The following is a 144179-nucleotide window of genomic DNA, read 5'->3' on the forward strand; positions in this document are numbered from 1 at the left end:
CTATCTATCTATCTATCTATCTATCTATCTATCTATCTATCTATCTATCTATCTATCTATCTATCTATCTATCTATCTATCTATCTATCTATCTATCTATCTACGGTTGCCAGTGGGTAGTTATTTTTAGGACCATGTTTCCATAGGGAAAGCATTTTTTGACTTGCCTATATCTATGGTGCCGTTTGACAAATCTTCACAAAATTTCCCACAAAAAGTGTCCTGGGAATACTTGTTCTGTGTGGAAAGTTTTGGGGTGATCTGTCAAGTGGGGCTGAGAAAAAGGGGGGGGGGTCATAAAAAGTGTGTTTACAATGTTAATTCCCACAGGTCCTTTAGAAACGTCTGCAGCTTGAACCACTGGATGGAATTACATGAAATTTTATAGGAAGGTACATTTTGGTTCGCAGATCATGCTTTTAGTTATCCGGTGTAAATCCATTTGGTTGTTGTTGAGAAAAATAAGGTTATCAGCGATGGCAGCTAATTCACAAATAATAGGGAATGTGAAGCTCTGATTGGCTCCCAACATTTCAACCAGGAAGTGTTGGCAGTCATCTTTGGGCTTGACTTTAGTAAATTTGCAGCAAATGTTATTTTAAAAAACAGCACGAGCCCCTGCGCTTGTTTTGAAAAGGGGCCCTGGGTGGGCCATGTCCTGGGGCATTTTATAAAGAAGGAAGGGGGAGCACAAGGCCCCCCTTCTGAGGCTCCTTGAACTTTGGGGCCAACCACCCCCGGGGCTTTATTTTAATTTTGTAGGGGGGCGTGGACCCCACTCCACAGGCTCACAAAAAGCCCAGAAGACCACCATGCGATATTGGGCTTCTATACAAAAATTTATGAAAGGATTAACACATACTAACCATTCAGAAGTGGTGTTTCAAAACTAAACAAGCATTGGTAAATGCAATCAGGTTCACCTCCGTGATTATTAAACAAAATATTGTAGGTTTTAGTATTTAACTTGGTGAGCAGGTGCAAAACTGATATGATAAACTAATATTTGTGAACACTATGTTATGAGGTGAGAGAAAGGGATACATAAAGAGAAAATCTCAAGAGCGGGAGGGACCGAGGAAGGAAACAAGGAGTACGGATTTAAGAAAAAAGAGAGGGTCACTTGCTAGTGAAGCTATAAACACGTTGCAGTGCAACTAGGTCATGAGAGGAGATTAAGAATAAAGAGAGAAATGCTGGACAAGGGAGCAACAAGGAGCATGTGAGGTAAGGCCAGACATTGAATGGGAAAGCAGCATATGAGGGAGAGAGGAAGTAGATTGAGGGGGAGTAACATGAAGAGTAAGGAGGTAAACAGCATTTCAAGGAGAGGACAGAAAACATATATTCTTATGACATCTTAAAAGCCAATGATAACGGATACCTAAATAGGAGTAGTGGAAGGTAATAAGTCAGCCCATCAAAAGGATGGTAAAGAAAATATGAGCCAGTGGAAGGACAAACACAAGAACAGGAAGGAAAGCCATAAAAGAAGCACGGAGAGATGAGCAACAGTAAAGCAAACCATTGAAAGTAATGAGCAGGCTCTAAGCCCACTGTTACCTGAAACCTAAAAATTAAAGATATGTGAGTGCAAAGTTGAAAAGGTTGCCCTTAATGGTCGCTTTGTATGAGAGTGGTGTGCCCTTCTTAGGCTTAGTTTTCATATTTCCTGAAAGTAGTGAATCCATCTAATGAGAGCAAAAAACATGTCACCAACAGACTCAATTTTCAGGTATGTGAATTTCTCTGTATATTAAGAAAACAATGATTAAACAAGTATATAAATGTGTGAGGTTGAAGAAAGTGATTATGAAATATATAGAAACGTTTTGTAACTTTATCAGATGATCTATTAGTGGTAGTGTGTGTGTCTTTAAATGTATATTAATAGGTTAGAAAGATGCTTTGTGACTGTGACAGTATGCAACTGTTTGTGTGAGGTGCACACTAGTTGTGTGAGAAATTGGTTTACAATATGTTGCCTTGAAATTGTATATTGTACATCTGCTGTTTTACTGCATGGTCAATGCTAGAAAAAACGGATTGCTAAGGGTTAAACTCATACTTAACAATGTATTAGAAGATCTGCAAAGTTTTACATATCTAAACATGATGTGCTACTGACAAAGAATGTTTTTTCTTTGAACTCTGAGACTTATTTATTCCATTTTAAAAGAGGTCTCAAGTCACAGAATTGTACAGAAGAAACATGCACTGTTTGTGTACATAATGAATTAACCTGAGAAATTTGACAGTTATGTATTAAATACCCTTCGGGGTAAGGAGTTGGCAAAATATAGAGCAGGTATGTACGTCCTTAGATAGTAAGACATGCTTTTTGAACTAGTATTGAGTCACATGTATAGTATGACAGTGGTAGGCATAGGTAAATAAGCAGTGTTTAAACAAGGATCAGGCCTACTAGCCATTTGTCAATTCTTAATTCCATGTTTAGTAGGCATAGCTGAACTGTGAGATACACGGCAGATATGTCCTATAGCATGGTGCTTTGTGCTTAAAAGATTGGGAGATGTTCTTTTACGTTTTAGTAAGTTACTCATGCACTTGCAGACCCCTATGTCAGTCACTGTATGATAAAGGGACTTATACATTCACTTACATACTCAGTAACAGCTTATGTATACAGTACTGTCAAAGGCAGTTGCAGACGCACCTACATACCTCTCTAATCTCTAACACAGGTAGTAAGGTATTTGTCAGGCCACTTACATACATATATAGAGAGCCATTGAGGTACTAAAACAGATGATCCAATCCACGTTTTAGTATATATAACTCACCTCTGATATATGTTATATATGTTGTACGCATTACATAAAGTGAAATGATTTATGCTTAAAATATTGAGAGATGTGGTTTTGAGTTTTAGTAAGTTACTCATGTACTTGCAGACTCCTATGCCAAGCACCTCATAGACTATACCACTGTTAATGCAATTGAAATACATGTTTCCAAAGCATAGAGCCTATCTCTCACCCAGTTGCACAGTGACAGACGGACTTAGACATTCACTCGCCTACTCAGAAATAAGATATGTATTCAGCACTATCAAAGGTAGTTGCAAACACACTTACATACCTCTGTATTTACAACACAGGAATTGAGCTACATCTTCAGCCATTTACATACACATTTAAGGAGTCCCAAAGTTACTAAAACAGACAGTCACATAGAAGCACATTTACTTAAAAATGTCATGGCACTGCTATAGTGGACTACTGAACTCACTCAGATATGCAGGCAAGTAGTGCTAAACTTGTATCATCCATCTATACAAATAGGCCTTTAAATATGAGTCAGGCCTACTAGTGTAGACCCTGTCTGTGCACTCTCACTGCCAGCTTCACTTCACATGTAAAAGTTGTTTGTCACGTCTTAGACCCATGTTTTAGTACATATAACTCACCTATGAGATATGCTGAAGGTATGCTATAAATGCAAAAAGATGGACAGAATGCCAAGCAATGTTAAACATTCTACCCAGTACAGAGATTTGGGCTTAAGTCCATCTCTTTTTATGCTCTCCATGCCATTCCAGTTTAAACCCAGCCATTAACAAATCAGTCTTGACCCTGTTCCCCATGTGAACATTCCAGCCCGAACTGCCATGGCAGGCCTTTCCTAGACTGGAACAAGCATCCTGGGACCGGATTCGGGGTTTCACCCCTCATCAGCCAGGCTAGTTTGACTCTAGTGGCATGGAGAGCACAGGACCCATGTCTGGACATACCCGTCCCACTCATGGTGACAAATGCAAAAAGAAAAATTGAAAAATATCAAACATTCAGCCCAGTACAGAGATCTGGGCCTAAATACACAGTTTTTGCCCCCCTTGCCATTCCAGTTTAAACCTCATATGGCTGGGTCTAAAGTAGGGTGGCATAGTGAGCAACAGACAATGGCTTTAACCCAGATCTCTTGACTGGGGGTGAATTTTTTGATTTGTTCTGCATTCCACCCATCACTTGCCTATCTTTTGCTGTCTCACCCTAAGTGCGCCGGCTATGCCCAGATGTGGGTCCCGGGCTCACTGTGCCACTGGATTCAAGGTAGCCTGGCTGCTGAGGGGCTTAACCCCAAAACCTATTCCAGGATGCTTGTTTCCAGTCCAGGAAGGACCTGGCATTGCAGTTCAGGTTTGACTGTTACCACTAGGAACAAGGGCAAGACTGATTTTCATATGGCTGGGTCTAAACTAGCGTGGCATGGTGAGCAAAAGAATGATGTATTTAAACCAGATCTCTTGACTTGGGTGAATGTCTTGATTTATTCTGCATTCCCTCCGTCACTTGTGCGTCTTTTCCCTTCTTGCTGTAGGTATGCTATAAAGCACAGTGCTTTGTGCTTACAGGATTGAGTGGTCTCCTTTTGAGTTTTAGTAAGTTACTAATGCCCTTGTGGACCCCTATGCCAAGCACTACATAGAGTGTACCATCTATAATGCAATTGACACACATGTTTCCAAAGCATAGAGCCTCTCTCTCTCTCAATCAGTCACAGAGCGACAAAGGGACTTATACATTCACTCACATAATTAGAAACTGCTTAAGTTTGCAGCATGGACACCTATATACTTCTCTAATCTCTAACACAGGTAATAAGGTATTCGTGAGGCCACTTGCATACACATGTAGCGAGCCATTGAGGTCCTAAAACAGACAGTCAAATAGCAACACATTTATTTAATCATCACAGGCACTGAGGTTTTTGGCAGGCCAATTATGTACATATTTAGAGAGCCATAGAACTACTAAAGCAGACAGTGAAATATCAGCATATTTACTTCAACATCTCATGACACTGCTATAGCTGGACTCCTGCACTTACTGAGATATCTAGGCAAGTAGTGGCACAAGTTTGTCATTCTTTAAGGCAAACTGGTCATGGGTTAGGCCTTATAGTGCAGACATTGTCTGTACACTCACACTGCCAGCTTCGTTTGTCAAGTCATAATTCCTAGTTTTAGTACACATAACTGACATGTGAGACACGCTGTAGGTATACCTTAAGCATGGTGCTTTGTTCTTAAAATATTGAGAGATGTCTTTTTGAGTTTTAGTATGTTACTCATGCACTTGCTGACCCCAATACAAGCACTGCATAGAGTATACCACTCATTATGGAACTGACATACATGTTTCCGAAGCAGACAGCCTCTCTCTCACCCAGTCATAGAGTGATAGAGGGACTTATACAATCACTTACATGCTCAGTAATTGTTTATGTATGCAACACTGACAAAAGTAGTTGCAGTCACACCTACATACCTTTCTAATCTCTAGCACAGGTAGTAAGGTATTCGTGAGGCCACTTACATACACATTTAGAGAGCCATTGAGGTACTAAAACAGACAGTCAAATACCAACACATTTATTTAAACTTGTCATGCGACTGCTATAGGTGGATTCCTATACTCACTCAGATATGTAGGAAAGTAGTGATACAACCTCGTCTTCCAACCAGACAAATAGTCCTTTAAACACGGGTCAGGCCTACAAGGATAGACACTGTGCATTCTCACTTCCAGCTTCTCTTGGCATGTAAAAGTCATTTGTCAAGTCTTAAATCCATGTTTTAGCACATATAATTCACCTCTAATATACATTGTACGCGTGCCATAAAGTATGATGCTTTGTGCTTAAAATATTGAGAGGTCTGGTTTTTAGTTTTAGTAAGTTACTCATGCACTTGCAGGCTCCTATGCCAAGCAGTACATATAGTATATCACTGACAATGCAACTGATGTGCATGTTTCCAAAGCATAGAACCTATCTCTCATCCAGTTGTACAGTGACAGAGGAACTTATACATCACTCACATACACTGAAACTCATTAAGTGTTCAGCACTATCAAAGGCAGTTGCACACACACACTTACATACGTCTGTATTCACCAACACAGGAATTGAGCTTTTTCTTCAGCCGTTTACATACACGTTTAGAGAGCCATAGAGTTACTAAAACAGACAGTCACATACTGGCATTCTTACTTAAATATCTCATGGCTAGGTGGATTCCTACTCTCGCTCGGATATGTAGGAAAATAATGACACAAACTTGTCATCCAGCTAGACAATTAGTACTTGAAATATGGGTTAGGCCTTCTAGTGCAGACCCTGACTGTGCACTCTCACTGTCAGCTTTACTTGGCATGTAAAAGCCATTTGTCAAGTCTTAAGTCCATGTTTTAGGACACATAACTCACCTCTGGGATACGCCATAAAGTATGGTGCTTTGTGCATAAAAGATTAAGAGATGTCCTTTTCATTTTTAGTATGTTACTCATGCACTTGCGGACTCCTATGCCCAGCACTACATAGAGTATACCACCCATAATGCAACTGATATATATGTTTTCAAAGCATTGAGCCTCTCTCTCACTCATTCACAGACTTATATATTCACTCACATACTCAGAAACTGCTTATGTATCGAGCAGTATCAAAGATAGTTGCACAGATACCTACATACCCCTCTAGTCCTTAACACAGGCCACTTACATAAACATTTTGAGAGTTATTGAGGTCCTAAAGCATACAGTGAAATATCAACACATTTACCTCAACATCACATGGCACTGCTATAGCTGGACTGCTACACTCACTCACATATGTAGATACGTACTGACACCATCAAGTCATCTAACCAGACAAAAATGCCTTTAAACATGTTTCAAGCCTACTAGTGCAGACTGTCTGTGTGCACTTTCACTGCAAGTTCAATTTGGCATGTAAAAGCCCTTCACCAACTGTTAAATCCATGTTTTAGTATATATAACTCACCTCTAAGATAAACTATAGGTATTGCATGAAACATTGTGTTTTGTGCTTGAAGAAGAGAGATGACCTTTTCAGTTTCTGGAAGTTACTTATGCATTTGCACAAGCCTATGACAAGTAATACATAGACTATACCATCCATAATGCAACTGACATACATGTTGCCAAAGCATAGAAGCTCGCCCAGTCACAGAGCAACAGAGGAACTAATACATTCACTCACATATTCAGAAACTACTTATGTATGCAGCACTAAGAAAAGCAGTTTCACATACATATACTTTCAATTTCCTGACACTAAGTCATGAGGAATTTGTTTCGCCACTCACATACACCTTTACATAGGCAGAAAGTTTCTGAAACAGTAATATACTGGCACACTTAAACATCTCATGGCATAGCTATAGGTAGACCCCTACACTCACTGATATATACACCCAAGTAGTGACACAACATAGTTATCCATTCAGACAAATAGTCTTTTAGAAATGTGTCAGGCCTATTGGTGCTGTTCCTGTCTGTACTGTCAGTGCTAGTTTCACTTAGAATATAAAAGCTATTTGCCAAGTGTTCAATCCACCTTTCAGTAGACATAATTCATCTCATGAGTGAGGCTGTAGGTATGCTATAAAGCATAGTGCTGTGTGTTGAAAGGATTAGAGATATCCTTTTGACTTTCAGTAAGTTACTTGTGCACTTGCAGACACCTATGCCAAGTACTACATAGAGTATACCACCCAAAATGCATCTAACATACATGTTTTCTAAAGCATAGAGCCTCTCTTGCACCTAATCCACCAGCACCAGAGCGACTTATACATTCACTCAACTACTCAGAAACTAGTTATATATCCAGCAGTATCACTGGCAGTTGCAGATACACTTACATACACTTGTATTCAGCAATACAGGCACTGACTTATCCGTTCAGCCAGTTACATTCAAATTTAGAGAGCCATAGAATTACTAAGTAGTCCTGACCTACACTCACTCAGATATGCATCTAAGTACTGACACAGTATAGTCTCTGATCCAGATTAGTTGTCTTTTAAACATGGGTTGAGGAATAGGTACTGTTGTATACCCAGTAAGAGACTAATGCATACACTGACACAAAAAAGACATAGAGACAACATGAATATTAATAGAGTAATGTCAGTTTTATTACAATAAATCTACTTTTTTTGTTCGTAATTGGAAACTTAAAATATGTAATGTGTTAGTATGTAATTAAAAGGTAAATGTAGTTATTTATTTTCACGCTTCTACTCTAGTTGCGTACAGACAGTTAAAATGGCATTAAAAAGTCGGAGAAGAAAGAAACAGAAGCAACAATACTATCTCCTCACAGCTGAGGAACAAAATGGGGAAAATTCCTAAAAAAATGGTAAAAGAGAAGAGATCTGCTGGTCAGAAAAAAAGTAATTTCTTAAAATAGTTTGTGGACAACTGGAAAGACAGCAAAATCAAGTAAATAAAAACAAAGTTTGAGATTAACTAGAAAAGGAGAAACGGTACATGATATGAAGAGTAAAACATCTAACAAAAAAGGAGTAACTTTAACCAGGAGGCATATGCAGTTTAAGGAAACCTGGGCTAGAATGTTCCATAGTAGAGTAATTCAGAATCTTATAAAAGTATGAATAACTATAAAAGAAGAAGAGAGGCAGTTAGACAAGAGGAACTTGTTGAGGGGATAGTTGATAAAGCCTTTGCTCTCAAGAGGACGTTATTTATTTCGATTCTGAACAGAATGAGGACACTGAATAAAATAGTTTTGACTATGAGGAAAAGAAGCCAAAAGAAAAGACTTGTAAATAGAAGTAACTTTTGCCATGTTTTCAGTGGTGAATGGAGACATGCTTCTTCTACTTAACCTTTTTTTAATGAAGAAAGCTACATCCAAGAGAACACAGTGCATTTAGTTGAAGAATCTTGATGATGTGATCAGATGACAAATGGTTGTTATATTCTTAAAGAGGAGATGGCACCTAGAAAGGTAGAGGAAGTGCTAGCTGAAGATGTACAGGGAAGGCGTAGAAAGGCCTTTTTATATAAATGGAAGTGTAGCAGTATTTGTAGTGTTCAACAGGAATCTATAGATATATTGATAAATCGCCTACGTATGTTTCCCTGTAGAGTTTTGAAGCAGATAGTAACTCTGTTGCAAGGATTACATCCATGCAAAGTAAGGAAGTATCCTAATACAGGGACACTCACTAGCATATCTATAAAGGAAAGTGTGCCAAAGCAACGTTCTTAATTTCAGAATGTTAGCTGTACACCAGTCGAAAATGCAAACATTAGTTAGGAGTTTTTATTATGTCAAAACTCCTGCCCTATTTTTAGGAGTAATTAATAGAGTCCTCTTGCATGGTACAGTAGCAGAGGTAGAAACAGTTTGTGATGATGTTCTGCTTCATTTCTTTGGATGTGAAGAGGTAGTGTAGGGAAAATGAGGAGTTTGCACCTGCAAGTGTACCAGAACACAGCTCTAGGCAAGTGCCTCTTTTTGCATGGTTAGACCCATTTGTTGCCTGATGTGATTTCGAACTGTAAGTGCATTGGGTCCCTCCTAACCAAGTTCCCAGTACTAGATCAACTTCCCCAAAAAAGTACCACAATTTGCACAACTTCAGTCTCCCCTATGAGCCCCTAGTAAATCGTACACCTAGTACCTAGGGCATGTGTACTGAAGAGGGTCTTCTGGGCCTGCAGCAATGATTGTGCTACCCAAGAGCCCACTAACCAAGGCTATATACTCTGCCACTGCAGGCTGCGTGGCTTGGTGTAGGAAAATCCAAAGAGTGTATGAGGTATTGGTAAGCCACCCCTACTGCAGGCCTTCAGCCCTAAGGCAGTGTACACTATATCCTATGTGCAGGTCAATCTGCATGAGAAGATAGGCCCCTAAAATGTCCTGCCTATTCTGAGATGTGAGTGAACAGGGAAGCCATAAAGAGTACATGGACTGTATACTTGTCAACACATGTTTACTAGCTCTATGATGGTTACACTGATTTCTAAGGTATTAGGTACCAAACATATTGTCTTCATCATACTCACTGATGCCAGTGTTGGATTTATTAACAACATTCATGCCGGAGTCCATTTTAGAGGGTCCCTTGAAACCTAACCAAACACTAAAGGAGTCTCTGGCATTTTTCACCTGCCTGCCACCACCAAACATTTTCAGACCTCATGGAGTGAGAGCCAGCACTCACGGAGGAAAGAACCAATACCTGCTCTGCATGTGGGAGTTTCACACCTCCTCCAGGACAGGATGGTCTTTCCGGTCGGGAAGCTTCAAAGGCAATGCAGCCTTTGAAATCCAACCCAGTAACCCTCAGATAGTGGGGAAGGCCAAGCCCCCATTCTTGGTCTCCACTTTTGGTGGGAGAAAAGTAGGAAAAATCAGGTAGATGAGGAGGAGGATCCATCTCAGCCTGCATCACCACTAGGGCAGGAGAGGTGAGGTGAACCGCTCTCCTGAAATTACATCTTCTTGAAATGGTGGAAAAACCTCCACCATTAGGCAGCTAGAATAGCACCATATCCCAGAGGAAGTAGTCACTAGAGGTTGTAGACACCCTAATGGTAAGTAGCCCAATGTCTACAACCTGTCTCCCCTTGTAACACCCCTACATGCAGTATTTAGGTGGCTCCCCAACACCTTGAATTCAGATTTCATGAATCTAAAGAAGACAAAGGAAGAAGATGTTTTGATGACGCAGGATCTGAGACCTACTGGAAAGGAACCCGGTGCCCAACCCTGCCGCTGCTAAAGGGTTTGACAACTGGGGTCTACCACCCCTATCTGTGTAGTCTCCAAGAACCCCAGAGCCCTGCCAGCATGTGCCAATTGCCTGGGTCCTCCCTTTGGACTGGTGGTACTAGTCCCCATCACACCACCAGTAAAAGACAGCCACGAGGTGAAAACTAGCACGGACAGATTCACCTCGTCACTCAAATGATGCAGCAGCCAAGTTCTGTTGGTCACTAGTCCAGTAACCAACCTCTTCAACGCATCTGCCAGCTGGAGGGATCCTCACAGCATCTGTGACCAATGCTGGAAACAGCCCCGATCCTGTGAGCCTGTACTTGCTTTATGGTGGCGTCGACTACATGAAATCAGCAACTTGGGCATGACCTACCGGCCACAACGGACTGCCCTTATCTCACCTGCAGCTAAATGCCACCAGTGAAGAAACAATTCTGCATCCCAAGACCTCAGGCACCTCTGACCCAGGTAAGCCAGAACTGCCTGCTGTGTCCGAGCCCTGGGACTTCAAAATCTCTGACGCTCCCAGAGTAGAACTTCCCCTGAACTCTGGGTGACTATTTTCCCCCAAAACTCCATGGTGGAGTGTTGCTTCCATTGACCGTGACAATAAATGTGTTGCCGGTACTCCGCTATCTAAACTTACGCTTTTCTTCCCCTTGACAGCGATGGTCTCTGCCTGATGGTATTGACCACTATTGCTTAAAACCTGTAAGCATTTGTGTCTTGAACTGCATTTGGTTAAAAATCGACATATATTAACTGTTGAACAAAGTTCTTGGTGCCTAAATAAATATATATATAAAGATAGAATTCTATTTTTCCTCAGATTTAGCCTTGAGTGTGTCTCATTTATTGCCTTGTGTGTGAAAACAAATGCTTAGCACTAACCTCTGATAAGCCTAACTTCTTCTCCACACTACCACAAATAGAGCATTAGAATGATCACCTTTAGCCTATGTACACCAATTGGAGACCCACTGTACTCTCTGCACAGTGTACTTCATTCTAGTGCACTATGTAGAGAGCCCGTGTCCCACAAGGACACAGGTATTACTGTTGATAGTTTTCAAGAAGAGATTAGAAAGTTTTACACAGTCTATTCAGAGAAAGCAAACTGTGTTTGTATATGTTGTCACCACACTTACTGCAAAAGTCAAACTCGTTATGTTGTTGTGTCTTCAAAAAACTAAAGAAGATAACAGAGATAAGTGGCAAAAATGTGCAGCTTACTTATTTGTAGAGGAACGCTTTGATTGTTCCATGCAACAGATTGTATGTAAGTACGTTTTATGACAGGTTGGAGGACATTAACATTCCAGCTAGAGCAGTCCATAACAAGTTAGAATTAGTTCCTATCCCACAAAAACCTTCAAGATTTAAATGTTTATGAATCCATTTGTATACAATGTGTACATCCATTACAAGCTAAAGCTTGTATGGAGCCACCGACAGAGAAGTTACCTCCAACTGAGCTCCAGAAAAGTCTTAAAGGTAAAGTTGTGTACTTGCCAATAGATATCGGGCAGACTATTGAAACTGCAGGGTGCAGAGAGGTTATTCTAGTCAATGGTGTCCCTACCAAGACCAAAAAATAAGGCAAGAGTTAGTGGATGTTAGTAAAGTGAAAAAAACAACATTATATCTGGTACAAAATATTTTTATTATAAAGATGTTTTTCAAAATGTAACCAATATGGAGGATGACACATCATCATCAAGAGGTCAGATTAGAAAGGTGGATCGATCGAGATCAGAAGAAATTTATGAACACTGCAGTATTCATCCTCTGCATTCTAAGGGGAATATTGTTAATGCTATTGATCTCTTTCTCAAATGAAAAATTGAGTGTGTGGAAGAACAGTTTAGAAGCTTTCTCTTTTCCGCATCTGTTTCCTACTGGTGTAGGTGGTAGATATGATGAGCTGCCTATACAAATACCAGCAGTTGAGTATACATCAACTGGACTATATTCAGAAGATCCTAGATTTTGCCAGTGTAGTCCCTACCTATTTCATCAACTATTTGAGAGTGACTTGTCAGGGCTATATTATGAAGTAAATCACATTCTCAAAACTTGGAATTCAACTTGATTAATTTGATGGCATGACAACATGGCACCAATGAATAATGGTATTATCATCATGGTGAGCTGAAATGCATGTTGGGAAATCTAGGAGCACCTACATGGCTTCTAACACTAAGTTGTGCTGATTATGCATGGGATGACCTACTTGAATTCTTATGAGAAGCAAACTCAAACATAAAGGTCATCAAAGTGAAGACAGCTGGAGAACTGTGCTCACTGGATCCTGTAAATTCGTGTAGATATTTCAACCACAGGCTTCAAGCCATGATGTCTATCATCTGCAACAAAAGTAAGCCTCCTCAAGGTGAAGTAACAGATTTCTTTTGATGTAAAGAGTACCTAGCAAGAGGTGCTCCTCATATTCACATGTTGTTATGGATAAAAGATACCCCGAAATTTGAACATTGTGTAAGAACAAAGGGTTTGGCTCTAATCAGTAAGGCTGAGCCAATATCAAACAAACCAACACCAGAATTGCCAATACTGATATCTTTTTAGAAACCAAATACAAAGGGTGCAAGGAATTCAATCAGTGTCACCCGAATCCATTTTTATCAAAAATTCTTTTTTATTCAATTTCATGAAAAGGGGACCACATTTGTCTTTTCATTAAAATGTGAATCTCTTGTTAACAACACATGCAATAACTCATTAATCAAACAGTTGGACAGTACAAACGATCGATGGATGAGAACCTGTAGACAAATCAACTAAATGGCACGTTCTCTATACAAAACTCAGACATATGACTAGGACAACACATAAGACATATAACAATTAAACATTCATAAAATGGAAGATAATTTCATTGCAACCATTTATGAAAGAAAAACAACACAATTTGACAAACAAACAGTGTGAGATTTTTGAACAAAAGGATTTCTACACTGTGACGATGTACTAAGATTTAATGATTTTTCACACGGGCAGAAACCTAAAAATTATAACCAGAATTGCTTGTACAAAAGTGGTTGACGCGTTTCGAACCCCATGTTTACTAGATGAGGGTTCTCTTCAGGACCAATCACTGAAATAGTGAAGCAAAAGAGGGGGAAGTTTTTTAATCTCAAAGTGCTAATTATATTCTCACAATTCTCTAAAGACAATAAACTTAAGACCTTGAATAAAAAATAATTTTTTATAAAAATGGATTTGGGTGATACTGATTGAATTCCATGCACCCTTTGTATTTGTTTTCTAAAAAGATATCATTATTGGCAATTCTGGTGTTGTTGTTTTTTCCTGAAATTTGAACAGACACTGATGAGTCTGTCTTGTCTTTTATAGAACCGTATGTAACATTCGCCATCACAAAAGACTGTGCTGACAAGGGCTTTAGACAACAAGTTCTGTGGTTTCAAACTCGTACATGTGGTTGTTCAAAATACAGATGCAAAGCAACATTTTACACGAGATGTCATTTTGGATTCCTACGACCTGTCATCTCAGAAGGAAGTGTCTACAGCTTTTTGTCCACAATCGGACATACACTGACATGGAAACCACCAAAGAATAAAAGGAAACTCAGAAGAACAGAAGCTTCAAAGTATAATATTGACTTTAACCCTGTTATTCTGAAGATGTGGAATGCAAATATGGATCTACAATTTGTTGCAGACAATGTCATCACTGTTGCTTGCTACTTGACTTCATATATAACAAAATCAGAGAAGACATAGATGAAAGAGAAGTGGGATGACATCTTGGCAGAAAAGTGTCATGCGAAGAAATTGAAGAGTTCAGCTTGAAAATGCTTTCCTACAGAGAAATAGGATCCTATAAGTGCTCGGACCGGTTGAGCTTAGTTAGTTTGTTCTCAAAGTCAAGAGGAACTGTATGGGTAAGTCTAGGCCTTGTAACCACTCAAAATAGAGTATTAAAGTATTTCACAAAAATAAAGTATCTTGCAGAATTTGATGCAGGAAGTAGAGGCATTCTGAAAACTAATATGTTGGAACATACTACCCAAGAAGGAGTCCACATCTTCAAAACGTGCTTCTCTATGATCTACCTCAATGTTACACACATAGAGAAAATGTAACTAAGAACATAGAAGAAGGGAGATATGCAGTTCTTGGATGTGACAATTGTTTGGTGAGACACAACAAAGGAAACTGAATTAACCACAGAAAGCTTAATTGCCAAACTGCAAAGAGAACAGAGATTTCCTTTGTGGCTCTCTTACAGTTATTCAAGCCTTGACGTGCTGAATCAGATTTAACTGGACAGTATGACTGTTAGGAAAACTCTTTCAACGCTGTGAAAGACAGCATTGAGTGTTCAGTCTTTCCAACTGACTTGCAAATGTGGAAAGATGATAATGAACAGGAAGAAACCATTGCTGCTGAAATAACCAAAGAGAGCTCATAAGCAGCCAAATGTCTGGACCACTGACTCAAGATCTTCTTGGAGAACGCATTATTCCAAATGAAGCAGCTATAGCTATGAGTGAGGCGGGGAGTATAAAGCAGCAAGCAAGAGAGGAAACTGTTAATTTTAAGCAGTTATTTGAGCAAATGAACGAGGAGCAGAAATACATTTACAACAAAGTTAAAGATATAAGAGCGCATAAACTACTCCACAAGAAGAAAAAATGTGAATGTTCGTCATATAAACCAATATTACTTTACATCAGTAGTCAATCTGGTCCTGGAAAAATCTTTCTAATTAGGTACAGACTGGTTTTCAACAGAAGACTACTGAATCAAATTTGTCATGTGTAGTAACAGCACCAACATGATTAGCTGCACATAATATTAAAGGGATTATTTTACATTGTCTACTAATGCAACATGGTGGCCATCACAATAAACTGGAATACCAGAAATTATCTGATGAAGCTTGCAATGAGGCATCAAGAATTTTGAAGAAACTGAAGATTTTAATCATTGATGAGAGCAGCATGGTATCCAATTTAATGCCTGCATTCATCCACTTAAGAATGCACCAGATTTTATGAAAAAACTATAATTTGCACTTTGAAGGAAAGTATTTGATTGTATTTGGTGACCTACTGCAACTTATCCCTACAAAAGGACAACCTGTTTTCAATACACTTGTCCATAATGAAATAAGCAAAGACAAGGAGATCCTAGTACCGGTGTCGGGGTAACACCCCCTGATAATGCAGGCTATCTTGTATCCAGTAGCAAAGTGAGCAAGGGACCCGTATCAGGGCATACCCTGCCAACTTACGGCAAACAAAGCAAACACAAGGAGATGATCGATGGAGTGCTGAAACATTTCAGACACTCACCCCCAGTCACAGATCTGGGTTGAATCCATCATTGTTCTTTAGCTCACTTTGCCACCCCAGTTCTAACACAGCTATATGCAAATCAGTTTTGACCATGTGCCTAATGGAAACAGTTCAGCCCAAACTCCCGAGCCATGTCTCCCCTGGACCAGAAACAAGCATCTTGGGACCAGTTTTGGGGTAACACAACTAATCAGCCAGGCTAGCTTGAATCCAGTGGCAAAGTAAGCAAGGGACCCGCGTCTGGGCATACTCTGCTAACTTAGGGCGAACAAAGCAAAGATAAGGAGATGAAGGACAGAGCGCTGAAACTTTTCAGACCCTCACCCCCAGTCACAGATCTGGGTTGAATCCATCATTGTTCTTTAGCTCACTTCACCACCCCAGTTCAGACACAGCTATATGCAAATCAGTCTTGACTCTGTGCCTCATGGGAACAGTCCAGCCCAAACAACTAAGCCATGTCTCCCCTGGACCAGAAACAAGCATCCTGGGCCCGGATTTGGGGTAACACCCCTCATCAGCCAGGTTAGCTTGAATCCAGTTGCAAAGTGAGCAAGAGGCCCACGTCTTAGCATGCCTTGCCAACTTAGAGCAAACAAAGCAAACACAAGGAGATGATGGGCAGAGCGCTGAAACTTTTCCTTTTGAGAAATTGTTGAAGGCTAACCAAAATATGACATGTCTAAACAGCAGATCAGATTCATGTCTGCGTTAATCCTAAAAACAAATGGAAAATACATTATAGTAATGCTACAACGATTTAGAGCAGATGGTTCCAAATTGAAAACTAAAATTACAAACTTAAACGGTGGAAAAATATCTATTTTGGGAAAGACTTTTACTGCTTCAGCTATAATCTTTGATAAAGGGATTAGTACTACCTCTGGGCACTACACTGCCCAATTAAAGAGTGAAACTAGATGAACGGACTGTAATGACATCAACCTAAAATTCAAACCAAAGCTTCCTTTTAGACTGCCAAATTCTTACCTTTTTTTTCTTCAATCAAATTTCTAGGAGGAATTCTGGATAAAAAATGTGGTATACTGTATTTCTTTTAGATTGTTCATCAGTCTATCAGACATTAGGTAGCCTATTGGGGTTAATATCTTTAAAATTAAATGATACTTTGATCTTCCACAAAGGAGTTAATACATCATCTAAATATTACACTGTCTAATTGAAGTCTGAAACTGAATGGACATAATCCGATTACAGTAGCCTTAAATTTGGAGCAAAAACTGCTTTTGAAAACTAAAAAATTACCCCTTTTCTTTCACCAACCATATTTCTGTGTACTATTTGTGGGGGAAAAAGTACAGCATGGGATTTTGTCTATATGGATCATCAGAATTGTAAGCATCCTTTAACCTACCAGGGGTGATGTTTTCAAAAGGATCATCAAAATTCAAAAGTGCTTTACTTTTATTTGTAACATTGTACCAGATATAATAATTTCAGAAATATTCTTAACATATGTTTGTTTCGATTACTGTAGTAACTCCAGAAAAGCAACTGAATAATATATTGTAGTGAGTGCATTGCATAGTGTCACCTATTTGCAGCTTTGTTTTTTTTTTTACAATCCATTGATTGTTTTTTCTGGACTAATGATGCTTCATACAGACCATGGTTTATGGAGTATAAGTATAAAAGCTGAGAATGGTAAAAAAGAGAAAATTATATTTTTACTATATTGTAATAGAGTGTTACAGTAAAACCAATCTGTATTGTTAGGTTTCTGTAATTTTGGAGAATAAATACTAACTGTTTTTTTTCAATAGCGGCTGTAGTTGAACACTGTTAGATGTCTCCAAACACTATGTCTTCTACAAATATATTGCTTAGTTATATCCATGGAGAGTGTTCTTGCAATGCTTCTTTTTCCTAATTTCCAATAAAAACCTTCAGTACAAATCAGCAGATTTATAGTCCGTCAGAAACAATTCACTCAATGCTTCAGGCACATATCCATGCAGGCACTCACACAACCAGTCACTTTACCCATACAGCCATTCACACAACCAGTCACTCAGTCACATAGTTACTCACAAACCAACTATTTCACTTATAGAGTAGATCACACCCCTACTTGTTAACTCAAACAGCCACTGATACACCCATTTACTCACCTCTACTCTACTCATGCATCCTCTCACTCACTTATATAGCCACTCACAAACCCAATCACTCATGCATGTACTACCGCCCAATATCTAACATCCCTACTCTGGCCAAACTCTTAGTAAAATGTGTTCACACACAGCTTAGCAACCACATTGATCATTTCAACCTGCTTAATCAATACCAATCAAGGCTTCAGTACAGGGCACAGTACTGAAACAGCCATGACCCACATAATAGATGACACTCTAAAAATCCTTGATCAAAATGAAGCCTGTTTGCTAATCTTGCTTGACCTATCCTTAGCCTTTGACACCGTCAAACACAACAATTTGCTAGATCTCCTGAAGCACAGAATGGGATTATCTGGATCAGTTCTAAATTGGTTCTCCTCATTCCTTCAAAATAGATCACAAAGATTTAAGGTTAATCAATCCTTGTCCAATCCCGTACCAGTCACTTTAGGAGTCCCGCAAGGATCTTCCCTTTTTCTTACACTTTTCAACCTTTTCATGGGACCACTCACCAAAATCCTCAGCTCCTCTAATGTCCAATATCAAATGTACGGAGACGATACACAACTATATTTAAAAATCCATTCACTAGAGGACATCAAATCTCTCAATTGAATGCTATAAAAAACTCAGACCTTGCTGGCCGAAAACCATCTGAAACCTAACACCCTCAAAACTGAATTCCTCCTTATCGCTCTCCCCAACCAATCAACCATCATTCATGATTGGCTGAAACACCTAACTGCACTCAACTGCCAACCTCTTATTATCGACTCAGCAAAATCACTGAGAGTAACTCCTGATAAAAATCTAAATATGCAGAAACACGTGAGCACCTCAACAAAAGGAGCATATTTTCAGATGAACACCCAGAGAAGACTAAAACCCTTCCTTCCCGCAAATGACTTCAAACTGGCAGTTCAAGCTCTAGTAATCCCAGGAGTTGAATATGGGACGGCCCCCCTAAGAGCTTCAATCAACTCAACAGCTAGACTCATCACAGGCTCCAAAAGAAACTGTCACATCTCCCTGACCTTTGAGCCCTCAACTGGATACCTTTCAAAGCCAGAGTTCAACTAAAAATCGCATGTATTATGCACAAGGCCATACATTACAATACTCTGAGTTATCTGGCATAGAAATCGGTACTTTCTTGCGACAACAGATCCTCTAGGAGTGCCAGTAACCTTCTACTAAACCCACAATGATTTTCCGAGAAGAAAACATACACCGGGCCTTCTCGGGGATTGCTCCCAGGATTTGGAATGCACTTCCCCCAGAAACCAAACTGAATCCCCCTATTGTATCTTTCAAAAAAGAAGTGAAATCTCTCCTCTTATCTAAATTCACATGAACTATGTTTATAACTTGTAATACTATTGTTGGTATGCACGGAACATAATTATATCTCTCAAAACCTGTTTTGTTTCCTATATCTGCTTGTAAAGTGCTCTGATACCCGCAAGGGTCTTGTCCACGCTATATAAAATCTTCAAAATAAAATAATTACATCCTGTCATATAATATCTCACTCACTCATGCTAGCATTCTCATGCTCTCACACTCAATCACACACTCATACTGCCACTTAAACACTCTTGGCAACAGTCTTTGATTCTGCAGGTGGGATTGTAAAAACATCCCAGGTACCACTTTCCCTTTTAAGGCAGGCCCCTCAGTGCCAGAGTCTTCCCATTGTTCTTCCAGCCCCTCTGATAGCTTTGACAATTCTTGCTGGTCACTGTCTCCTATTGCCATTTTAAATGGTAATAAATTACCCACAGACCCACTGAGACACCCATTCGCCCACTCACAAACCCTCTCAGAGACTCATGCACCCACTCACAGACCCACTCAGACTCACACACCCACTAACATACCCACTTAGAGATTCATGCTCTCTGTTAGACCTGACATCCTTGGCGTGGGTTTTTCCCCTATCTTTTGCCTCTGCTACATGGATTTTTGATGCTGTGCTGGATTTCGTTTTGCTGGTTTAGATGCTTTGGACACTCTGCCCCTGCTAACCAGCGCCAGAGTGTAAGTGCTCCCTGTGTAAAATATCGTATTGATTGGATATACCTGATTGGCATATCTGTATCACCATGAAGTCCCTAGTAAAGTGCACTGTGTGTGCCAGGGCTGGTGATGGCAGATGCTACTAGTGGGTCTGCAGCGCTGATTGCGCCACCCACCTGTGTAGCCCTAAAACAGTGTCTCAGGCCTGCCGCCGCAGGCCTGCCTGCAGTCTCCGGACTGCCATGTCCTCCCGGCCAGTGTCCACACTGACCGGGCCTAACCCTTCCCTTTTCGTACACATCAGTCATCCCTATGGAAGGCCCAAGGTACCCCCCTGGGCAGGGTGCAGTGTATGTAGAAGGTAGAGCATGTGCTAGTGCAGGTAACATGTTCTGGTAGTGAACACCGGCCATTTTTGTGTGTTCACTACTGCAAGGTTATCTTGTTCCCTAGGCTATCATGAGGGAGGCGGCTGCCAATGGCTATCCGCCTAGCTTCTCATACGAACAAGATAAGACATGAGTGTTTGATATCCCTGAGCTCAGCATTTAATAACACATCTTTTAGGAGAGATTGTTTTTAAATCCTGAGTTGGAGAACAGTACTTTTTAGAGAGTAGCTGTTCTCTTGTCTGACCCTTCTGTGTGCCTGGGCGCGCTTGTGGATTGACTGTCTGGTTTGAGAGTGACAGGGGCTAGGGATCCCCCGGGAGGTTGGCTGAGTCAGCCCTCTGCTGAATGGCGACAATCGCAAGGAGAGTGGAGGGAGGAGATAGCACCTGGGATTGAATAGGGCTGTGCCTGCCTGCCACTCTGCTGGCTCCACCTCCTGCTGGGCGGCTGACGACCTTGCCCCTCGCTCTGAAAAGAATGTAGAAGCCAGGAAAACAAAGTGCTCCAGCAACACCCAGAACTGGATCAGACCGGGCTCAGGACCCACTTGCACAAAGACTTCAAAGACTTCCAGGGGTATAAGTACAAGACCCCTGACAACAGATTTTTAGATTCAACCATCGAGAGGAACCTCTGCTGAAAGACGGACCGCTGAAGAACTAAAGGAAGATTGCCGTGCTGTGTGCTCTAAAGGCTGACCTGTTCTGGCGTACAACTGAAGCTAAGGAGAAGAAGGGGTCCTGCTGTGTGCTGACCCTATCCACTTGACCAAACAAGACTTTGCTGTGTGCTGTGTCTTCAACTGAATCTCCAAGGGCCTGAGAAGAGCTGGCCTCCTGTTTCGCAACCCAGGGATAGAAAGGTTGCCAAGAACTCAAGACTCTGCTGTGTCCCACCTGCGCTGCTGTGTGCCGCAGGGACCGTGGACTGTTCTACCAAGCTTCTCAACATCTGCCTGTGAGGTGGGCTGGCTGCTCTCTGTCTTGCTGGAGAGTACCGCACCGAGCCGGGCCCGACGCCGGTTGCCGCATCAAGAAGATCGACGTGCTCATCGGCACGTGCTTTGCCGCGACCCGGGGGCCTGAAGCCGATCGAGAGTCGTATTTCCCTGCTCTACGAAGCCGCGCTGTGAGTGGCTGACTCCGGTGACGTCGACATCGTCACTGGGGGCTCGTCGAGGGAGTTGTGGAATCCTTGCACCGAACAGCCCGAGGAGCGCTTGTACAACGAGCGCAGTGACACCACCGGAGCAACGTAGCTGCCTAAAATATCGAGAGCCTACATACTGATTCATTCTCAGTGAGTATCGAATCACTCAAGAGACTAGAGACTATCGTCTGACGATCCCGACCAACCAAGAAAGCAAATATTGTGTAAACCTGTGATGCTTGATTTCAACTGCGGAAGCTAGATAAAGATATATTATTTTTGATATAACTCACCTGTGTGGTCTAAGTTTGTGGTGTCCGGAGGGGGGATCATTGTGGTGTCTATGTGCAAATACCTTACACATTGCCTGGGGGATAAGCCTGTCTGCTCGAGCCAAGCTACCTAGAGGGTGAGCAGGGGTTATCTACCGTGTGTGTCCCTGTACCCTGACTAGAAGCAAGGGTCCCTATTTGGTCTAAGGTGTACACCTCTGCCAACTAGAGACCCCCAGATCTAACATTGGTGGCAGCGGTGGGATTAGAACCAGTATTTGCACTTGACCTGCAGTGATTCTTCGTACATCACTAATCTAGTAAGCAGTTGCATTGCACGAAGTTTTTGCGAAGACTATTCTTGGAGGATCAACGAAGCATCATGTCTCTGAACGGAGTAGGCGAGGAGCCGGAATTGCAATTCGAGGTGAAAAAGTTGCTCGAGTATAAGAAGGAGCAACTAAAGCAATTCTGCAAGCAGCTTGGATGCCCAGCGAAGGGCAGCGCCAACAAGACGGAGCTACAGAAAGCTCTAAGGGCCTGGTGGGAGGCCAAGAATGGCGCAACCGAGGAAACTACTGAAGGGGATGGCACACCGGAGCACGGATTTGGATCCGATGATCTGCCAGTGAACAGGCTAGCGTCTAGGGCTGGCAGCGCCCATTCCAGTAGGAGCCTCTCTCCAGAGGAGCTGGAGGAAAACCAAAGGGTTAGAGCCCATGAGATTGAACTTTTTAAGCTCAAAGCTCAAGCGGAAGAAAGGAAACTGCGCCTTGACAGTGAGAAAGAGGCAGAGGAGAGGAGGAATGCTCTCGCTTTGGAAGAGAAGAAACTCCAGTTGGCTCATGAGTTGAGCATGAGGGAGCTGGACATTAAAGCCAAACAAGTGGCGTCCAGTCCGAATGGTGGCAGCGCACAACCAGTACAGGCGGGTAAAGTATACATACCGAAAGATTTGGTGCAGAATTATCAGAGGGGTGAGGATATCTATGCATGGTTTAGATCCTATGAGCTTGCCTTGAAGATGAATGAAGTGCCTGAGAAGAGTTGGGGAGCGGGTTTGTGGAAGCATTTTGAGGCCTCTGGGAGGGATGTCTTAGCACCCTTAGAAGCAGCAGGGACCTTAACCTACCCCACGATGAAGGAGGCCTTATGCCTCAGGTATGGGCTTACACCAGAACAGTACCGCCAGAAGTTTAGGAACTTCAAGAAACTTGATTCGAGTACGTGGGTAGAGTGTGTGAGTATGTACACGCGTGCACTGGAAGGTTGGATAAAGGGCAGCAAAGTTACTGATTATGTGGGGTTGTGTCACTTGATTAGTTGGGAGCACTTGAGTAGCCTATGTGTTCCAGAGCTGCGCCAGCATCTTTTAGACAGCAAGTTGACTGATCCCAGTGAGCTTGCTAAAGAGGCAGACCGCTGGACTAGCACCAGGGTCAACAAAGGAGTGGTAAGTATGCCAGCCAAGGGTGGGCAGGGTCCCCAGCAGAAAGGTGGGGAGGACAAGGGTAACAGTAAGGAGTTCTCTAAAGGGCCCCAAAACAGTTCCCAGGAGAAGGAGTCCCAAGCCCCCAAGCCGAAGAGGTCTTGGCCCCCTAAGGGCAATAGACCACCGCCTACTTGCTATGCTTGTAGGGAAGTGGGGCACATCGCCCCTAAATGTCCCAAGAAACCCCCAGCACCAGCTGCTGCTCCAGTCCCAGGGTTAGCTAGTGTAGCTTTGGGAGGGGATTTGCTTTCCAGTGGGGAAGAGGGATTAGCTATGATGACCCTTGTCTCGTTAGGAGACCAAGAGATGGTCCAGGATACCTTGATACCCGCTAACACTAAGAAATACGGGCAAAAGGTGACCATCAATGGGAGGGAGATAGAGGCTCTGAGAGACACCGGGGCTAGTGTGACATCTGTCAGGTGTCAGTGGGTGTCTGAAGAGCAAGTCATTCCCAATGTGCTCCACCCAGTAGTGGCAGCTGACACTTCAGTTCGCCTCTGCAAGATGGCGCGTGTTCCCTTTACATGGGGGGGAGTCTCTGGTACCTTGGAAGTCTGTGTCAGTGATGCCTTGCCGGTAGATTGTCTGTTGGGTAACGACCTGGAGAGCTCTCCATGGAAGGACGTAGAACACAGAACTCACTTGGAGATGTTAGGACTGCCAGCGTGGATCTGTGTATCCACACGTGCCATGACAGCCAGTAAGGGTGGATCAGTAGAACTGGAGCCTGGAACGATGGCCCAGGAACCTGCCAGGAGAGGAAGGGGCAGGGGGCGCGGGAAGCCGGCCCCCGCTGTTCCCACGGTCCAGGAGGAAGCAGAACCTGAGGGGGATGCCCTGGAACCTACAGGGGAGCAGGTGGCCGAACTGGGGGAGTTGCCTGAGCTGACCCATTGGCAGCAAGAGGGTGGCCCCTCCAGGGAGGAATTCTGCCAGGCTCAGAAAGAGTGCCCTTCTCTCGTCGGTGTGCGGCAGCAGGCTGCAGACCAGGCAGCAGGCCTAGGGTCCAAGGAACATTTGATTTACTGGGAAGATGACTTACTGTATAGTGAGCCTAAGTTCGCTGAGCCCGGTGCAGCCCGTGTGCTGGTGGTACCCGAGCGCTTCAGGAACTTCTTACTGGGTCTGGCTCACGACGTGCCTCTCGCAGGACATCTGGGGCAAGACAAGACCTATCACAGGCTTGTCACCCACTTCTACTGGCCCCAGATGAAGAAGCACGTCGGTACCTTTTGTAAGTCATGCCAAACCTGTCAAGCCAGTGGTAAGAGCGGAGGGAAGTGCGTGGCGCCCCTCCAGCCGTTTCCTGTAGTGAGCACCCCTTTTGAGCGGGTGGGCATTGATATCGTAGGGCCCCTGGATCCCAAGACCGCCTTAGGCAACAGGTTTATCCTGGTCTTGGTGGATCACGCCACTCGGTACCCGGAAGCAGTCCCTCTCAGGACAATCACAGCACCCGTGGTGGGCCGTGCATTGATGGGGATCTTTTCCCGCGTGGGGTTCCCCCGAGAGGTGGTCTCCGACCGGGGTACCAACTTCATCTCTAGGTACATGAAGTCTCTGTGGGAGGAGTGTGGAGTAACTTATAAGTTCACCACTCCTTACCACCCTCAAGGAAATGGGTTGGTTGAAAGGTTCAACCGCACCCTGAAAGGTATGATTATGGGCCTAGCGGAGCCCATGAGACAGAAGTGGGACGTCTTGTTACCGTGCCTGTTGTTTGCCTACAGGGAGGTGCCTCAGAAGTCCTTAGGGTTCAGCCCCTTTGAACTCCTGTATGGCCACCCTGTTAGAGGACCTCTAACACTGGTGAAGGAGGGGTGGGAGAAATCCCGTGGGAAAACCCCCCAGGATGTGTTCAGCTATGTGCTGGCCATCCGCAACCAAACGCAGCGCTTCAGGAAGCTCACTCAGGAGAACCTAGAAGCCAGCCAGGAGGAGATGAAAAGATGGTACGACCAGAATACCACTCTGGTAGAATTTCATCCCGGGCAGAAAGTGTGGGTGATGGCGCCGGTGGAGCCTTGTGCGCTCCGTGACAAGTGGACCGGGCCATATGAGGTGGTAGAGCGCAAGAGTGAGGTGACCTACCTGATCAACATGAAGACTCCTAGGCAGCCCCTTAGAGTCTTGCATGTGAACCGCCTCAAACCCCACTTCGAGAGGTCTGAAGTGACGATGCTCATGGCTACAGATGACGGTGGGGAAGAGGATAGTGATCCTCTCCCTGACCTCCTGGCAACCAAGGAACAAGACGGTCAGTGGATGGTGTGGTCCTCTCGCCCACCCTGACCCCAGAGCAGCAGAGCGACTGTCGCCAGGTGTTGGGTCAGTTTGCCTCCCTGTTCTCCCTGACACCAGGTGTCACCAATTGGTGCGTCCATGATGTGGACACTGGAGATAGCCTGCCTGTGAAACAGAAGTTTTACAGAGTGGCTGACAAGGTCAGGGCCAGCATCAAGGAAGAAGTTTACAAGATGTTGGCTTTAGGGGTAATTGTGCCCTCTAGCAGTCCCTGGGCTAGCCCAGTGGTCCTCGTTCCCAAGAAATCTGCTACACCCGGTGGCCCGTCAGAACTCCGGTTTTGCGTGGACTACCGCGGGCTCAATGCGGTCACCAAGACTGACGCGCACCCCATCCCCAGAGCTGATGAGCTCGTGGATCGGTTAGGAGCTGCCCGGTACCTCAGCACCTTCGATTTGACTTCGGGGTACTGGCAGATTGCCTTAACTGACGGGGCAAAGGAGAGGTCGGCATTTTCAACGCCAGAGGGGCACTTCCAGTTTCGAGTCATGCCCTTTGGATTGAAAAATGCCCCTGCCACCTTCCAGAGACTGGTCAACCGGGTACTGACCGGGCTGGAGCAATTCAGCGCCGCGTACCTGGATGACATTGCTGTGTTCAGCTCCACTTGGGAAGAACACTTGCAACACCTCTGTGAAGTGTTGAGGGCGCTGCAGAAGGCAGGCCTCACTATCAAGGCTAGTAAGTGCCAGATAGGGCAGGGATCAGTGGTGTATTTGGGACACCAGGTGGGGAGCGGCCAGGTGGCGCCCCTACAGGCGAAGATCGATACCATTCTGGCTTGGGAACCCCCCAAGACGCAGACAGAGGTGAGAGCCTTTCTAGGACTCACCGGGTATTACAGACGGTTCATCAAGGGATACGGCACCATTGTTGCCCCCTTGACGGAACTAACCTCTAGAAATCAGCCCAGGAAAGTGAATTGGACCGAGGCCTGTCAAACTGCTTTTGATGCCCTGAAAACTGCAATGTGCACTGCACCGGTGCTTAAGGCGCCTGACTTTTCGAGTGAGTTCGTAGTGCAGACAGACGCTTCAGAGCAAGGCGTGGGAGCAGTACTCTCACAGATGGACGACGAGGGCGGGGACCAACCCGTAGCTTTCATTAGTAGGAGGCTACTTCCCAGGGAACAGAGGTGGAGCGCTATTGAAAGGGAAGCATTTGCTGTGGTCTGGGCCCTGAAGAAGCTGAGGCCCTACCTGTTTGGGACTCACTTCCGTGTTCAGACCGACCACAGGCCCCTCAGATGGTTAATGCAGATGAGGGGTGAGAATCCAAAACTGTTGAGGTGGTCCATCTCCCTACAGGGAATGGACTTTACGGTGGAACACCGTCCCGGTACAGAGCACGCCAATGCTGATGGTCTGTCCAGGTTTTTCCGCCTTAGCGATGAGAACTCCCAAGAGGGTGGGTAGTTCTCCCCACTTTCAGCTGGAGGGGACACGTGTTAGACCTGACATCCTTGGCGTGGGTTTTTCCCCTATCTTTTGCCTCTGCTACATGGATTTCTGATGCTGTGCTGGATTTCGTTTTGCTGGTTTAGATGCTTTGGACACTCTGCCCCTGCTAACCAGCGCCAGAGTGTAAGTGCTCCCTGTGTAAAATATCGTATTGATTGGATATACCTGATTGGCATATCTGTATCACCATGAAGTCCCTAGTAAAGTGCAGTGTGTGTGCCAGGGCTGGTGATGGCAGATGCTACTAGTGGGTCTGCAGCGCTGATTGCGCCACCCACCCGTGTAGCCCTAAAACAGTGTCTCAGGCCTGCCACCGCAGGCCTGCCTGCAGTCTCCGGACTGCCATGTCCTCCCGGCCAGTGTCCACACTGACCGGGCCTAACCCTTCCCTTTTCGTACACATCAGTCATCCCTATGGAAGGCCCAAGGTACCCCCCTGGGCAGGGTGCAGTGTATGTAGAAGGTAGAGCATGTGCTAGTGCAGGTAACATGTTCTGGTAGTGAACACCGGCCATTTTTTATGTGTTCACTACTGCAAGGTTATCTTGTTCCCTAGGCTATCATGAGGGAGGCGGCTGCCAATGGCTATCCGCCTAGCTTCTCATACGAACAAGATAAGACATGAGTGTTTGATATCCCTGAGCTCAGCATTTAATAACACATCTTTTAGGAGAGATTGTTTTTAAATCCTGAGTTGGAGAACAGTACTTTTTAGAGAGTAGCTGTTCTCTTGTCTGACCCTTCTATGTGCCTGGGCGCGCTTGTGGATTGACTGTCTGGTTTGAGAGTGACAGGGGCTAGGGATACCCCGGGAGGTTGGCTGAGTCAGCCCTCTGCTGAATGGCGACAATCGCAAGGAGAGTGGAGGGAGGAGATAGCACCTGGGATTGAATAGGGCTGTGCCTGCCTGCCACTCTGCTGGCTCCACCTCCTGCTGGGCGGCTGACGACCTTGCCCCTCGCTCTGAAAAGAATGTAGAAGCCAGGAAAACAAAGTGCTCCAGCAACACCCAGAACTGGATCAGACCGGGCTCAGGACCCACTTGCACAAAGACTTCAAAGACTTCTAGGGGTATAAGTACAAGACCCCTGACAACAGATTTTTAGATTCGACCATCGAGAGGAACCTCTGCTGAAAGACGGACCGCTGAAGAACTAAAGGAAGATTGCCGTGCTGTGTGCTCTAAAGGCTGACCTGTTCTGGCGTACAACTGAAGCTAAGGAGAAGAAGGGGTCCTGCTGTGTTCTGACCCTATCCACTTGACCAAACAAGACTTTGCTGTGTGCTGTGTCTTCAACTGAATCTCCAAGGGCCTGAGAAGAGCTGGCCTCCTGTTTCGCAACCCAGGGATAGAAAGGTTGCCAAGAACTCAAGACTCTGCTGTGTCCCACCTGCGCTGCTGTGTGCCGCAGGGACCGTTGACTGTTCTACCAAGCTTCTCAACATCTGCCTGTGAGGTGGGCTGGCTGCTCTCTGTCTTGCTGGAGAGTACCGCACCGAGCCGGGCCCGACGCCGGTTGCCGCATCAAGAAGATCGACGTGCTCATCGGCACGTGCTTTGCCGCGACCCGGGGGCCTGAAGCTGATCGAGAGTCGTATTTCCCTGCTCTACGAAGCCGCGCTGTGAGTGGCTGACTCCGGTGACGTCGACATCGTCACTGGGGGCTCGTCGAGGGAGTTGTGGAATCCTTGCACCGAACAGCCCGAGGAGCGCTTGTACAACGAGCGCAGTGACACCGCCGGAGCAACGTAGCTGCCTAAAATATCGAGAGCCTACAAACTGATTCATTCTCAGTGAGTATCGAATCACTCAAGAGACTAGAGACTATCGTCTGACGATCCCGACCAACCAAGAAAGCAAATATTGTGTAAACCTGTGATGCTTGATTTCAACTGCGGAAGCTAGATAAAGATATATTATTTTTGATATAACTCACCTGTGTGGTCTAAGTTTGTGGTGTCCGGAGGGGGGATCATTGTGGTGTCTACGTGCAAATACCTTACACATTGCCTGGGGGATAAGCCTGTCTGCTCGAGCCAAGCTACCTAGAGGGTGAGCAGGGGTTATCTACCGTGTGTGTCCCTGTACCCTGACTAGAAGCAAGGGTCCCTGTTTGGTCTAAGGTGTACACCTCTGCCAACTAGAGACCCCCAGATCTAACACTCTCACTCACAGACACACTCATAAACTTATGTAGTCATTCAGAGACCTACTGACAGACTTATGCACTCGCTCAAAGATCCATTTAGAGACTCATGTAACCACTCAAACACTCACACACCCACTCACAGACCCACTTAGACACGCATTCACCAGACTCAAACACCTGCCCAGAGACTGATGCACCCACTCACAGGCCTACTGAGACACTCATGCACTCACTCACACATTCACTGTCAAAGGTTCCTGGTTATAGTTAGGAAATAAAATTTAAAAAACCTTAGAACTTCATTTAAAAAACAAAGGTTACAGTGATGGTATAGTCAGGAAATAAAGGTAAAAAACATAGAAATTTACTGAAAAGCTAAAGGTAATAGGGACGTTATATTTAGAAAATAGAATTTAAAAAAAAGTTAGAAATTCACCGAAAAAAAAACAAAGGATGCAGGGACGTTATAGTTCATATTAGATTTCACTCATATAAACCATTGAAATTCAGCAGTTATACTTACCTCAGCTAACTGTAACTTACATCCCTATAAATTCACTGCTTATGACCTCAGACATTATATAATTCATGGCATGGTCAGTGACATCACTGATAACATCACTGATGACATCTCAAATGGCATCACTGATGACATCATGCACAGAACCATTCAGATATCCACTCACACCCCCATAGAAAGTCTCATACACCCACTCCCACACAACCACTCACATAGCCCCTCACCCATACACCCAGTCACACAACCACTAACTCACCCATATAGGTACTCATGTACTCACTCATTCACCTATACCTGCTCTCACACACTGTCAGTCACTCATATAGTTACTCACATACCTATTCACACACCCATGCAGTCACTTACACATCCACTCACTCACCCATGCAACTACTCACACAACCATTGACTCATCCATACAGCCACTTATGCATCTACTCACTCACCCATACTGTCAATCATGCACCCTTGCACTCACTTAAACAAGCACTAACTCGCTCACTCACTCAGCCACTCAAATAACTACTCACCCACCTACTCACTCACCCATAATGTTTCTCACACACCATCTCACTCACTCAGATACTAACATACACACTCACTCACCCATATACCCCTCATGCACTCACTCACTCATAAATACACTGGCAAACCCATTTACTCACCTCTACTCCACTCATGCACCCTCTCACTCACTTATATACCCACTTGCAAACCAACTCCCTCACTTATATAGCTCCTCACACACCTAATCACTCATACATATAGTCACTCACACAGCCACTCATTCACCCTTACAGCCCCTGATATAGCCACCAACGTATATTGCATCCACTTACACAGTCACTCACTCACCCATAGGGGCATTCATGCATTCATTCACTCACTAACTGATGCATCCTGTCACATACTGTCTCACTCACTCATGCAAGCACTCTCACACTCACACACTCCCATACTGCCCCTTACACAGTCTTGTCAACAGTCTTCGATTCTCCGGATGGGATTGTAAAAACATCCCAGGCACTACTTTGCCTTTTAGAGGTAAGCCCCTCATCACCAGAGTCTTCCCATTGTTCTTCCTGCTCCTCTGATAGCTGTGGCACTCCTCGCTGGTCTCTGCCTCCTGTTGCCATTTTGAATGGTGAAAAATGACCCACAATAAGCCCTAAGCAGAGTTTTGCACTAGTAGCACAAGACAGCTCCAAAGAATGATCCAAATATGAATTTGAAGCTTCAGGGTGAGAAAAATGGTTGGGAACTTCCTTTAAAGATTAATGAAAACTGTCTGCACCAATCAAATCTCTTTCTTACATACTCATATGATATTCACAAATACCGACATCATCACGATTACCGGTGTCATTGTGAAGATGAGAAATACAATTAAAAAGTGCTTTACATAAAAAATGATTGCAAACATAGAAGTTTAAGCATTATTTTAGTAAACAGCTATTGTCAAACTTTAATGACAATATCTGTGTATATGTGTTTTTTTACACTTTTTCAAAAACACTTGGTCTTGGTGACTTTTCAATGAAACTATAACATATGTAACACGATAAATCATGACAAATTTGAGATGAATAAAAAAAAATCAGAAAAAAACACAGTTATTAATCCACAAATAGTGACATGGAGACATACATACATGGATGGTCCATTAGGCAAGTGTAGTGTATAATTTGCGACAGACATTTCCACAATGGCAATAGTGACTCGCAGTACAAAGTGCCACAGATGATGTAACAAACAAGAGGCAAGGATAACAGGGACAACAGGTCGATTTATACTAGATTTTATTAAGTCTTGTCATTCCTTGTGGGTTGTCAGAGTGTTTAACAATGGATAATGCTCCTTATCCACTCCTGTTCACTTCAGAGGTTTCTCTGTCTTCTTCCCTTCTCGTCTTTGTATCTCGTCATGGGACCCTGGGAGGCTCGGAAAGGGGGAGAGAAAGTATAAGAGAAGTCAGGGCCTATGTTATTGCCGGTAACATATAAGGGGAGGGAGTGAGGGACCCACGGTGCTACAACACACTAAGATTGTGGGTGACAGTGCCGGGAGCCGGGAGCTGGGGTAAGTTGGAGGTTATCGGAAGGTGTTTCTACTTGCTGACACTCGCCTTCCTCCCAACCCACCCCAAAACACGGTCCCGTACCTCTCTGAGCCATGCTCCTCCTGGAGCGTGGCTGAGCGCTGAGCCATGACGTTGGCCTCCTGGATCTCCTGCTAATGCTTCTCCCTCCGGAATCGAGGTTGGTAGCGTTCATCTCCTCTCTGGCATCTCACAGTAGCTCTCCTGGGAATCCTCGTGCTTGCCTCTTCCGCGTCTTCTGGGTTCTTCATCCACCTCGTCAGGAATCCTGCCAGCTCCCATTGGCCTATCTAGGATGACATCGTACTTATGGGTGGCGGCCTAAGGGGAACTCTCCCAGTTAAAGGAACAGGGCCCTATGAACACAGAGCCCTCATCCCGCGAGGGTGTCTCGGTCCGTAGGCCAGTCTTCTGGCTGGAAAGAGAGGAAAGGACTGGGTTCAGGTGGTGCTTTCCTCCAGTCCCCCGTATGCTCCTGTCCCTCCCAAGACCCGATAGAATCGTGACAAATGAGTGCATATCTTCCAGAAAGCTGTGGACTCTTCTTAAAAAAATGAGATTCCATTCAGATCCTGATGCACATTTCAGAAAAAATAAACCTTGACGGTAATCACTTACGAATATAAACATAGCAGTTGCCCTAAGTAGAGCTCCACTTGAGTAAAATGGGAACAAATCTAATTTCTTAGGCTTGGCAAATAGAAAGCAAAACATTCCCCCAAATGTTCCAAATTGGCAAATGATATGAAATCCTTAACAGAAGTAAATGCATTGCAAAAAGTTTGGAGCAAAAACTGAACTTCAGTGAGTGTGACAACCAAATTCTTTAATAAAACCTCCTTGTAAGAGCAGAGAGAATGGTTCTGTCCTTTAAATACACAAAGTATGGAAATCTGAAAAAAACAACTGCACCACATGCGCACCCACTCGTAGACCCATAAACTCACTAACATACTCACCCAAAATAGCACTGACATTGTCACTCACAGGCTATGAGAGAATCACATGGCATTCATGCCGTCACTGACAAACCCACTCATACACCACTAACAGATATATATGTGTGTGTGTGTCTGTATAAATATATATTAATAAATATATATATATATATTTATTTATATCCATGTGAACAAGGCCGCATGTCTGGCAGCCGAAGCGCATCATTTGGACCTCTGATTTGTGATTAAACAACACTCTTTATTAAACATTGCCTATGGAGTCTGACTTCTGTGTTGCACCGTTCCTGTGGATGGTTTAAGCTCTCGGATCTCATTGTGAATATATATATATATATATATATATATATATATATATATATATATATATATATATATATATATATATATATTCACTAAAAATCAAATGTTACAGGGACGTTATAGTTAAGCTGACATATCACTGATACCAAGCAAGAGATATTCAGTCATTATAGACAGCTGAGCTAGCTATAACCCGCATCCTCCCCAATGCACTGCTTATGACCTCACATATTACATCACTCATGACATGGTCAGTGACATCACTCATGGCATCCCAAATGACATCAGTGAATGCATTATCTAGTGGCTGTGAGTGTTTTTTAAACATTTATGAGTGTTAGATATATATACCTAGGCAGGTGAGCAACTCCCATAGGGCTGAAAGGGCTTTAGCCAACCCCCCCCCATTGTGTGTCTCAGCCCGGGCTGCTGCAGCTTTAGCTGCTGTGGGCTCAGGTGGGCAGCATCTGGAGTCTTATCTCCAGCACGTTTAGTTTTTCACTGGTCTTTGAAAGACCATTTGCATATTTGCGTGCCTTTGTAAACTGGTTAACAAGGTTCCATTACCCTCTAAGCTCCAACTCTGCCTATTCCTTACATTTGTATTTTTTGCAGGATGAGCACAATATTTATTTCCTTCTCCCTCGATCCCTGGACCCTGAATAATGCCATAATAGGAATAGTTTAACTTATATCTGAAACCCTACACCAGCCCTCAATAACATGCTGAGTTACTTCAAATGTCTGGGTCATGCACCCTGCATTCTGACAACTCACTCTCGCCCTTCATTTTCACACTCACCCTGCACTCACAGCGATCACAATGTACTCACAATGATCACCATGTGCTCACACCATTCACCCGCTCACCCTGCACTCAGTGACCAAACTGCACTTATGCCACTCGCCCTGAACTCACACTGCTCTCCTGCCACTTACCCTGTGATTAGATGCGCACATTGCTGTCTCTGTACTCACAGTGATCGCTTTGCACTCACAATGCACTTTCGCTGCTCACCCTGCAGTCACACAAGCACACTACTCACCCTGCACTCATGTGACACTTCACTCACCTGTCCCCCTCACTGCTCACTCACTCTGCAATCTCACTCAAACAAGCCCATCACTAACCATACATTCATTCATCCCACTCAGCACTTATATCCACATCCAAATTCACTTCTTAATGCCTGTAGTCCGAAGACAATGAGTCAATGTGCTCCTATTGGTTTGCATACAGTTTGAATGGAAGCATTAGACTGTCATCACAATTAAAATATGCATGCACTGACAAGCGGATATTGAATAAACCAGTGCAGTATTTTGGACCCAATTACTATGTATAAAAAATATATACTGTAACTTTAAAAGAATGTTTGACTACATTAACGGTGCATTGTGGTATCAGAAGGACAATGCTATCTTTTTGATTCATGTGACAGCATGACGTATAAAAGAACACATAGTTACTCTTTGTGCAAACCTCTTTCAAATGTGAACAAGGCTTGTGAAGCTGAAACGCGTAAGGAGTATACAATAGCGTGGTGTTATGTATAAGGAAAATAAATGCTTGATGTACCTGAAACTGGGCTTGGAACTTCTGTGGTTTCACTAATTGTCAACGGGTTGCTTCATTCCTGTTTTAGCCGCAGCTGCTCTGCAGGGTCGGCGGCTCCTATCATGTGGAGAATTTTTTGGGGATTGAATTGGAGAGGATGACCTGCTCTCCCTCATGCCAGCAAAAGGACTTAACTCAGGATATCTGAACATGGAGGTGAGAAAGGGAACGAGGGGTTCCCCTCTCAACTAATTTTGGCCTAAAGGCCTTAAGAAGACAATGTTTGATAACGCTCTTATTGGTTTGCATACAGTTTAATAAGAAGCCTTAGCCTGCCCTCACAATTAATATGCGCATGCACTGACAAGCGGATATTGAACAAACAAGTGCAGCATTATGAACGCAATTACGATGTATAGAAATATATATTGCAACTTTAAAAGAATGTTTGAATACATTAACTGTGCATTGTGGCTCTGTGAGATAAGGGGTAAAAAGGTCCCGATCCCTTACTGACCGTATAATGAGCGAAGAATTTGTTTTGATACTTGCCCTTGACAGGGGTAAAACCCCTAACCCCCTTATTTGTAGACAAGGTTCAAAGTGGTTGTAAGGGCAAAACTGTTTTTGAATTCCTTCAGGAAAAAATACCAGTCAGACAAAAGATCATTTTGTTGGTAGTTTCTTTAAGGTGTAGTCACTCTCTCCGTGAGAGTGAGTGAAAGACAGCCAACACGTGTTTCACCCCTTTACATGGCCATCCGGCCTGGGGCTTCCTCAGGGCATTGTAAAAGAAGGTATATGAATAAAGTCGTCTGTATAGATGGATCCTGCACTATCTTGTCAAAGTCACGGGCGTAATGCCAGTATAATCGGACCTCTCTGGATACCATACTTCCACTGATTATCAGTGATGTCATCAGTGATGTCACTGAGCATGTCATGAGTGATATAATATGTGACGTCATCAGCAGTGCATTGCGTGGATCGAGTTATAGTTAGCTCTACTAACTATAACAGCCGAATTTCTCTGGTTTTGTACGAGTGAAATGTCCAACTAACTATAATGTCCCTGAAACCTAAGGTTTTTTCAGTGAATTTCTAAGGTTTTTTAAATGCTAATTTCTAACTGTAACGTCCCTGAAACCTATGTTTTTTTCAGTAAATCTCTAAGGTATTTAAATGGTAATTTCTAACTATAACATAACAGTCACGTTTGCAGAGTGGTGGAGAAAGGTGAGTGTGGCCTCCGAACACCTCTTAGCAATCCCACTGTATGGGACTTACTGGAGGTAACAGGAGGGGTAGTTAGCCCCCAACATCATCCTTGGGGGCCAACTACCCCTCCTATTACTTTCAGTAAGTCCCACATAGCAAGATTGCAAGCTACTCATACCGGGCCACGCCCCCTTAATCCACCACTCTGCAGACACACCTCCTGGCATGTTTTGGGTTGGGGGATTAAGTCCTCTTGAATACTGAGGGTCCCTGGGGGCCAACTAGCCCACCAGGTACCTCCAGTAAGCGCCACAGAGCTGGATTGCAGAGAAGTGGTAGGCCACACCCCTTTTTATACCACTATGCAAACGCGCATCCTGGCGCACTGCTGCTTCGAGGATGAGGTCCTCTTGTGTCCTGAGGACCTTCGGACACAAGTGGAATTCATTCATTGCAGCAGTGCGCCTGGACACGCATTTGTGGAGTGATGCAAAAAGGGGCATAGCCTCGGACCACTGCAATCCAGCTCTGTGGTGCTTACTGGAGGTACCTGGTGGTGTAGTTGGCCCCCAGGGACTCTAAGTATTCAAGGGGAATGAATTCCCCAACTTACAACGCGCCAGATTTGTTTTTTATTTGTTTTTTATTTTGAGGAGGGTTACCGTGTGGCCTCCCTCCAGAGGCCAATTATGGCACGGCCTGACCAGCCTTTTTTTTTTTTGGGTGGGGGCCGCGTGGCCCTCCTCCTCAGGCTAATTATGGCCCCTGGGACCCCATCACCAGGGCCGGCCTTTCCGTTTAAAAAAAGAAAAAAATACTTACAGGGGAGGGGGGCCATATGGCCACCCACCCGGACCTCTTCTGGCACCAGAGACCCCATCCCCCAGGGCCTGGCCTCTCCGTTGGGGACTGTGGGAGGAGCTCCCATGCCCCCAAGGTCCCGCCAGCTCCCTGCCTCCTACGAGAGCCAGAATTGCTTTTGCACAAGGGAAGTTGCTGACATGCAGCTCCCCATGTGCAAAAGCAATTTTGCTTTGGTTTTTGGGAGCGAGAGCAGGTTTCCTGCTCTCACTTTCAAAAACCAAAGCAGAAGTTTGCTATGACAGGGTGGGAGCCGCGCCGCTCCCGCCCTGCAATAGCAAACAGCAATGTCCTGGGTGTGTGCACCCCGGACATTAAGGGAGCCGGCCCTGGGTGGTGGCGGTCCCCAGGGTCATCAAGGGCTCCAGGAGGAGGGCCGCATGGCTACTCTCCCTACATTTTGAAAGCCCCGGGGAGGTGGTGGTCCCGGGGCCTGGGGTCCGCAACAGACCCCCGCATTTAATTGATTAGTGCCCCGAGGAGGTGATGGTCCCCCGGGCAGTGTGGTGGTGCAGGAGTGCCTCCCACACTTTAATTGTTTTAATTAAGCCCCAGGGAGGTAGTGGTTCCTGGGGCATGGGGGGCCCACATGGCCCCCGCCCTATAATCATAAAGCCCTGGGGAGGTGGATGTCCCCGGGGCTACGGGGGGTCCATGTGCCCCAGCGCTTATATTATAAAGCCCCGTGGAGGTGGCAGTCCCCCGGGCTGTGGGGGCCACCACAGGGCCCCGATACACAATTAAGGGTTGCCCCCGGGACCTGGCACACCCGGGGTCTTTAAAAAACAAAGCTCGGGAGCCCGCACTTCGTTTTTGTTTTCCTTTTCGACGGGGTTCCTACAACCTGGCCGAAAATGTAACAATAAAAATGCTTTTTCGGGCCTGGGTGTTCCTAACCAGCCCCCTTCTTTTTTTTATGTTTCTCTTACCTTTTTCCCCTCTCACTCAGTCTGAGGCATAAGATGGCTGCCAACACTTCCTGGTTTGAAGTGTTGCCAGCCAATCAGAGCCAACCTCGTGCTCGGGAGGACTCAGCCTATCAGATCTCAGAATTCTCAAACATATATATATCTGTAAATCTTTAAATAACTCAAAAACTACTGAACGGATTTACACCATTGAAAGTAAAGAGTGCTTTCTGGACCAAGAGCTATCTCTGTGCCACATTTGGTGTAATTCTGTTCAGCAGTTCAGGCTGTAGCTGTGTCTAAAGTTTCCTATGGAAATTAATGTGGAAAAAATAGGTTTTGGGACCCCCCTTTTTTTCTCAGCCCCCCCCCCCCTTGATGAATCACCCTGAAACTTTCAAGACAGGAGCTGATCTGCAGGAACAATTAGTTTTGAAAATGTTAGGAAGATTCGTCAAATGGCTCTAAAGTTATTGGCAAATCAAAAAACGCCTTTCCTATGGAAACTACGTTCTAACTATAACTACCTACTGGTGTCCGCCAGTAGGTAGTTGTACTTAGAACCTAGTTTCCATAGGAAAAGCATTTTTTGATTTGCTAATAACTTTGACATCGTTTGACGAAACTTTGTGAAATTCTCCCCAAAAAAGTCTATCCAGGTCACCTCTTATCCTGAAAGTTTGGGGGTGATTCGTGAAGCGATGGGCTGAGAAAAAAGGGGGGTCTCAAATGCGTTTTCCCCAATGCTAATTTCCCTAGTTTTGCAACGAGCTACAGCCCGAACTGCTGAACGGAATTACCCCAAATTTGGCAGAAAGGTAGAGCTTGGTTCAGAAAGCAACCTTTTTTTTAAATGGTGTAAATCCGTTCAGTAGTTTTGGAGAAATTCAAACAATAAGAGTCAAAAAATCATTTTCCCATGGGAAACTTTGTGCAAGGCTACAGCCAAAACTATTGAATGGAATTACCTCAAATTTGGCACAAAGGTAGTGCATGGGTCAGAAAGCGACCTTTTTTTAAATGGTGTAAATCCGATAAGTAGTTGCTGAGAAATTAGAAAAATAAAAGTTTTAATATCTGGGCGGAGACTAAGTGCCATGCACGAGCTTCACTGTGATTGGCTGCGAACACTCCAAACCAGGAAGTGTTGGCAGCCATCTTGTTTGTCGGTAGAAGGGAGTCACCAGAAAACAGAGAAACAAAAGTAGAAAACAAGAGAAGGGGGCAGAGTAGAAACACCCTGACCCCCTAGGCCTGCTGAGGGGGTCTCAGAAGGACCCCAGGGCCAATAAAACATATTTTAGTTTAATGAGACAACGGGGTGGGCTAGGTCTTGGAGGAATTTTTTAGAAAAAAATAGCGGGGGCTTGCTGGGGCTGCGGGAGTCCGCTGGGGTCTGCGCAGTCCCGGGGCTCACTGGGGTCCCCGCTGTCCCGGGGCTTTACTCATGTTGGGAGGGGGTTGCTCCTCTCCTGGAGCCCTCCATGTGCTTATAACTTTTCGCGGGTTCCTGTGTTTTATTTTCATGAGTTCCCGGGGTGGGCTAGGTCTCGGGGAATATTTCTTTTTTTAATGCGGGGGCTCGCTGGGACTGCGGGGGCCCGCTGTGGTCCCTGCAGACTTGGGGCTTTACTCATGTTGGGAGGGGTATTGCACGGGCCCTCTCCTGGAGCCCTCCATGTGCTTATAACTTTGGTGTTGTTTGACGAATGTTTACGACATTTTCCAAAAACTTTCTCTTTTTTGATCAGCTCCGATCTTGAAAGTTTAGGGGTGATTGGTCAAGAGGGGTTTGAGAAAAAAGGGGGTACCAAAACGTGTTTTCTCAATGCATTTTCCATACGAAAGTTCAGACAAGGCTACAGGTGAAACTGGTGAACGGAATTACGCCAAATTTGGCAGGGGGAAAGGTCTTGGTACAGAAAGCGCGCTTTTGCAGAAATTGTGTAAATCCGTACAGTAGAGTTTTGAGATATGAAAGGAAAAAAATACATTTCTGGACGGTGCATAACTGCTGAGCACGAGCTTGCTTCTGATTGGCTGCTGACACTTCAAACCAGGAAGTTTTAGCAGCCATCTTGTACCTCGCATCGAGTGAAAATATAAAAGAAAGGTTCCGGGTGCAATTTAATATAGCGGAGCTCTGTGTAATGATGATTTGGACAAAGTTAAGGTTTAAGATTTATTAACAATAAAGGAGAAACAGGTGAGCGCCAGGTAGCATGACTTGCACTCCAGGACAGCAGTAGGAAGATAACCCTTTCACGCTTCTTGTGCCCAACATTACCACTTCACAGCTATTCCGTTAGAAGCCAGTCCAACGGCTCGCAGCTCTCTACCTTTGCGAGCTAGTACGCTGCTGTGCCTGTACCTCTGCGAGCTACTACGCTACTGTTCCTTTGGGAGCTGATGGCTGGTAATTCTGCATCTGGGAGCCTAGCGGACGGGCCGTAGTTGGCAATCTGCGAGCCTGGGTGCGAACTGTTCATAAGTCACACTACATAAGCATTGAAAAGCCATTTTGTGATTCAGTCCATCAGCTGGCATCTGTCCGAGGCATTTCTGAAAACATAACGGAGTTCTTTCTGTGAAAGATACCCCTTTCACGCTGCCTTTCCCCACATCAGCAGGTGACGCACCCTCTTCCCACATTACCAACATACCCCCAACAACCTTCTTGGGCCCAGAAGTGTCCCTGTGCGTTTGGACAAGCAGGAATCTTAGTCATGTATAGATTTACATACAAAACCTTTAATTTAAACAAAACAACAACAAATAAAACTGAAGGGAGTCTGGTGCTGTGGTCACTGCCACGAAGTTGGGATAACTGCTATTCAGGACTCAGGACACAGTTCCACATGTGGGATCGGCTTGTGTTGAACAGGGTTAGTGGCACCACGTGCCGCGCCTTGTGTTGTACAGGGTTAGTGGCACCATGTGTCGCCGGCCTTGCATGTGGAAATATGCCTAACTGATCAAAGGCAGTCGGGTGCTGTGGTAGCTGCCAAGGACTTGGGGTCACTGCCATTCAGGACTCAGGACACAGTTCCACCTGTGGGATCGGCTTGTGTTGAACAGGGTTAGTGGCACCACGTGTCACGCCTTGTGTTGTACAGGGTTAGTGGCACCACCTGTCGCCGGCCTTGCATATGCAAATATGCCTGACTGATCAAAGGGAGTCTGGTGCCGTGGTCACTGCCACAGAGTTGGGGTCACTGCCATTCAGGACTCAGGACACAGTTCCACATGTGGGATCGGCTTGTGTTGAATAGGGTTAGTGGCACCACGTGTTGCCAGCTTCTGTTGAACAGGGTTAGTGGCACCACATGTTGCGGCTTGTGTTGAACAGGGTTAGTGGCACCACGTGTCACGGCTTGTGTTAAACAGGGTTAGTGGCACCACGTATCGCAAGCTTGTTTTGAACAGGGTTAGTGGCACCATGTGTTGCGGCTTGCATTGAATTCTGCCTCAAAAAGTCTACGTGGCAATGACTTGTGGTGCAGTGAGTTAGAAGTACCTTTGGTGCTGAGCGTGTACGTACCCTGCGATGATGCGGGGCCGGGGGGGGGGCCGCACTCGGACCAATGTCTTTTGTCTATTGAATTCTGCCTCAATAAGGCGATGTGGCATTGACTTGTGGTGCACTGAGTTAGTGGCACCTGAAGCACTCAGCGTGTGTGCACCTTGCGATGATGCGTCATCCGAGCGTGCTGCACTGGGAGAAATGTCTTTTGCTTACTAAATTCTGCCTTAATAAGTCCACGTGGCGATGACTTGTGGTGCAGTGAGTTAGTGGCACCTGAAGCACTCAGCGTGTGCGCACCCTGCGATGATGCGTGGTCCGGGGTGGACCTGCACTGGTAGCAATGTCTTTACATGCATTGAAAGAATCTTCATAGCAGTCAAAATCTCCAAGCAATTCCATTTCAGTCCGCCAAGGTTTGAAGATTTGCAGAAGAGCTAAATACAAAAACTCTCTCTTATCTGGAGTATCACAACTTAATTTCCTGTGATTAATCAAATTTCCTTTGGCATTCTTTACGAAACATCCATCAGATCCAATGACAACATATTTCCCTTCATTTGTTTTTTCTGTAACATTTTTTCTAAAACTATAATGTTGCAGTATTTCATTTAGACATATGTTTTCCAGGTATGGACTTTATTTGGATAGTATGCGAGGAACAGCAATTGAGGTATCTGCAACATATTGTATGTCCATATTTGCATTTCACATCTTCAAAATTACTGGATTGTAATCAGTAATGTACTTCGGTTCTTCTTTTCTTTTTATATTATAAGTATTTTTGGGTGATTTTCGAGTGATAGATAGTATGCCTCACTGCTGACATAAAACTGTTCACTCTTCCTTGCGATGACTTATGGTGCACTGAGTTAGTAGTACCTTTGGTGCTCAGCCTGTACTTACCCTGCGATGATGCGTGGTCCGAGAGGGCCGCACTCAGAACAATGTCTTTTGTCTATTGAATTCTGCCTCAATAAGGCCACGTGGCAATGACTTATGGTGCACTGAGTTAGTAGTACCTTTAGCTCTCAGCGTGTACGTAGCCAGCGATGATGCTTGGTCCAGGGTGGCCGCAGTCGGAGCAATGTCTTTTGTCTATTGAATTCTGCCTCAGTAAGGCCACCGGTCGTTGACTTGTAGTGCACTGAGTTAGTGGTACCTTTGGCGCTCAGCGTGTGCGCACCCTGCAATGATGCATGGTCCGAGAGGGCTGCACTGGGAGCAATGTATCTTGCGTACTGGACTGCGTCAGGTGCAATCACTACCCCATGTGAATTGTGATGCCTGCTGTCCGCAGTGTAGATTGAAGGCTGTAGTCTGTACAGACATAAGTCTGTGGTGCTGTGCCACTGGGTTCGCAGGGAGACCTGCGGTCATGGCGGCAGCCTCGTGGCAGGGTGAGGCCCGCCGCTCTGGCATAGTCGTTGGTCTTCACAGTTCACAATTGAACCACGCCCACAGCCCTGGCCTATTTATTCACACTCCTACGCTGAAGTGGCGTACGTCGGACCAGCCCACTCTGGTTATTCTTATGCTTACAGGGGGGGACGATACAGCTACATGACTGAGATCTTCCTTAGTGTTTGACGTAACATGGTTGGGTCCACTGTCCACAACACTACAAGCACTCCATTTGTGCACATGGAGAGGCGTGTTTTCTGCATACTGAGATGTGTCATGCACATCACCACTACACTTTGCATTGTGTGCATTGTTATTCATGGGTGAATTGCTTCATTCACATATAGTTTGTTAACACCTGTCCCAATATTCAGCTATTGTGTGGCTGAGGGGCCATGCCGTTTTAGGAACGTTCACTGTCTTGTTCTGCGCTGCCTTGGTGGAAGAGGGGGGGACCTCGTGCTGGTGGTGGGTGTTATGGCGTTCTTGGGTGTCGGAGCTGCTTGATCAGTAGGTCTATGACATGTGTTGGTCTTCAGATGTGGCTCTGGGCTGGGCTCCATTTCATACTGCATGCAGTTGTTTAATATTTAAAAAACAAGAAGACATTATATAGTTTAAATAACAAATTAAAAACATTACAAAAACTATTTTTAGAATATTAAGGTAACAAAATATCAAAAAAATGTCGTCAAAATTACTGAGAAAAACATTTTATGAACATTATAATTAGAAATGAGTATTTAAATAAAATTTGAAACTCTAAAGATAGAAATTAATATTTTAATAAAACATTCAAATTTACTGGAAAAAAAACCGATTGCCACATTTCCCAACATTGAGCTATTACATGGCTGAGGGACCATGCCGTTTTTGGAGGGTTCGCTGTCCTGTTCTGCACTGCCTTGGTGGTAGTAGGGAGAGGGGTGGTACGGGGGGAGGTCCTGAGGGTTGTGACAGTGGGTGTTGTGTCCTTCTATAGGTTAAATGAACATTATAATTAGAAGTTAGCATTTAAAAAAACATTGAAATTCACTGACAAAACCATACGTTTTAGGCACATTATAGATAGAAATTAGCATTTAAAAAACCTTTGAAATTCACTGAAAAAACATAGGTTTCAGGCACGTTATAATTAGAAATTAGCATTTAAAAAACTTTGAAATTCACTGAAAAAACCATAGATTTCAGGCATGTTATAGTTAGAAATTAGCATTTAAAAAAACCTTAGAAATTCATTGAAAAAACCATAGGTTTCAGGCATGTTGTCTCAACATGCGTTCTCTGTTTCCTGCCCGTTTGAGTTTGGGGATGGCATCAATCACAAAATACGTAAGGCAGCTAAGATCATTTTGATGTGCAATTTTGAAATGTCGTGCCACCGGGTAGGTGGCATCATTGTTGACGATAGCTCTTAGGTGCTACCGGATATGGGCATGCACCTGGAGTTTAGTGCTGCCTACGTAGTTGATTTGGGAAAAAGGGGGTGGTGATGGACAGAGTTTCTGAATGATGCAGAATACTCTTACCAAGTCAAGAGATCATGGTTTTAATCCATCACCGTTTTTTAGCTCACTGCACCATCCCAGCTCAGAACCTGGCTACATGCAAATTAATCTGTACCTGTCCCAGTGCATGATGGGAACAGGGCAAACCAAACTACCAAGCCAATTCTTATACTGGGAAGGAAACAAGCTTCCGGGGACCGGTTTCTGGCATCACAGCCTTCGTCGGCCCGGCTTGCCTGAATCCTGATGGTGCAATGAGCAAGGGACTCACGTCTGAGCATACCCTCCCACACTGACTGTGGATAAAATCGATTTGGGAAAAAGGGGGTGGTGATGGACAGAGTTTCTGAATGATGCAGAATACTCTTACCAAGTCAAGAGATCATGGTTTTAATCCATCACCGTTTTTTAGCTCACTGCACCATCCCAGCTCAGAACCTGGCTACATGCAAATTAGTCTGTACCTGTCCCAGTGCATGATGGGAACAGGGCAAACCAAACTACCAAGCCAATTCTTATACTGGGAAGGAAACAAGCTTCCGGGGACCGGTTTCTGGCATCACAGCCTTCGTCGGCCCGGCTTGCCTGAATCCTGATGGTGCAATGAGCAAGGGACTCACGTCTGAGCATACCCTCCCACACTGACTGTGGATAAAATCGATTTGGGAAAAAGGGGGTGGTGATGGACAGAGTTTCTGAATGATGCAGAATACTCTTACCAAGTCAAGAGATCATGGTTTTAATCCATCACCGTTTTTTAGCTCACTGCACCATCCCAGCTCAGAACCTGGCTACATGCAAATTAGTCTGTACCTGTCCCAGTGCATGATGGGAACAGGGCAAACCAAACTACCAAGCCAATTCTTATACTGGGAAGGAAACAAGCTTCCGGGGACCGGTTTCTGGCATCACAGCCTTCGTCGGCCCGGCTTGCCTGAATCCTGATGGTGCAATGAGCAAGGGACTCACGTCTGAGCATACCCTCCCACACTGACTGTGGATAAAATCGATTTGGGAAAAAGGGGGTGGTGATGGACAGAGTTTCTGAATGATGCAGAATACTCTTACCAAGTCAAGAGATCATGGTTTTAATCCATCAACATTTTTTAGCTCACTGCACCATCCCAGCTCAGAACCTGGCTACATGCAAATTAGTCTGTACCTGTCCCAGTGCATGATGGGAACAGGGCAAACCAAACTACCAAGCCAATTCTTATACTGGGAAGGAAACAAGCTTCCGGGGACCGGTTTCTGGCATCACAGCCTTCGTCGGCCCGGCTTGCCTGAATCCTGATGGTGCAATGAGCAAGGGACTCACGTCTGAGCATACCCTCCCACACTGACTGTGGATAAAATCGATTTGGGAAAAAGGGGGTGGTGATGGACAGAGTTTCTGAATGATGCAGAATACTCTTACCAAGTCAAGAGATCATGGTTTTAATCCATCACCGTTTTTTAGCTCACTGCACCATCCCAGCTCAGAACCTGGCTACATGCAAATTAGTCTGTACCTGTCCCAGTGCATGATGGGAACAGGGCAAACCAAACTACCAAGCCAATTCTTATACTGGGAAGGAAACAAGCTTCCGGGGACCGGTTTCTGGCATCACAGCCTTCGTCGGCCCGGCTTGCCTGAATCCTGATGGTGCAATGAGCAAGGGACTCACGTCTGAGCATACCCTCCCACACTGACTGTGGATAAAATCGATTTGGGAAAAAGGGGGTGGTGATGGACAGAGTTTCTGAATGATGCAGAATACTCTTACCAAGTCAAGAGATCATGGTTTTAATCCATCACCGTTTTTTAGCTCACTGCACCATCCCAGCTCAGAACCTGGCTACATGCAAATTAGTCTGTACCTGTCCCAGTGCATGATGGGAACAGGGCAAACCAAACTACCAAGCCAATTCTTATACTGGGAAGGAAACAAGCTTCCGGGGACCGGTTTCTGGCATCACAGCCTTCGTCGGCCCGGCTTGCCTGAATCCTGATGGTGCAATGAGCAAGGGACTCACGTCTGAGCATACCCTCCCACACTGACTGTGGATAAAATCGATTTGGGAAAAAGGGGGTGGTGATGGACAGAGTTTCTGAATGATGCAGAATACTCTTACCAAGTCAAGAGATCATGGTTTTAATCCATCAACATTTTTTAGCTCACTGCACCATCCCAGCTCAGAACCTGGCTACATGCAAATTAGTCTGTACCTGTCCCAGTGCATGATGGGAACAGGGCAAACCAAACTACCAAGCCAATTCTTATACTGGGAAGGAAACAAGCTTCCGGGGACCGGTTTCTGGCATCACAGCCTTCGTCGGCCCGGCTTGCCTGAATCCTGATGGTGCAATGAGCAAGGGACTCACGTCTGAGCATACCCTCCCACACTGACTGTGGATAAAATCGATTTGGAAAAAAGGGGGTGGTGATGGACAGAGTTTCTGAATGATGCAGAATACTCTTACCAAGTCAAGAGATCATGGTTTTAATCCATCACCGTTTTTTAGCTCACTGCACCATCCCAGCTCAGAACCTGGCTACATGCAAATTAGTCTGTACCTGTCCCAGTGCATGATGGGAACAGGGCAAACCAAACTACCAAGCCAATTCTTATACTGGGAAGGAAACAAGCTTCCGGGGACCGGTTTCTGGCATCACAGCCTTCGTCGGCCCGGCTTGCCTGAATCCTGATGGTGCAATGAGCAAGGGACTCACGTCTGAGCATACCCTCCCACACTGACTGTGGATAAAATCGATTTGGGAAAAAGGGGGTGGTGATGGACAGAGTTTCTGAATGATGCAGAATACTCTTACCAAGTCAAGAGATCATGGTTTTAATCCATCACCGTTTTTTAGCTCACTGCACCATCCCAGCTCAGAACCTGGCTACATGCAAATTAGTCTGTACCTGTCCCAGTGCATGATGGGAACAGGGCAAACCAAACTACCAAGCCAATTCTTATACTGGGAAGGAAACAAGCTTCCGGGGACCGGTTTCTGGCATCACAGCCTTCGTCGGCCCGGCTTGCCTGAATCCTGATGGTGCAATGAGCAAGGGACTCACGTCTGAGCATACCCTCCCACACTGACTGTGGATAAAATCGATTTGGGAAAAAGGGGGTGGTGATGGACAGAGTTTCTGAATGATGCAGAATACTCTTACCAAGTCAAGAGATCATGGTTTTAATCCATCACCGTTTTTTAGCTCACTGCACCATCCCAGCTCAGAACCTGGCTACATGCAAATTAGTCTGTACCTGTCCCAGTGCATGATGGGAACAGGGCAAACCAAACTACCAAGCCAATTCTTATACTGGGAAGGAAACAAGCTTCCGGGGACCGGTTTCTGGCATCACAGCCTTCGTCGGCCCGGCTTGCCTGAATCCTGATGGTGCAATGAGCAAGGGACTCACGTCTGAGCATACCCTCCCACACTGACTGTGGATAAAATCGATTTGGGAAAAAGGGGGTGGTGATGGACAGAGTTTCTGAATGATGCAGAATACTCTTACCAAGTCAAGAGATCATGGTTTTAATCCATCACCGTTTTTTAGCTCACTGCACCATCCCAGCTCAGAACCTGGCTACATGCAAATTAGTCTGTACCTGTCCCAGTGCATGATGGGAACAGGGCAAACCAAACTACCAAGCCAATTCTTATACTGGGAAGGAAACAAGCTTCCGGGGACCGGTTTCTGGCATCACAGCCTTCGTCGGGCCGGCTTGCCTGAATCCTGATGGTGCAATGAGCAAGGGACTCACGTCTGAGCATACCCTCCCACACTGACTGTGGATAAAATCGATTTGGGAAAAAGGGGGTGGTGATGGACAGAGTTTCTGAATGATGCAGAATACTCTTACCAAGTCAAGAGATCATGGTTTTAATCCATCACCGTTTTTTAGCTCACTGCACCATCCCAGCTCAGAACCTGGCTACATGCAAATTAGTCTGTACCTGTCCCAGTGCATGATGGGAACAGGGCAAACCAAACTACCAAGCCAATTCTTATACTGGGAAGGAAACAAGCTTCCGGGGACCGGTTTCTGGCATCACAGCCTTCGTCGGCCCAGCTTGCCTGAATCCTGATGGTGCAATGAGCAAGGGACTCACGTCTGAGCATACCCTCCCACACTGACTGTGGATAAAATCGATTTGGGAAAAAGGGGGTGGTGATGGACAGAGTTTCTGAATGATGCAGAATACTCTTACCAAGTCAAGAGATCATGGTTTTAATCCATCACCGTTTTTTAGCTCACTGCACCATCCCAGCTCAGAACCTGGCTACATGCAAATTAGTCTGTACCTGTCCCAGTGCATGATGGGAACAGGGCAAACCAAACTACCAAGCCAATTCTTATACTGGGAAGGAAACAAGCTTCCGGGGACCGGTTTCTGGCATCACAGCCTTCGTCGGCCCGGCTTGCCTGAATCCTGATGGTGCAATGAGCAAGGGACTCACGTCTGAGCATACCCTCCCACACTGACTGTGGATAAAATCGATTTGGGAAAAAGGGGGTGGTGATGGACAGAGTTTCTGAATGATGCAGAATACTCTTACCAAGTCAAGAGATCATGGTTTTAATCCATCACCGTTTTTTAGCTCACTGCACCATCCCAGCTCAGAACCTGGCTACATGCAAATTAGTCTGTACCTGTCCCAGTGCATGATGGGAACAGGGCAAACCAAACTACCAAGCCAATTCTTATACTGGGAAGGAAACAAGCTTCCGGGAACCGGTTTCTGGCATCACAGCCTTTGTCGGCCCGGCTTGCCTGAATCCTGATGGTGCAATGAGCAAGGGACTTACGTCTGAGCATACCCTCCCACACTGGGTGTGGATAAAATCGATTTGGGAAAAAGGGGGTGGTGATGGACAGAGTTTCTGAATGATGCAGAATACTCTTACCAAGTCAAGAGATCATGGTTTTAATCCATCACCGTTCTTTAGCTCACTGCACCATCCCAGCTCAGAACCTGGCTACATGCAAATTAGTCTGTACCTGTCCCAGTGCATGATGGGAACAGGGCAAAGCAAACTACCAAGCCAATTCTTATACTGGGAAGGAAACAAGCTTCCGGGAACCGGTTTCTGGCATCACAGCCTTCGTCGGCCCAGCTTGCCTGAATCCTGATGGTGCAATGAGCAAGGGACCCACGTCTGGGTGTGAGTGTTTGATTGGTTCTGATGCTCCGTCCATCACCACCCCCTTTTGTACCGCTTTGTTCGCCATAAGTTGGCAGGGTATGCTCAGACGTGAGTCCCTTGCTCACTTTGCCACTGGATTCAAGCAAGCCTGGCTGAAGACGGCTGAAATGCCAGAAACCGGTCCTAGGAAGCTTGTTTCCGGTCCAGGGAAGGCATGGCTTGGCAGTTCGGGCTGGACTGTTCCCATGAGGCACAGGGTCAGACTGATTTGCATATGGCCATGTCTGAACTGGGGTGGCAGAGTGGGCTAAAGAACGGTGATGGATAAAACCCAGATCTGTTGACTGGGTGTGAGTGTTTGATTGGTTCTGATGCTCCGTCCATCACCACCCCCTTTTGTACCGCTTTGTTCGCCATAAGTTGGCAGGGTATGCTCAGACGTGAGTCCCTTGCTCACTTTGCCACTGGATTCAAGCAAGCCTGGCTGAAGACGGCTGAAATGCCAGAAACCGGTCCTAGGAAGCTTGTTTCCGGTCCAGGGAAGGCATGGCTTGGCAGTTCGGGCTGGACTGTTCCCATGAGGCACAGGGTCAGACTGATTTGCATATGGCCATGTCTGAACTGGGGTGGCAGAGTGGGCTAAAGAACGGTGATGGATAAAACCCAGATCTGTTGACTGGGTGTGAGTGTTTGATTGGTTCTGATGCTCCGTCCATCACCACCCCCTTTTGTACCGCTTTGTTCGCCATAAGTTGGCAGGGTATGCTCAGACGTGAGTCCCTTGCTCACTTTGCCACTGGATTCAAGCAAGCCTGGCTGAAGACGGATGAAATGCCAGAAACCGGTCCTAGGAAGCTTGTTTCCGGTCCAGGGAAGGCATGGCTTGGCAGTTCGGGCTGGACTGTTCCCATGAGGCACAGGGTCAGACTGATTTGCATATGGCCATGTCTGAACTGGGGTGGCAGAGTGGGCTAAAGAACGGTGATGGATAAAACCCAGATCTGTTGACTGGGTGTGAGTGTTTGATTGGTTCTGATGCTCCGTCCATCACCACCCCCTTTTGTACCGCCTACGTAGTTGAGGCCGCAAGTGCAAGTGAGGACATAGACCGCATATTCAGTGCGACAAGTGTAATATCCTCCTATTTGGACGGGAACGGGCTGAATGGAGTGCTGTAATGAGTTCTATTGGTTTCAAATTTACAAGCCCTGCATGACGTACATTTGAAAAAACCTTTGACAGGTTGCAACCATGTCCCTTTTGTCATGCTTTCTGGATTTTTTGTGACCAATTGGTTTCTCATTGAATCTAGTTAGTGTCTGCTCAGAACATCTACTGTATTCCTCATTAGTACTGCATATGTGCTTCAACCTAAGGAGTTCCATGTAGGGGATACCCCTAATGAGATGGTTGGGATGAGAGCTAGTGGCGTGGAGGGTGGCATTTCCCTGCAGTTGGTTTCCTATATAATGTAGATTCCAACTGATTATCTGATACATAGATAGTGGTGTCTAAGAATGCAACCTTTGCTGAACTTATGTGTGCGGTGAACTTGAGGTTGATGTTGTTGTTGTTAAGTTCAGATATAAACATTTCAACACTATCTTGGTCACCTTTCCAAACAAAAAACATGTCATCAATGTATCTTAGCGAATGCAATACATGTTCTTCATATACTTTGGCCAAAGTACCCATGAGAGCCTGCTCCTCCCACCAGCCCACGTGCAAACACACGTAGCTGGGAGAGAAGCAGGCTCCCATAGCCACTCCCCCGTTTTTGGCGATACACATTGTTGTCAAACATTAAGAAATTGTTAAACAAACACCACTTGACCATTTCTAAAAGCATCATATTGTGATTGTAAAAGACTAGAGGTCTTTTGTCCAGGAAGTGTTTCACAGCAGTTAGTCCGGCATGATGGTCTATGCTAGTATAGAGTGACTCAATATCCATCGCAAGAAGCAATAAGTTGTCACACCATATGATGTTTTGGATTTTATCCAGAAAGTCCCCTGTATCTCTTATGTATGAGGGAAGTGATTGTACAAATTGTTGCAAAAAGTAATCAACATATTCTGTGATATGTTCACTCATGCCACCGATGGCCGAAATAATAGGTCTGCCTGGCGGGAGATTCAACTCTTTGTGGATTTTGGGTATTAGGTATAAAGTTGGTATGATATTTTTTTCAGTGAATATATATATATATATATATATATATATATATATATATATATATATATATATATATATATATATTACCTACTGGCGGTCGCCAGTAGGTAGTTATAGTTAGGACCCTGTTTCCATAGGAAATCCGCAACATTCTATTTGGAATAACTTTGGCGCCGGTCGACGAATCCTCGCGAAATTTTCAAAATAGGTGGGGCGCTCCGCTCCGCTCCTACCCTGAAAGTCTCGGGGGGATTCGTCAAGCGGGGGCTGAGAAAAAAGGGGGGTCCCAAAACGCGTTTTTCCCATGCATTTTTCCATAGGACCTTTAGACACAGCTACAGCCCGAACGGCTGAACAGAGTTACATGAAATTTGGCAGAGAGGTAGTCCTCAGGTCAAGGAAGTGCCTTTTGTAGGTCTGGTGTAAATCTGTTCAGTAGTTCCTGAGAAAATAGCATTTAAATCAATATATATATCTGTGGCAGCTTACGGTGCGCTTACCGTGCGCTTACGGTAAGCTTACCGTACGCGTACGGTGACGTGCGCGAGCGCGATTCTGATTAGCTGTTACAGCTTAGTAAACATTCGAATCGGTCGAAACCAGGAAGCGGCGTCCGCCATTTTCTCTCTCGCACTCTGAGGGGGGGAGGAAAAACAAAGGGTGAAAACATGTAAAGGGGCATGTTAGACAACTCCTAACCACCTAGCCATGATTAAGGTGTCCTATTAAAACCCCCAATGCAAAAAATTCAATTTTAAAATTTTTCGAAAAAACGCCGATTACGCTTACCGTCCGCGTACGGTAAAATTTTTATATAAATAAAAAACTATCCACACTTTCCCACCCCCGTGTCCAAAAGGTGCCCATAGGGCACCTTTTGTGCATGGCATATAGTTTTTGTGGAACAATTAATAGAACACCTTTCACAATGAAGGGCATAATATGTCCTCCGTGTGCGGACGGTGCGCGAAGCGCATCGTGCGTACATGGCCCATCCAGCTTAACGTGGGCACGCGGTGCGCACGGAACGAACTGCGTTAAGTGGCGCGCATGCCACGAACGGCGTAAAGTAACTTAGCATATAAAAAACCGTACAAATTCACTGAAAAAACCATAGGTTTCACACACGTTATAGTTAGGAATTAGCATTTATAAAAACCTTGCAAATTCACTGAAAAAAACATAGGTTTTACACATGTTATAGTTAGCTGGACATTTTACTGATAAAAAACCATTGAAATTCCCCCGTTATAGTTAGTGCAAGCAACTATAACTCACGCGACTGCAATCCTCTGCTGATGACATATGTGTCTTTATGAAAAAAAAATATTTGCAATATATGTATAGCTAAAATTTAATGGAAGAAGACATGGGCACATAAGTGTCTAAATACAGTATTAGCATCAGCAGAGGATTGCGGTCGCGTGAGTTATAGTTGCTTGCACTAACTATAACGGGGGAATTTCAATGGTTTTTTATCAGTAAAATGTCCAGCTAACTATAACATGTGTAAAACCTATGGTTTTTTCAGTGAGTATATATATATATATATTGAATATATATATATATATATATCACTTCAATACTCTTCCACCATATTTCCATTCTTACGGATGTTGGATGCAAAGAGCACGGACCACAAAATCCTTTAAAATTCCGCTCAGTTTATTTCATGCTTTTCACAAAACAGGAACGGCAGCCATTATTTATATATATATATATATATATATATATATATATATATATATATATATATATATATATATATATATGCAAAACAAAGAGATCTCTGGGTAGTTCTCAAGTTTAGGTGGAAAGCAGCTCCTGCATAGAGCACTCTCAACACCGGCAACACTCTAGATCTGCTCATCTCAAATGTCTGCTTTTCTATCAGTCTTTAAGCATAGGATAGCACAGTGCCATCCACGCCGAGATAGAAAGGGACAAAGTCTTTTGGCATTTCTACTGCAGAGTCTTTAAGCATAGGACTACTACAGTGCTGTCCATGCCGAGCTGTAAAATGACAAAAGCCAGTTACCACTCGAGGCACAGTATTACAGCTTTGAATTGGTAAAATACAACCGAGCCAACCTGAAACGAGTAAAAGCAACCTCTGACACAGTGTTTCGCTCTACTTAGTTCTCTTCAGAAAGGCATAGTTTTGTCCAGACACAAGGGAGCACAGAGTATAAGCCAAAACAAGTCCCAACATGCCCAGCACTAAACAAACGCACTGTGCGTGACCCACTGGGGGTCTGTGCATGTATTTAAAGGTGTGATTGGAGCCATCTGTGTGGAGAACTTGAGCTGCCCATGAAGAAGAGACTACGGTCTCGAAACGCGTCGGCAAAAACATTCTCACCTCAAGTGAAGATGCTGGTTCTCTGAAACAATAAAGCCGTCTGGTTTCAACTGCTGCGAGTGCGTCTTCAAATGCTTCAGGCCATTGTTTACAAATAATCACACGGTTGCCGTGCTGTGGAAGGTTGCACCATTCCCGTCAAGTAAAGGAGAGGCTGCGCGGCAGATGGAACTATGCCGAAGCCGCAGTCAGAGGAGCAGTTGTGAGTAATTTTACCCGGCATGGCATTTGGGGGCCCTCTGAAGGGTGAATAAACTTTGCTCTCTAATTGAAATACATGGACCTTACTAAAATGATTCTAATGTTTTCTCCGATCGGGACTCAATGTCCCAACATGCCCAGCACTACACAAACGCACTGTGCGTGACCCACTGGGGGTCTGTGCATGTATTTAAAGGTGTGATTGGAGCCATCTGTGTGGAGAACTTGAGCTGCCCATGAAGAAGAGACTACGGTCTCGAAACGCGTCGGCAAAAACATTCTTACCTCAAGTGAAGATGCTGGTTCTCTGAAACAATAAAGCCGTCTGGTTTCAACTGCTGCGAGTGCGTCTTCAAATGCTTCAGGCCATTGTTTTCAAATATTCACACGGTTGCCGTGCCGTGGAATGCTGCACCATTTCCGTCAAGTAAAGGAGAGGCTGCGCGGCAGATGGAACTATGCCGAAGTCGCGGTCAGCGGAGCAGTTATGAGTAATTTTAACCGGCATGGCATTTGGGGGCCCACTGAAGGGTGAATAAACTTTGCTCTCTAATTGAAATCCACAGACCTTACTAAAAGGATTCTAATGTTTTCTCCGATCGGGATTCAATGTCTCAACATGCCCAGCACTGAACAAACGCACTGTGCGTGACCCACTGGGGGTCTGTGCATGTATTTAAAGGTGTGATTGGAGCCATCTGTGTGGAGAACTTGAGCTGCCCATGAAGAAGAGACTACGGTCTCGAAACGCGTCGGCAAAAACATTCTTACCTCAAGTGAAGATGCTGGTTCTCTGAAACAATAAAGCCGTCTGGTTTCAACTGCTGCGAGTGCGTCTTCAAATGCTTCAGGCCATTGTTTACAAATAATCACACGGTTGCCGTGCCGTGGAAGGCTGCACCATTTCCGTCAAGTAAAGGAGAGGCTGCGCGGCAGATGGAACTATGCCGAAGCCGTGGTCAGCGGAGCAGTTGTGAGTAATTTTAACCGGCATGGCATTTGGGGGCCCACTGAAGGGTGAATAAACTTTGCTCTCTAATTGAAATACACGGACCTTACTAAAAGGATTCTAATGTTTTCTCCGATCGGGACTCAATGTCCCAACATGCCCAGCACTAAACAAACGCACTGTGCGTGACCCACTGGGGGTCTGGGCATGTATTTAAAGGTGTGATTGGAGCCATCTGTGTGGAGAACTTGAGCTGCCCATGAAGAAGAGACTACGGTCTCGAAACGCGTCGGCAAAAACATTCTTACCTCAAGTGAAGATGCTGGTTCTCTGAAACAATAAAGCCGTCTGGTTTCAACTGCTGCGAGTGCGTCTTCAAATGCTTCAGGCCATTGTTTACAAATAATCACACGGTTGCCGTGCCGTGGAAGGCTGCACCATTTCCGTCAAGTAAAGGAGAGGCTGCACGGCAGATGAAACTATGCCGAAGCCGCGGTCAGCGGAGCAGTTGTGAGTAATTTTAACCGGCATGGCATTTGGGGGCCCACTGAAGGGTGAATAAACTTTGCTCTCTAATTGAAATACACGGACCTTACTAAAAGGATTCCAATGTTTTCTCCGATCGGGACTCAATGTCCCAACATGCCCAGCACTAAACAAACGCACTGTGCGTGACCCACTGGGGGTTTGTGCATGTATTTAAAGGTGTGATTGGAGCCATCTGTGTGGAGAACTTGAGCTGCCCATGAAGAAGAGACTACGGTCTCGAAAGCGTCGGCAAAAACATTCTTACGTCAAGTGAAGATGCTGGTTCTCTGAAACAATAAAGCCGTCTGGTTTCAACTGCTGCGAGTGCGTCTTCAAATGCTTCAGGCCATTGTTTTCAAATAATCACACGGTTGCCGTGCCGTGGAATGCTGCACCATTTCCGTCAAGTAAAGGAAAGGCTGCGCGGCAGATGGAACTATGCCGAAGTCGCGGTCAGCGGAGCAGTTGTGAGTAATTTTAACCGGCATGGCATTTGGGGGCCCACTGAAGGGTGAATAAACTTTGCTCTCTAATTGAAATACACGGACCTTACTAAAAGGATTCTAATGTTTTCTCCGATCGGGACTCAATGTCCCAACATGCCCAGCACTAAACAAACGCACTGTGCGTGACCCACTGGGGGTATGTGCATGTATTTAAAGGTGTGATTGGAGCCATCTGTGTGGAGAACTTGAGCTGCCCATGAAGAAGAGACTACGGTCTCGAAACGCGTCGGCAAAAACATTCTTACGTCAAGTGAAGATGCTGGTTCTCTGAAACAATAAAGCCGTCTGGTTTCAACTGCTGCGAGTGCATCTTCAAATGCTTCAGGCCATTGTTTACAAATAATCACACGGTTGCCGTGCCGTGGAATGCTGCACCATTTCCGTCAAGTAAAGGAGAGGCTGCGCGGCAGATGGAACTATGCCGAAGTCGCGGTCAGCGGAGCAGTTGTGAGTAATTTTAACCGGCATGGCATTTGGGGGCCCACTGAAGGGTGAATAAACTTTGCTCTCTAATTGAAATACACGGACCTTACTAAAAGGATTCTAATGTTTTCTCCGACGGGACTCAATGTCCCAACATGCCCAGCACTAAACAAACGCACTGTGCGTGACCCACTGGGGGTCTGTGCATGTATTTAAAGGTGTGATTGGAGCCATCTGTGTGGAGAATTTGAGCTGCCCATGAAGAAGAGACTACGGTCTCGAAACGCGTCGGCAAAAACATTCTTACCTCAAGTGAAGATGCTGGTTCTCTGAAACAATAAATCCGTCTGGTTTCAACTGCTGCGAGTGCGTCTTCAAATGCTTCAGGCCATTGTTTACAAATAATCACACGGTTGCCGTGCTGTGGAAGACTGCACCATTTCCGTCAAGTAAAGGAGAAGCTGCGCGGCAGATGAAACTATGCCGAAGCCGCGGTCAGCGGAGCAGTTGTGAGTAATTTTAACTGGCATGGCATTTGGGGGCCCACTGAAGGGTGAATAAACTTTGCTCTCTAATTGAAATACACGGACCTTACTAAAAGGATTCCAATGTTTTCTCCGATCGGGACTCAATGTCCCAACATGCCCAGCACTAAACAAACGCACTGTGCGTGACCCACTGGGGGTCTGTGCATGTATTTAAAGGTGTGATTGGAGCCATCTGTGTGGAGAACTTGAGCTGCCCATGAAGAAGAGACTACGGTCTCGAAACGCGTCGGCAAAAACATTCTTACGTCAAGTGAAGATGCTGGTTCTCTGAAACAATAAAGCCGTCTGGTTTCAACTGCTGCGAGTGCGTCTTCAAATGCTTCAGGCCATTGTTTTCAAATAATCACACGGTTGCCGTGCCGTGGAATGCTGCACCATTTCTGTCAAGTAAAGGAGAGGCTGCGCGGCAGATGGAACTATGCCGAAGTCGCGGTCAGCGGAGCAGTTGTGAGTAATTTTAACCGGCATGGCATTTGGGGGCCCACTGAAGGGTGAGTAAACTTTGCTCTCTAACTGAAATACACAGACCTTACTAAAAGGATTCTAATGTTTTCTCCGATCGGGACTCAATGTCCCAACATGCCCAGCACTAAACAAACGCACTGTGCGTGACCCACTGGGGGTCTGTGCATGTATTTAAAGGTGTGATTGGAGCCATCTGTGTGGAGAACTTGAGCTGCCCATGAAGAAGAGACTACGGTCTCGAAACGCGTCGGCAAAAACATTCTTACGTCAAGTGAAGATGCTGGTTCTCTGAAACAATAAAGCCGTCTGGTTTCAACTGCTGCGAGTGCGTCTTCAAATGCTTCAGGCCATTGTTTACAAATAATCACACGGTTGCCGTGCCGTGGAAGGCTGCACCATTTCCGTCAAGTAAAGGAGAGGCTGCGCGGCAGATGGAACTATGCCGAAGCCGTGGTCAGCGGAGCAGTTGTGATTAATTTTAACCGGCATGGCATTTGGGGGCCCACTGAAGGGTGAATAAACTTTGCTCTCTAATTGAAATACACGGACCTTACTAAAAGGATTCTAATGTTTTCTCCGATCGGGACTCAATGTCCCAACATGCCCAGCACTAAACAAACGCACTGTGCGTGACCCACTGGGGGTCTGTGCATGTATTTAAAGGTGTGATTGGAGCCATCTGTGTGGAGAACTTGAGCTGCCCATGAAGAAGAGACTACGGTCTCGAAACGCGTCGGCAAAAACATTCTTACCTCAAGTGAAGATGCTGGTTCTCTGAAACAATAAAGCCGTCTGGTTTCAACTGCTGCGAGTGCATTTTCAAATGCTTCAGGCCATTGTTTTCAAATAATCACACGGTTGCCGTGCCGTGGAATGCTGCACCATTTCCGTCAAGTAAAGGAGAGGCTGCGCGGCAGATGGAACTATGCCGAAGTCGCGGTCAGCGGAGCAGTTGTGAGTAATTTTAACCGGCATGGCATTTGGGGGCCCACTGAAGGGTGAATAAACTTTGCTCTCTAATTGAAATACACGGACCTTACTAAAAGGATTCCAATGTTTTCTCCGATCGGGACTCAATGTCCCAACATGCCCAGCACTAAACAAACGCACTGTGCGTGACCCACTGGGGGTCTGTGCATGTATTTAAAGGTGTGATTGGAGCCATCTGTGTGGAGAACTTGAGTTGCCCATGAAGAAGAGACTACGGTCTCGAAACGCGTCGGCAAAAACATTCTTACGTCAAGTGAAGATGCTGGTTCTCTGAAACAATAAAGCCGTCTGGTTTCAACTGCTGCGAGTGCGTCTTCAAATGCTTCAGGCCATTGTTTTCAAATAATCACACGGTTGCCGTGCCGTGGAATGCTGCACCATTTCCGTCAAGTAAAGGAGAGGCTGCGCGGCAGATGGAACTATGCCGAAGTCGCGGTCAGCGGAGCAGTTGTGAGTAATTTTAACCGGCATGGCATTTGGGGGCCCACTGAAGGGTGAATAAACTTTGCTCTCTAACTGAAATACACAGACCTTACTAAAAGGATTCTAATGTTTTCTCCGATCGGGACTCAATGTCCCAACATGCCCAGCACTAAACAAACGCACTGTGCGTGACCCACTGGGGGTCTGTGCATGTATTTAAAGGTGTGATTGGAGCCATCTGTGTGGAGAACTTGAGCTGCCCATGAAGAAGAGACTACGGTCTCGAAACGCGTCGGCAAAAACATTCTCACGTCAAGTGAAGATGCTGGTTCTCTGAAACAATAAAGCCGTCTGGTTTCAACTGCTGCGAGTGCGTCTTCAAATGCTTCAGGCCATTGTTTACAAATAATCACACGGTTGCCGTGCCGTGTAAGGCTGCACCATTTCCGTCAAGTAAAGGAGAGGCTGCGCGGCAGATGGAACTATGCCGAAGCCGCGGTCAGCGGAGCAGTTGTGAGTAATTTTAACCGGCATGGCATTTGGGGGCCCACTGAAGGGTGAATAAACTTTGCTCTCTAATTGAAATACACGGACCTTACTAAAAGGATTCTAATGTTTTCTCCGATCGGGACTCAATGTCCCAACATGCCCAGCACTAAACAAACGCACTGAGCGTGACCCACTGGGGGTCTGTGCATGTGTTTAAAGGTGTGATTGGAGCCATCTGTGTGGAGAACTTGAGCTGCCCATGAAGAAGAGACTACGGTCTCGAAACGCATCGGCAAAAACATTCTTACCTCAAGTGAAGATGCTGGTTCTCTGAAACAATAAAGCCGTCTGGTTTCAACTGCTGCGAGTGCGTCTTCAAATGCTTCAGGCCATTGTTTTCAAATAATCACACGGTTGCCGTGCCGTGGAATGCTGCACCATTTCCGTCAAGTAAAGGAGAGGCTGCGCGGCAGATGGAACTATGCCGAAGTCGCGGTCAGCGGAGCAGTTGTGAGTAATTTTAACCGGCATGGCATTTGGGGGCCCACTGAAGGGTGAATAAACTTTGCTCTCTAATTGAAATACACAGACCTTACTAAAAGGATTCTAATGTTTTCTCCGATCGGTACTCAATGTCCCAACATGCCCAGCACTAAACAAACTCACTGTGCGTGACCCACTGGGGGTCTGTGCATGTATTTAAAGGTGTGATTGGAGCCATCTGTGTGGAGAACTTGAGCTGCCCATGAAGAAGAGACTACGGTCTCGAAACGCGTCGGCAAAAACATTCTTACCTCAAGTGAAGATGCTGGTTCTCTGAAACAATAAAGCCGTCTGGTTTCAACTGCTGCGAGTGCGTCTTCAAATGCTTCAGGCCATTGTTTACAAATAATCACACGGTTGCCGTGCCGTGGAAGGCTGCACTATTTCCGTCAAGTAAAGGAGAGGCTGTGCGGCAGATGGAACTATGCCGAAGTCGCGGTCAGCGGAGCAGTTGTGAGTAATTTTAACCGGCATGGCATTTGGGGGCCCACTGAAGGGTGAATAAATTTGCTCTCTAATTGAAATACACAGACCTTACTAAAAGGATTCTAATGTTTTCTCCGATCGGGACTCAATGTCCCACCATGCCCAGCATTAAACAAACGCACTGTGCGTGACCCACTGGGGGTCTGTGCATGTATTTAAAGGTGTGATTGGAGCCATCTGTGTGGAGAACTTGAGCTGCCCATGAAGAAGAGACTACGGTCTCGAAACGCGTCGGCAAAAACATTCTTACCTCAACTGAAGATGCTGGTTCTCTGAAACAATAAAGCCGTCTGGTTTCAACTGCTGCGAGTGCGTCTTCAAATGCTTCAGGCCATTGTTTACAAATAATCACACGGTTGCCGTGCCGTGGAAGGCTGCACTATTTCCGTCAAGTAAAGGAGAGGCTGCGCGGCAGATGGAACTATGCCGAAGCCGTGGTCAGCGGAGCAGTTGTGAGTAATTTTAACCGGCATGGCATTTGGGGGCCCACTGAAGGGTGAATAAACTTTGCTCTCTAATTGAAATACACGGACCTTACTAAAAGGATTCTAATGTTTTCTCCGATCGGGACTCAATGTCCCAACATGCCCAGCACTAAACAAACGCACTGTGCGTGACCCACTGGGGGTCTGTGCATGTATTTAAAGGTGTGATTGGAGCCATCTGTGTGGAGAACTTGAGCTGCCCATGAAGAAGAGACTACGGTCTCGAAACGCGTCGGCAAAAACATTCTTACCTCAAGTGAAGATGCTGGTTCTCTGAAACAATAAAGCCGGCTGGTTTCAATTGCTGCGAGTGCGTCTTCAAATGCTTCAGGCCATTGTTTACAAATAATCACACGGTTGCCGTGCAGTGGAAGGCTGCACCATTTCCGTCAAGTAAAGGAGAGGCTGCGCGGCAGATGGAACTATGCCGAAGCCTCGGTCAGCGGAGCAGTTGTGAGTAATTTTAACCGGCATGGCATTTGGGGGCCCACTGAAGGGTGAATAAACTTTGCTCTCTAATTGAAATACACGGACCTTACTAAAAGGATTCTAATGTTTTCTCCGATCGGGACTCAATGTCCCAACATGCCCAGCACTAAACAAACGCACTGTGCGTGACCCACTGGGGGTCTGTGCATGTATTTAAAGGTGTGATTGGAGCCATCTGTGTGGAGAACTTGAGCTGCCCATGAAGAAGAGACTACGGTCTCGAAACGCGTCGGCAAAAACATTCTTACCTCAAGTGGAGATGCTGGTTCTCTGAAACAATAAATCCGTCTGGTTTCAACTGCTGCGAGTGCGTCTTCAAATGCTTCAGGCCATTGTTTACAAATAATCACACGGTTGCCGTGCCGTGGAAGGCTGCACCATTTCCGTCAAGTAGAGGAGAGGCTGCGCGGCAGATGGAACTATGCCGAAGCCGCGGTCAGTGGAGCAGTTGTAAGTAATTTTAACCGGCATGGCATTTGGGGGCCCACTGAAGGGTGAATAAACTTTGCTCTCTAATTGAAATACACGGACCTTACTAAAAGGATTCTAATGTTTTCTCCGATCGGGACTCAATGTCCCAACATGCCCAGCACTAAACAAACGCACTGTGCGTGACCCACTCGGGGTCTGTGCATGTATTTAAAGGTGTGATTGGAGCCATCTGTGTGGAGAACTTGAGCTGCCCATGAAGAAGAGACTACAGTCTCGAAACGCGTCGGCAAAAACATTCTTACCTCAAGTGAAGATGCTGGTTCTCTGAAACAATAAAGCCGTCTGGTTTCAACTGTTGCGAGTGCGTCTTCAAATGCTTCAGGCCATTGTTTTCAAATAATCACACGGTTGCCATGCCGTGGAATGCTGCACCATTTCCGTCAAGTAAAGGAGAGGCTGTGCGGCAGATGGAACTATGCCGAAGTCGCGGTCAGCGGAGCAGTTGTGAGTAATTTTAACCGGCATGGCATTTGGGGGCCCACTGAAGGGTGAATAAATTTGCTCTCTAATTGAAATACACAGACCTTACTAAAAGGATTCTAATGTTTTCTCCGATCGGGACTCAATGTCCCACCATGCCCAGCATTAAACAAACGCACTGTGCGTGACCCACTGGGGGTCTGTGCATGTATTTAAAGGTGTGATTGGAGCCATCTGTGTGGAGAACTTGAGCTGCCCATGAAGAAGAGACTACGGTCTCGAAACGCGTCGGCAAAAACATTCTTACCTCAAGTGAAGATGCTGGTTCTCTGAAACAATAAAGCCGTCTGGTTTCAACTGCTGCGAGTGCGTCTTCAAATGCTTCAGGCCATTGTTTACAAATAATCACACGGTTGCCGTGCCGTGGAAGGCTGCACTATTTCCGTCAAGTAAAGGAGAGGCTGCGCGGCAGATGGAACTATGCCGAAGCCGTGGTCAGCGGAGCAGTTGTGAGTAATTTTAACCGGCATGGCATTTGGGGGCCCACTGAAGGGTGAATAAACTTTGCTCTCTAATTGAAATACACGGACCTTACTAAAAGGATTCTAATGTTTTCTCCGATCGGGACTCAATGTCCCAACATGCCCAGCACTAAACAAACGCACTGTGCGTGACCCACTGGGGGTCTGTGCATGTATTTAAAGGTGTGATTGGAGCCATCTGTGTGGAGAACTTGAGCTGCCCATGAAGAAGAGACTACGGTCTCGAAACGCGTCGGCAAAAACATTCTTACCTCAAGTGAAGATGCTGGTTCTCTGAAACAATAAAGCCGGCTGGTTTCAATTGCTGCGAGTGCGTCTTCAAATGCTTCAGGCCATTGTTTACAAATAATCACACGGTTGCCGTGCAGTGGAAGGCTGCACCATTTCCGTCAAGTAAAGGAGAGGCTGCGCGGCAGATGGAACTATGCCGAAGCCGCGGTCAGCGGAGCAGTTGTGAGTAATTTTAACCGGCATGGCATTTGGGGGCCCACTGAAGGGTGAATAAACTTTGCTCTCTAATTGAAATACACGGACCTTACTAAAAGGATTCTAATGTTTTCTCCGATCGGGACTCAATGTCCCAACATGCCCAGCACTAAACAAACGCACTGTGCGTGACCCACTGGGGGTCTGTGCATGTATTTAAAGGTGTGATTGGAGCCATCTGTGTGGAGAACTTGAGCTGCCCATGAAGAAGAGACTACGGTCTCGAAACGCGTCGGCAAAAACATTCTTACCTCAAGTGGAGATGCTGGTTCTCTGAAACAATAAATCCGTCTGGTTTCAACTGCTGCGAGTGCGTCTTCAAATGCTTCAGGCCATTGTTTACAAATAATCACACGGTTGCCGTGCCGTGGAAGACTGCACCATTTCCGTCAAGTAAAGGAGAGGCTGCGCGGCAGATGAAACTATGCCGAAGCCGCGGTCAGCGGAGCAGTTGTGAGTAATTTTAACCGCCATGGCATTTGGGGGCCCACTGAAGGGTGAATAAACTTTGCTCTCTAATTGAAATACACGGACCTTACTAAAAGGATTCCAATTTTTTCTCCGATCGGGACTCAATGTCCCAACATGCCCAGCACTAAACAAACGCACTGAGCATGACCCACTGGGGGTCTGTGCATGTGTTTAAAGGTGTGATTGGAGCCATCTGTGTGGAGAACTTGAGCTGCCCATGAAGAAGAGACTATGGTCTCGAAACGCGTCGGCAAAAACATTCTTACCTCAAGTGAAGATGCTGGTTCTCTGAAACAATAAAGCCGTCTGGTTTCAACTGCTGCGAGTGCGTCTTCAAATCCTTCAGGCCATTGTTTTCAAATAATCACACGGTTGCCGTGCCGTGGAATGCTGCACCATTTCCGTCAAGTAAAGGAGAGACTGCGCGGCAGATGGAACTATGTCGAAGTCGCGGTCAGTGGAGCAGTTGTGAGTAATTTTAACCGGCATGGCATTTGGGGGCCCACTGAAGGGTGAATAAACTTTGCTCTCTAATTGAAATACACGGACCTTACTAAAAGGATTCTAATGTTTTCTCCGATCGGGACTCAATGTCTCAACATGCCCAGCACTAAACAAACGCACTGTGCGTGACCCACTGGGGGTCTGTGCATGTATTTAAAGGTGTGATTGGAGCCATCTGTGTGGAGAACTTGAGCTGCCCATGAAGAAGAGACTACGGTCTCGATACGCGTCGGCAAAAACATTCTTACCTCAAGTGGAGATGCTGGTTCTCTGAAACAATAAATCCGTCTGGTTTCAACTGCTGCGAGTGCGTCTTCAAATGCTTCAGGCCATTGTTTACAAATAATCACACGGTTGCCGTGCCGTGGAATGCTGCACCATTTCCGTCAAGTAAAGGAGAGGCTGCACGGCAGATGGAACTATGCCGAAGTCGCGGTCAGCGGAGCAGTTGTGAGTAATTTTAACCGGCATGGCATTTGGGGGCCCACTGAAGGGTGAATAAACTTTGCTCTCTAACTGAAATACACAGACCTTACTAAAAGGATTCTAATGTTTTCTCCGATCGGGACTCAATGTCCCACCATGCCCAGCACTAAACAAACGCACTGTGCGTGACCCACTGGGGGTCTGTGCATGTATTTAAAGGTGTGATTGGAGCTATCTGTGTGGAGAACTTGAGCTGCCCATGAAGAAGAGACTACGGTCTCGAAACGCGTCGGCAAAAACATTCTTACGTCAAGTGAAGATGCTGGTTCTCTGAAACAATAAAGCCGTCTGGTTTCAACTGCTGCGAGTGCGTCTTCAAATGCTTCAGGCCATTGTTTACAAATAATCACACGGTTGCCGTGCCGTGGAAGGCTGCACCATTTCCGTCAAGTAAAGGAGAGGCTGCGCGGCAGATGGAACTATGCCGAAGTCGCGGTCAGCGGAGCAGTTGTGAGTAATTTTAACCGGCATGGCATTTGGGGGCCCACTGAAGGGTGAATAAACTTTGCTCTCTAATTGAAATACACAGACCTTACTAAAAGGATTCTAATGTTTTCTCCGATCGGGATTCAATGTCTCAACATGCCCAGCACTGAACAAACGCACTGTGCGTGACCCACTGGGGGTCTGTGCATGTATTTAAAGGTGTGATTGGAGCCATCTGTGTGGAGAACTTGAGCTGCCCATGAAGAAGAGACTACGGTCTCGAAACGCGTCGGCAAAAACATTCTTACCTCAAGTGAAGATGCTGGTTCTCTGAAACAATAAAGCCGTCTGGTTTCAACTGCTGCGAGTGCGTCTTCAAATGCTTCAGGCCATTGTTTACATATATATTTATATATATATATATATATATATATTACCTACTGGCGATAGCCAGTAGGTAGTTATAGTTAGGACCACGTTTCCATAGGAAAACCTCAACATTCTATTTTGAATAACTTTGGCGCCGGTCGACGAATCCTCGCGAATTTCTCAAAATAGGTGGGGCGCTACGCTCCGCTCCTACCCTGAAAGTCTCGGGGGGATTCGTCAAGCGGGGGCTGAGATAAAAGGGGGGTCCCAAAACGCGTTTTTCCCATGCATTTTTCCATAGGACCTTTAGAACGAGCTACAGCCCGAATGGCTGAACAGAATTACTCAAAATTTGGCAGAGAGGTAGTCCCTAGGTCAAGGAAGTGCCTTTTGTAGGTTTGGTGTAAATCTGTTCAGTAGATTCTGAGAAAATAGCCTTTAAATCAATATATATATCTGAGCCAGCTTACGGTACGCTTACCGTACGCTTACGGTAAGCGTACGGTGGCGTGCGCGAGCGCGATTCTGATTGGCTCTTAGATCTTAGTAAACATTCGAATCAGCCGAAACCAGGAAGCGGCGGCCGCCATTTTGTCTCTCGCACTGAGAGAGATTTTTAAAATCGGAAGCCCAAAAACATGTAAAGGGGCTGTTTTGACAACTCCCTTCCACATAGTCATGTTGAGGGAGTCCCCAAACATCCCCCAAGTGCAAAAACGGTTTTATTTTTTTTTCGGCAATTTCGCGGGGTACGCTTACCGTACGCTTACGGTAAGCGTACGGTAAAAAAATAAAAATAAAAAAAACACTATCCACACTTACCCCACCCCCTGTGCTTTTGGTGGCCGAAGGCCACCAAATGTGCTGGGCTTCTTACAATGGAAAAAAACACTATCCACACTTACCCCACCCCCTGTGCTTTTGGTGGCCGTAGGCCACCAAATGTACAGGGCTTATTATAAGGGAAAAAAACTTAGCATTTAAAAAACCGTACTAATTCACTGAAAAAACCATAGGTTTCACACACGTTATAGTTAGGAATTAGCATTTAAAAAACCTTGCAAATTCACTGAAAAAACCATAGGTTTCACACATGTTATAGTTAGTGGAAATTTTACTGATAAAAAACCAATGAAATTGCCCCGTTATAGTTAGCGCAGGCAACTATAACTCACGCGACCGCAATCCTCTGCTGATGACATATGTGTCTTTATGAAAAAAAAATATTTGTAATATATGTATAGCTAAAAATGTATGGAAGAAGGCATGGGCAAATAAGTGTCTAAATACAGTATTAGCATCAGCAGAGGATTGTGGTCGCGTGAGTTATAGTTGCCTGCGCTAACTATAACGGGGCAATTTCATTGGTTTTTTATCAGTAAAATTTCCACTAACTATAACATGTGTGAAACCTATGGTTTTTTCAGTGAATATATATATATATATATATATATATATATATATATATATATATATTACCTACTGGCTGGAGGTCGCCAGTAGGTAGTTATAGTTAGGACCTTGTTTCTATTTAAAAAGCATTGATTATTTTGCCAATAACTTTGGTGCCGTTTGACAAATCTTCGGGAAATTTTCAAAACTAATGGCCCGCTCTGGTCAACTTCTGTCTTAAAAGTTTCAGGGTGATTCGTTAAGTGGGGGCCAAGAAAAAAGGGGGTCCCAAAAAGCATTTTCCCCATGTTAATTTCCGTAGGAAACTTTAGACATGGCTACAGCCCAAACTGCTGAACACAATTACACCAAATTTGGCAATAAGGTAGCTCTCGGATCAGAAAGCGCCCTTTTTTTACATGGTGTAAATCCGTTTGGTAGTTACAGAGAAATTGAAGATATAAAAAATTTATATATCTGAGTACCGAGGAGGAATCGCGACTCCTCCAGAGCATGAGCTGACTTCTGATTGGCTGGCAACACTCCTGCGCTTTAGCTTTTTTTACACTGGGCACGTTACGCTGACCACGTGACACGTCCAATGGAAGGGAACGGATGATTATGTTGTTTATTTAAATACCACACAGACCCGTTACGCCGGTGACCTACATGGTGATGGGAGGGACCATATGGGGGCAAACAACTCACCTTGTCGTAGTAAGTACTAGGCTAAATATGATGGTGAGTGACAGGGTCTACTGCACCGACCACGAGGGATGAGACAACATTATTTAGTTACCATAAACTAGAACCTCGCAACTGATTGGGAGAATGGCGGATACGTGATGGGGAGATATATACATATATATATATTTCATGTATATGTAACTGCTCTGAATGTGTCTTACAGAGTTTGACAAGAGGGAGCTGTTCTCATTCATCCACCACTTTGAGCGTTGAACTGCAATAAACTCGTTAAGAAATAGAACATGGTAATGTACCTAGTGTGTCGCATAAGTAGTGATGGTTGGATCTCTGAAACTTGATGAATATTGTGAGAGACGGGAAATTGATCCCCAGTGGGACATGAGGGGTATTACTAGATCGCACTGTGGAAGCGAATCTTAAACCAGAAAGTCCTAAGAGTGAGGTGATAACGCCTATAACTGACTCGCTGTATGTTTTTAAAGGCCCAGGGTGTATCGTCCATGTTGTGTTTTGTGTTTTCACTATACACATATTGATCAACACTTTGTCACTTAACCTCTTGCGTGCCCCGCCCTTTCCCCGCCTTGTGCTGGGCTTTCTATTAGCGGGCGGGGTTCATGACGAGATGGTCTCGTCATGGGCACAGCGCAACCGCGGCCCATGACGAGACCATCTCGTCATGGGCACTGAAGGGGTTAATGTGTGTGTTTTTTATATGGGTTCTATTACAGGTTTCCCCACAAGAAACATCCCCACACAAGATTGGAGAGTAATTCTCAAAGAAAGTGATGTTGATGCCCTGCTCCGGAACTGAGGAGACAGGGATTTTTTACTTGGGATCTTTTTTGGTAATGTGAAGTCCTGAAGAAAGCCGGAGTAATGATTAATGTTCTTTTTTCCGGCTGAAACATGTCGACATTTGCCTGCAGAGTGGAGGGGTAGGTGTTGCATAATAAGTCACTGTACCTTCATCCACTGGGGATACACTTTCTTTTAACTCACTTTAAATCACTTTCTGCACCTTCTTTCACATAGTTGATCCCTTGTTCTTTATTTGTTGTATTTTCTTCCCCCTCCCTGTTGCTCCACCTCCAGTGTTGGCTAGCACGGAGGTGTGTCAGCAGCCCTATGATGAAGCATGACACAGTTCACTGTGTGTGAGGGCAGTTTTTTACACACTTGGGTGTTTCCCTGGGAGCTTGATAAGACACAGCATTTTAGCTTCAATAGCCCTCCTTCCATGTAGTGTGTCACAACACTCCAAACCAGGCAGTGCTGGCAAGGGTGAAAAAATATTAACAACAAGAAAAGGGGGAGGGTACAAACACCCTGACCCCCTAGGCCTGCTCATGGTGTCCCACAAGGACCCCCAGAGCCCAAAAAATCATTATAAAAAAAAAAAAAATCCGATTTGCGCTGGGTGCATACATCTAGCCGAGAAAACAAAAAAACTAAGCGCGGGTTCCCATGCTTCATTATTGTTAAGCCCCCGGGTTGGCCAGGTCCCGGGGGCAATGGGGAATTATAGCGCTGGGGCCCACGGGGGCCTGCCGGGGCCCCGCAGCCCCGGGGACCCCCAGCTCACCAGGGCTTTATACATAATGTGCGGGGGCAGGCACCCCCCTGCAGTGCCAGGGACTGCCACTTCCCTGGGGCTTTATTTGAAAAATGCGTAGGTGCTACAGCCCCCCCACGCTTCCCCAGGGACCGCCACCTCCCTGGGAGAATCTTTATTTATGTGCAGGGGGCATCGCTGGCCACCACCTCCCTGGGGCACTGTTTATTTAAAAGCAGGGGTCCGTTGCAGACCCCCGGGCCCCGGGGACCACCACCTCCCCGGGGCTATCTTAACTTTGGGAGGGGGTGGCTCCTGCAATGTCCCAGGGTTCTGACCCCAGGGAAATTGGCGTTTGCTATGGCAGGGCAGTAGCACTATGGCAGGGCGGGAGCACGGCTCCCACCCTGCCATAGCAAACTGTGCTTTGCTCCGTTGAAGCGAGCGAGAGCAGGAAACCTGCTCTCGCTTCAACTAAGCAAATCAGGATTGCTTTTGAGCAAGGAGAGCTGCATGTCAGCAGCTCCCCTTGCTCAAAAGCAATGCTGGCTCCCTTAGGATGTGGGGAGATGGCAGGGACCATGGGGGCATTGGGGCTCCCCCCACAGTCCCCAACGCTAAGGGCCTGCCCTGTTGGATGGGGTCCCGGGGCCATGTGGCCACCTTCCCTTTACTTAAAAAATGTATGGCTGGGCCCCGGGGGATGGGGTCCCTAGGCCAAAATCGGCCTTGGGAGGAGGACCGCAATCCACTGCTGATGACGTCACATATTACATCACTCATGACATGGTCAGTGACATCACTCATAACATCACTCATGACATCTCAAATGACATCACTGATGACATCTTTGATGACATCATCCTTGTGTAAGAGTGGCAGACCTCCTCTTATCCTAATATAAAGTTTGATACACACATTGAAAAAATGTGAGATGTCATCAGTGATGTCATGAGTGATGTCACTGACCATGTCATGAGTGATGTAATATGTGACGTCATCAGCAGTGGATTGCGGTCGCACGAGTTATAGTTAGCTGAACTAACTATAATGGGGGAATTTCAATGGTTTTGTACGAGTGAAATGTCCAGCTAACTATAACATGTGTGAAACCTATGGTTTTTTCAGTGAATTTGCAAGGTTTTTTAAATGCTAATTCCTAACTATAACGTGTGTGAAACCTATGGTTTTTTCAGTGAATTTATATATATATATATATATATATATATATATATATATATATATATATATATATATATATATATATATATATATATATATATATATATGCGTGTGTGTGTGTGTATGTATATGTATATATATACATTTTTTCAGTTAAAAAACAAAGGCTACTGGGATATTATAGTTAGGTTCAGATTTTACAAAGTGGCTGTGTGAGTCTATGAGTGGGTGTGTGAGTGGTTTTGTTAGTCTGTGAGTGGGTGTGTGAGTGGCTGTATGGGTGTGTGAGTAGGTGTGTAAGTACTTGTCTGGGTGTGTAAGTGGGTGTGTGATGGTGTGAGTGGGTATGTGAGTGGCTGTGTTGGTCTGTGAGTGGGTGTATGAGTTGTTTTGTGGTTCTGTGAGTGGGTGTAAGTGGTGGTGTGGCTATTTGAGTAGGTGTGTGAGTGGCAGTGTGGATCTGTGAGTGGATGTGTGAGTGGTGTTGTGGGTCTCCGAGTGGGTGTGCAAGTAGCTGTATGAGTGTATGACTGGGCTTGTGAGTGGTTGTGTGAGCATGTAAGTGGGAGTATGAGTGTGTGACTGGTACGTGAGTGGATCTGTGAGTGACTCTTTGGGTCTGTGAGTGGGTGTGTGAGTGGCTCTTTGCGTCTCTGAGTGGTTGTTTGGGTGTGTATGTGGTTGTGTGAATGTCTGAGGGGGTGTGTAAGTGTCTATCTCGGTCTGTGAGTAGATGTGGGAGTGGTTTTGGGGGTCTGTGAGTGAGTATGATCTGTGGACCATTGTTCACTCAATGAAATATTTTTTCTGACAACGTCGTGCCCTTGAGGGATCCCTCACAGACTGATCCATCAGTACCATAGGGTCAAAGTACCTCTACCCTGACCCTATCTAGCACTTTCAAAAATAATGTTTCTCTCCTGGGAACCCAGTTATGAGTCACAAAATAGCAGCTCCGCACCTCTAGATTTACATAAATATTTATACTTTAATAACTTGAAAACTACCGATCAGATTTACACTAAATTACAAAAAGCACTCTTTTTGGCCCAAGATCAGGCTTTCTGCTAAATTTGGTGTAATTCTGTTCATTTGTTCAGGCTTTAGCCGTGTCCAAAATCCCTGTAGGGAATTGCACTGAGGAACATGTTTTCTGTTTTCACGCTTTCTCTGCCACGCTTGACGAGTCAACTGAAACTTTACAGACAGCAACTGTAGTGACTGGCAAACTAGATTTGAAAATATCATGAAAATTCATCAAACTACTCACTGCTGTCTGAAGTCTGAATGAAAATGCATATGGGACAGGACTTGTTAATTATCACTCCATGCATACCAATTAGCCAGGTCTGCACAGGGTGTGAGTGTGTGTGCATATATGTGTTCATTTCTGTGTGTAAACACAGTGGCAGCATAGCATGTCCCTCCACTCATGGCTGTTTTGACCCTGTTGGTTAGCCTTCATGACCATGATAAGAAAGGTACAGAGTTGTATTCCAGACACTGGACCTAAAGTTGTAATTTGTTTCTTGGTCGTAGTCTTTGAGGCAATGTATGATTGCTTACTAAGCCAATTTAGCCATGCTTATACAGTGATGGATGCTTCTGGTGTCAGGATTACCTCAAGGTCATGGCATGGCGGTGTCTGTCCTTGAGAGCCAGCTCTCCACCACCCCCTCTCTCTCTCCTCTATGTCTTCAAATGTCTTTCTATAACATATCTGACCTCTGCTTAGTTATCATCCTTTTATTTTCATGTACAGGTTGTTTTACCATAAGCTACAATGCCCTCAAATATTTTTTCTCTCCCCACCTTGCAGCAACCCCCTAGTTGGGTTCAAAGGCTGCATTCACATCCAGAGGATTATTCTTGAATATATTGAAAAGAATATTGGCAATCGTATGCTAAGCAAACACATATTTAAATGCTGAATGAATTTCGATCCTTGTATTTTGCCTTGTCCTCAGTGAAGTCGAAAACATGATAACAAAGTTCATCTTATTATAGTATCTGAGTTTTCTGCGTTTGAGAACATTACTCCCTCATGTTTGACACCATACACAGAGACCACTCTGGGGGAGGGTCTGTCTCCACCGAATACCACCTGCATAAGATGAGGTGGCCGACACTGGCCTGAAATACGGTGAAAATATCTTATTCTGAAGCTCTGGACTTGACAGTCAACAGCTTATTGAGAAGAGCAAAATTGTATTCCTTTATACATCAGAGATGATACATCATATTTAGGAATTTTTTAGGTGATTAGGCCTGGAAGAAGTCACGTAAAGGGACGAAACGCATTGGCTACGTCATAAAGAATTAAAATGAATAAATGATTTTGAAAATGTAGTTATATGTCTCCATGAAAAATTGGAATGAGAAAAAATATTCTTATTACTTAACTGGAATCTGTGAACACAGTGTGTGCTGATCATCCTGTTGTGAATGTCTATGTGAATTTTATCCACTAATTTGGGAAATAGGTCTTTTTTCCCATGATCTGTGCACCACATAGATAAAATCCTATTAGCATAACAAAGAGAAGAAGGTGTGCCATGCGCCCAACAAAGGAAAGAGAGGGAGAGAGGGAGGGAGAGCGCAAGGAAGAGAGACAGAGTGAGATTGCACAAGCAGCGCAAGGCCTCTCAGGCACATGGCTCCACATGCCAACATGTGTGTGTGTGTCGCCATCGGCACACCATGAGCCCAAGGCCTTGTCTCAATCTCAGCACCAAAGCCACATCACATTCCGAAAACGCAAGTAGTAGTCAGACAAACATTAGGGATGAAAGCTCCTTTGTTCCAATGCAGAAGGCAGGAGGACACCTGCACCTCTGATCTTGGTCCTGAACACGGGTGGAACACCCTGAGAGAGATGGCATGGTAGATGGGGATGACTCCCACACCACGCATTGCGCAAATGAACTATCCAACTTATCCACACAGAAGCCCCTGCCTGAGGTGCACCTGCATGGAATGCCCTTGACACTCACGGAAACAGCAACTCATTCTCCCCAACGTTGCACACAAATTCGAATCATTGCTCAGAGCTGTGGCATATCCTCCACACAACTGCCACAGTACCGAAGAGTGCCGGTTCCACGAGACGCACCAATGCAATGGCAGGCCATCACAGGCACATGCACAACCCCCGTCACGTGGAACAGTACTGTGCACGTATGCTGCATTTACTGGGCGCACTGTCACTGACAGTGCTGCTGATCAGTTACCGGCTGAGCTTCCGCATTGCCTACGTCACCTGCATCTAGCCCTGGTTCCACTGCCGAACATACACATTTGAGTGTCCCATAGATGTCTGCCTATCAAATACAACCGTAGATGAATTGGACTATGACTTGTGTGTGCGCCCCCTGTTGGATCACGAACAGGAGTGTAACTGAGACAGCCTTGCATGGGATGCCTTGGCATAATGCGTATGTATTGGCAGTTGTGCATGGGAGATTGCACAATTCCTCATGTTGAGTGACCACATCGAGGCGCTCCCCTAATGGGCTGTGTTCCGGATTGGTGAAATGGCGTGGGCTGAGGACACCTGCCCGGACCAGTTAATGGATTGGCTCACCCTGGTGTTCCTTGAACATGACAAGGACGTACTATTGGAATACATTGCACATGAAGCTGCAAGGGCATTCATGGACAAGTAACTACGTTCCTGCAGCCACATCGGATTTTCACCCACAGCACAGGTCCCAACACCTTGTTGCATTGTGGGGAATGCTCACATATCCCACCACAACAGAGAACATATCTGCTTTGTCAGGACTCTGGATACATGTGCATGGAACTACTCGTTTGTACACACACCTGTGCAAGGTGATGCAGGTCCATTGTCGGAGCAACACAGCGTCGTTTGGCAACGTTACCAATTTTGACACACTGCTGGGGGGAGAGTACACACATGGCAATGTAGTACGACATGTGAACCTGTCGGACCCTTTCACCTGATCACTGTCAGCAGAGCAGACAGTCGGCTCACTCTTGTGGCAAAGCACTATGCAGATCCCATGGGCAGTCAGTCATGCCCTCTCACACGGGGCAATGGGCAGACGCCTAACAACACATGAGTCGTCCAGCACGGCAAGGTGGGCTGAAACCGTTGCCATCCTTGATGATTGTTGTCCATTTTTGCCTCACCATTTTCTACACCTCAACATGTTCCCATGCTGCGTGTAAGTCTCTTAAGCATGTCCCTGCCTGTTGTGGCCGTTGCCTTGTCCGTACTGACACGCATATGCAAATAAAGTCTATGCAACTCCATTGGTGTCTAACTGTGATAAGTGTTGATTAGATTGTCCACTCGTCTGTCACAATGAGCATCGTCCCTACACAGGGAGGAACTGACTGACGCATGTACAATGGGGGTGGCTCCCTTTTGCAAGCTCCAACTCTGTGAGCCAGACATTGTTTTGGGATAGTTTCTAGCCGACCTGTGCACTTACGTGACTTCAGCAATGTGAGTATGGCGTCCAAACTCAGACCATGTGGAGCAATGTAATGAATTATAACAGGACGTGTCCACACAGATGAGTGTGGGTAGGTATGCGACGTGAAGTTCGGTTGTCACATGTGATGTAGGACACCACTTCTGGCCTGCTACCGATTTGGTTACTCCTACACAGAGCCCTATTCAATACATGGACGTGTGCCTATGTTGGGGGGTTGTGAGATTGTTGTTGATGTGCAATGGGGACACAGCTAGTTCTCACCTTCACAGTCATCCAATTGGCCATGTGTCTCAGGGATACACATGCGCATAGATGTCAGTTACCAGGGTGTACGTTCATGTGCAATCATTCTCCCTACATCCAGCCATACTTCCATACGTGAGTGAACATAGTCATGACACATCTGTGTGATGTAGAATGTTTTATTCACATTCAGGTGATTGACGGAGCTGGAGATGTACATGGCCATCCAAGCCCACATTACATGGAAGCCCAGTGGTGGGCCAACCAGAGTCCTTTGGGGATTAAAAAGTGATTTGGAAGAGGGGGAGTGCAGTCTGCAGCATGATTGCTTTGTAATTGCCCAGCAGTGAAGATATGGCAGTCCGTGTCTGGGTCCGGGTGAATGTTGCAGAGTTTTCCGGGGGTCAGTGGAAGGTATTGTACCAGGGCATGATGCATAGGCCAGAACAAGGCAGGGACAGGCCATATGGCGGTGATGGATGCTACTGCCTCCTTCCTCACACAGTAATTACCATCCCCATCTTACTCCCCTCACACGGGTTCTGGGTCCAGTGTGTCCGGTGTGTGTGGCGGGGTAATGGCTGCATCACTGTGTGCCACTGACACATCAGACTGCGAAGGTGATGGGGCTGCATCACTGTGTGCCACTGACACATCAGGGGTCGGAGTTGTGTGTGTCAATGTTCCCACTGCAGTCATCTGGGACAGGCTCAGTGGCAGCAATGGCAAGATGATGAACTGCAGGGCATTGAAGTTCCCAGCTACTACTCGCTGGTGACCAGCCATGGCAGCCATACTTCCAGCCTGCATCTGCTCCATGGTCTCCATTGACCTCCGCATCTGTTCCAACTCTGTGCTGTCATTGCTGGTGCCTGTCTGACCAGACAGTTCTTGTATCCGATTAATGGCCCCAGCGAGGTCAGCCAAGGTTTGTGGTGGAGTATGTTTCGTACAGGGAGTGTTCGATAGGGACTGTACGTAGTCCCTGATGGGATTCAGACACCCACGTATGGCATCAAGTTTGGCTGCCACCCGCAGCTGATCAGCCAACTCCACTTGGCAACCCAACACACGCTCTTGGAATTCCATATATTGGTCAGGGAGGTCCTGGGAGACAGCCGTGGTGGTGTGTGTTTACTGCTGTGTGGTCTGTGCAGGTGGTGGGGTCACCTCGAGGCTGCTAGCCTGCCCTGCTCCTGGGGATGGGGTATGGAGGCTGTCCATTATCCATTGGTGGGTGTCTTGACATATGTGCAGATTGTCCTCTTCATCATCAATGATGAGACGTGTGGTGTGCTCTGCAGGATGTGGTGTTTGTCCCTCTGCAATGTAAAGGGGAGATGCAGGTTAACTGAGTTTCATATGTATGTTGAAGATTTGCAGATGTTTACATTCAGACTACATGTCAATGTACATTGTGACTGTTTTGGTGGAGCTGGCTATTTGATGGCAGTCAGTGTGTTTTTTGACTAGATGACGGATGTCTGGTAGTATACGTACAGTATCATTACACAGTGTCAGGCAATGTCAGATGTGAGTGGACAGTTAATACGCACGAGCGGAACCTGTTGTGAGCTCTGTCCTGTGGTGTTTGTGTTGCACTTTGTACCACATTAACGTCATTGCTGATGTTCTGTGATTGCTATGTGTGTGTGATGCATTGTGGGGGAGTTGCCCTTGCAGCTCTGATTTTGTGTACCCTTCTCCCTTTGAGGCGGGGTGCCTTTGAATTGTGTGCTTTTCGGGGGCTGAATTGTTTTTGACTTGGGCCAAATGTGCTCTTGGACATATTTTGTGGCCTGGTGCATTGTTCGTCTGCTGCGTGTATTGTACAGCATGGGCTGTGGGTGCCCGTGGATATGTCAGTGTGTGACCTGTTCCTTTACGGATGTGATCCGCACTGGGCCACCTCCATGTCGATTCGTGGACCATGTCATGTTTTTTGGCGGCTGCAATGCTATCGCGCATGCAGTGTCACTTGCATAGTCAGTGTGGCTCAGAGAGCCACACTTTGCTGGATTCAGTGCATGTGCATGGGTAGGTTGTGCTATTGGTGATAGGGAGGGGGCCCCTTTGTGCACATTGTGGACGGGGGCCTGCTTGGTGTTTCTATGTGTGCTGCAGTGTGCCAAGGCTATCAGGGACATGTTCCATGATCATTGTGGGTGTGCAGTGTGCTACACATAATTGTGCATGTGTGCCATTGTGCCCATCTCCCCCCGTCCCCCCAGTCCCTGGTCGTTACTCACCCTGTTGCAGTTGGGTCAGGTCGTATCGAGCCGTGTCCCTGCCCCCAAATCCTGCCACCGTCTCCACACTGCTGACTGTGGCCACCATTCATCCAGCTCCTCCTGTGTCACAGGACTCCCACCTCCAGTCGCCGTTGCTGCCTTCCTGTGGGCGGCAAGTTTCTGTTTGGTCTGCCTTTCCACATCATACCAGAGCTTCTTGACCTCCTCCATTGACCTCCTCGACACTCTGACTGCATTGACGTTGGTGACGATGGCCTACCATATTTCCGTTTGGGTTGCCAGTGCCGCAGTGGAGGTGCCAAACAGTTGTTGATGGTGTTCTATCACCTCCCCGTCTTCCTCTCCTCCTTGCCCTTTCCCCAAACACGAGGTTCCATGCTGGTCCGTGCTTGTGGAGTTTGGCTTGTCCTCTGCACTCGGCCCGGGTACATCCATAGTTCTACCCAGTTTGAATTGGTTTTGGTGTTTTTTTTCTTTCTTTTATAGTGCATTTTCCCGCCAGACTTGTGGGATTTGCAGGCCTGTGGCTCGTTTTCGCAGCTTTTTGTATCGCGCTTGGCCTCATCGCAGCTATTTTTGCGTTCGTGTTTCACAATTTTGCGGCGTGGCGTTGTTTTTAACATGGCTATTTGATGCATTATCTGGTGACTATCGCATGGTACCGCCGTGTTGTGAATACTTGGTTAACAAGGCGTAAATTACCGGTGATAGACTGCGATGTGGTAGGTTGCGTTAAGTTACTTTTGCGGTGATTCTCACACGTTCGTGATAATATGCCCCTAAGTTTCCTTAAATTAAATCATATCTGAAAAAAGAGTTCGATGTACAAAGATCTGGTTTCAAAAACCAGCTCATAAATTGTGACTGGCAAGTTTGTGACCAGGGATGAATTTAATAAACGGACTTATGTGTTAATAGCTTTGTTTGCTAAATTATGATTTGGGATGTGTTGCAATCTGAACGACCTCATGAATATTCATGAGGTGGGTTACAAATGTTAACACACTCTATTTGGAGTCCATCACTGTGATGGTGACATACTAGGGTCAGCAATACCACCATCTCTCCAATCACCTTTTAATAAAGCAAACTTTTCTTAATGCAAACGAAAACCAGGTTGCTTTTTATAAGAATTGTTTCCCTTGTTTGAGAGTTGGCTGTGGTCCAATGAACCACTAACTACTCCCAACAAACTTTTTTTTACATTCACAAAGGGGAAGGGATCTCAAGGGAATGCATTACCACCCTAACTTAGGGAAATGTATTTTTGTAATGCTTTGCCATTCGATTTCTGTCGCAAATCATTGATACTTTGCGTCCCGATTTCCAGTTTGGAAGGGACGCTTACAATATGCTACTTCCAAATACTGAATCCGTGTGGTATTGTAGTTCCTTTTTTGTAGTTGGTAAACGTTTTTCGTGCATACCACTGGTTCAGCGTTCATTGTTTGATGCCAGATCAATAGAGAAAGAATATGGCTACAGTGTTCATTATGGAGTCAAGAGCCCATGCGGAGACAGCACATTTTGTAATTAGTTGACAGATGAAGACGAATCCACATAAACTGGCGGTTATAAAGATAAATGGAAGGGCAAATGATATTCTATCGCTCATAATTGGCCTCGTGATGATCAAAGCACTGAAAATAATAAACATAAAGACTTTTTCACCCGAATGAAATAATTTGCTAAACAGTTACTCTCAAGAAAGCAAACTGCTCAATGACTGCAAAGCAGCAAATACAGTAGGAAAACAAAGAGACTCATTAATCGAAAAGACGAAGAATTAAAGGTGACATTTGATAACAGAAGAAGAGCTATATTTGTGTCTTGATTTTAACACCCCACATGCCCTGTTGAATGGGAAATTGCAGAGACGCCGCTGGGAAGTGTGATGCCTGCAAACAGCACCTATTCAAACGTTATCAACAGAGAAAGAAGCTCTCTTGCACTTGGTAAATTTGCTAAACACAAAACCAGAACATGCGAGAGTGCCAATTTGCTCTTCCTAAGTGGTATGTTGATGTACTGAATCCCTTTTCAATGTGTTGTTATTACTTAAGTGCTGTTTTAGTAAATGTATTAGCAGATCTTCAAGGCTTTGGGAAGTGTGCCAGCATCATTTTAATTTGATTTCCTATTGATTTGGGGATATGTTTGCTCTTCGGTGATCTCTGTAACGTGGCGTGTTCAAGTGTCATGTTGTGAATGCTTATAACTGGCAGCTTTGACCCTCTTCAAGTCAGCTAACCCCTCTTTTGACAGCTGTTCAATCCTATGCTTTGGCTCTTTTCCATCTGTCATCTTCCAGCAGGGCCATCTTGTACCAGTGTATTATTGTGGCGTGCTTGCTGCTTGTCTGATTTACTAATTCAATATCAGGCGAGAACGATTTGGCTGTTAATTGGTGAATTGTATTAAGAAAAGTAATGTAAGTTTATGAGGTCAAGCATTTATTTGTAACCTAAATCCCCTGAGAATTAACAAGTGACCCATGAAAACATTTCTCTGCTGCTTTTTGCACATGGGACGTTTTGGCAGCAGTGCTTAAGCAACCTCCAGGACTGAGTACCTCTGGTCCATGCAAGAAACACAAATCATTTCCTTCAAGGAAGAAGGGACGAGGAGCCTATTTGTTTGCTCTTTTGTCCTTTGGCCATAAAAGAAATTATTTTATTTTTTGGACAGTCTTGAGCTGCTCATTCCTGCAGGCCACCTACGACACAGTCAGAATTCCTTTCCAAAGATCACTAGGGAAGGTGGAATGCAGCCTCACACCCAGTCTCAATGAAGTGATGGTTTATTTTACAAACTGCTACCCCACAGAAGGCATAAAGGCTCACGCACACCAAATTCTTTCATGCTGTGGGAAGACCTTTATGGGCCTTTTAAGCACTGTGACATCACAAGTCACATAACTTATTTTAAGAGACTGGGTTCATCCTCTTCCTATTCCCAGCATGTTCTAGTGTCAGAATGTACCTATAATTAGATCATAAAAGACTATGGGGCTCATTAGGATAACGGGCGGATCGCCACCGTCCGTATGGCGGTGGTGATCTGCCAGCTAAAAACCACTGCCCGCTTCCAAATTCCCCCGCCATATTACCATGGCGGGGAGACCCCGGCGGACGGAAAGACCGCCCGCCGCTTTTCCGCCCGGTCGCAGAGTCGACCGGGCGGAAAAGCAGCTAACATGGTGGCGGTGTCAGGGAGACACCGCCATCCATATTAGCATGAATGCGGGCATGTGCCTTTCCGTAGCGACAACGCCGCCACGGAAAGGTAGGCGGTTTTTGCCATTGGGGGCCTGTAGCGGGCCCCCAGGGATTCTGGAGGGGTGGGGGGTGCACATGGGGAGTACCTATGGTACCCCCCTGCAGTTCCATGCACAGCATGGCAGGCACCGCGCAGTGCCTGCCACGTTGTGCATGGAAGTGAACGACATGCCTTCCTGGCATTGCGGCGGGCTGTGCTGAGAGCACCGCCTGCCGCAATGTCAGGAATGCAGGATGCGCCCGCCAGTGTGGCGGGCGCATCCTAATGTCTGCAACGGGACCCCCGCACCAATGGCGGGCGGTCCCATTCTCCGACAGGATGGCGAGCGGACAAAGTCCGCCCGCCATGCTAATGACCCTCTAAGTTTGGGATAAAGTACCACCCTGTCTCTCATTATAAAAGTCACCAAGAAGGTCTGTGACCATATTGAGAAATGAGGCAGAAGGCTAGGTTCTTATTTAAGGCTGTTAAACTATGAGGTGATTTGCAATATCCTTACAATGTGCTCCAGTGGGTAATTTATTCCATATAATACATGGTCAATCAATAACACTTCCCACAAAAAAGCTTAATTTCTTGGTGTGGTGCTTTTTCATATGAAAGAGATTGAAAGTTTGTGCTAATGAAAAATCTAATTTGAATCTCTAGTGCAAAATTAAACACTCTTAAAAAACAGTTCAAAAGTTGCTCCAAAAAGATATCAATTCAATAAAAGCCCGATTTTTTTTAATAATAGCTTTAGTTCAGAATGAGCATAAATGTGCAAAGAGATTCTTTCTCATAATTCCTAAAGCCAGAGAAAACGAATATGTGGCCATAAATGTCTCCTTTCTGCTTATCACTGTTTACCTAGAAAAACAGAGCAAAAGAAGGAAAACCATATACCATTTTCCTTATTTAATGTGCAGCTTTAATTATGATCTGTGATCTGCCTTTATCCTTAGCTGCTGCAGGCAGCATTTACAGCAGGCATTGTGACCTCAGAATACAACTGTAATAGGTTGTTAAAGTTGAGCATCTATGTCATGTCTTTCTTACAGGCTACGTGGGACATCACAGATGACCTGTAAAAAGGAAATTAGAGACAGACTTTTAAACTGGGATTTCAGATTTTCATGCATTATATTAGGATGACAGTCTTCCACATATATTGAGATTCATCTTTGTCCAAAAGTACCAGAAACACATTTTAGACTGTGTGTTATAACATCTAGGAGGTTGATATATTGCTTACACTGTCATTCTGATATTGGCAATATCCTGCAGCAAAGCCAATAAAGCCATTCTACTACTACAATCAGTATACTTGCTTGATAATTTGGTCGCTCAAATGCAATTAAAGGAAAAAAGGAAGCAAATAAAGAAGTACGGTGAATCAGGAAGGTATAATATTTAGTGTCATTTTCTTTTGTAAAATTGTGGTGTTCTGTCATGTTACATATGAAAACTACATTTAGTAGAGCGACCTGTGGATAATATTATAATTACTTATCAATTGTTAATATCCAAGTGGGGGCAGGGGAAGGACTCAAACTAGGCTTCTAATTTGAAATGTAGCAGATGGAGGCAAGACCATCTGGGCACAGCAAGACAATGTGGCTATTACTGAAGAGGTCAATCACCAGTCTAATTAACGAAAAGATTGAGTCCGAAATTAACGATGTTTGATTCCCATGAGCTCATGTACACTCGTGAAAATTATGAGTGAAAAATCACTAAAGTACTATTTACGTTCAATGTACACAAGTGAAAAAATGGGAAATAACATAGGAAGAAGGTTTTTGCTTTCCCACAGGTGATTCTGGTGTTGGGTGCCAATGCATACACTGCAATGGACACAATTGTATTAATGTGAGGGCAAATATTATGAGAACCGATCTTATCACTAACGCACAAGTCGAAATGACCCTTTGTATGTTTTCAAATGTGTGGGTTAATGAATTTGGCAAATAACAAAAATTTGCAAATGGAACTATATTTGACTACTGAAGAAAGATTTACTGCTTCAGTGGTGTCGGATGGTTGTTTTCGCTCTACCATTTTCTATTGCGAACCTGTTAAAAGAAAATGCAATATATCTTTTAGATGAGCTTTAAGGTAATCCAAACATTTTAATAAGCGCTACCTAACAAATGCTGGGATGGCCCATTTATATTTTCGTGTTGTCCCAAGCACAGAAATCTTCGCTATTGAGTCTGTTTGCATTTGGCTGGAGGCCCTGCCTTCACTCAGACCGTATCCCTGCTTGCTGCTACCCCACCATGCTCCTGCCACTGTAGGTATAAATCTCTAATTACAAGGGGAGACGGACCATGGTGCAATAATTGTGGGTTGCTATATGTTAGAAATTGTGGTCTCTAGTTGGTAGAGGTATGCATCTTGTCCAAGTAGGGACCCCTCCTTCTAGTCAGGGTAAGGGGATTACACTTCTGAAATAACCCCTGCTCACCCCCTTGGTAGCTTGGCATGAGCAGTCAGGCTTATCTCAGAGAAAATGTTCATAGCATTTGCTCATAACACTCAGTAATACAGACTGTAAACACACTGCAAAAGGACACCACAAACGTTTTAGAAAAATAGCCAATATGTATCTGTGTAAAACAAGAACAAAACGATAAAGATCCAATATACTGTAATCAAAATATGAATATTGCAAAAATAGGCTTACAATACAGTTCCTTGAAATCAATAGCCTGTTTAGGGAATATCACCGAGTCGTGAACAAACAAATCCAACAGTACAGGCCTACGGCGGCGGTGTGGGCCAGCTACAGTGTTGGGAAGACCCACAAAACAGTACCTTGGAAATGCAGGATGTTGTAGACCTTGTGATGAGCTCCAAAGAGGCGGCGTCAGCAGGCGTCAGTCCCAGAGGTTGGTGCAGGAGTCACCGGGCCCTTGAATTCACTGGTGTTGCTGATTGAACTCTTTGAGATAAAGTCAGGGGCGCCAGCATCGGCAGGAGTTGGGGCTACGGTCAAAAGTGGAGCGGTGCAGTTCACAGTGCCCTCAGGTTGCCGTGCAGGCAGCGGCTTGGTGACGGCATCCAGTAGCACAAGTGAAACCAGAGCAATGGTGCAAAGATGGTCGTGCTCATAGCAATGCTGGCAGGCCACGGTACAAGCAGCGGCGTCATCATTGCTAAAGTGCTGTAGTCAGTAGACAATCTGGAGTCGATGGCGCCAGAGTCTGCAGGACAAGGCTGCGAGTGGGATGGGACTCGTTGTGGTGTAACTTATGAGCTGCAACAGTGCAGGCAGCAGTATCGATGTTGGCATGGAGCAACGTCGTTGGGGATACCAGGGCAGCGATGTGAAGTGAGGTGGTGTGAAGTGCAGTGTTCTCCAGTCACGATGCAAGCAGTGGTTCAGTGGCCGCATTGGTTGGCGGCTTCAGTGAGACCAGGGTTGCTGTGCGAAGCAGGGTGGTGCTCTCTGTAGTGCCAACAGGTCGTGGAGCCAGCAGGGATGTCGTTGACGAAGTCGGGTTGCTTTTCTTCCATTGCAGAACAAAAAACACAATTCCCAGTCCTAGTAGCTTTTCCCTTTGAAGGCTTTGGCAGCAATTCCTTCTTGTTCAGTAGAAAACAGTTCTGTCCTCCCTAGTCGAGCTTCATTACCGGAGGCGGAGACAGCATTGTGCAGAGCAGACACAGCCTATTCAGGTGCTACTGAAAATTCCTCCCACCACTCTAAATGCAGAAAGGTCTATTCAGCCTGGCTATGAGTCACCCGGCAAAGGCAGGACACACCTCAACCGCCCTCATGACTGTCTAGTGTGAATGCACATTCCCATCTCCTGTCACTCCAAAACCAGACGGTGAAAAAACAAACTGGCAGTGGTAACAGGATGCTTAGGCAAGAAAATGTCCCCTTTCTAAAAGTGGTATTTTGAAACACACAATTTAAAAACCATCTTTATTAAAAGATGAGTTATTAAATTTTAATTCTGAGCTCAGGTATCCTAAACTTAATTTCTCTATCTTATGCCAATCAAAAGTGACACCTGAAAAATGTTACAAGGCAGCTCCAATGTTCACCTAGGGGAAAGATAGCCTTTCAATAGTGAAAAAAGAAATGCACATTATTTCCCTATCAGGACATGTAACACAAACTAATGTATGCCCTACCTTTCACATACACTGGACCCTGCCCATGGGGGTACTTTGGGCCTTTGCTAGTAGAGATGTACATGTAAAAAAGGGGAAAGTTAGGACCTGGTAAGGCGGTGCTCTTGCCAGGTCAACCTGCCAGTACAAACTGTGTGCAGACACTGCAGTGCCAGGTCTGAGACACCTTTGAAATGCTAGTTATGTGGGTGGCACAACTAGTGCTGCAGGCCCACTGGTAGCATTTGATTTACAGGACCTGGGCATACACAGTGCACTGTACAAGGGACTTACTAGTAAATCAAATATGCCAATCATGGAAGGTCAATCATAACACAGTTTAACATAAGGATTACTGGCACTTTAGCAATGAATAGCAGTGAAAACATTTGCAGAGACTCTTAACCAGCAAAAAAACGAAGTCTGGCAGCCCATGAAAACAGGAGGTCTGAAGGCAAAAAGAAAGGGGAAACACGCCAAAAGATGCCGGGTTTAACATTATAGATAGCTGATTGATTTACAAGCTTCGTCATAATAATAACCCTAATCCACCAGTCAGCTCTACTGGGCCACTTGACAGAACCTGTGCCTGGGATCCTGTGATCCCCCACCAATGAGATGCATGCATGCCCTGAAGTAAGGGGATAATATCTGGAACTCCTTAGGGCTAGGGACTAGGAGACCTATGAAATCATAAGGATTTATATTGCTGCTTGTAGTTTATGGTTGATCACAGCCATCTCTCTGGACCTTAAGGAAAAGGAAGGGTATCACCAGCATGAAGCTGATGCCACTCCATGATAAAATAGGACGGTGAGTACTGTTTCCTGAACTTACCAAGGGAGGTGTTTTGTGTGCTGCTGGTATGGGTTTGGGAGCAGTGCTTAATTTTAGCCGGTGGTTTCTAGTGCATGGTACAAGCGCTTAATAGTCAGCACTAGCACTAGTGATAAGTCACCACTTGGTAGCATTGTCTGTTCAATTTTGAGGGGAGCACAACTACTGCGTTTATTAAATCAATTTGCAATGAACCTGATTAAATCCAGCTTCTCACACCATTATTATAGCTTTTTGTTGCCTGAAGCGCTTACAGAGACAATGGGTGGTGCAGTCTGCAGTGGCCTTCTGAGTAGGGCCCAGTTACTTATGTTTTTACAAATTAAGCAGTGGGTGGAAGGCAATCCATTCATTCCACTGGTGGTATTCTCACCTCAACCCTGCGTTGTAATTGGCCCTGCAGAATTGGGAAGCAGAATTATAATAGAGGGAGGCAACAGCCTTCCCAGAGCCAAAGTTTGAAATACAAGATAACGTTTGGAAAAAAAGGATTGTCTAGCTCCTATGAAATCATTTATGTAGTCAGCAAGATACCTTCTTTGTACAGCATAAGCATAACGTTTTAAAGCAAGAATAATTGTAGGGCCCAGGAGCCACTTTCAGCCTTCATGACCTTCACATGTCACCCCCTGCTGAACAGCAGCACTGAGCTTCTGTTTACTTGACTGAGCACTAACATTCAGAAAGATATTAAACAAATGGGGCAAGCATTTATATATTTATGAACTGATGGACGGGAAGTGTCCTGCACCACTTATCTTTAAGAATACCTTATTTTATAGGACCTCTTGCAACAAACAGGTAAATATATAATGCTGTCTCTTCTACATTAAAAAAAGTGTACTTCTTTAGCATGTAGAATTACTTGACCTTAGTGCATCATATTAAATTACTGTATTTGGAGGCATTTTCTAAAAGTGATTGTTTCAACTATGCCCTCACCTGCCATTCGTGAACCAATCAGCAAGTCAGATGTCATCTACAACCCCTGTGTGACCTAGGCTGGTATTATAATGGAACAGCATAATAGTCTACTAAATTAAACACAAGAATGGATTTTGTGCAACAATCACATCCTGCACTCATGTATTTCAAGGTGCTCCTATATGTGATAATGAAGGAAAAGAAAGCAAAGTGAATTAAACAATTACCTAGAATCATAGAGTTTATTCAGTCAAGGAAACTAGGGTTGATCCCACGGATATCCATTTCACCCTCTAATTTCCATCAAAAGTGTTGTCTTTAGTTCTTGGCACATGAGGTTATACCGCGGGTGTCAGACAGAAGCCACAAGAAGTGGTGGCTCATTTTAGGTTTGAGGATTGAAGTGAAGCTTGAGCTGAGCCAGGCATCTGGCTTGAGATCGAATCAAACCTTCAGTGATTCCCCCACAGCTATTAGATAACTAAAATTAAGAGAACAAAGGCTTTAGATGGACATGATTTGACCTTCATCAAACAATTTGGTTAAACAGTAGCACCAACACCACAGTGCAGGACTCTTTGTAACTAGGTCTATAGCTTTTCTACCATGCCACATTTAGATTGATTCAAGTTTTTCATATTGCTGAAAAAAATGACCTGAGAAATATGTTCAAAAAGGGATTGCCCAAGGACACGCAATTTGTCACAAGTGGAGGCCAGGATTAATAAAAAGCATGCCTTCTGTTTCCATAGTTTCTATGTTTGCCATTACTCAAGGAGTGGTTCTGATGTTGAAAATCCGCGACTACACTCACCAAAGAAATGGCACCTGCCCAGGTTTTAAATAAAGTTCACTGCCAGTATATTTTGGCACTATGGTAAAACCAGGCTTGAACAAATCCTCCTAGTGGCATGGCTAAATCTTTCCCTTTGTACCATGTCTAAGTGTTGAGGTTGGGTATTTGTGTCTGCCCACCTGAGTGAATTGCACACCTTGTTGGGGGGGTCTATGTCAAGGATATTTTATAGCACCCATTACTTTAACTGAGCCTGTTCTAAGCACTCCTATGTTTAAATATAAGAGACAAAAGGCTTCAAGAGATTGCAAGGCCTAAGGATTTTTTCATTTTAATTCAAGTAATCAAGTTACATCCTTTGTACACTTGATTCACCTCAGTTAGCAAAAGCAAGATGATACTTCTTACTCTAGAGTATGGTAGAAGGATAGCAACACGTATACAACATAAGACAGTGCTGTCAAATCTATGTCTACTCTAGATACTGGTGCCTTAATTTAGAGGTCAGTATGGAGTGAAACCCTCATAATACCTCCATGACTCACAATCTACACTATGGATGTGCTTCTCTACCTCTGGGGTGCCAAACTCACTATACAATCACTAATGTGGCCCTCGGTCACACCACAGATCACATTTTTCAGCCTCTGGGAAAATGTTTGCAAGCTCCCATACTTCAAAGGAATTAACACAGGGTAGAATTATTGAATAAATGTCCACTTTGCCAAGAGGACTTGCTGCTAGGCTAGGGATGTCCAGAATGTAGTTTCTAAAGTTAGACCAAATATGACAGCACTCATCCTGCTAGACCTTAGCGCCGCATTTGATACGATCTCTCATAACATCCTGGTTCGTCAGCTGCAGGAGATCGGTATAAGGGTTTGTGCTCTAGACTGGTTTGCATCCTTCCTGTGTGATAGCTCTTTACAGGTCATCTCTCTACCCTTTTACTCATAGACACACCCATTGTGCTTTGGTGTCCCCCAGGGTTTGACTTTGGGTCCGACCCTGTTTAACATATATGTTCAGCCCCTGGCCCAGTTGGCTAAAACACGCAACATACCTTAAGTATCATATGTGGATGATGCGCAGCTGGTCCTTTCCTGCTCCAAGGACTCTAGCCAGGATGGGGTCAAATTCCAGGAGGACCTGTCTGCGATAGTGGGCTGGATGGAGGCGAATTGTCTCGAGCTTAACTCGTCAAAAAGCGAGATTCTCCTATTAGGCAGGGACACCCATCTTTGGGGAAACAATTGGTGACCGCAAGAGCTGGGTACTCCTCCTGTGTTAAAAACCATTGTAAAAAACCTCGGCATTCGGGTGGAGAATGCCCTATCTTTTGAGGAGCACACTAAGTCTGTAGCAGGGACTTGTTTCGGCATACTGCGTAGCCTCAAACCCATTCTGGGCTTGTTTGACTCCCATATTCAGCAGTTGTTAGTTCAAGCCACGATTTTTGTCAGGTTGGATTACTGAAATAGTCTTCTGCTTGGCGCTAATGAATCGGTGACCAATAGGTTCCAGTGCACTATGAATGCGGCAGCACTCACTCTACTATTTTACCGAAGCACAGCTCTGTTTCAGGTGTGCTGCGCCAACTCCACTGGTGGCCGATTGAGCAAAGAATCTGGTTCAAAGTACGCTGTGTTATACAAAAAATACTGGCAGACTCTGGCACGACGATTCTCAGCGACCTATGTCATCACTAAATTCCAACCCATGCTCTGCGCTCTGCTGATCTTGCTTTATGGGGGTTCCGCATTTCTGTAGAGCCAGAGCCGGAGGTAATTTATTTAAGGCACTAGCACCAACTTTTGGAACTCGTTGCCTCTTTCCATCAGGAATATCTCCAATCTCTTGGCCTTCAGAAAGGCAGTAAAGACCTGGCTGTTTCAGTAGCAGTTGTTTCACATGCACCTTTCCTCCTGTCATTTAGCGCTGGGACATCTTCTTGCCAGGACAGTCATGGGCTCTACAAATCACCTAACATAACATAACATAACATAACATAACAGAACAGAACAGAACATAACATAACATACAAAAGCTGATCGAAGAAATGCTTACACATAGTCTAACCACTATCAATTGCTCAAACTAGCATTCCAACCCATTATTTTTTGCCCAACGTGTCATCTCAGTTTAGTACCCGTCATATGTAAATCATCGAGCTCCAATAGGACCAGCCCATACCAAACTGCCAAGCCCGCTCTGAATGTGAACATAAGCAGCACAAGATAGTATTCATGCTACCTCAGAATGGACCAAGAAACAGACAAATCGGCATCAGTTCTGTGCAAATTGGAACAGTCCAACCTGAACTGCCAATCCAGGAACCAGAGAAGGAGACACTTTCTGATGCCTACCTAAATGTCTTTAAGGTTCACAAAAATGAATTTGAATATATAATTTCTAAATTCTAATACACAGAATGGGAATTTTCTTTCCGTACAAGATCAAGGATATGTAAATTCCAGCAGATGAAGAAAAATATCAAGAATGTGTTCCAGAAACCAATACATTTTCACAGATTTCCTGCAGTAAACTGGAAATATTTAGTGATTTGATTTGTATGTGTTTATGAGTGTATATATGTGGCATTTGTTTAGTGCTAAACAAGCCATGGGCAACAGAGCACTGTGCAGTGTCGGAAGGCAAGGATACAATCAACATGTGATTTGAGAAATAGATGGTTGGGGAACTGTTCCTGTGTCATTGTGGATGGTTCATTAAAGTTGTGAGTCTTCATCTACTGAATTGGATCAGGGTTGGGGTTGCCCTGATGGATACAGGGATGTTGGTCCAGGTTCAGGTTTCAGAGATGGAAAAGCTCTTGTTATGTATTTTCGTTTTTACACTTCTGTGTTTCCAGTCTGATGTTTCTAGGCTCTTTCTGTTAAAATGTTCATACATTGTTTGGTGTCATAATAATAGAGCTGTGTGGAATTTAAAGCATCTGACAATCCTTTTAGAAACTGTTTACACATGATATCAAATTAAGATGACTCCTATGTTATAATTCAATTAATTATTTCCTAGATGTGATGAATACAGGCCCCAGCTAGGCCCGCAGGACACAAGGGTTCGCTCTCCTGTAATGGAATCTATAAGGAAGTTGGCACGGAAACTGCAAAGTACAAAGACAGCATTTATTAACCCTTAAGGGTGGTCCTACAATCCACACAACACTCTTCAGTATTGCATAGAGTAGCACAAAGAACTTTCGTACATGGTCCCCTTTTATACACAACAGAGGGGCTCATAAGTGGATGGATACAACATGAGGCTGAAGAACATTACCATTTATGGTCATTTTCGATACTGAATCAATATGTGGGCGGAGCTAACACACTCCTTAAGCCCGCGAAAACATGGTCAAGCAAGGCTAACTGATAACAGATGTGGTCAAGTCTGGGCATGTGCCAGATGGACAAAGGAGCTATTTATAGACTGTTACTAGGCAGATTACAAGAGCAACTAACACAGAGGTTGGACTCTTCTCGTGGGGAACACGTGGAAGCATAACAATACAAAAGGGAGTCCGAACTTCGGTCAACATAACAGAGAAAACATGATCTATAAGAGGGGAATTAATGTCTTTAGTAAATGCTTAATCACATTGTTGTTTCAATTTACAACAGACGACCCTTTCAGCATTTACTGAAGACATCCGGCTTGTTAGAATAATCATCATATATATCAATTATCATCATCTCTTCTACTTCCTTAGCTAAACGTTTCTGATAAGTGACATTGGCAATAGCTTTCTTATCGGGGATACAAAATGATACACATGATGAGCAGAGTAAAGGACCACACTGAATGCAGATACAGCATGAAAACAGAACCGCTACAATAATGCAGAGACCAGTTAGAACCTTCCATCCCCAGGCAGTAATTAACGCCCAAAACCATCCAGAAAAGGACCAAGTGCCGTTTTCTGTATGGATCTCAGCTGCAATTTTATGCAGTTTATTGATGGCATTATAAACTGATGGCGTATGATCAGGGATAAACACACAACAGCTACTTCCAATAATTTTACATGCTCCTCCTCTATCAGCTAGCATAACGTCTAATACCATACGATTCTGCAATGCAACAATTCTAGTAATCTGCAATTCCTCCGTAAGATTCCCAAGAGCAGCAGCAGTCTGATTTGTCACAGCTTCTACCACTCTTGTTAACCTTCGGATCTTCCTACTGTTCAGGGCAGCTCCAACAAAGAAAAACAGTCCTAAGTTAAAATCAATATACTGTTGCAGACTGGTATCAGTCTGATCTACATCATCAATTGATAAAGTACGTTTATACCTATTTACAGTCACATTATTCAATAATTTCAGATCCTTATGATAAGATGCGGGTGCTAGGAATACAGGAGGTAATAGAAATGATACATAGCATACCCCAGACCACCCAGCTGGCAGACGGTAATAACCTTTATTTCCACACACAAAATACGTATTATGGGAGGCCAAGAAGGTACTATTGTTCAACCCATCAATATTCAAAACAGTAATGCAATCACTAACACCAACAGGAATAAAACCCACACTCTGGACACACAGGTCCGCTTGAGCTTGTGCTACTTGAATTACAAACTTGTCCTTTCCCACAGTGTCTCTTGTGTTCGTAAAGATGTAGGGAATGGATTCATTGTCTGGTCGGTACTCTTCCCACTCCCAAATTGTCCCATTCGCTTGTGGATACCCATTTTTGTCTTGATGGCATTCTTTATTGAGTCTAAAGAGCAATCGTCCCACTGTTGGTTTCCGAGTAGCAAAAAGCAAAGTATACCATGCTCTACAAGAGCCATTATGAGAGAAAGGAAGTGGTATAAATGGCGTTCCTCCTTTCTTCTGATGAGCTGGCATCATCCCACATATCCAACAGTTCGTAGCATTCGTAGCAACGTGGGTATGATGCAGCATCTGGATGAAAGTGTTATTCAAGTAAGACTGTCGATGCTTCAACTCTTGATACGGTAATGTATAAAAGTAGTGCTCCTCAGGCACCGGAGTTGTCAACACAAGAATCTTCCGAGCAGGAGTTACATCCTCCACGAACCATGTGGTTATCCCAACAATGGCTACTGTCAACATGAACCCTAATGCACAAAGGATTTTCTTTTTCTCCATGTCAAGGTAAAAATAAAACCCAATATCTTCCTGAAACTAAAAGTCTGTCAGAACTCTTCCCCTTGGGCAGCGGTTGATTTCTTCACCAGCGGGCCAAGACGGGTGTCGCTACACTAATGCAGGGATGATCCCCCCCCCTTGCCTCATCGGCTCTCCGTTTCACTAACCCAAGGGCCGTTCTGACAGTATGTCCCGGTACTGGAAAACTCACTTCCTTGGTCGAAGATGATATCGCCTTCCTCCAGGAGTCGCGTGGTCCGGAAAGAGCTCCTCAGTGGCGTTTGGCTCCGCAGCACGGCCTGTCTCTGCAGCCAAGATTTCTCGTTGATCGGTCAGCACGGCAGGTTCCACCAATCCGGGCGGCACCTTCCTACAGTGCAGAGAGTGGATCCAATTCTTTCGGTTGGAGACTCGCACAGCCGTCCTCGTTGCGAGGAGGACCTGCTCAGGGCCCACCCATCTCGGTTCCAAGCTGTTCGTCCTGTCGAAAACTTTCACCATGACATGGTCACCAGGCCGGAGACCATGTCCTTCACCGGTAGACCGATCAGGGAGTGCCTCTCGGACCTGTTGATGAATAGAAACCAAGTTATCCGTTAACTGTGCCAGATAATCGCTCATCATTACACAAGGTACATCATACACAGCCTTAGGTCTTGGTGGACCCCAAATATTCATTGGGCGTCCGAAAGCGATTTCATAAGGTGTAAGGCCAGTTCGAGAGTGTGGTACCGATCTAATTGACAATAACGCCAGTGGCAGAGCGTCTGGCCAAGTCAAAGACGTCGAAGCTTGAATCTTAGCGATCTTAAGCTTCAGTGTACCATTATACTTCTCGACTAGGCCTGCAGACTGAGGGTGAAACACGGCGTGGAACTTCTGAGTGATGCCTAGGCCCTTCAAGACATACTTTATAACATCCGCTACAAAGTGAGGGCCATTATCACTCCACAGAAGTCTACAGACGCCATATCGAGGGAAGAACTCTTTCAGCAGCAACTTCGCAGTAGTCATTGCAGTATTGTCTTTCGTAGGGTACGCTTCAACCCATTTGCTGAAAGCGCAGACCACTACTAGAACATACTTCAGATTATTACAGCGCTCAAGCTGGATGTAATCCATCTGCAAAACCTCGAAGGGCGCAGTAGGTGTCACAAATCCTCCTGCTGGAGTTCGAGTACCCTTTCCTGGGTTATACCTCAGGCAGATCATACAGGTCTGCACCACCCTCTTCGCTGTGCTAGCAATCTCTGGATGCTCCCAGACTTGGGTAAGCAATTTCACAATTGCGGAGGCTCCAACATGTGCTAGCCCATGTGCCATCTGAACCATAGGCTGTACAAAAGCCGTAGGTAATTTCCATTTATCCATCTGCTTATTTCTCCAGCAACCCTCATCATCCAATTCTTTCTCACTAGCCCATTGTTCCCGCTCTTTGTCAGAAGCGGTCCTTTGCATTTCTCGCACTTCCTCCTTCGCATCATGCCATCTTTCCACCTGTGACTTTACTACATACACGGCAGTAGTACCGGGCTGCATCGCAGTTTCCCGTGCTACTCGATCTGCCAACGCATTCCCTTCTCCAACTTTGTCAACTACTTTCCTATGGGCGCTACACTTAACGATAGCAATTTTCTTTGGGTATGTCAATGCGGTTAAAAGATTGTGAACTAACTCTCCATGCATTATCTGTACTCCATGTGACGTTAAAAACCCTCTCTCCTTCCAGAGTAGGCCGAAGTCATGCACTACTCCGAAGGCATAGCGGCTATCTGTATAAACATTCACACATAGTCCTGTACTGAGCTCACATGCTCGTGTTAATGCTATCAGTTCCGCTGCTTGAGCTGATTTCTGTGGTATGCGTGCTGTCTCCACTATCGTTTGCAATGTGGTAATCGCATACGCTGCTGAAGTCGTACCATCTGGTAGCTTCAGGCATGATCCATCCACCCACAGTTCTCCATCTACATCTGGAAAGGGCGTATCCTGGAGATCAATACGACCCTTTGTTTGTTCCTCAGTCACGAGAATACAATCATGCGCTTTCCGCGCCTCAGGCTGGGTCTCGGGGTATGGCAACAATGTTGCCGGGTTTAACGTTACACACCTTTTTAACGTAATATGAGGAGCCAAAAGCGTCAACTCATATCCCGTTAAACGGGTACTGGTCAAATGCTGCGTCTTTGTTTGATTAAGCAGGGCATCGACAGCATGGGGGACTAATACCAACAGCTTATGGGATAACACAATTCCCTCACTTTGGCGTATTGACACAGCTGTCGCCGCAACCGAGCGAAAACACCCCGGTAATGCTCGGGCGACAGGATCAAGTACAGCTGAAAAATATGCACAAGGGCGCTGCTTATCGCCGTGCATCTGCACTAAAACTGACAATGCACATCCATCTTTCTCATGCACATACAACGAAAAGGGTTTTGCATAATCAGGGGTCCCTAACACTGGTGCTGAACAAAGGGCCTGCCGTAGTTGCTGAAAAGCAGTATCACACTCATCTGACCAAGGGATTGGGGTAGGCGTGTCCTTTGTCAAAAGGGCTAACAATGGCTTAGCTATGTGTGAAAACCCCAATATCCACTGTCTACAAAAAGAAACAAGACCCAGAAATGCACGCACATCCTTCTGTGTGGACGGTCTCGGTGTATCCAGAATTACTTGGATACGATCCGGTGTGAGTGCACGTCCCTCCTTAGACAAAAGGTGACCCAAATACGTTACCTTTGGTCTACAGAATTGCAATTTCTTCCTAGATACCTTATGATTGTGGGATGCTAAAAAGGAAAGTAAGGATAACGTACTTTTTTCACACAACTCCAGGGTGTCAGCCGCCAGCAAGATGTCATCAACATATTGAATAAGGGCGACCCCCTCGAGCAGTACAAAGGAATCCAATTGTCGTTTCAGAGCCTGACTGTAAATGCTAGGGCTTTCTGTATAGCCCTGGGGAATCCTACAGAAACGATAAGATCTATTATTCAATGTAAACCCAAAAAGATATCGGCTATCAGGGTGAATGGGAATGGAAAAGAAGGCATTCTTCAAATCAATCACTGAGAACATGGTCGCCGTAGGCGGGACCAAAGTAAGCAACGTCGTGATATCGGAAACCACTGGGTACTGAGGTATCACGATCTTGTTCACTTCTCTCAAATCAATTATAAACCGATAAACTCTGGCATCCGTATCCTTTTTCAGTATGGGAAGGATCGGACTGTTACAAATGTTGTAGGGGACTTCCTCCACTACCCCTACCGCCATCAAATCCTGCACTATCTGTATGAGAGCCTCCTCGCCCTCCTGGGAAATACGGTACTGTGGGAGGCGTGGTAACACCGCCCCCTCCTTGACGCTAATGTGGACCGGTGGAATCACCATTTGTCCCACATCAGTATCTGAAGTTGCCCACAAAGCACGAGGGAGGGTAGCTAACAGCGCATCCTCAGACATCGTACACATCCGTTCTGATCGGGGGTAATTGTCATTCAATATTACCCGTACACCAGCAGGGGAGCAACGGATCGTAGCCCTAAAATGCTTTAACATATCAAGGCCCATAATGTTGTCCGGTGTGTACGGGGCAAGCAGGAACGGACAGGGTGCAGAAAAAGAATCGACCTTAAACATGAGGGGCTGTGAAAGAGGGCTTCGGGAGAGTGTACCGTCAAACCCTACCGATGTGACCATTAAGCCGGATGGGGGAGCCCCCGGAACCAATTGCTTAGACAGTGCACTACGTGTCGCTCCTGTATCCACTAGGAACTGATCAGTAGAGCCCAAAACCTCAGCCGATACATAAGGGCCCTTCTGATCGACCGGCACCTCAACTGATTCTAACCCCCATCCAACGCATTCCTATGCATGCTGAGAGTCATGGTACCCCGACCGGTCAATCCCCGACGCTTGGTACTGATGCTGGCGATCAAAAACGTTTGATCTATCGCGGTGCTGTCCGGCAGAGTCAAAACGAGACTGTTCGTTAGAATTCCCTCGAAAGTTCGAGAAACCCCCTCTACCTCGCGGGCCACCATAGGTGTGCCCCTGACGCGATGCATGCAACACCGGGCAGTCCCTAGCCCAATGACCCGATTGCTTACAATACGCACATTGGTTCCTATTTAAATCAGATCGGCCCGAGGGAGGACCATAAGATCCTCCCCTACCTCTATTACTACCCCGCCGGGGCGGGCCATAGACTTGTGCCAACATCACCTTTGTTTTCAGATCTTTCGATTTCTTTTCCTCCTGGCCCTTTGCTTCTTGCTCCTGACGCTCATAATACTGGGCGATAGTCAGGAGGGCCGTCGGTGTAGCGGAGGACCAAGAACTCTCGCTCGCTTTTAAACGGGCCGCAACTGCCGGCAGCAGATTAGCCACATATTTATCCGCAAAAAGGTGGCGGCCCGTATCGTCAGTAAGCGACTGGCCACTAAAATCATGAAACGTCTCCTCAAAGCGCGTAAAGAAGTCCGCAACTGACTCGTCAGCTTTCTGTTTACATGCAGCTAACATATTCCAATCAATCTTTTTGGGGGGGATAATTGTCTTCAGCTTAGCCACAATAGCAGCGGGGAGATCTAAAATACTCTGGGGCGGTTTCTGCGCGGGCTTCCGTTCCCTATCCTCATCCTCAAGGTCAGACCACCGAGCCTTAAAGGCAACTACATCATCTTCCTTTCGGACAGATCGCCACATATCCGGTGGTAGAATAAGGCCAAAGAACAAATCGATATCTGCTAAAGTCATAACGCAAGAATTCAAGGCCCCCTCGACTTCTTCGTAGAAGGCCGCTGGATTCTTGCGGGGGATCAGGCAGCGCATTCTTTAATGCCATCACATCAGCTCTATGCCACGGAGTATAAACCCAATTATACACAAAATATCCCTTAGCATCGGCGGAGGTAATGTCCGAGCTAGTCCCCGCTCCTTTAGGAGGAACATACAAAGGCGCCGCCTCACGCATTGGCTTAGCATGCACTAGATCGCTCTTATCTGATTGAGAGGTGGATGAGTGGCCTTCTGCGGTACACGAATCCGACTGCGTCTCCTCCCCTGCTCGTTGGCGCGCTTTTTCTCTATGGGCCAGCACCGCGTCCCGCAAGGCGAATAGCCGCCGAGCCGTATCAGTAGCCTTAGATGGAGGAAAAACACCATCATGCACTGCTTTAGCATCCGATGTCACTTCTTCAGGCTCAAAGACACTAGAATATTTCCGAAAAGCAGCAATCACTTCCTCAGCGAAATGACTCAAAAAATACAATCTCTCTCTATCCTGCCACGACCCCCAAGTATGGAACAATTCGTCCACGGACACCTTACCCTTAAGTGCACGGAAGGAAATTTGCCGAAGCTCAGCCATATGCTCAGCCGATAACATGGACCGCGTATCTACCTTACCCGGACCCGGGACAGAATCTTGCGGCCTCGGAGCAGATGCGCCAACATAAGGGGGCGGAGAGCGATCTAGTAAATAAAAATCATCATCAAAATTATTAAGGACAGGATAGAGTGGCTGCCGAACAGCATATTGACCCGAAACTTGTAGCCTACGCTCCTTCTCTTGCCTGTCCGTCTGCTCTCTGTCCTCCCGACGCTTCGCTTCCTGTGCTCGCACATGATCATTCTTCCGTTGTTCTTTATCAAACAGCGCTTTCTCACGCTTCTCTCGCTCACGCACCTCCTTCACCCACAACCGTACACACTCAAACATATCCTGACGAGCACGCCGCTTACACATACACTGTTCCACATACTCAATCTTACGTATATCAAACGATCCATACAAAGGCCATCGTAACTCAGGATCTTTTTTTGTATATTTCCTCCATACTGTGCTGTACATTATGGAAGAAAGACCATGCTTCACATACATATCCCTATTAGGAGTCCCCTCTGGGGGAGCTGGAGCAGATTCCTCGAGGTTCAACCGGTTCCCAAAACAGCAACACCACTTACGGAGTGCGCTGAAAGCAGGCATGCTCAGAAATAATGCAAAATATGCAGTATTATAGAAAAATGGCACTTAATCGTTGCGCCGTTCAAAGTTACACAGCTCCGGAGAAATCTCTCCACATTACCTGCCTATATGTGTTGCAACGCATATATTTTCACAAAGACAAATACAAAATATGACTAGTCATCACAAATCAAACTCAAATAGCCGGATCAGGCTTCAAAAACTCGGAGCAAGTACCGTACACCGGTTCTTACCAATCAAGAGTCCAGATTCCAACTGCCAAGCTCCACAATCGCCCAAACGGCTTTCACGGCAGGACCGACAGAAGAGGTCTCAGTCGGGGACCGGCGCCACCCAGACGGTCAGCTCGGAAGGGAAGGAAGAAAAACCTCGGGATGCCAGGGCTAAGACGCCGCGGGCAGTGATCACGTCCCCGGTCAAATTCCTCACCTTCGTCGCGACCAGTCCTTCGAGCATCCGAGTCGCCGATGAGCCCCACGTGACGGGCGCCAATTGATGAATACAGGCCCCAGCTAGGCCCGCAGGACACAAGGGTTCGCTCTCCTGTAATGGAATCTATAAGGAAGTTGGCACGGAAACTGCAAAGTACAAAGACAGCATTTATTAACCCTTAAGGGTGGTCCTACAATCCACACAACACTCTTCAGTATTGCATAGAGTAGCACAAAGAACTTTCGTACATGGTCCCCTTTTATACACAACAGAGGGGCTCATAAGTGGGTGGATACAACATGAGGCTGAAGAACATTACCATTTATGGTCATTTTCGATACTGAATCAATATGTGGGCGGAGCTAACACACTCCTTAAGCCCGCGAAAACATGGTCAAGCAAGGCTAACTGATAACAGATGTGGTCAAGTCTGGGCATGTGCCAGATGGACAAAGGAGCTATTTATAGACTGTTACTAGGCAGATTACAAGAGCAACTAACACAGAGGTTGGACTCTTCTCGTGGGGAACACGTGGAAGCATAACAATACAAAAGGGAGTCCGAACTTCGGTCAACATAACAGAGAAAACATGATCTATAAGAGGGGAATTAATGTCTTTAGTAAATGCTTAATCACATCGTTGTTTCAATTTACAACAGATGGTCTAAGTGTGTTGTCAGAGTTGGGGCCCCAAGGATCATGTAGCTACCATCACTTCAAGTTATGTACATCTTAGACTAATGTGATTTTTGCCGTGGGAGGAAAGCAGACTACCACTGCTAGGGGTGTTATTCATAGAGCATAAGATTTTAACAGGTAAAATCATAACAAATGATAGAGACCATTAATCAAGCTATAAGGTGCTTTGTCTTGATAAATGTGAAAAGTGAGTACTTATTTCTGTTCTAAGTACCTTACAATTACCTTAAGAGTGGAAGATGCAATGTCTTTCATGAAAGCTCAGCTAGCAGCTATGAAGGAGGCTGGAGTTGTGTGAACTTGCTCATAGCTGAGAAAAAATAATATACCTAATAGATTGAGAGCTTATGATCAAAGGGTCCTATATACAAAGTGCATTTTGTAAATGTGAAGTACTATTACAATAGTACTTCCCCCACACTGCAAAATGCTAATCACTAACCTACTGGCAAAGATTTCTAGCTCGCCTTATTTCTGAGTGTAGATTTTTGCTAAGGTGACTGAGTTCTCCCCACTTGTAAGTCTATGAGTAATTAGTAAATATGGGAGGGACATGGAGAGACTGCAGGATGGAGAATAATAACTCCAAAAAGGAGGGGTTATGAGATAGCAAGGAGGGGTTTAGGAAGGGACATGCCACCACACACACCTACCAACAAAAGAGTAAGCCCATTTGGCAGAGAGATAGCTCTTGGTCCAGAAAGCACACTTTTCTTTAAATGGTGAAAATCTGTTCAGTGGTTTTTGAGATATTTAAAGCTTTACAGTTATTGATATTTGAGAATTGTGACATCTGATTGGCTGAGCCCTCCCAGAGCACGAGCTTGCCTCTAATTGGCTGGCAACACTTCAAAGCAGGAAGTGTTGGCAGCCATCTTGTGACTCGGTAACGAGTCAGAAGAAAAAAGGTGAGAAAAATGATTGACAAAAAGAAAAGGGGGCAGGGTAAAAATACCCTGACCCCCTAGGCCTGGTCAGGGAGTCAGGGACCCCTAAGGCCAAAGAAAGCTTATTAAAAAAACAAATTCGGCCAGAGTCGCACTGGGTGCATGAATCCAGACAAAAATTTTTAAAAACGAAACGTGGTGTCCCTCACTTTATCTGTTAAAGCCCTCAGGTGGGCCAGGACTCTGGGGCAATGTTTTATTCTGGGCCCCCGCAGTCCCGTAGACTGCTATCTCCCCGGGGCTTTACTATTATGAGTGGGGGCACATGCCCCCTGCAGCCCCGGGCACCGCCACCTCCCCGGGGCTTTCCTAAATTATAAACGGGGGGCCTCGCGGGCCCCCCAAGCCACGGGGAACGCCACCTCCCCGGGGCTTTGCTTAATTATGGGTGGGTGCCCTAGTGGGCCCCCAAGCCCTGGGGACTGCCACCTCCTCAGGGCACTAATTATGTTAATGCGGGGGTCTGTTCTGAACCCCCAGCCCTGGAGCCCTCTATGGCCCTGAGGACCGCCACCCCCCAGGGCCAGCTCTAGTAATGTCCCAGGATGACCACCCCCGGGACATTGCAGTTCGCAATGACAGGGCTGGAGCATGGCTCCCACCCTCTCATTGCAAACAGTGCTTTGCTTCATGGAAGCGAGAGCAAGACACCTGCTCTTGCTTCAATTAAGTGAAGCAGAATTGCTTTTGGACAAGGGAAGCTGCATGTCAGCAGCTCCCTTGTCCAAAAGCAATACAGGCTTCTGAGGAGACGCGGTCTGGAACGTGAGGGCCAGCCCCAGGGAATGGGGTCCCTGGGACCAGAAGTGGTCCGGTAGGTGGGCCACTCAGCCCCCTCCCTATTTAAATATACATTTTTTTTAAACGAAGGCCGGCCCAGGGGGAGGGGGCCCTGGGGCCATAAGTGGCCTCTGGAGGGGGGCCAAGTGCCCCCTCCAACTTAATTTATTTGAAAAAAAGACTGGCCAGGCTGCAGGGAATGGGGTCCCTGGGGTCAAGAGAGGACCAGGGAAGGGGGCCATGCGGCCCCCTCCTGTACAAATTATTTTTGTTTTTAAAAAGAAAACGAGGCCATGCCCCAGGGGATGGGGTCCCCAGGGCCAACATCGATCTCAGGAGGGGGGCCGCACAGCCCCTTCCTGTTTTTTTTCTTAAATTGGTGAGAGGATGGGGTCTCCAGGGCACACAAAATAGTAGGGGTGCCACACAGCCCCCCTTCTAACAATAAAAAAAGCAGACACCGGCATCTCGCCAGAGGACCCGCCCTCTTCCTGCACCACTGTGCAAATGCACCTCCTGGCTCGTTCTGGATTATGGGATTAAGCCCCCTAGATCTTAAGGGTCCTTAAGGGCCAACTAGTCCACTAGGTACCTCCAGTAAGCACCACACAGTGGGATTGCTGCGAGGTGGTCTGAGGCCACACCCCATTTTACAGCACACTGCAAATGCCCCTCTTGGCGCAGTGCTGGTGGGGTGATAATGTCCTATTGTGTCCTGAGGACCTCAGGACTAAAGTGGACTTCATCCCCTGAACAGCAATGCACTAGGAGGCGTGTTTGCAGAGTGGTATAAAAAGGGGGCATGGTCTGTGTACAGTCTCAGCAATCCCACTATCTGGGGGTTACTGGAGGTGTCAGTTAGGCTAGTCAGCCCCTACGACCCTCAGCAGCAAAGGGGACTTTAATCCCCATCCAGGAGTGCACCAGGGAGCGTGTTTGCAGACTATTGGGCAAAGTGGGCATGGCCTGCTTTGAGAATTTAGCAATCCTGCTGTGTGGGACGTACTGGAAATGATAGGAGGAGTAGTTGGCCCCCAAGGACAACCTTGGGGGCCAACTAACCCTCCTGTTACCTCCAGGAAGTCCCACAGAGTGGGATTGCTCAGAGGTGTTCGGAGGGCATGCTCACCTTTCTCCGCCACTCTGCAAATGCGCCTCCTGGCACAGAACGGGTTAGGGGATGAAGTCCACTTTACTCCTGAGAGACTTTGGGGGCCAAGTAGCCCTCCTGGTACCTCCTGTAAGTCCAACACAGCGGAATTCCTGAGCGCTGGTTGGAGGCCCAGTACCCTTTCTGCACCACCCTGAAAACGCGACTACTATGTTATAGTTAGAAATTAGCATTTAAAAAACATAGAAATTCACTGAAAAAACCATAGGTTTGGGGGAAGTTATAGTTAGAAATTAGCATTTAAAAAACCTTAGAAATTCACTGAGAAAACCATAAGTTTCAGTGACATTATTGTTATAAATTAGCATTTAAAAAACCTTAGAAATTCACTGAGAAAACCATAAGTTTCAGGGACATTATTGTTAGAAATTAGCATTTAAGAAACCTTAGAAATTCACTGAAAAAAACATAGGTTTCAGGGACATTATTGTTAGAGATATTAGCATTTTAAAAACCTTAGAAATTCACTGAAAAACCCAAGGTTTCAGGGACGTTATAGTTAGTTGGACATATCACTCATACAAAACTAGAGAAATTCGGCCTTTATAGTTAGTTGAGCTAACCATAACTCGAGCCCCTGTCATGAGTGATGTAATATGTGACGTCATCAGAAGTGCATTGCGGGGGCGTGAGTTATAGTTAGCCCAACTAACTATAACAGCTGAATTTCTCTGGTTTATATATATATCAGCTCTAACTCCAATTCCTTCAATTCCTCAATTTAGAAAAGGACACTGACACAGGGGCTGGATCCAACAATAGGTTTCTTGTTTATTGAAATCTTTGCTGTTACTCGTTGCGGCACTTCCTGCCTTGCTCACACAACATATATATATATATATATATATATACATATATTACCTACTGGCGGTCGCCAGTAGGTAGTTATAGTTAGGACCCTGTTTCCATAGGAAATCCGCAACATTCTATTTTGAATAACTTTTGCGCCGGTCGACGAATCCTTGCGAATTTTTCAAAATAGGTGGGGCGCTACGCTCCGCTCCTACCCTGAAAGTCTCGGGGGGATTCGTCAAGCGGGGGGTCCCAAAACGCGTTTTTCCCATGCATTTTTCCATAGGACCTTTAGACACAGCTACAGCCCGAACGGCTGAACAGAATTACTTGAAATTTGGCAGAGAGGTAGCCATAAGGTCAAGGAAGTGCCTTTTGCAGGTCTGGTGTAAATCTGTTCAGTATTTCCTGAGTAAATAGCATTTAAAAGCATATATATATGTGGGCGGAGCCTAACCACACATCTCATCCTGAGATCTGATTGGCTGTCAGCACTTCATCCAAGAAGTGTTGGCAGCCATCTTGGGACCAATATACATGATAGCACCTCATTAAAAAGCATTGCAGTTAATAGAAGGTTTTAAGACTTTAGTTACATTATAAATCATTTGTTGATGGTACCATACTCATTTTAGGAATTGTGGTATGTTCTAAGGTGATTTCACCATGTGAAAAAGCCTTCTGCTGGGATATCATGATTGAGAGAAAAATATTTTCTCATGCTTTTACCACAGAGGTTTGGAAGGTGATCTATAGGCTAAACTGAGAGCTTATTTTCTGTAAATTCACATTATCTTTCTCAGTCATGTGAGAATGAAGTCTGACATTCTCAGTAAAACATGTACATCCAACAAGGGCAGAGACTGTCAGTTGATTCCTTTGTGTTCTACTGCAGCTTCCCAGAGTGTTCCAAAGAACTACTAGAGCGCTAACAGTCCTACTTATGATAAACGTATGGCACACCTGAAGCCATCTTGCTTGGATTAAAGTGGTAACTCTTAAAACATTTAATTTAAAAAGGAACAAAATGAGGGGGTTCATTTTTCCATAAAAAGTATGATTAGTGCTGCAGAAAGAAAAATTAGGGCACATTTTGAGTGACTTCTCAAATCCTCTTCTATTTCATTAAAAAATTCTGACATGCAGACTGAAACATGCACTTTCAATACCAGCAGCAGTTTTCCCTGGTGAGCAGTAGCTTTACTACAGTGATCTAATGAGCAAAAAGAGTGCTAACATTCTGAATTTATGGCAAATGTGTGACACATCTGAATGCCTTCTTGATGGAATCAAAGTAAAAAACTGAAAGTATTTCCTACTGAGGAGACTGCAGTAAATGAGGAAATTAGGAAACTTCATAACAAATAAGTCTCCCAAGATGGCCACCAGAGACAAAAGAGCCCAAATGTAGCCCAAATATCACCCAGATGTAGCCCAAGTATAGCCCAATGACAGAATGTCCCAGAATGTTCTTAAAAACAACTAGAGCGCTTACTGTCTTCATTATGACAAAAGTATGGCACACCTGAAGCCATCTTGATTGGAATAAACTGGTAACACTTAAAACGTTTAATTTAAAATGGAACACAATGAGGAGGTTCATTTTGCCATAGAAATTATGATTAATGCTGAAGAAAGAAAATGAGGGCACATTTTGAGTGACTTCTCAAATCCTCTTCTATTTCATTAAAAAATTCTGACATGCAGACTGAAACATGCACTTTTAATACCAGGAGCAGACTTCCATGGTGGAGTAGTTTTACTACAGTGATCTAATGAGCAACTAGAGTGCTAACATTCAGAATTTATGGCAAATGTGCGACATATCTGAATACCTTCATGATGGAATCAAAGTAAAAAACTGAAAGCATTTCCTACTGAGGAGACTGCAGTACATGAGGAAATTAGGAAACTTCATAACAAATAAATCTCCCAAGATGGCCACCGGAGACAAAAGAGCCCAAATGTAGCCCAAAATCAACCAGATGTAGCCCAAATATAGCCCAATGACAGAAGTGTGCAAAACACTTATTATTTTGTGTTTTTGCAGTGTTATATAGTGCAGACTTGTCAGGTATTGGAGTGCTTTACATGAGCATTGGTTACATCACACAAGAACAAATTCATTTTGGTTGTAGACATGGGGAGACTAAGTGATTTGACCAGAATCACAGAATGTCGAGCTGAAGCAGAAACTTCAACCTGGTTCCCCAGTTGCAAAGTCTGCAGTTCTGGAAGTAACACCACATCCTCTCCCCTAAGTGCAACATTTAATCAAGTGGTCAACTGGATAAAAAAACATAAAGATAACAAATAATTTAAAAGTGCTTTGTCGCTATTTGAAAACTCAGAAAATATGTCCTTATTTTAGTTTTTTAGAGCACTAACCATAATTTTGATGCCAATAAGACCCTCTCATATATGTAATTTCTAAAGGAAATGCTCTAGGTATTACAGTTTTGATTACATCAAGATGATGTCAGGCGTTCCACACTTTTGTAATAAATATAGAATGTTAACAATCTAGTTGTTCATTAGGATACTGTTGAGAGGCAGAGGCCAGGGGCACGGACTCTGAAAATTGAAGGCAGGTAGGAGGGTGCAAAGGCAACAATTTAACCACACTGAGCAGGCAGGAAGGGCCGTGGAAGCACAACAGACTATGGAGGGCAGTGGAAAGGGGGGCAGGGGCAACAAACCAACAATACAGGACTTGCAAGAGAGGCTGTTGGAGGGAAGATCTATTACGGGTCAAGGAAGCTAGGGGCGGTCCCCAGATCCCCGGGAGCCACCACAGAACTGAGCAGGAGAGTGAGTCAGGGACAAAAGGGGCACCTTAATTTGAGCCGGGGTGCCTAGGAACGCTTGCTCCAAAAATGAAGAAAACAGACATATGAGACATGGAATTTGAGGCAGAATACAATGGCAGTTTAATGAGAAGATGCAACTTCAAAGAAACCGCAGAATAGAGACATAAAGTACAAAATACAGAATCCAGATAATCATACAGCTGTCATAATATTCTCTGTATCTCAATTAATGTACTGACAGAGAGAGAGAGAAAACACATCTATAAATGCATCATGAGAAACAAGTTACACCAAGGAAAATGTTACCTAGGAACACTCACGTTTACTCTTAGAGCAAGCATTTCTGCAATTACAATACAAAATCTTTTAAATGCAAAAGTAAAGAGAACAATGGTTAAACATAACATGACATTTCATATAGGTAAAATAGAATAAGATACTTCAAGCAAAGCAGAGCAAGACATTTTAAGCAAAGGAAGACAAGAGCTCCCAGCTCTTGGGGAAAACCTGCACTGCCTGTTAACCTACATACAGACGGCGAGGTAGTCCGTCGATATCTGTGGGTGCTCCCTTTTTATATCATTTTGTGGGCTCCTTTGCACGCTACATCTACCTACGTATGCTACCCAAAAGCTTCGTCTGCAGATTTTACCAGACATTTCGTCATTTACCCACTTAATGCTGACAATGGACTGGGTGAAAAGGTCAGTCTCTCAGGCCAATCGCTTATCGTAAGTTCCATAGAGCAAGCAGAAAATAATGGGTATTGTACGGGAATTCAATATATTTATGTATAAAATCTCCTCAGTTCTCCTAACTTGACGCTCTGCGGTTGCCACTTCCTTAAAAGCGGGAAACCTGCCCAGGAAGCAAGTACCAGTCCAGGATGCAGCCTACTGTATGTCGACAGCTTCAGGGGGATGTTGAACTTTGATACCGAGCACGGAGCACTCGGGTAGGGTGGGGGCTACTAGTTTGGATCAGAAGGCCTCGCAGACCTGCCTTCAGACTGCTATACACTAAAATTGCAGAGCTATGGTCAATTTAACAAAGAGGCCTACATATTGAACAGAAGGGCCTACACAGGGGTTTTATGCTGGCTGAGTGGTAAGGATGTCTCAGGATAATTATATAGCAACACAGGACCCGCTGGTCAATTTAATACGGCCTACAAATGCAGCTGGCAGGGCAAGGACAAGGGTCTCATACTTCAGGTGTGGACAGAACGGGCCAGGGGCCCCCTGTGATACAAAATCTACCCTCCTTCAAGGCTGTGGCAATGTAATAGACCATTGTGGGCAGAAGGAAGAGGCAATGGTAGTACAACCATACATGCCAACAGACCCGATTCAGCCAGGAAACGTCCAATGTTTTTAAGCTCAAATGGGCTTTATTTGATCTGTCTCCTGTCTACAATATCCTCTTTTTCAATGTAACTCAAAGGGGAAAATCAATACCCCAGTTTTTTTTCAAAATCTCCCTCTTACCAAGTTCAAAATGTTCGCAAGTATGGTACATTGGATCATGGAAGGAAATGGGATAGGGACATGGACTTGGATAACAGAGGACAGGAGGGACATGGAGAGGTGCACCAAACTGACCCTGCAGGGCAGGCATCAGGGTTTGCAGCAGCACAATACACCACACAGGGCATGCAGGACAGGAGTGCAGCACAACAATCCATAGAAAGCAAGAGGGAGGGGACAGGACCATGCACATGGACAACAGAGAACAGAGGGGCAAGAGGCAATGGTAGCTAGCTGACCATAATGGACAGACAGGAGAGAAAGCTGCAGCATAACAGACCATAAAGGGCAGGAGGGACGGATCAGGGGCATTACAATGGAACAGACAAGCCAGGAGGGAGGGAGTAGGGCTGGGGGCAAGGGGGCAGGGCAGGAGCAGCAAGATAGCCATGGAGGTCAGGCAGGATGGGCACTAGAAGCAAGACACACCATGAAGAGCAACAGTGAGACTGTGATGGCATACACACAGACCATGGAGGGAAGGTGGGAGGGGGTCAGGGGCAGCTAACTGACCACACAGGGAAGGTGGGAGGGGCCATGGCAGCACAGAAGACCATGCATGGCAAGTGGGAGGGTTAGTGGCAGCACAATGGCTATGATGGGCAAGAAGGAGGGTGGAGGGGCATGCACAAAGGACAATGGAGGATAGAAGGGAGGGTCAGGACCTGTGCACAGACAAGAAAGTTCAGGGGAAGGGACCTCACAACAGACCACACGGGGCAGGCAGGAGGAGCAGTTGCAGCACAACAGACCAGGGAGGGCAGAAGGGTGTGGCAGTACAATGGACCATGTAGGACAGGAGGAAGAGGATAGGGGCATGGCATGTGGACAGGCAGGGTGGAGGTGGCAGGGACAGGTTACAGTCATCTGACAATGCTAGGCAGGTGGGAGGGGAGTGGCAGCTCAACAGAACACTCAGAGTAGATAGGAGTGGCAGGTCCATGGGACATGGTGGGCAAAAAGGATGGAGCAGGGGCATGCACAAAGACATCGGAGGGCAGGGGAAGGAGAATAGGGGCAGCAAGCTAAGCACAGAGTTTAAGCAGGAGGTCAATGATGGGGCATAGAATTGGGCAATGGAGGGCAGGAGGAGTGGACTGGTACATCATACTAAATTGAGGGCAGTGGCAGCACATCAGACCATGCATGGCAGGAGGGAGGAGGCTAGTCCATGGATTCACACAACAGAGTATAGGGAGGAAGGGATGGGGCAGCAAGCTAACTGTTCAGAGAAGGCGGGTATTAGGAACTTTATTGTTTTTAAAACATTGTGTCTGTGCGAACTACTTAAAATATGAACAAGTATGCAGCATAATCTCACTTTTATTGAGGAAGAAGAGGACGTTTGTGACTGTGACTCCGGGCTCACTTGGCAGAAACACCCCCTGACCCTCCACCCCCTATCGCAAAATGTAATGCCCGTGAAAAGGGTAGGTGAACACAGTGTTATATAGAACATAGTCCTGAGAGCACGATTGAAAATGAAAACTAGATATAGTGTATGGTATAAACTATGCACCAAAAAGTGTGATATAAGATGAACCGGGCGTGAAATATAATATGCAATACATTGTGCGCAATGACAGATTCATTGGAGAGCGCGAGATAGCACAGGCACTAGCGCGTGCTATGCGATATGCGCCTTGGAGTGTAATATGCACAGGGCAGTGTTGTGTAACCTAACTAGTCTCTAAAGTTGTAATATAAAATATGTGCTGGGGAGTGTAACGTTGCATATGCACTGTGACAAATATATGGATCCCAGATTGTAATATGTATGGCATAGCACTGTGCGTTATAACATAGGCATCGAGAAAGGCACGTTAGATGGGGCAATATAACCCGTGCGAAGACAAGTGTGGCATGACATATTCACGGGGTGGTGTTACAGTGCACATGGGCTAGAGAGTGTCATAGCATATGCACTAGCTAGTGGAATACAACACAGAGGTGTGTGGCACTCGGCAGGCAATGGTGGGTGTAACACAGCATTGGGCTCTGTCAGGAGCACGCTGTGACTCTCAAGTGATGTTCGTCCCCTTTCCAGAGAATAAAATAAAAAGTATTACACATCCGGCAGTGGATGTGTGTTTTATTAACCGTGAGGGGGGTTTCTTGCATAGTTTTGGTCGAATTTTTGTTGAATCCCCTTTGAATGGCTTGGTGTGCATGTGTATTAAATGTGCCCGTCAATAGCTACCCATGTTTGTATAAATAAACGACAAGGGTGTCTACCAGGATTAGGCACGGTAGGGCATCAGACATGTCAGAGCTTCACTAGTGGTGTAAATACATTCCACGTGGATTCATTGCATGCATAGTCGCCTTTTAATGAATATCACGCAAATCGTCATGGTGATAGGTACGTACGGTTTGTCCAGCATGTCCTAGGTGTGTCTATAAATATATATTTTTTAAAAATAATAAAAAACAGTGGCCGGCCCTGGGGATTGGGGTCAAAAAAATATAATTAGGAGACTGGCCCTGGGTTATGGGGTCATCAGGGCCAATAAATTAGAATAAGAAGGGGAACCAAACAGCCCCCCTTCTTAAAAAACTAAAATAAATAAAAGACTGGCATCGTGCCGGAGGCCATGCCCCCTCCGTGCAGCACTCTGCAAACGCGCCCCCAACAGGCATCTCCAGTATGCGCCAGGGAGCTGCGCTGCAGCCAGGTGTTCTGAGGCCAAGCCCCTTTTTACACCTCTCTGCAACGCAGCTCTGTGGCGCTTACTGGAGGTACCTAGTGGTCTAGTTTGACCCTAGGGACCCTTAGGATTCAGTGGGACTTAATCTCTCAACTTAGAACAGCCACAGGGCGCGTTTACACAGTGGTGAAGGGAGGGGACGGGGCCTGAGGTGACGTGTGCAAACACGCACTATGGCATGTTTTAAATTGGGGATATAATTTCCCTTCAATACTGAGGGCCCCTGGGGGGCTAACTAGCCCACCAAGTGCTTCCAGTAAGCGCCACTGAGCGGCATTGCAGAGAGGTGGTCCAGGCCGTGCCACTTTTTACACCTCTCTGCAACGCAGCTCTGTGGCACTTACTGGAGGTACCTAGTGGGCTAGTTGGACCCTAGGGACCCTCAGGATTCAAATGAACTTAATCTCCCAACTAAAAATGGACACAGGGCGTGTTTACACAGTGGTGAAGGGAGGGGACGGGGCCTGAGTTAACGTGTGCAAAAACGCCCTGTGGCCTGTTTTAAGAGGTAGTTTTAATCCCCATGCCCTATTATACACTAGGGGCTTACAGAGGAGGTCATGCTAATCACAGGGGGACCCCAACGCATAATGTTCCCTAGTGTATGTAGGTGTTTTCACTGTATTCTAAGTGTCTTTTAACATAGCACTGGCTCTAGGACTGGTTAGTCAGACTCAGTTACCACCAGTATCCGTCTGAAAAAGTTGAGGGTACAGGATGATTTTGCAACAAGGCTTCTTTCTGCTCTTCTTTTTGTTCTTTCTGCACGTTATCCTTCTTCCTGCACTTATCTTCGTATTTGAGGACTTCTGTTGCTTCTTTCTGCACTTCTTTTGTTTCTTTCTGTGCATTTTTTCTTCTTTCTTCACATGTCCTATCTCTGTAGGCATAGTTAGAAATTAGCATTTAAAAAACCTTTGAAATTCACAGAAAAAACCATAGGTTTCAGGCACGTTATAGTTAGGAATTAGCATTTAAAAAACCTCAGAAATTCACTGAAAAAACCATAGGTTTCAGGGGTGTTATAGTTAGCTGGACTTTTCACTTGTACAAAACCATTGAAATTCCCCCGTTATAGTTAGTTCAGCTAACTATAACTCGCGCGCCCGCAATGCACTGCTGATGACGTCACATATTACATCACTCATGACATGGTCAGTGACATCACTCATGACATCACTGATGACATCTCAAATGACATCACTGATGACATCACTGATGACATCATCCTTGTGATAGAGTGGCAGACCTCCTCTCACCCTAATATAACCTTTGATACACACATTCAAAAATAGAGACTAAAATTTTCAAAACAATGGACATACCAATACCAGTTACAACAACCTCTTCAGTAATTCTAAGATCCACATACACATCCACTCATTCACCAACAGTCCTATACAGTCACTCATACATGTACTCACTCATCATATGTACTCATACACCTATACATCCTGTTACACAATGCCACTCATCCATAGAGTTACTCACACACATAGTCACTCATGCTAATAAAGAATCAAACATACATTTACTTGCATATACAGTTATACACACACCACCATACTTACTTCTACGGAAACTTACACATACTTAGTCTTTTAAACAATCACTTATAGAAACACATACTTATTCATACAGGAACTCTTTCAATCTCTCACTCTCACATATACTCACATATATACACCAATAGTCACATATACTAGTTTAAAACATATGTAGTTATTCATAAAGACACTATTGAGACAGTCATTCACTCACTAACACACCCATACACACACTCATCCACCCATACAGTCCTGCACACATGCTGTGTTCAACACATACAAACAGTGAGTCACTCATTCATGCACCTATGCACTACATAATACCCCCCACCGAACCATGCAGACACTCAGACTGATACTCAAAAAACCAACTAATAACCTATATAGACACCCATGTAGCTACTCACCAACCCATGCAGCCACTTATACACAAAGTGAGAGACTGATACAGATATTTACATATTTAAACATTACTCACTAAGCCATGTATTCACTATGATACACTTAATCAGTCAGTTACACAATCAATTTTTCAAAAACAAATCATCCATTTAGACACTTATATACCCATTTATTCTTCCATCGACCTTGAGATATACATATATAAAACATATTTAATTTTCAGAAAAACACACATTCACTGGATGATGTCATCAGTGATGTCATCAGTGATGTCATTTGAGATGTCATCAGTGATGTCATGAGTGATGTCATTGACCATGTCATGAGTGATGTAATATGTGACGTCATCAGCAGTGCATTGCGGGCGCGCGAGTTATAGTTAGCTGAACTAACTATAACGGGGGAATTTCAATGGTTTTGTACAAGTGAAAAGTCCAGCTAACTATAACACCCCTGAAACCTATGGTTTTTTCAGTGAATTTCTGAGGTTTTTTAAATGCTAATTCCTAACTATAACGTGCCTGAAACCTATGGTTTTTTCTGTGAATATATATATATATAACACCTTTCTCAATGTCTACATATATATATATATTACCACACAACTCCTCCTTGCGAAAAGAGCAGAGGCCCAATGAGGAAAGTCCAAAGAAGCACTTTATTGAATAATTAATGGCGAATGCATTTCGGCGTAAGTATTGCCTTCATCAGTGCCCAAGCGTTTCAAAAGTCTTCTGTCATCACAGTGTGAAAGTCCTGCTGTCCCCTTATAAGTACAAGCGGGCTCCACCCTCAAAAATATCAGCTCACCTGTTTCAGTTCACGAGATTTAAGTGAACTGCAACGCCCAGAGTGCAGCATTCTGGTTCCAGGTAGGTGATACATGGAATATGATTTTAAACCCCAATGGTTTAGGTGGAATGCAGGATAGCGATGTGCATAGAACCAACTTTTCTGCTTGACATATACACAAAGCGCCTCCTCGGGTCCCCGCACCACTTCACCCACAAAGTTCGGGACATAACTCGGCGGGGCAGTATTAGCAATGCAAACCACCCAGAATGAGTTTAATAACCTCACAACCGCTCTGTCTCTCCCCAAACGTCGTGGCGGGCACCGGCCAATCCAATCCCTTGGAGTACACACAACTCTCAAAACAGAGCCAGTGATGTTCGGGCCTACTTATGAAGCAGGGGCCTCTGTACTGCGTCTCTGGCCGACGCAGAAAATATTACCACACAACTCTTCCTTGTGAAAAGAGCAGAGGCCCAACGAGGAAAGTCCAAAGAAGCACTTTATTGAATAATTAATGGCGAATGCATTTCGGCCTAAGTATTGCCTTCATCAGCGCCCAAGCATTTCAAAAGTCTTCTGTCATCACAGTGTGAAAGTCCTGCTGTCCCCTTATAAGTACAAGCGGGCTCCGCCCTCAAAAATATCAGCTCACCTGTTTCAGTTCAAGAGATTTAAGTGAACTGCAACGCCCAGAGTGCAGCATTCTGGTTCCAGGTAGGTGATACATGGAATATGATTTTAAACCCCAATGGTTTAGGCGGAATGCAGGATAGCGATGTGCATAGAACCAACTTTTCTGCTTGACATATACACAAAGCGCCTCCTCGGGTCCCCGCACCACTTCAGCCACAAAGTTCGGGACATAACTCGGCGGGGGCAGTATTAGCAATGCAAACCACCCAGCATGAGGTTAATAACCTCACAACCGCCCTGTCTCTCCCCAAACGTCGTGGCGGGCACCGGCCAATCCAATCCCTTGGAGTACACACAACTGTCAAAACAGAGCCAGTGATGTCCGGGCCAACCTATGAAGCAGGGGCCTCTCTACTGCGTCTCTGGCCGACGCAGAAAATATTACCACACAACTCCTCCTTGCAAAAAGAGCAGAGGCCCTGTTGCAGGGATTCTGCTTATGCGCAGAACTATGCTCATGAACCCAGGCCCTCAGTGAATTGCGGTGTACCAAAAACTCACCTCAGAACCCAGAACCCCTTATCCGGCCAGCATCAGTGTCCCATTCGTTATCCGAGGTTTAGCTCGGCGGTCCCAATGTATAGACAACCCAGAACAAGCGACTTAGTATATTTCTCAGGAATGGTGGGAATCAGAAACACCTTTTCGTATTTATTCTCGTACCAGTCCACAACAGAGTAAACAGAGACACGGTAAAAGTTTAAAGAGTTTATTTTATAAACCTCGTGTCCTAAGATGCAGCAGTTTGGCTAACATTAGCAGACAAACGATTAAAATCAAAACCATCAGCATAGTTACAATACCATAGAAAATGAAAGGAGTAATCATACTAAAATGACAGTGGCTCTAGGCCACCTTCCTTTCTCTAACACACTAATAGTATTATTAGACTATAAAAGGTCTCTAGGCTTGAATGGGGAACCCCATACCGTATAGATCAGCTCAGAGAGTTCACATCACAGGATCAGCTATGCTCTGCTCCTAGGAACGCTCTTCTTCCAAATGTAATGAAAAACATGTAACACTGCAATATTAAAAGCACTCGACTTTCAGGTATTTGCAGCTGCGTGCGTGTTATGGCTAAACTAGTGGGCCGATCAACCTGAACTCAACAACATGCACCGTCTAGCGACCCAGACTATTTCTGTTACACTGTGTACAGACCAAGGTCGCTGTTCACTGTTTAGGATGTTAACAACAGACAGTTCTCATGTGAAGCAAAGTCGAGTAAGCATATCTCAATTTAATAACATGTGACTACAGTGTCATGTGCAAAAGCAGCAAAAGCGGCAAGATGGCTTTCTAACATTTAACGCGGTTATGCTAACTTAGCGTTGTACATAGGTAGATAACGATCTTCACCACACTCCCCCATGATCGGACCACTAACCAGTAGGGGCGCACTTGCAAGAACGCAGAGTTCAAGTTTGATAGAACGGAACCGAGGGCATGAACTATAAGTCCATATGAGGGAAGTGAAAAAGTTCGAAGAGAAAAAAAGAAAAAGTTAAAACTGAGTAAAAAAACCAAGTAGATCTGGATAAAGAAAACATCATCGACGGACGTAGGACGAAATGAAAGTAAAAAGTCAATCCATCAATGTATAGGCACAATAAGTTGCAACAGCTTCCAAGAGGAAATCATTGGAACGTTCCGCAAAATTATCTGCCATCCAGTTCAGAACGGGGAAGGAACATACATTCTCCTTAACCACCGGAGCCTCCAGCACCTGGCGAGGACAACCGGCGTGTACCTCAAGATAACTGTTCGCTAAGAAGTTAATCGCCGCCGTTCCGATGTCCCAATTTCCAAGAACTCCATGCGCTGCAGCACAGGCCATAATCCCGACACCAGAACAGTCTAACTCGTGAGCCACTAAGGGGCTCATAAGCCGATCATAATCCGGATCAGGAGACACCGAGTTTGACAGACACAAATCCAGAGCCCATTGGAACGGACAATCTAGGCAATGAAAGACTGGCTGCACACAAGTAAAGTAGGCAAGCCAGAAGGACAATCCATAGGCTACGCTCAGAGTCGCCTGTGGTAAAGCGCCATAGAATTCAAGCATCTGGTTACGAAGATGGAGCAGCCGGGACATGTTTTCGTGCGACGCAAGTTGTGCATCCAAAGCGCAAGGCACAGAGCAACAACAGTATTCCAGCTACGAGGGCGAGAAGTAAAGGGAGACCTCCGAAGACACTGGAAAAAATAGAATGAAAAAAGGCCTGGATCACTCCAAAAATAGTATGAAAAGAGGTCACGAGGCCAGAGCCCACAATTTAAAAAAAATGAGCTATGCCACTTGTGGGTGAGGCATTAAAGATAGTCTGTATCAAGGTCCCAAAATGAAGCAGCAAATCAGTATTTAAAAGAGCTTGCACCTCAGTGCGCGTGTTTGCTACGTGAAGGACAAATGTTTCCCGGGACGAAGTCAACGCGAATTCTTTTTGAGACAATAGAGCCCTTATTCTGCTCATCTTGTTGAACTCTGCTTTCAAGGTTGGAATGGAAGGCCAGATGGATACATCCAGCCGGCCATGCGGGGGTGGGAACAGGACGTTATTACAGCAAACTACTCTCTGTGATACAGTCACTATGTAGGGAATTCCCACTAACATCCCACAGCAAGCTTCATTATTTAACAGCAAATAACTACCGTTTGCAAGCAGCGTAAAAGAAGGAGTAATAACTGGAACAGGAATCCCTTTCAGGACGCAAGCTAAATTAGGGGCATGTACATTACATGCACCGTGCAATTGAATGTGCCTACACACAACAGAGTGATCCTGAGTGGAAGTGCACTCTTCACCTTTCAAGTAAACCTCCTTGCCGTCCCTCACACATCTGTATGTGAAAGGGAGCGACCAGACTTCATGCAGGAAGGGAGTACCCAATTGTTCGTATCTGCCTAGGGCATAATGTTTCATGCACGAACTAAATTTAAACAGGGGAAACGGTAATGTGATCAACCCATGTACTAGCCACACGGCAGAATTCAATTCGGCAACAGAGAAAGGCAAAGGTTCTAATTTTTCAATGTGTAGCAATGAATATGTAGCATCTTTCATGGACATGAATTGCTGTTTCGCAGTCAAATTAAAGGGAAGGAATAAAGATGAAGTATTCATGTAATCCCAAGGGACTTTCCCTGCCTTCAACGTTTGCAATGTCCATGCAAACTGCATAATAGAACGCAATTGATTTTGACCATGATACAAAACAGATAAATCATCCTGCACAATGTCTACCACAGATGAAACAATATTATCTAAGGTATTAATTCTGGAAGACAGGGTGTTAATGCTATTATCTATTACAGCCAACACTTTTTCCATATTGGCTTGATCAATAGCACGTAATCTGGAGGTAGCCTCAATTTGTGATAACTTCCAAACTTCGTTATAAACAGCATACACCCATCGTTTGTGCCTGCCGACTGCAGGACCCTTAACAAAATCATTCAAATCTATTTTGTCATTTAATCGTGCTAAATGAAGTTTAACAGATGCTAAAGTGGAATGTTGCAGCCAAGACTGGCATAACTTTCCTACTGAGTAGGTAGTTACAGTGTGAGAAGATTCAAAACGGGGGTCCACAAGAACCTGTGTATACCCCTGCTTTAAATCCAGAAACCTATGTTGACAGGAGTCCGAACTCGTTTGCCACACCAACCACCCTTCCGTATTCAATTCAGAAATATTGAAGGACGTGTTGGAAACATGTGTCTGCAACATATCAAGGGATAGATCCGTATGATTACCCCAATTGGGATAAGTACCCAGACCTGGCATGGAGGGAGAATTCAATTTTTTAGACGTAGCCAAACCAAAACAGGTTGTCTGAAAAATCGAGGAATTTAATAATAACATATGATTTGGGATAAGACAGGCACGATGCAAAGCTTCTGTTCCCTGTACTTGCCATCGTTTGGAGCCCCAAACCGATTTTAGATCGACTGTAGCTTTCCACAGATCATACCCGCCAATTGCCAACTCGTCCATAAAGGACTTGGAATACAATAATTTGGTGTGTGTCAGGCTAACTTTAGAAGCAGCCTCAGGCGCAACCTTAAAATAAAAGGAGGCCGGATGGACTACACTAAAATCAGAAAAATAAGTGAATTTTTCCACTAACTTGGCAGAGCTGCCCATCCTAGGGGCGGGGCAGTGTTCCCATTGTGTAAAATTTACAAAATTTCGAAACGTATTTGCTTTGTGTAGGAAATGCGTGCCATAATGTTGATAACAAAAATTGTTCATCATAATTAGCAGTATCTAAATACAAATCCTCCGCATCAAATGCAGCATAATATTTCAAATCAGAAAACAGTGCTTCTATGGCATGAACATCCCAATCATCTGAGTGAATGTTCTGCTTAACGACATCACCCATAGAAACACGAAATACATTTGGCACATTAATCACTTCAGTGGGGCCATGAATTTGAAATTTAACGGCATCCCAAGCGATCCCATCACGTACAGGCCAGGCAGTAATGTTCACAAAAGTCTGGTCCCTCTTCATAATGTGTGATGAGGAGTGGGGGGCCAAAGTTCCATTAATTAGTCGAATCGTTGAACGTTCATTCAGGTAGTGTCCATTGATAAGTCTAAAAAACACTACCACAAAGCCAATGGACATAAAGAAAAAAACACATATGAGCACCAGCCAAATATAAGTCCAACGTGGTATTAAAAAATGTCTCTTGAACCAAGCCACAAAAATCGAAACCTTGGACGGGGCAATGGAAGTCATTGAATGAGAATCAAAAGAGTCTTGTGAGAGGGCAACTGTGGAGGATTGTAAAACAGGCAAGGTAACATCCGCAGGATAAGCATACTCAACTTCTTCAAGCACACCACTAGGTGTTTGTGGCAACAAGGGACCAGTAACGGCATGCATCTCGATGGCAACATCAGGTACTGTGTCAGAAGCTCGGGCCACAACAGAATTTCTCAGCATCGAAGGGCAGGAAACCGCCGGAGTCATACTAAGAAGAATCGGCCACTCGTTGTAGTTTGACATTGTCAATCAAAATGTACCTGTTATCCTTTTGACCAGGAAGTGGAGGTAAAATGACTGTTCTAGTACCCTGTACTCCAAGCACTGGAACCGGTGCACGATAAGAGGGGCCGAACTCCTTCTTGTTCTCCACCTTCTCACGGACCAGATCACCAACTCCAGGTAGCCAGCCGACTACCGGAATCTGAAGTTCAGCTTCAGATTAGGAGGGTACGTGTTCCTTCGCTAGACTGTTTCTGGCTTCTTGAAGAGTCTGCAATACAGCACAGTGTTCATCAACGTCAAAGGGTGTGGCTGACGCCGCCATGTCTAGACCATCAAGGTCTGGAACAAACATTCGAACACCAAAGAGCATCATGTATGGGGTCCGCCCACCCAGAGACCTTCTAGGGAGATTATTAAGTGCACGTTGCACGTCATATAAGTGGGCCAGCCAGTTCCGGCCAGTACCCAAAACTCGGGCTGTCAAAGATTGCTTTAAGTCACGGTTCATTCACTCCACTACACTATTGCCCTCAGGCCGGTATGGAGACGAAAATTTGACTTGGACCCCCAAATTTCTCATGGCCTCTTTGTACGCCTTAGAGGCGAACGCCGGGCCCTGATCAGAATGAAAGGTACCACATGCAAAACTCCTAACAAAGACACACAAATCTTTTATGACAGTGCGAGAATCAGCACTCCTTTGTGGCCATACCCACAGAAAACGTGTGCACGAATCAACTGCAACCAAGATGTATTTGTACGCAGTATCAGAGGTAAAAGGACCGCAGTGATCTAAATAAACACAACCCAATGGTTTACTAGATATGTACAACTGAGTTTGTGGTGGGCGCGCCGCAGTTGAAGTTTTAATCTGCTGGCAGATGTCGCAATCAAGAACATAAGCTCTGGCCTGTTTGTATAAACCGCACCACCAGTAACGTTGTTGTAGCAAAGATACAGTAGCCGCAACGCCGGCATGTGCGGATGCCAAGCCCTCGTGGGCTGCTAATATCAAAGAAGTTCTGCAGTCCGTGTTGGGAATCAATCTGTCACCAACGTCATTAATGGGACTTTATCAGGACTTAAGCGATAATGGTAACGAGCAGGGAAACCTTTCGGTGGCTTCGTGCCCTGTTCCGTAGCAGCAATAGCTGCCAAGATGTCATCATCGATCTTACTTTTGGATCTTGTAACTGCTGCTACTAAATGAAAATGAAATGAAATGAAAAGGGAATTTAATTAAGCGCACTGCGGCCAAGCGGCTTCCTGGTGCTGAGGACTCATCCAAGCTCACAGGAAAACCCAAGAGGACTAGCTGGGAAAAGCCTGAGAAAACAGGAAAGTTTTGAGGGCCTTACGGAAGTGAGTGTAGATGGGGATGGAGCGAATAGAAAGGGGAAGGCTGTTCCAAAACCGAGGGGCCAGAACCGAGAAACGGGTGCCCCCAGTGCGTGATTTGCGAAAGCGGGGGACGTGAAGCAGAGAAAGTGATGAGGAACGGAGAGTTCGACTGGGGACGTGGGAGGTGATAAGAGAATTGATGAAGTGTGGGGCGGAGCGATGATGAGCCCGAAAGGCCAGGCAGGCGAGTTTGAAGAAAGATCTGAGATCTGCTGTTTTTGCAACCTCGTCAGCTAAGCTGTTGCCGACAGCATGGACACCAACGCGTTGGTGACCAAAAGTGTGAATTACATTCACGAGAGGCAGACGGTCTTTAAGATCTGCCACTCGAACCTAAAGCAGTTTATGCTTAATAGTGCTACCTTTGGAATCATGGTAGTCATTCTGAGACCAAAAATGTAGATTGTCGTTGTAAGATTGAACACAATAAAAGGAGTCACTCACTATAAGTGTAGTGACTCGGGGATCAGCAAACTCCAGTGCAAGCACCAGAGCACGAAGCTCCGCAAACTGAGTGGTACAATCACCCAATGACTGCGTATGCACGACATCGGACTGGAATTCACCATTTACGAAAGAACCGACTACAATTGCGCAAGCCGCTGAATAGGCGTGCTTAGATCCAGTTGCGGGTTGCGCAGAACCGTCAGTGTATATGACACAATGGTAATCCTCGAGCGGGCGCAAGGACAGAGGAGCAGGATGAACGAATTCATACTGCAAAAACTCCTGAGTCTGAAGTGCCGCGTCAAAGATAAAAGTGACGTCCGGCGAGGTCAAGGAAGTGGCCCATTGTATCCACCTTGGATGCAAAGCTTTAGAATTCGGTACACTCGCTTTTGTTACCGCCTCTAGGGCAGGATAGGGTGTTACCACCAACATGCGTTTCCCCTGCGACAGCGCTCGTTCTTTCAGAATCGCCATCTGTACGGCTGTCAGAACCTTCTCGACAGCGGAAAAACGCAGTTCAGCTGAAGTGTACAAGTGAGATTTGTAAGCAATGGGGACGGTGCCGCCCTCATTGAACGTTAAGTATGTGAAACCAACTGCGCCGGGCACTATTCTTATGACCAGGTTAGTGTGGTTATCACGTGTCAGTAAGTACTTAGAAGCAAGAAGATCAGCTTGCAATAACTGCAATATAGCTGAATGCTCAAGCAGCCAACAGGATTTGGAAAAAGTAGGTTGTACCAAGGCGTAAAGCGGCTTGATACGCTGGGCATAATCCGGGATGTAAGTTCGACCGAAATTCAAAAAACCCAGCAGGGATTGCAATTTCTTCAGTGAAGTAGGAGCACAGAGGCATGCGCACTTCTCTAGAAAGTGCGGAGCCAATCCTCGACCTTCATTGTTGAGTTCGTACCCCAAGAACAACACTGTATATTCTGCAATGTGCGACTTCGCAAAATTGAATTTGTAACCGAAGTCCACAAACAAAACAATAATGCGATCAACGCGTCGAAGATGCGGCTCTAACTCGTCATCCATGAGATAAATGTCATCTATGTACGAGTACGCATCTGGGTCTATACCCTCTAAGAGGGAGACCACGCGAGTGGCAAACACTCCCGGGTTGTTTTTATAGCCCATTGGTAATCTTTTGAATTGTTTTTGTTTGCCACCAGAGGTAAACGCCGTCCATTCACTACTAAGAGAGGACAGGTTATGGCTGTAAAAGCCATTGGAAATGTCAAGTGTGGTTTTAAACCTTTTTCTCACGAGACTATCGACGAGAGCCGAACTGTGGGTGTTCAGTACTGCACAGGTCCGGCAATGAGAGTTAAGGTGCCGGTAATCCAAAACTAGGCGGTACGACCCGTCAGGCTTCGTTACAGTAAATAAGGGATTATTCATAGGTGACACACATGTTTCGATTACTCCCTGATATTCCAATTGTTCAAGGATCGACGCGACGTGAGGTCTAGCTTCACGACGCATGGGGTATTGGGGTGAGGTTGGGGCGTAGTCCGCAACGGAATCTCATGGCCGGGGGGACAATTTATCCCAGCCAACTTGATTTCGATACAACGCAGGCGCTTGCACCTGAGCCCATTCCCCGGCGTACTTATTAGCTAGGACCTTAGGCACTGTGTGCGCAAAGGACGGGAGGATTACTTCCTCCCCTCTAGGAGCATCTAAAACGAAAGCCGGGGGCCAATCTGCCTCCGCCAACAGAATGTCATAGGTAGTGGTCAAATTATCCCCAAAAAAACCTTGAATTGTACGTTGTATGTCACCTTCAATTTGAAAGACTATATTATACAGTCTATCAGGGGGAGACACCCGAGTGTCAGCAGTTTCAATATTCACAAATATATCAGTTGCTGTCGCCACCAGATATGGACGCAGTGCTTGTCGCACTACTGTAACTTCCGCCGCGCTGTCTAGCAGCGTTAGCGCCCATGTCAGGTTCTGAAGCTGCGTCCTTACCATCTGAGGCATACCTCGCTGTCAGTGCAGCAACTTTCTTCTTCTTAAACGGGGGTCGTTGACGTGCAGAGTCTTCTTGCTTGCCTTTGCCGTCAGTCTGTCGGGATTGCTCACGTGGTTGTGGTGCACCCCGACTTTTGCCACCGCCTCCGCCACCGGACTGTGAAGCTGATGTTTCCTGTGAAGAACGAGGAGAGCGTTGGTCAGAAACCTGAAATCGATCAGGTGACTTAATAGTAGCACGATCACGCAGATCATAAGTGCGTTCACTACTTGACTGTACTGGAGAGGCAGGACGTGACCCCTGTTTCTGTTGCTGCTTCTCCAGTTTTTTCGGCCTCCAACTTTGTTTTGGAAAAATTAGGCGTTCGCGATAATTTTCGCGAATTCCCTCGGCTTGTCGTCTTCGTTCACTGTCTCTAATTTATTAAGCACTTGGAATTGCATAGCATCTCCTTTGAGGTTGCCCATGATCATGGTAGCAACCACATCGAACACACCGACAAGCCGCATTCCCAATTCAATAGCAGCCTCCGCACCATGATTCTCTTGAACACGTTTAATCACGGAGGGCAGTACCGACAGAGACAGAGTGCCAAAGCACTTCGAGTATGTCGCTGCAAAGACCTTACCCCAGTTTTTGCAATCTGCCATATCTGGGACTAAGTCTTTAGGCAAAGCGATGGTAAGGATCCTGTGTTTCTCCACAGGAGACGTACGCGGATAAACCGCTTCTATTTGATCAAATTTCTCAGCAAGCCAATAAGGGAAATCATCCCTATTTTGGGGTCGCTTGCCCACTACCGAATTGACCATAACAGGACTAATAACCACTGCATGGTGGTCCGTCGGTTGTCCCACAACAGCAGTAGCGACCACCTGCACGTTGCGTGACACGTACTGCACTAAAGCCCTATGTACTGTAATAAGGGCAGTGTGCAGAACACGCAACTTAGCCACCGTCACCAGTAGGTAGCGGGGATGAGGCGTATATCCGGCTAATACCGGCCATGTGGCCCCTGCAATCGACAAAGGGCCCATTCTCGCCGGTATAACCGCATGAGGAAGGGCGCCATTAAACCAAATGTTATGCTGCCAGGCAGAAATAGGAATTTCTTGAGTCCTATATGGCGTATAGTTGGCTGGTAGCGCCGTGGCAGTATAGGTGTGGAACGTATCATCGTCATCAATCACCGCCGGCAAAGTAGCCCAAGAGTAGAACAACTCAAACGGAAACAACGCATCGGCACTTACTACAAAAATCACAGCCATACCATTGTCTGGCACCCCATACTGCGCCAGATGACGTTTCAGGGGTGCCCGGCTATGAGCCGGAATATCGACCGCCATTAGGACACTAACAGTAAATCTACAATAAATCAGTAGCACTAGGGTTCAGATTAAATAACCTTTTTAATGATCAAGCTTGAATGAACCTATGTAGTCGAAACACAGGTAGGTTAAACCGTCACTCCCGTTATCCGGAAACCAGAGTGAGGGTGTTGTGGACTAATACAAGCACTACTAAGGCATCTCAAATCAATAGACCAAACGTTGGGCGCCATGTTGCAGGGATTCTGCTTATGCGCAGAATTATGCGCAGGAACCCAGGCCCTCAGTGAATTGCGGTGTACCAAAAACTCACCTCAGAACCCAGAACCCCTTATCTGGCCAGCATCAGTGTCCCATTCGTTATCCGAGGTTTAGCTCGGCGGTCCCAATGTATAGACAACCCAGAACAAGAGACTTAGTATATTTCTCAGGAATGGTGGGAATCAGAAACACCTTTTCGTATTTATTCTCGTACCAGTCCACAACAGAGTAAACAGAGACACGGTAAAAGTTTAAAGAGTTTATTTTATAAACCTTGTGTCCTAAGATGCAGCAGTTTGGCTAACATTAGCAGACAAACGATTTAAATCAAAACCATCAGCATAGTTACAATACCGTAGAAAATGAAAGGAGTAATCATACTAAAATGACAGTGGCTCTAGGCCACCTTCCTTTCTCTAACACACTAATAGTATTATTAGACTAATAAAAGGTCTCTAGGCTTGAATGGGGAACCCCATACCGTATAGATCAGCTCAGAGAGTTCACATCACAGGATCAGCTATGCTCTGCTCCTAGGAACGCTCTTCTTCCGAATGTAATGAAAAACATGTAAAACTGCAATATTAAAAGCACTCGACTTTCAGGTATTTGCAGCTGCGTGCGTGTTATGGCTAAACTAGTGGGCCGATCAACCTGAACTCAACAACATGCACCGTCTAGCGACCCAGACTGTTTCTGTTACACTGTGTACAGACCAAGGTCGCTGTTCACTGTTTAGGATGGGGCTTGGTCGCCCCACTCACTGCTGCCGCTCCTGCCTGCCTTTGCTGCCTCCTGCCTGCAGATTCCTTCGCTCGCTGCCCGCTGCTCCTGGGAATTTCCCGTTGCTCCTGGGAATTTCCCGCTGCCCGCTGCTTCTTGGAATTTCCCGCCGCTGCCTCCCTGCAGCCCTGCCCCCCCTGTGATTCCATTTGCTGCCCCGCTCCCGCCACCCAGCTGCTCCTCCCTCCCGGCTCCTTACTTATGACGCCCCCAGAGCGACCGCGCAGCGGACGCGCGCAGCGGGAGCGCCGATTGAGCGCCAAAGGTAAGCCCGTCTGTGCCCGTCCACGCCTGGACTGCGCCCAGCGCCAGACCCCCTGGTCCTCGCCCTCGCCAGCACACCCTGCACATCTATGATGCCAAAACCCTCCACGCACTCAACGCCGGCCGAAACACCGCCTGCTACCGAGCCACCCCGAGATGCACCCACGGACCCTTCACCTGCCTGACCTGCCGCTTCACCGGCCTCCGACCCAACACCGCACCTGCTAAACCGAGCCCCAGCAACAAACACCTGATGTGCATCCTGCTCAACACCCGCTCCGTTCACAGGCATGCCGTCGAACTCTGGAACCTCCTCGACTCGACAGCACCAGACATCGCCTTCCTGACGGAAACCTGGATGAACGCCTCCTGAGCGCCCGACGTCGCCATCGCCGTCCCAGAAGGCTACAAAATCACCAGGAAGGACCGCGTCAACCAGACAGGAGGAGGCATCGCCATCATCCACAAGAACACCATCCGCATCACGACCAACTCCGATGACACCTTCACCTCCGCCGAACACCTCCACTTCCAGATACACACCGACCCCAAGACCACGTTCACCGGCACCCTCGTCTACAGACCACCGGGACCACGCACACACTTCGGCGAAGACATCACAGACTTCGTCAGCCCGCACGCCATCAATTCCACCGACTACATCCTCCTGGGGGACCTCAACTTCCACCTGGAGGACAACAAGGACCGCAACACCACTGTTCTGTTGGACAACCTGGACAACCTCGGACTCAAGCAACTGGTAACCACCCCCACCCACTACGCCGGCCACACGCTTGACCCAGTCTTCTCATCCAGCAAATACGTCACCTTCAGCCACTCCATCAATCTCCAGTGGACTGACCACAGCTGCGTCCACTTCAGCTTCAGTAAAACGACGACCCACCACCACCCTCAACAAGCCCCCTGCACGAGCAGGAACAAGATCACCGGCGACCAGCTCACCACCTTCCTCAGCCAGAACCCCCCCACCAGCTCAACGGACCCCAACGAAGCCGCCAACAACCTCACACAGTGGATCACCAACTGCGCAGACGCCCTCGCACCACTGAAGAAGAACCCCCCCAGCAGACGCGGCAGCAAGAAAGCCTCCTGGTTCACCGACGAGCTCATCACATCCAAGAAGAACTGCCGCTCCCTGGAGAACACCTGGCGCACCAACCAGACCACAGACAACATGACGGCCCTCAAACACGCCACCCGCAAACACCACCAACTGATCCGCGCCACAAAGAAGACAGCCTTCAAGGAATGACTGGACAACAACACCCACAACAGCAAGGAACTCTTCAGCATCGTCAAAGAGCTCTCCAACCCCGACGCCGGAAACAATGACATCACTCCCTCGCAAGACCTCTGCGACTCCCTCGCAGCCTTCTTCCACGACAAGATCGCCAACATTCACAACAGCTTTGGCCCACCAACCACGAACCCCACCACCGAACCGATGCCCCCCACCGCCACCCTCCGCACCTGGACCCCAGTCAGTACCGAAGACACAACACGCACAATGAACACCATCCACTCCGGATCCCCTATGGACCCCTGCCCACACCACATCTTCAACACGGCCAACCACATCATCGCACCTCATCTCCGCGACATCATCAACGCCTCCTTCAACACCGCCACCTTCCCAGATTGCTGGAAACACACCGAGATCAGTGCCCTGCTGAAGAAACCAACTGCAGACCCCTCCGACCTCAAGAACTACCGCCCCATCTCGCTCCTCCCGTTTCCTGCCAAAGTCATCGAGAAGACCGTCAACAGACAGCTAGCCGCCTTCCTCGAGACCAACGGATCCCTCGACCACTCGCAATCCGGCTTCCGAGCCAACCACAGCACGGAGACCGCCCTCATCGCAGCCACAGATGACATCAGATCCCTAATGGACAACGGGGAAACTGCGGCCCTCATCCTCCTGGACCTCTCCGCAGCGTTCGACACTGTCTGCCACCGCACCCTGGTACAGAGCCTGAACAACACCGGCATCCAGGAGAAGGCCCTGGAGTGGATCACCTCATTCCTCGCCGGAAGAACCCAGAGAGTCCGCCTCCCCCCGTTCCGGTCAGTGGCCACCGAAGTCAACTGCGGCGTTCCACAAGGGTCATCGCTCAGCCCCACCCTCTTCAACGTCTACATGAGCCCCCTCGCATCCATCGCACGTCAACACAACCTCAAGATCATCACCTACGCCGACGACACCCAGCTGATCCTCTCCCTCACCAGCGACCCGGACGCCGCCAGAGCCAGCCTACACGAAGGGATGAAAGACGTCGCCGAATGGATAAAGAACAGCCGCCTGAAACTGAACTCAGACAAGACGGAGGTCCTCATCCTGGGATCATCACCCTCCGCCTGGGACGACTCCTGGTGGCCCCCCGCCCTGGGAGCCACCCCCAAGCCAACGGACCACGCACGCAACCTAGGCTTCATCCTGGACTACTCCCTCTCGATGACCAGACAAGTCAACGCCGTCTCGTCTTCATGCTTCAACACCCTGCGCATGCTTCGAAAGATCTTCCGGTGGATCCCCACCGAGACCAGGAAGACGGTCACCCAGGCCCTCGTCACCAGTCGGCTGGACTACGGGAACGCCCTCTACGCCGGCACCGCCGCCAAACTCCAGAAGAAACTCCAACGGCTCCAGAACGCCTCAGCACGACTCATCCTGGACATCCCCCAACACAGCCACATCTCCGGACACCTGAGAGACCTGCACTAGCTCCCCGTCAACAAAAGAATCACGTTCCGACTCCTCACCCATGCACACAAGGCCCTCCACGACCTGGGCCCCAAGTTCCTCAACAGCCGCCTGACCTTCCACAAGCCCACCCGCCAGCTCCGCTCTGCCAGCCTTGCTCTCGCCACCGTCCCCCGCATCCGCAGAGCCACCGCCGGAGGAAGATCCTTCTCCTACCTGGCAGCCAAGACATGGAACTCCCTCCCTATCCACCTCCGGACAACGCAAGACCATCTCGCCTTCAGGAAGCAACTCAAGACCTGGCTGTTCGAGCAGAAGCGTTCCCCCCCAACCCCCCCAGCGCCTTGAGACCCTCCGGGTGAGCAGTGCGCTATACAAATGCCTATGATTGATTGATTGGTTCTCATGTGAAGCAAAGTCGAGTAAGCATATCTCAATTTAATAACATGTGACTACAGTGTCGTGTGCAAAAGCAGCAAAAGCAGCAAGATGGCTTTCTAACATTTAAAGCGGTTATGCTAACTTAGCGTTGTACATAGGTAGATAACGATCTTCACTACAGCCCAACGAGGAAAGTCCAAAGAAGCACTTTATTGAATAATTAATGGCGAATGCATTTCGGCGTAAGTATTGCCTTCATCAGCGCCCAAGCGTTTCAAAAGTCTTCTGTCATCACAGTGTGAAAGTCCTGCTGTCCCCTTATAAGTACAAGCGGGCTCCGCCCTCAAAAATATCAGCTCACCTGTTTCAGTTCACGAAATTTAAGTGAACTGCAACGCCCAGAGTGCAGCATTCTGGTTCCAGGTAGGTGATACATGGAATATGATTTTAAACCCCAATGGTTTAGGCGGAATGCAGGATAGCGATGTACATAGACCAACTTTTCTGCTTGACATATACACAAAGCGCCTCCTCGGGTCCCCGCACCACTTCAGCCACAAAGTTCGGGACATAACTCGGCGGGGGCAGTATTAGCAATGCAAACCAACCAGCATGAGGTTAATAACCTCACAACCGCCCTGTCTCTCCCCAAACATCGAGGCGGGCACCGGCCAATCCAATCCCTTGGAGTACACACAACTGTCAAAACAGAGCCAGTGATGTCCGGGCCAACTTATGAAGCAGGGGCCTCTGTACTGCGTCTCTGGCCGACGCAGAAAATATTACCACACAACTCCTCCTTGCGAAAAGAGCAGAGGCCCAACGAGGAAAGTCCAAAGAAGCACTTTATTGAATAATTAATGGCGAATGCATTTCGGTGTAAGTATTGCCTTCATCAGCACCCAAGCGTTTCAAAAGTCTTCTGTCATCACAGTGTGAAAGTCCTGCTGTCCCCTTATAAGTACAAGCGGGCTCCGCCCTCAAAAATATCAGCTCACCTGTTTCAGTTCACGAGATTTAAGTGAACTGCAACGCCCAGAGTGCAGCATAGACATTGAGAAAGGCGTCATGCCGAAATGCGTCTGTCAGTGCTTTGTGATCGAATCCAATAAACAAATTTATTGAAAATTCCCTGAGAGGACCACCCGTTACTGGCCGCACGACTGTGGCAGTTTGATTTGATATATATATATATATGTGTGTGTTTCTCCTTGGCCACCCAGTCCAGCTGCCGCACCTCTAGCCATGGAGGGTGCTACGATTTGTGGGGGCGGACTCCCACAAAACATTTGATTCCTATTTTTTTTTTTGGTTTTTTTTGAATATTTTTATTTTATTTTATACTTTATACTTTCATCGATGCACATTTAATACATTCATTTGCTCATTAACACATCATAATCCTTTTTACACATTTTATATAACATTTTATATAACATATATTCCAACTAAACAAGCCTGACCGAACCCTAATTCAAGTGTTACCCACTTATCCTATCCCCTCCCTCCACCTCGCGAGAGGCTCCCAAATTCTTATACCCAGAACTCTCCCTGCTCTGCCTTTTTTTGCATATATAGATTTTTCCAGATTAAATGTAGCAATTAAATTTGCTAGCCATAGTCGCATGGGCGGAGGGGATTTATCTAACCACGCCCTGGCTAAGATTAGTCTATACACTGCCATTGCCATAAAGACAAACTCCCTCTCTACATTACTACTTCCATCGTGTCCTATTCCGAGCAAAATCCGCGAGGGGGATAGGGAGATCTGTAACCCCAAAAGCCCTATCCAGAAAAACTTCTATATCCCCAATTAAGGTATATAGTTGCGGGCAGGTGGCAAACATGTGAACTATATCTGCGTCGAAGGCACTGCATCGAGGGCAGCTTATCCCAGTTGTACCCCCCCATTTAGCAATTCTAGCAGGCGTATGATATAATGAGAATAGGGTTTTATAATGCTGGGATTGTAGAGGAGCTGAGCATAAGATGTTCCCACCCATTTCCAGCGACTAAAAACATTTGATTCCTTGCAAATTATCCCACACTCACCAATATAAGCTTCAATCTTTTAATGAGTCAGTTCACGTAGCGTAACTCCGACAAACATGTTTTGGTTTCCAGCATATTTCAATGTCGGATAACTCTGCGTTTGAAATGCATTTAGCATCTTAACTCTCAATATTATTGGTTAGCTAAAGAAGTCATAGAAACAATGAATCAATTTTAAAAAACTGATACATTGTACATAAATACGGCGACCATCTTAGAAGGTACGAGGATATTCTAAAAAATTCATACTTCATACTATTCAATTCGATTAAAAACAAAAAAATCAGAGGCAGCCGATTATTCATATTTTTTTATTTTATTTCACACTCTTACGCCCTACTCTCCCACAGCATGTCTGACAATTTAATTTTGTGTGTATCACATTGAGTCAATATGCCACAGCCTTTCCCTTATAGACTTTCATTTTCAGTTATTCAATTTTAGTTCATTATACTTAGTTTTTCTAAGCAATTACATTTCACTTGCTATTGTGCCCTGAATGGGCAATTTATTGAGAATATATGGGGGACTTCCCCTCTTGTTACCTCCAGTCCCAAAAAGAGGGATTGCTAAGAGGTCTTCAGAGGCCATACCCCCTTTCACCACCACTCTGCAAACACGGCTCCTAGCGCACTACTATTTGGGGGATGAAGTTCACTTTACTCCTTATGGACCTTGGGGGCCAAGAAGCCCTCCTGGCACCTCCAGTAAGTCCTACACTGCTTGATTCCTTAAAGTTGGTCACAGACCCTGCCCCATTTCTACACCACTCTGCAAACGCAACTACTGTGTGAAAAACCTTAGAAATTCACTGAAAAAACTAAGGGTAACAGGGACATTATACAAAAGTTACAGGGATGTTAAAGTTAGGAAATGGAATTAGAAAAACAACGTGGAAATTTACTGAAAAAGACAAACATTACAGGGGCGTTAAAGTTAGGCTCAGGTTTTACTCATACAAAACCAGTGAAATTCAGCTGTTATAGTCAGTGAGCTAACTATAACTCAGGCCCCTGCAATGCACTACTAATGACCTCACATATTGCATCATTCATGACATGGTCAGAGACATCCCTGATGACATCTCAAATGTCATGCAGGTCTTTGCATGCTCTGATGTGCAGGTGCTACTGAGCTAAGGTTTTCCAGGGTGAAGATCTCACAGCCCTGAAGAAAGTGATTTAATCAGTTTGTCATAGCTCTGTGAGGACCCTACCTCGAGGAGTAGGGTACCATCACTGATCAAATCCTTCCTAGAACTTAAGGTTTAAGCCCTGAGTCGTACAGGGAATCCTCAGATTGACCTTTCCCAACTTTTCACAGAGTGGGATGGCATCAACAAGTCTAACAGCACCCACCACACCATGTGATGAGTTAGGGAAGGCTCCTCTCTCATTGGCTGATGCTTGACAAGGTTAGCTGATGAGAGGAGGTAGCAGTATCTTCCACTCCCTGCCCAAGATCTCTAGCTACTTTCCAAGCCATCATGTTCTGCCTCTCACTGTTTTCTCCACTTAGGCAGAGCCCTGATCACTGCTAAGGTTGCCTTGGTAGCTGGCCATGATGAATTGCAAATTATTTTTGATTAGGAGGGTATGGCAACTTTGATCCTGCTCGTTCTTTCTGCAGACTTCCATACCATGTTCCATCTGGTTATGTTGGAAAGGCTACATGGAACTAGTATGAGACTTGAGGTTCAGATTGGTTGGAATCTTTAATATATAGCTTCTTTACTTGCAGGCCTTTAGAATGTGAAAAAAGACATACAGAAGGTCATATTTATCAGGCAGTGCATTTACATTGTTGCAAAGCTTTTAATGTTTATTTTTGTTATCTGCCTATTATCAGAAGAAGTATTATGCCTTGCTTACACTTAAAAGTTGTCTGGTGGAAATGATCAAAAGGCTTAAGTTAATGTATCTTAAAATTGCTATATTCCTTCCAGTTAAGGCACCTTAAAATTAATAGAATTTTAATTCCCCAAATCCTTTAATGGTTTAGAGATGTTTAACTTGTGGTGTTTGATATGTTATCATATTAGGTATTTGTTTATAGTTTTCCTTTTCCTAAAAGTATGAATATTTTTAATGGTTTTAATGATTTGTCTATTATCATTTTATTGTATTCAATGTATTCTTATTTGCTGCTAAGATTGATTCTTTTTTCCAACAGTCCTCTTTGAAAGGAAAAATATCACCTCTAGTAACACATGACATAATATCCACAGCTAAAGGCTGGTGCAGCTGACATTGCTAGCTATGGTTGGAAGCTTTGGAACTACTGGAGCTCTGGGAGGAAAGGTATTGTAGGAAAAATAATTGTGATAGGTTCAGTCTAGGTCTGTCAGTGAGATTTTTACCCAGGTAAATTGCTGCACATCAGGTTTTAATCTGCTGCTGAGTAACCCTCCAGGGCATCTCTCTCAGCAGTAAAGTCCTCACGCCATTGATAATTTATGCAGAAACATAAAATGCCTTAGATAATATGTTTTTTCTTCCTTCCTTATTTAACCAATTTAGATGATGTGAAAATAGGCTCAAACAACCAATATAGATATCTGTTAGTCTGTCTAACAGTCACTATGGTAGGAAGCCTTAGATATCTATTTATCACACTTGGAGCTGAAGTGCTGGTGACCATGGAGAATGGAGAACAAGCTTCCTACCATGGATCAAATCAAATCTTGAATTCCCCCAAATACTCTGTATCCCCAAACCCTCCTAGAGGAGCATAAAAGATTATGGAAAGCCCAGTATGAACTCTATGATCTTTCTGGCTGAGTCTGATTGGTTGTTAGAATACTATAATAGGGTGAATTTGGTTGACCGCACATATAATGATTTGAACAGGACATCTCTGACCAAGGAGAACAGGAGATGTTGTAAAGACAGAAAGAGCTGCACCAGTCTCTCTGCTTAGGGAAAAGCAGACTGCAAAGTATTGGCTATAGTTGAGAGGATTGAAGAGCAAGGAAGAAGGAGGGGGCTTTTGAAAATGACAAAGAGAGCAAACCCAGGCCAAACCCCCTTTGGTATACTTGCATATGGTCAGAGAAAAGAAATGTAGAGTGAAAAACAAGAGACAGTTTATCTTTCATGGATCTCTGAAACACGGGCCACTGCCCCTTTGAAGGTTCCACCACTGACTGTTCTAGGCTAGGGTTGGTTCACCTTCCATAGCATTGTGGAAAAGGTAGTAAATGTTAATTATTTGCTTGCTGTACGACATTAGTGAGGAATGCATGATGTACAATATGAACATTTGGGCTTATCGTTATTTAAAAACAGACCCAATTTCCGTGATTAATTTCCCTTTTAGAGCAATGGCAACATCTGGTAGGAAGGTTCTCTTTCCGAATAAGCTAAATATAGTCAAAATAACAGTGCAAATTATTCCGCAACCTGCATTTGTGTTACATTGTACTTGAAGCGTACATGTCTGTATGTCAACAGAATCTTCTTTTTCAGCCAGTCAGCCAGTCTTACTTATTACTGGATACAAAATGCACATTACCAGTTTCATATTGCAAAAACACAACTGTGACATTATGGATGAATTCAGGGCCGGATGGGGTACCTATCGATGTTTTTAAACATAACATTGATTTTTGACACCTATTTTATTAAATATTTTTAATGCTTCCTTAGGAGGAGCATTACCAGCATCATGGGTAGAAAGCATAATAGGACATATTTTCAAAAAAGGGGATAAAGGGAAGGCTAAATGCTGCCGTCTCATATGCCTTCTCAACTCCACATCCAAACTGATGGTCAGAATCATGTTGGGAAGACTAAAACATTGGGTCACTGTGGATAACATCCTAACTGAGGTTCAGTATGGATTTAGAAAGGGTATTGGGACGGTAGAACAATGTGTAAATTTGGAGCTACTTATAGGGATATATACCTTAGCCAAGGAAGGCCTTTTACACCTTTACTTTGTCGACCTCACCAGTGCTTTCGACCTAGTTAACCATGCCAAATTATGGCAAACACTGAAAGTGCTAGGTGCTCCAAATGATATTATTATTTATCTATCCCAGATCTACACTTTTTTAACCTCTAGAGTACGGTTTGGCACAAAGGGCGAACGTATCCTGGATTTCAGGGTTACAAGTGGGATACGAAAAGGATGTGTTTTAGCGCCCCTTTTATTTTCCTTATATATAAATAATGTTGATCCCTTTTTACAAAACTTAAATGTAGATGCCCCTAAAGTGGGCACTCGTCCCACCCCAGTACTCTTATACACAGATGAAGCGGTCTTGTGTCAAGGACTGCAAACGGTCTGTAATGTTTAATAGAAAAATTCACGCAATACATGAGCGAAAAAGATTTACAGTTGAACCTTAGCAAAACCTTTGTCATGACATGTGGGAAAAATAGAGTGAAGAACAGACAACATTACCTGGGAGGTGCCGAAATTAACAGAGCCTCATGCTTCACTTATTTGAGGTTACTTTTTAATAGGAATAGTACTTGAGGCACCCATACTGAATTATGTAACCTGAAACTTTTGAGATCATCCCAGGGTATTTTTAGATTCTCCACAAAAATAGGTAATAAACCAATACGGAAAATCCTTGCCCTGAACAGGAGTATATGTATTGCAGGTGCATGTTACGGGACAGCCATATGGGAAGGGCTAACACAACTTTTTTACAAACCCAAGAAAATAAGTTTTTAAAAAGAGTGCTGGCAGTCCCAAGTTCACCGCCAATTACTTAATACACAAAGAGTTGTCCGTACCATATATTAGCTATTTACTGTAGGACTTAATTTTTGGCATGGGATTTGAATGAAAGGTGAGACCAAGGGGTATATTCACAAGAACGTGTGATAACTACCGCAAGAGTAGCTTAACGCATCTCTCAACATCGCAGCCCATCGCGGGAAAATAACCCTGTGACAACGTGGAATTAACAACAAGGTGTTACCATGCGATAGTCAGCCTAAACCGCGGACAATGTCTGCGATACAACCACCTCGATGGAGATAAAAACACAAACCACTACACAAAAAACCTGCGATGGACAAAGCGCGATGAGGAAATCAGCAATAAGCAGCGCCAGGCCTGCAACACACACCTGGCAGGCGGGAAAAATCACCATAAAAGTAGAAAAAACACCCAAACACAAACAGACCAACACCCAAGCACCATGGAGGTAGCCGGAGCAGGCTCAGAGGACGAGCGCAACACAGCAAGCACCCCGGACGACCATCCCGGGACCTCGGGGACAGGGAAGGGCGAGGACAAGAAGAAGAGGAAAACGAAGTTCAGTCCGCAGGCGAACAGGATCATAGTGATGGAGGTGATAGAACACCATCAACAACTGTTCGTCACCTCCAACGTGTCATTGGGAACCAAAACTGGAATATGGCAGGACATCGTGGACAAGGTGAATGGCGTCGGAGAGCACAAGAGGACAATGGATGAGGTCAAGAGGTGATGGAATGACATCAAGAGAAAGACCAAGGAGAAACTCGCAGCCAACCAGAAGGCAGCAATGCAAACTGGAGGTGGGGGCCCAGTGCCACAGCTCATGCTGGATGACATGGAGGAGCTGGTGTCAACAGTCATCAGTGTGGATATTGTAGCAGGAGTCGGAGGACCGGACACTGCTCGGCAGGACACAACACAACCGCAACAGGATGAGTGACCACCAGGTACTGGGGGGATTGGTGGAGATGGCCACTATGGCACACATGCACAATCAAGCAGAGCACAGTGCACACCCTCAATGACTCTGGGTCATCGCCCAGATCTACAGACTGTCACAATGTAAAATGCCATGCTGTCTGAATGTCAACATGTACCATGCGGCTACATACAGCTGGACACATTTCAACACACCATCTCCCCTTCACATTGCAGGACCACCATCAACAACCCCTGCAGAGCAGTCCCAACCACTCTTCACTGATGAGAATGAGGACAACCCCAGCATCGACGCACAAGCCCTCCTAGACATCATTGACATCATCCGCGGCTCACCTCCAGGATCAGGGCTGACCAGCTGCATCGAGAAGACCCCACCCAAACCACCCATCAGGAGGCACACATGGCCCCAGCAGTCTCCCAAGACCCCCAGGAACAACACACAGCCTTCCAACGCCATGTGCTGGAGGCCCAGAGGGATACGGCTGAGCATGTGCGGGTGGGGTTCGACCTCATGGCTACCAAACTGCACGCCATCCATGGGTGTCTAGACCCACTCCGTGGTCTCCAACGAGCCCTGACTGACATCGCTGGGGTCCTGACATGGAGAGAAGAACACCTGTCCGCTCAGATGGGCACCAGCGATACCAGCCATGAGCTGGCACACAGGCAGAGGCTCATGGAGGACATGGTGCGGATTGAGGCAGAAAGGATGGCAGCCACCGCTGTACATCAGCGAAATGTAGCTGGGATCTACCATGCCCTGCAGATCATCATCATGACATTGCTGCCACAAGGCGTGGCGCAGATGAATGCTGCTGCCCCCACACCATCCACAGCTCCGCCCCCTGGTGTGCCATGGCCTCATGACTGACCACTGACCCCCAATACACTCCGATGCACTCACCTTGGACAGCGACATGGACTGCCATATCCTGTTTGATGACCAATGACATGGCGACCAGACTGCGGACTGTACCCTTCCTCTTCCGCAGGACTTGTCATCCCCGGATGGACTGTGGCTGGCTCTCCACTGGCCCATATTGTGTAGTGTGCTCGGCAGTGCCCTGTACCGCTCCAGCTGCCGAACTGCACTGGATGTGCAAAAAACATCCAGTGGCGCACTGCTGTGTCATGTCTATCATCATTCATGTATGAATGTGTGGATGAATGTAGGGACAGTGATTTCCCTTGCATCAATGATGCTCATTGTTGTGTGCAGATTTAGATTCCGTATATAGATTTCCCGATTTATGCCCTTATATGGGTACAATTCACACTGCCCTTATTTGGACATAGAAATCCGGCCCTTATATAGACATTGTCCGTACAAACCAAATACAGGCATGGCCACCTACATCCGTCCATCCACATCACAACGAATTCTTGGAAAACCAGACCCTTAAGCCTTTAGGAATTTCCCTCAGCTTGAATATTGATTTCTCCAAGAACTCATTAAGTATGCATGAACATCTATTCCTTAGGGGTTCACTCATGACGTTCCTCTGCTCGACGTTCACGTCAATACTGGCATTCCTAGACACCTTCAAGGTATAAATATACCAGCACTTGCCCTGGCAAATTGCGGTTCTTGGAGGATTCGATCCAACCCAGACTACGCGGTTCGCCACGGCAAGTTCGGAAGGAGATCGAGTTCCAGCCTGATGCACTGACCTGATGCTGCCATCCTCCTCGCAGAGAATCCAGCTCCAGTCCCCTTGCGGGGGTTAGACTATCAAGTCCAGAAAAGAGATTCCAACCTCTCTCATTCTAAGCTATGGAGCTGACTAGAACTTAGAGAAACTTTTGGCAACTCTTGGCTAAACTAAAATATAGCTAACTATACTTTAGAAATGGCACCTACTTCAAACCTCGTACTGCACTTAGGTTAGGGACACTGGGGTAGAACAATTTAGAAGCATCAGATGAGTATCGCATTTTAGCTTACGTTATTTATGTATGTATTTTGATTAATATATGTCATAGCTACAAACCATGCTATTGCAGTAATATTTTATCGTACTGCTAACCTCGTACATATTGTACTTCGCAGTCTGTCTTACGATTGTAGCAATTCATATCTCTTGCATGAGAAATAAGACTGTTCAATAAACCCTTTTATTGAAACGCCCGTCTCTCTATTTCTGTGGAACTCTGTAGAAACGAAGCATGCACGATTGACTGAGTGAAACTGTTATCTGTTGTTTCCATGATTCTGAGACTGTTCCGATTCTAAAATGAAACAAAGTTGTCAGGTTTATGCGGTTGTCAGAGACTAATCTGTTCTTGTATATTCGAGAAGTTTCTAGTGACCTCTGAGTTAGCTGGCACACACAAGTAATTAAGTTTAATATACTCGATAGAGACATACTGACCTTAGTCCTATGTCAATTGTATAGTGTATGTTATTCCAATGCGCAGTGCCTATCAGGGATATAGGAACTACATTACAATCCTGTGGGATGCCAGTCAGAGGGTGCTACATTGCATATTGTGTACCAGGTCCCGTGAACACCACAACAGGTTAATGGCACCCGGAGCATTGCAGCCGGCACAGGCACCTCGCCACGGGATGGTTACTTTGGGTGTACTGAGTCAGTGGCAACTTAAGCTGCTGAGCGGCTGTGCAGCCTGCGATGATGCCCCATCCTGGCGGTCTGGACAGCTCAGGTTTTGAGTGCCCTGCTAGGCCGCAGTGTAGGCCAGAGCCAGCGGGTAGCGCGGGCCTATCGCCACATGGCGTCACTTCTGGGATACCAGAGTTAGTGGCACCCATTGAGCTGAGCGGGTGTGCAGCCTGCGATGATGCCGGGTGCACTGGTATGTCCTATGCCATGGAGTAATCAAGACCCAGCACCAAACGTGAGACCTGGTGGCCTGCAGGGCTGCATGGTGTGGAGGGTGCCATGTCCGCGGGCCCCGGACTTGTGGTTTGCAGCGGCACGTTGTGGGACTTCATGTCTACACGCCGGTGGTGGAAGGTGAGCAGTGAGGCCTGAGTGTGCATGGGCAGGCATGCTCCGATGGGCGGCAGGAGGGGATGCCTCTGCCTGGGTGTGCATGGGCAGGCTTGCTCCGATGGGCGTCGGGAGGGGCTGGGGTGCCTCTGCCTGGGTGTGCATGGGCAGGCAGGCGATGTTGTCTTGTGCAATTGTGTGTCCTGTGCCAATCATGTATCTGGACTCTGTTTCAGATGACGGCTCTGTCTCAGATGTATGATCTGGTGTACTGCTATGCATACCGGCAAGTGGTTGGAGACACACCGGTGGCAGCAAGTGAGCAGTGTGGCCTGTGTGTGCAGGGGCAGCACTCTCTCTCTCTCTCCCCCTCTCTTCTTCTCTCTCTCTCTCTCTCTCTCTCCCCCTCTCTCCTTCTCTCTCTCTCTCCCCCTCTCTTCTTCTCTCTTTCTCACCCCCTCTCTCATTCTCTCTCTCTTTCCCTCTCTTCCTCTCTCTATTCTTCGCTCGCTCTCTGACCTTTGATGTGCGCAGGACACACCTTCTCATCATGGTTTTTGTCTTGCAGGCTGTGACCTATGGATTGCTCTGAGAGGAGCCACCATGTGTCTTCATTTCATTTCAGTGTTCATGTTAATAAAGTTTCATTTGTTGCTTCAAAAGTGAATGTGTGATGCTCATTTTTGTGACGACACATGCATGCCACCAGTTGTGATTGTGCGACATCAAGCGGATTATTTTGGAAGTGTTTAGGTGTAGCTGATGTGGCATGTCTTTTGTTGAGGGGGTGCCGGGGAGGGGGGTCCTGGGGGTGGTGGCGGCTGGTGTTGTTGTCCTTTCGGCCCTGCTGGCTGCATGTTCAGTTTCCCGGGTGCATCTGTTGCCCTTCCGATGTGTCTGTGGGCTGTGCTCCTTTTGTGGTGCAGGGTATGGTTCGACTTTGCACCAGGTCAGAGCAGGTGTTATTTTCCTGCTGCTAATGCACCTTATTGCCTGTTTTGTGTTCTTATCGCAGTTCTGGCAAGGTAACGCCTACTCTGCATCTCATTAGCGAAAGTTGCGGGGGTCATCGGTGGCGCTGTTTTTTGAGGATGCTATTGCAGGAAATCTGGCGTTATCGGCTGTTTACACCAGCTTGTGATTGGAGCAATAAGTTTATGGCTACTTTGGCTGTGATAAAGTGCCGTTGACTCGGCGATAGATCCTTGTGAATATCCCCCCAAGTTTACTAAGGACATAATCATGGATTTCCTTGCCCTTGACCATAGTAGGAAAATCCCCTGGTTAGAGTACATTTATAAGCTTTTAAAATGCTGTATGATAGACTCTGACCGAAAGGAGCCATCGACTATCCAGGCTTTTAGTAAAAGTGAGTTAAAGACAAGGCTTATTACCATTAGGGAATGCGTACGAGATGATGGAGTTAGTTTAAAGCAGAGTGTTATTGCTTACTGTGAGCTCCCACTATTGATGGGCACCCAACCATATCTTATCTCGGTAAGAAACACTCATTTTATCTGACGAGGCTAAGGTTTGGCACCCTACATTATATAAGATTGGGAAAGTGGAGTCACAATCTCCCAAATTGTCCTTGCAATGGTAAACCCCCTCAGTCTACGCTGCATTTTAAACTTTTTTGTAGTTTTTATCGGGACATTCGGAAACGTGTGTTAAAACCACTTTTTAAAGCCAATAAGCTTTACTATCATAAACATGCTTTTAATTACATTTGTAGCCTGGAAAATGAAAAAATGATGAATGCAGTAATTGTTTTTACACAAATGGCAATCAGGAGAAGAAAGGATAACTCATTTAGAGGCTCTAACGTATGAAAAATCTGACGTCTGAATCTAGAAGTACTATTACATTTTTTTCCTGACATAATTTATTAGTCTGCACTCTATGCACTTTAGGAAAATTTACCTTGTCCTATTGACGTCTGAATTTCAGAAAGTCTTTATTTCTTTTCCTGACATGTCATTATTCCGTACTTTATGCACTTTATGAAATTGCACCTTACCCAAATGAGTTAAACGACTATGAAACATGTTGTTTTTAAAATTTGTATGGAATTAAACATGTTTTTAAATGCTTATTTTATTCTCTTATTTAGTAATGATTAATTGCTCCTGTATTATCAATTGTATATGGATTGCCTGTATGAAAGTAAAACATCTTTATGATCCAAATGCTTTTATGGCTGTATATTATGCACAGAATAAAGCTTATTTTGACATTGACTTTGAATTCAAAAATATTTTTTCGGGAGAATCTTGGAAAAAGGTGGTAATTATGCACTTAAACAAGATGCAGTGCCAACACTGACCTTGCCTTGCACGATACCTAGAACTTATCCTAACTATGAAAACATAAATGAGTGCTTTGCACAAGTCTAGAAAAACAACACAGAGACTGAGAATCGTTGATGTATCAGTACAGTAAAAGCGTACTTGACTAGGTGGAAACAGTAGGATTAACCAAGAAGTGAATTTAAGACATTTAAGTAATTGATTACCTGATATCATTAACAGAGTTGTCATGAACATTAATGTTCACTTAGCATTTCCACTGATTTCATTGCAGGGTGTCCTAACAAACTCGACATTGGTGCAATTCCTAAAAGAAATGTGTTAGATGTCTGAAACTTTCAGTATAAGTGCTTAACAGTATAAAGAACATTTGCATATAAAAATGATTTTATTTTGATGAGTTTTAGAATTAATTTACATGTTGCTACTTTTCGAGAGATTGTGGAAGTAGGCTACACTCAAAGTTGAACAATTCAATGTAACCACCACTGAAAACATTACAAAATGCTTGTATATGCCATGTGTTATTTATTTCATTATGCTTAAACTTAATTAGGGGTTTGTTTGATCAAATATGAAATGTTGAATTTAAAACATGATAGAGTTGTCTTTTCTCCTTAAGCTGCATTATTTCATTGCCTTGTGTAAATGAATTTTGAGACGTTTCTTAAATGATGTTTAATTTGTTCTTGTTCATGAGACATTCCTTTGGATGTCAAAGATCTTTCTTATGCCCATTTATGTATGAATGATGAGAAAGTGAACCTTTTACCATATCCATGGAGATCAACAAAGAAAACAGCTCAATGTTGACTAACCTACGAGGATGAAATGAACAGTCGTTTCTCATGATGTACATGGGAAAATATGCTGAAGTATCAGTTTGTACCTGAACGATTGAAGGATGGTCACATGACAATCAGACCATTGTGGACTGACCATTGAGGTCATAATGACAAATATGAACTATAAAACCATGTTATTTAGGAGGAGGAAGGGGAAAGCTTCTGCCTAATGACAGACAACCCCCTTTTCACTTTCCTTGCTTCCTACCTGCCTGATGGACTTACGTTTATGCCCCTTGCATTTTATGCTTGCTGATTAACTTTCTTCTTGGACGATTTGGAGCAGTTTGGTGAGAAACCAGACTTAAACTTTCCTGATATATGCTCCATTCCCCTTGCCCAGTTTAATGGACTTTTCCCCTAGTGGAATTTTACTTGATCCCCGAGTCCCTGTTAAGAGAACTTTTGAGAACCAACCTCTTGCTTTTTTGGTGGAGAAATTGTTTGTTTTCAAAACCATCCTGTTCTATCTATGGATTCCTTTATTTAGAGATCGATTATTTTAACTAGAGGTGTGGTTTTATAATTCAAACTGTTGGATTTATGACTGACCTTATTGTATCTAATGTTCTTTCCATAGAAACTGTGCTGGTTGCACATGTATAACAGAGATCGTCACAGACTATTTTCAGAACATTAGGTTCTTTTGCTCTTGTTCTGTGTAGCCACAGCAAAGCTCTTAGTTTGCATTATTCTTGTCTTAATTTTTACAGCATAGTTTTTAGAGTAATATACTTGAACCTGATCACCAATTTGTGAGTTGGCTAACTCATTGGGTAGCTGACAGTTGGACACCCTGATTTCTTACCCCTTAGTATGACAGAGAAAGGTCCATCGTAGGGCCATCGCCTTTGAGGTGAAGTATTGAACCTAAGTAAAACTCCTACCTGTATGGGACCAGTAAGAGTATTCTACTGGGTAATTCTCCAGTGAGCTGGAGCCCCTAGAGACCTGGAAACCCTGGACGACAGTTTTGAAAGTTCAAGGCCACACCTGGAGCCTCTCTCAGTTTCCCCAGCTACCAGAGGTTAAGTGCAGCATTCAGGGGGGAACTTTAAGAGAGAGAGCAAGAGAAAGACGGGGAAGGTAGAGAGAAAGTGATCAGAAAGGAGGACAGTGAGAGGAGAGAAGGAGAGAGAGAGAATGAATAGAAGGAAAGAGATTGCTCGAGGACACAAAGGGAGCAGGGCTGGTTTGAGCATTTTTGTAAGTACTGCTTTTGGTTCCAAAGTCCGGCCTTGTACGGAAGACTGGACTGAAAAGTATGGGCCATCTGTGAAGCAAGGGCAATGGAATGTAACTTTCTTAAATGCTCTTAAACATCAAGAGACATACACTTATACACGTCTTTAGTTCCCTGCAGCCATATTAAGGAACACTGTGTGCAGCAAAAGAATCCTATGCTCAATGTTTGAAATAAAACTCTGAATAATAGTATACTGCTGCTTCCATAGTCAGTCAGAAGCTAAATGAAAGTTGGACTCAGCTTCATGTTAATAATTACAGGAGAATGATTCACTTATCCTTCTTGAGACATAGTCAGTGGAAGACAGTAAGCTTTTCGTTCTCATTGCCAACACTAATAAAAACATCTTCATAGAATCAAAATTAATTGTGAGGTAGGCTCTTAGCTATGATGTATCACATGATATATCCTATGGGAAAATCACACTAACATTTTGGGCCTAATAATGATGTTGGTGGGTCCGACACTGACGGTACGTCTTTGTCAGACCCACTGACATCTGCCTCTGCGGTCCGTCTGCCACATTACGATTCGCGTGCGGAGGCATCGGGCAGAAGGACCATTTGCAGCACTTCAGATGGGCTCAACGTATTGACAGCATGATAAGGGAGAGGTGAGGTGCAGTGGCCAGTGGGGCTGACTCTAGAGCATGGGGCTCACAGTTTGATTTCCGGCACCGGCGGCAGCTCAGCCCAGCACCACGTGACTCTGGGAAATAGCTTGCTTAATCTCCAGGACAGCCTCCAGTGCCTTGAGACCCTTAGGGGTGATAAGC

Source organism: Triturus cristatus, chromosome 5_2, assembly GCF_964204655.1.
Source record: "Triturus cristatus chromosome 5_2, aTriCri1.1, whole genome shotgun sequence".
NCBI lineage: Eukaryota > Metazoa > Chordata > Amphibia > Caudata > Salamandridae > Triturus > Triturus cristatus.